The following is a 144,179-nucleotide window of genomic DNA, read 5'->3' on the forward strand; positions in this document are numbered from 1 at the left end:
AGAGGTAAAATTGATTAAAGTGTCCTGTAGGATTGCTAAGCTGTGGTGGTGCTCGTCATTTAACATGGAAAAGCACCGCATCGCACCGTATTAACATTCTGCCTGAGGGGAAGACCGGGAAGGGTTGCTAGGAAGGCAATTTTGATCCAGTGAGGTCAAGGTTACAGACTGCATGCAGTGACCGTAACACTCTCCACCCTCTGATAGCTAAGGGTGATAGGAGGTGAGCCATGAGACGGAACAGTGCTCCGGAAGAAAGATAACAGAGAAATCACTTTTAGAGCATAAGAGCAGGAATGTAGTTTTTTTTTTGAGGAAGCAAGTGTTTTATTATTGATATGAATAAACATTTTAGTCCTTTGAGGGCTTGTTGTTGATGGTCAATCTGCCCTACGACTTGGCTAGATTGAAGGAAACATCGTAATTTCGGTGAAGATTACTGCTTCGTTGAAGTTAGAGGACCTTCGTTGTCTTAACAATAATAATAACCACTTAGTTGGTTGGTTTGTTGGTTAGTTGGTTGGTTAGTGAACGACCGTGGTCATGATTAAAATAAACCAACGTTGCTTGTTATTTGGAAACAGGAAACGAACTGCAGTCTCCCATGTTATACTCAGACTTTTTGTGGACCCATCCATTTTACCTCTTCGTCGCTCTATAACATGTCACCTGTCTTCCTCCCCCTCACCCAGCAGACAAGAATCATAATTATAACAACTGCCAGAGGGCTTTGTCACTTGAATGTAAACATGTTGTGCTTTGGAATTTGCTGAAACGACTGATGCTCAACCTTTTTCACGGGAGGACATTCTCCTCTGATCGCCAATCTGTCCAGCTGGCAGAATATCTAAGAGGAGCTGAAATAAAAAGGGAACCTGCCTCTCTCTTAGCCTATGCATGCTGTTAGGGATCAGAGATCCGTTCCTCGCTAAAGGTGAAGTGAGATTTAGCAGCTTTATCCTGAAACATGTTTACCATACATCAGCGACAACAGGATGGCAGAGTGTGGAGAAAAGCGGTGGTACAGCCTCATATGGCTGGAAAGACTGTCCCACCATCTGTGAATCAAGCCAGTGGTCATAGACAGGAGGTTACCTCAGTGGAGAAGGATATAAGAGTGTGGGATCATTATCCTTCACAGGGGCAAGTAGGAATAGCGTGGGACTATGGGAGCAGAAGGGTTGCAAGTTTGGAGGTCAATGAGGGGAAAAACCAGGGTTTCTAGCAGAAATGATTTTAAGACAAGTGTCCTGTTTTCGGAGGAGCGGCTTGTCACTAAAATGAGAATAGTGCTGGTCCACCTTAAAGGTCAGTCCATCTTAAGCGAGCCTGAGTCGCAGTGGTCTGTAACTTCGGGGCTAACCCCTTCACTTTAATCAGCAGGTGGCAAACACCTGACCTGTTCTATATGAAAAGCGTCTTGAGATAACTTCTGTTTTGATTTGACGCTATATAAAAATTAATTGAAATTGAATTGAATTGAAAACAAGGCAAAGGAACTTGGCTTGGGTCTTCAGGAGTTGTAGCATTAATTCAAAGACAGTCTAAACTGTACACACACTGAACTGCTACGTTCACAGCTATAAAGTTATACTCACTGTCAGTCACACACTCACACTCTCTCTCTCTTGACCGCTAACATTAAGCATACAGCCTACGCACCTTCCTTAAAGGAGTTTTCTACATCTACAACACATTTTAGTTATCAAAATACATAATTCCCTGATGCTTAGGCCCGGTGGTGAGTCAATTTAGGGCCGCTAGGCTTGCAATACACTGGCGGAATCCGGGTGCACCGTCTTCAGAACAGCTGATCTTTGGCTGTGCCGTCATCTGATGTCACTGAAGAAAAATCAGTTAGATACACTATATCATCACGACTCTTTTTTGAGGGTCCGCCCTTCAAAGGACTGAATAAATTCATGGACTATTTGCAGATGTTCAGTGCTAATACTGTGGGACCCAATGGGCATATAGAGTTTAGCTTAAAAGCTTAAAAACTCCTATGTCTTGTTCTTGTGATTAGTTCTCTGTGTAGGCTATATATACCTGTGTGTTTCCCATTGTTCCTTATTAGTCCGTGATCATTGTATCCCGGTGTTTGCAGCTGTTGTTTTGCTCCTTGTCTCTGCTCCTCGCGTTTCGAGCCAGCCAGTTCTGTTTTGCCTTCGTCTGCCCTTAACCAGTCTGATAAATAAATAATTTTCTTCAGTTCCCGTTGCCTTCCTGTTGCTTCTGCATTTGGGTCGACCTGCCTGCACAACTATGACACTGGGGATATATAGCAAGCGAGACTGAGGGTTTGTCTTAATACAGTAAGATACAAGAGGACAAGTTGAGGCTGTAGGATCAACATGTCCACTTCTTGGGTGTCCATGGTGTCATTTTTGATTTCCCTGCACAGCAAATGTTTCTTTTCCTCTCCTCTGTATGTCATAACACGTTTCATGCTTGCCTGTTCCTATCCAAGTCTGCATCCTGATGAGCACAAAGGTGGAAGCAGCACTTCATATGAATTTTTGTGTTTTGAAGTCGTTTTTGTGATTTTGTTTCTCTACAGTGCTTTGCAGCGCCGCTGTGCTGGCTGCACAGCACTGCAGTAGTTCACTGACTATCTGATGCTGTAATCCCAGATAATCTCTCTTTTGCACATTAACAATGGGATCCAATTTCTACCCTTGAGGTGTGGATCTCAAGGGGTTTAGGCAACCTTTGCACTGCAGGGGTGGGAGGAAGAGAAACTGTAGATACACAGTACAAATATCTCTTTATACTGGATAGACGGGCATAAAAACATATGAGTGTTATCTGTTCATTCTAGCAACAAGTATTTTTAGAACAGATGGCTCTAAAGATAAGTCTGTCTCTTCTTATCGAGCACCAAGAAAGGTGAAAATAATCCTTATTTTGCACACAGAACAAAATGTAAAGCTGTATGAAAAACATTTTAAAACAGTTTTTCACAGGACAAGGTACAAGTCTAAGACCTATCATGACTACATCTGATGAAATTATTTTATCTGGGACATGATAAGTGTAACATCAGTGTTGTAGCTGGAAAAAAATAAGTGACCGTCACAGCAGTTTAAACCTTGAAGCATTTGAGTGATGTAGTTGGTTGGTACGCTACATTATGTCATTATGGATAAAATATTAATTTAATGTCACTTTTCACAAGTACGAGTGATATTTCACACAGCATTACAAATATGTTTGAAGATATTCTGTTCATTATTATTACTATTAGAGCTGCAACGATTAGTCGATTAATCAGTTTGTCAATCGAAAGAAAATTAATCAGCAACTATTTTTAAAATCGGTTAATCATCAAAGTAATTTTTCAAGCAAAAATGCCAAACATTTGATGGTTCCAGTTTCTCAACAGAGACAATTGGCTGCTTTTCCCATCACCTTTTGCTCTTAGATATTGTTTCTCACAGTTTTCTGATGTTTTATAGACCAAACAATTATCAAATAAAGGAGAAAATAATCATTAATATATTGTTAATTTACAGTTATATGGCTTTTATTGACCTCTATAAGAAAGAAGGATTGGGGTGATAGACAATGCCAGTGCTAATTCAAAATATAATACTTGCTTTAGGTTTATGAGTTGACTAATAACTTATATGTATCTGAGTTATCTGCCATCAACGACAGTTAAGACACCAATATGTAAAAATTACAGAAGAATTTTTCGAGGCTAAATTTACGAATTATGATAATTTACAAATGCAGAGTCCTCATTTATAGGTTATTTAATAGGTAATATGCCTCTCCTTGCATACTCACAACTTATATAAAGTGTCTACTCACCTGCCTGAAGGGCATCCAGCGAGCATTCAATGTGCTCCCAGACATCATAAGCGGTTCACTCCAGTTTCAGCTTCCTTTGGTCTTAATAGAGAGACTAACTAGTCCAGTCAGCCTCGTCTGATCTGACTCATGCTGTGATGCTCCTGAGGTAGTTTTTCGATTAGTGTAAGCGAGTGAGTGCTTAAAGGTTGCTAAAGGGAAATATTCAAAAAGTGGATAAGAGTCCAAGCAGCACTTATTTTTGAGTCTATATTGAAACGTTAATGAATTTCTGTCAAGACAAGTCAGATATGTTTATAATAGTTATGACAGCAGGATTGGTTTTGGTGCACTAGAAGTGCTTTTATAGCTTGTTGCTGCACATGCATTGGACTTGATCAGGGGGAGCACAGAATCCCACAGACAGCGACTGTGAAACTGGTGATGAGGAACACAGAAAAACGTGTTTCAAGCTTGACTTTATAATGTAATAAAGTCACTTATATGCCACCTCTTGTAGTTTATTTTACCATCATGATCATCTGCCCCTCCACCACCCCACACTTTTCTTGTTCTAGTTTCACCTCACTTTCTATCATACTTGGGGATGGCGTCTCCTGCCTCGTGCATTTTTGTTTTTCCCATTTCGCAGTGACATGTGTCTGTTGGGTTCTGCTCTATATAGCAGATTCCTGTGCTGCTACTTGGATTCATTGGGGAGTACAGACTGGAGCAGAGCCTATTCTGCCAATGTGTGCAACCATGTCTGCACTAAATGGTTCTATTATCATCTGACATACTTGTTTCACACAGATGTTGAGAAGACATAAATGTATGGAAAGTAATATATGATATCAAAGGGTAGATAGAAAGTCAATTTAGAGGTTTTAGAGAGCGCTATAGAGAACATGGGGTTGACAGAGGAACAGTTACAGCAGCAAAACAGCTCAGTTGTGGTGAGAAGGAGCGCCATACTGTTTGGAAATGATGAATTGGCCCCTGGTAGGGCTAATCCATATCACAGAGACCACAGACAGGGAAGTAATAGAAAAGATAAATAGGAAAGAGATTCTGAGCCTACATGAACTTTAAAAAGGTGGAAAGTAATAAAGCTGGATTGTGTGGAATGCTTTACTGCTCAGTCTGATGTTATCAAAAGGTGACTGAATCTCTAAACAGCACTCATGTTTAGCAGTTATGCTTGGATATATGTCATACTCTTATTCCTTTTGGTCAGCAAATCGCTACCTCTTCAAGTGTCAATGATCAAGTTTCCCTCAGCATAGTTTCTGTTCAAAGTAATTACTGAAAGATGAACAAGTTTTGGACTAATCAAGTGAAAATGTCTTTTACTGCAGAGATTCAGAATGGCGAATGGCAATTATGTTATAAGCATTGCTAACAAAATTACCATGTTAATGCCTTTTGACAGTGAAGTCACGCAGGACACACATACAGTACAGTATACACACAGCCCTATCACAGATAATATGGACTGAAGTAGACAACCCGGTCTCACAGGAAGGAGTATACAGCACAACATTATAAGGACATGCCGCATGTCATGAGGACACATTTTAGGCTTTTCGTTTTTTATTTGTACGGCACTTAAAAAAAACTACGGTATGAGGTTTAGGCAACAACACCACTCACTTAGCTTGAGGCAAAACGTCATTGTTGGGCTTTTAAGTAAGTACGTAAACTAAGTAAAATATGTATGTAAACGTAACATAAGTACAGAAAACAGGTCACAAATGTCACTAACGTAACTTACAAAACAAAACACCGGTCTCCTGGTTAAAAGTCGTGTGTTTGATGGACCCATCCACCTCTCCTCCCACCCAACATAATCAGTCTTTCTCACTTTTTATTCTACATTACTAGCTCTGATCATAGCATATTTACGCAGATGCATTTATATTGCAGTCAGTATAGACTACATGGCATACAAATGACACGCCAAACACAAGAAAGATGTTCTTATTACACACTAAATACCTTGTGCATTATCATTCATACGCCTTTTCATACGAACGAGCTGGAAGTAGAACAGGTCAAATTGAAGGAAGTGACAGACACATTTGGTAATACCAGCCTTGGCTGCTGATTGTAGGGTATAGTCAATAATTTTCACCACAGTCCGTTTCATACTGACAGAGTTAAGTCCCTTGGAGAAGATGATGGTGATGACAAGTAATTCTGCAGAGCCGGGGACTTTGTAAGTGGGACTGTACGGCTTACTGTTCAAACTGTCAACAGTGACGTTATGGACTTGTAAGACTGGCAGCAACCAAACTATCCATGCATGAGCAGAGATTGTGGAAAGGCAAGCTTACGAAGAGAGAAGGAAGGTTGTGGTTGGAGGTCTGGAGGCAGGAAGCTGCAATCAAGGATCGGCCCGGTGACTGGGAGACCTGGCCACATCCTGGGAAAGCTGGACTCTTTGAAAACTGGAGGAAAGCTAACAAGTGGACAGCCAGGAAAAGGGCTAATTGGTTGAGAGACAAAAAGAAAGCTTTCTGGCTCATTAAAAGAAGAGGAATCATCTGGACAAAGGGGAGGGTGAGCTACATAGGGGACAGAGACTTAAGATGAGCCAGAGGATGGATGAAGTGAAGGAGTTATCAAAGCAGACGGAGAAGCTTTGGAAGGGCTGGATGATTGAGAAGTAGCAGCATGAGACCTAAGAAACAAAGGGACCAGCACAGACAGGCTGTGAGGCAGAGAGAAAGAGAGAGATTGACTGAGGAGCGGAAGAGTTACATAATGAGAAAACAGGGAGACAAACCTACTGGGAAACGGGGGTCGACCGGCTTGTTGACTGCAGAAGCTGCAGCCTGGGTGATTGATTGTGTGAGAACTTCACAGGTCATCCTGTTCGTTTTTTCAAATTGTTCTGAGATACAGATTTTTTTACGCTCGGCTGAGGTGGAAAGTTGGTGTATCGATAAAAACAAAACCCATCTAAGTGCAATGGAAACAGACTTGGCGAATAAACCATGACATTCATGAAGCATGTGACTTAAACGTCACTTGTCACTGAAATGACAACAATACATTAAACAAAAAGCAGTGCAATGTTTCTGTCATGGTTTCCACTTTGAATTACATCATCTTGTTGCGCTCTCTTCTTCTGCAGTGGTTAATGTCACCTGACTAGAGAATTAGCGCCACCAACTGTTTATCTTGATTAAACAGACTCCTAATATTCAAATAGCAGTCATAGCGGTGGATGGTAGCAACCCGGTCTCACTCCCAGCTAGTCACATATCACCGATTAGGCAGTGCCCCTCGGCACCGGACACTGACACACAGAGGCACCCTTTATTGACAGTATGTAACAAACCTGGCTTTCAACTAACTCCAATGTAAACCCACCCGCGGCGTTATTCGAGAGTTGGAGCAAGTGGCTTTGTATTAATAGTATGAGAGGCCCCTCAAGGCGGGCAAGAGGGACAAACAAACACAAGACTTTCAACAAGGAGGCTGATGTTCGTGTACAGTGTGAAACTAAAAGTAACGTTGATTTATTTTTTCACGTTAGTCATGTGACTAGTCAGTATCATCAGTCCCGTGAGTCATTAATATCGTCAACCCCATGAGTTGCTAGTCAGTGAAGTTAACGTCAACCACGACCATTTCCTAACAATAACTAAATAGTTGTCTTGCCTAAACCGAACTTCTTGTGTAAACGAAAAAGTTATTTTGAAAGGACACTATGCATGTAACAAGCATATATTGACACGCCATCCACAGTTCATCCAAAAGTAACGCAAGAGGGGAACCCGTGCGTCGGTCTCCTATGTGACTATACTTGATGAGTCAGAAGTGAGAATGTGTTGATGGTAACGTCAATTCATTTGCAGTCTTTTTTCGATTTTCTGGATGGAAACTTGATTATTGTGTGCTGCCACTTTTTGTTTTTGCCACTCGTGACAACACACACTTATCCCCTGTTCTTCCATTTATCATGTATTACAATTTAGCTCTTACTTCTCTTTATTTTTTCTATTTATGTTTCATTGGTTTGGGATAGTGAAAAACCCTTACCTTTTTGCTTCTGTGGCAGACCAGCAGAGTGTTGATCCCAATATCATTTTTTTGTATCATTTTGTTCATGTAAAACAAAGTGGGAGATGTCCCACTTGAGTCCCCACTTCACGTTAACTTGAGGTCACACAAGCATGCAAAATTACAATTATCTCAACCGCAAACACATTTTCATTTTAAAATACGCTTACAGTCCATTATTTTCTCATTTGCAGCTTAAATCTATGAGTAAACCTGTTTACCTCATTACAACATGCCGTTCTATTAGCCAGAACATTTGAATTGCAAGCAGATTGTGTTAACGGTCGATGATGGAAATGGTCAAACATTCCCTAAATTATTTAAATTATATTTGGCGCTTAGCTCAGAGCTTTTTAAGATGCGCTCAGAGACACTGGAAGACGAAGAAGGGAGAGTTAGCAATAGCAAGTAATTTTGAATGAGTAAGCATTGATTGATGGAGTGAACATAAAGCACACGCGTAAAGGAAGACCTAGGTCGTATGAACGAGCGACAGGAGACATGAGATGCTGTCACAAGGGCGAGAGGACGGAGGATTAATAAGAAGAGCAAGCAAGCAGTGGAGGATATAATGTAGTTTTCTCTGCCTGAGGGGCAAACATTTGTGCAGAACGCGTGAAAAAAAATGAGACATAGTCAATACAACATGGGAGAGGGTCAAATGAAAAGAAATAAAGACACTTAGAAAAGATTAAAGGCGCCCATGCAGCTTCAAACCTGTGATTTATCCCCCACTACCAGGTCGCCTCCCGACTCACCGCCTGCCACAGAAACACAGTAAGCGCATGCACACATACAGTTTAATACGCTCTGTAGAAATAAAATAATGTTACAGTGTGTTGTTGTTCCTTTCTGTTTTTAGTTTGTTACACTAATATAGGACATCATTCATAAAAGCCAGACTAATGCTAATATTACGTGGCTAAAGCGAAAAATGTTTTTTTCCGGAATGAGGTCAATTTTTCTGATCTTTTCTCACCGTGAATAAAGGCATCAACTAATCAAGTTGTGTGGAACCGGTTGACGCCTATATTTATGAAACAAAAACACGGAGGCTCCATAGTCCGAACCAGGAGAGCAAACTTTAATACTCCTTTCAACCTTGACAAAGTCAGCGCAGACCAGATCCACTCCTTCTATTCTTACCTTTCACAATAAAAGCCTTAGACATATTATATTCGCAGCAGAGCATTTCGCATTTTCGTGTTGTTTATTTGTCACGCCTTTGTAATAAAGTCTGCCGTCTTGGTTCGGACTAAGGAGCCTCCATGTTGATGTTTCATAAATATAGGCAAAACTCAACCGTTCCACACAACATGATTAGTGGATGCCTTTTGTTCACGGTGCTGCGTAATATTTGAATTCTGTGTGAAAGTACTCACTGTTTGTAAAAGCCTTTAGATAAAAAGCAATATTTAAGGCTCACACCTCCCCAGTCTTCAGTCACTGTATGGTTCACCCCCTCGCCATATAATGCAGAAAAAAAGATCAGAATGTGATTTATATTATCTGAACTTTAGCCAACAGTAATTTGTACATGCAATTTGAATGAAGCAAAAGCTTATAGAGCAGCCGCACCACTTTTCAGTGTTTAAAGCTGTCAGAAGATGCAGGGAATGTGCTTGATGTGCATAAACTCAATATGGCCCTGGGGCTTGCATGGATGACGGAATTTATCTGTAAAGAGACAGCACGCACTTTATGGGATTGTCTACCAGAGCACATACAGTATAGCAGGGTATACAGTATAGCGGGGGTATTCAATTAAAACTGAAAGAGGTCCAGTTAGAGAAAATTACCTCAAGCAAAGGTCCGGAACATCATAATGTCTATAACTTGCGTTATGATTCAGTGCCATATATATTGACGTTGCGGCTTAGATCGCTTATTTTCTGTGCCCTCAGTTTGGTTTTGAGTGTAAAACTTAAATTAAAAGCCAAGCCCCAATTAGACGCCGCATCCCTTTTACTCGCCGGGTGTGGCTACACGTTTTGACAAATTAACACAGGTCTCAATTAGACGCCAATGTTACACATCAGTTGGATCAGTTAGATTCTCCACAATTTAATCCGGAAACCATGAGCACCAAAGTATAACTCTAGACGGCCACATTAATACAAGGCACGTGTCTCCCTTTGTGTTTTTTGACCACACTGAAAATGTTGTTTTTGAAAAGCTAACTGCCAACATATATGGATTGAAGTAGAATATTTTGTTAAATTAAAAACATATTGTGAATTTTGGAAATTATTACGTCGATTTTTTTTCAATCAATTTTGACTTTTAGACTGAGACAATTACAGTCAGAGACACTGAGCGCCCCATTGCTCGCTGTGTGTGTCTGTGAGAGAGAGAGAGAGAAGGTTGAAGGTGGACTATTGCACGCAATCTGTAAGTTATTAATAATAATAATTTGAATGTTATGAATGAAGCTTCTAAGCTTCAAACTATCCCGTACAGCGGTAAATGGTAAATGGACTTTTATATATAGCGCTTTTCTAGTCTTCCGACCACTCAACAACAACAACAAGAGAGACGAAAAAAAAGGTGGCGACTACCTTTGAAGCAGTCATAAAGTCTGAATATGTGACAAATCCTGTTTTCCGTAAGGGTCCACCAATCAAAAGAATAAAAGAATCCAAGTTATGAGTGTTGTCATGTGAAGTCTTCTACAAAATAAAAGTGCACCCACGTTTCTCAGTTTAGTTTTCATCGCTTTTTGGTATGCTAAATAGGCTCGTCGCTGACAGACAGGTGGGTTTTAACAGGATAAAGAGAGGTGTTGTGTTGGTATGTGGGATGCTGTAAAACGAGCGTCATTAACTGTCTCGGAACCAGATAAAATGAATGATTCATAATTGATATGTTATTCAATAGCTTAATTTTTATACAAGTAATATTCATACCGTACAATACAATTTGATAGTATTTCCCATCTTTGCTGAGCAAGAGTTTTGTGCGAAAGGAATTAAAGGCCTATCCCTAACATACGCCGGTTGAGTTCAGGGATTGAAGCAAATAAAAGCCCGGGCTATTAATTGCAGTTTTACGATATGTTTGGTCAAAAGACTTGAGTTTTGTCTCGTAGTGGCGCTGTCTCTGTTTACGATGTCTACTTTATCTTTTTAGAGCTTGCCATGTCAAATTACTTGTCTCTGACTTACTTATTTCTCCAACTATTGTCTCTTGTCTTGTCTCGTCTCACAAGCAATTGGTCTGTGGCTAAATCAGTTTAACATGGTTATTGTCTGCATTCTCCCTGTTTGCTTAACTAGATCTGCACTCCATCAGCAGCGCACTTATTTTAAATAAAAAAAATTATCATCATTATCATCATTATGACATGTTATTATTGCAAGCCCTATAGAATTGGCCAATACCCATTATCTCATAATGGCATTAATTGGTCTCTTTCTATATATGTGTGAAGGGCAATAATAGGAAGAACATTAAAAACACAATGAGAGCTATACAGAGTGAGACGGCCCACCCTCTCTGTAGTATTTGCGGTGCAGGCTCATGTATGTACTGCATGAATTAGCTGTTAGTGAGTGTATTTGTAGAGGCAGAGGCATTTCCCTTGCTTGTTTACCGCAGCCCAAGGTCACTGTTATCGCTTTGTTACGTTGTAATACTCAATTAGTCATTAATCAGTTCGTTTCAGTCGGCTGAGCAGATAAACTGCTTCCGTGGGATTTGACTCAAACTGACACTCATCACAGTCAAAGTATGTGGCACGTGGAGGGAACCAGGGCTTAATTTCAAATTGATGTGAAATGATGATTCATTTTATACATTCAAAATTCACTGAACTTAACTAGCTAACTTTCCAGTTTCTTCTTGTACAGCAGCCTTCCCGTGTGCTTGCTGTAGATTGACCCACGGCACCCACTACAGTATGTGTCGGAGATCAATGGCAACTCCTGCACAGACGAGAACTCAGCTGGCGCGAGTATGTACACATAAAATGTTGTGGACAGTGCGCACACACCCATAGAGGAGGTCGGCACACAGAGCCTGCTGGAGCCGTTTGTCTCGTTTACCATTGCTCTAACTAAACTGCATGTTAAAGCTGCATTAAAGCCCAGTCTCCTCTTGGTTTCACATCAGCTTGTTCTCCTGATAGAAGAAAATTTCAACTTGTGTTTAGCCTGCTGCCTACCTGTTATTTCCTGCCTCAGAGCTTTGCATGAGTCTGGCTGCCTGTTGCCAACTGTTCCTATTTCTGTGTCCTTTGTCACAAGTAAACTCCCTAAGCCTTCATGCAGTTGCTGCTGTCTGTCTGGATGGTAGTAAGGAATGTAGGAGTGAATCAAAACATACTGCAGCGACTCCTACTGCATGGAAGTGCTACAAAACTCCTACATAGTGAACCAGTTCATTGCATATCTTACACGCTCTATATCTATGTTAGACAGCGTACACAAGTAGCTCGAAAAAGTGGAGTGATGAAAGATAGATGCATTCATTCTTTGTGTTCCCACATATATCATTGTGACAACCATGTGAAGTCACATGGGTTATTCAATAACTTCCTCATGACAGCATCCTAGGAAGTGCATTTGCATGTGTCCCTGCTGGACCATTCAGCTACAAGAGAAACGAGGATCATTGTTTAGTAACGGTTCAACGTGTTCCGACATGTGACACTCCTCCTCTTTTTCTTCCCAATTCTCACACCTTTCTTTTCTTTTTCTCCTGGCTTTCATGCAATAAAACACACGGAGTCCTGACCCATATATCAAAAGGGTTGCTTTCACTAACTCAAGAATAAGAGAAAGAGAGTGAGGGAAAGAAAGAGAGACAAAGAAAGAGGCAGAGAATGTGGAATGTGATACATCCAGGAATGAGATGATGATGATGATGATGATGATGATGATGATGATGATGGTGGTTGTGTATATTTATAGATCTATAAATGCACACAGAGCCCTTTAAAGGTTGCCCTATAATCTTTGAGGTAGACTGTGCCCCTGCTGAGACAACCATAGGGCATAGGTATAATATACATTATAGGCTCAAATAGCTCATGAAACCATACAGACTGAAATAGCTAACACTGTCATTCAAAACCTTGCAATGTGTCAGCTGCCATATTGTTATTTTCATCAGCTATACGCTCAGTTTAAAATAAATGGGATTCTATGACCTAAATAAGTGGATAGAAAGTGTAGAGATGTGGTGGTTGAGGGCAAAACAGCATTTATGTTTAAAAAAAAAAGCATCTTTCAGGTTGTCTTTCTCAGTTAAATTTACAAAAAAAAAATCTAGATATACTGTACACTACAATAGACTCACTAGAACAAGTTTAACAATAATAAACATGAATCCTTATCAGTCCCGGTGGCATGGAGGGGCACTTGGGGTCCGGGCCCACCCACTGAGTCATCTGTGCCCACCCTGGACGAGCCCGAGGACGGACTAGTTAGATATCATGGATGTTACACGCACACACAGTGTTAACAATTTAGCAATTTTTCAGACCCTCTCCTTTGGCAGCAGCGTGTCTCACTCCCTCTCCTCTTCACCATGCGAATGCAGGAGTGAGTTACTATGGTTACGGGAATCGGTGTCTTCAGGTCATTTTGCCGGGGCTTCACCCTGACCGTTTTTGAGTGTAGCGCCGAAAATAATTTTAAATGTAAGCCAATGTGAAGCTTGAATGTGAGATACTCCTCGTGACATAAAAGCCTGTCAAAATAAATGCAGGTCTAAAAACTAACTCTGTGTGTGTGTGTGTGTGTGTGAGTGTGGGGGAGGGGGTGTCTGGTGGTCAACAACAAACACAAGGCTTTCATTCAGGAGGCCGCTGTCCGTGTCCCATGCAAATAGTTGTTTGTGTCCCGTGTCCACAACGTTAAGTTTCATGTTCACTTTACAAGCAGGTCAATTTTAAACCCAACCATGATGTTTTTTTGTTTGAATTCGCAACGTTAAGCACGTGTTTACTGCGACCGTAAAGTGACGCCGAGGGGTCTGACAAAGCGCCAGTATGTGACGAGTAGGGATGCGAACGTTCTGATTTACTTGCGTCACTGCTGGTCTGAAATTGCGTTCACATCTTGGCAGCATCCTAGAAAATAGCTGCAATCCATTTCCTAGGCTGCAGGCCAGGTGACCTGCTAAATACATATATTTACTGTCAATGACTTCACCTATGTTGTTTCCAGATCAGTGGAAATTCAACCTACCTGGGCTGCTTCCCAGGAAATGGAATACAGCTTTCAGGCGACGCGTATATGCTGGGAGGATGTGCTTATGATTGCATAATCAGCCTGATCAATACAGAACACTCATTTGCCGGTGGCGCCTATCATGTTTACATTGGGCCTGCTCACGGAAATCAAATGCCCGTCCATGATTTCATGCTTGCTGCCGGGTCTGATCCTAATCCTAGTTATGACTTTGATGAGGTTGAAAATATATATTTATACACATATGACCGACCACAGTGTTGTAGTTTTGAGCCCTAAGCATGGAAGAGACTTGGGACAGACAAGAACAACGAGAAATTACGTCCAGCGTAGCGAAGTTGAGTAATGCTGTTAGGAGAACTACCTGCACAAAACTTACCCGAGCAGCTAGCACCGTTCCTTTCCCATTTAGGAAAACTGTGGATTTGATATGCTGACAGGCTATAATTTGCGCAGCCTGCACAAACACAATAATTTGCCATGACAACGTGAAAAGACTGACTGCAGTGTATGACAACCACTCAAAATCACTACCGCCTATTGCATTGTGCCTTATGGGAAGACTCCCTTATTGCCCGATGTAGAAAAAAAAAAAAAGAGGTAATATGTGGTCGTACATTTTTTTTGGGGTGGTCCCTGCTGTTCTGCCTGGAACACTACTGCCTAAATTTAATTTAATTTAATTTTAAATAACATTTTTAATAGTAATGTTTAGACACTTGCTCTGGACAAAGTGGACATCTGCAGGGCAGATAATTCTCAAACCAGCGTTTAAATGCTACTTTACTTATTTATTCTGTTTTTATTTGACTGCTGTATTATCTGGCACTTGTACAAATAAAATAATCAGTAGCCCGATGACAGCAGATTGAATTGAAACAGCTTGTTTAGTTGTTGAACCATTTAGGGAATATCAGGTGTTTTGACTATCTTGCTTTTCTCCAAATTATTTTACCAACTCCCTGAGTATCATTTAACTCATGTCATCTATGCCTACATGACAAAATCATTTCATATCCAGGCAACATTGTTACCCTGCCTATGCTAATTAGCATATTGACATGTACTAGAAACATTAGATTAGTGCACGTTCTCTTGCAAAAATGTCAGAATGCACCAGTAGCAGATATCACAGATATGAATTCAGGTTTTGCTGAGCTACATTACACCTGGGCCTCACTGCCTGCATGAGCAGCACGTGTGCTTCGCAGAACTTCTCGCCTTTTATTTCGGCACCCATGTTAACAGATTTTGGAGCAACGGGTCTTTTCGGGATAACGGGCTGTCAGACAAATGGGCTTTTGGTCCAATGGGAAATTTTTTTAACTATCGGGGTTTCGGAATAATGGTCAGTCCCCAAATAAACAGCCAAGTGTGGCCCACAACTGGGGGACATGATGGTCGTATGTGGTCAATATATGGCTGACATGCTGACCAAATGCTGGCATTAACCCAGAATTTAACCAAAACTACATAAGCCTACACTTGCTTGTGGACCACTCACTCCAGATGTGCACACTGGCTAGATTTACTAAACCATTTGAGCCTTCTTTTACATGCACTTTACACACAGAGGTGTGTGTGTGTTATTTATCAAAAGGCACACTAGTCTGAAAGTGCCGTTTATCATCCGAGGCTCTGCTTATATGTGATCAGTGCCTTTACCCTTCATGCATATGCTTTTACCCTTCATGCATATGCATTCAAGGGAGGATCATGATGATGATGCATGATGATGACCTTGATTACGAGGAAGGTGGCTGGGAATTAACAAGTATGAAGGACAGATACATACTGTATAGTGTGCACTCTTTTTTACTGGTACCATAAATGTAATGGCTGGTCTATTAATTTAATAAAAATGTGTAAACTGTGATGCTGGTGAGTGAGTGGTCATCAGATACTGCATTTTAGTGGTGGATGCTACTTAGTATGTCTACTCCACTACATTTCAGGGGCAAATATTGTACTTTTTACTCCATTTGTCTGACAGCTGTAGTTACTAGTTTTACTTTTTAGATTACAATTTTTCACACCCTTCCTGTCCAGCCAAACCCTCCAAATTTGGTGATTTAGAATTTTAATTTTTCTGATAAACTGAAGGATTAAAGCATGATTAATGCTTGCCTCATCCATGAGGGTCGCGAGTGTCCGCACGGCCAAAATGACGGCACACCATCAGACACGGCCCTTCGCGGGGGTTCCTTGCAGCAGGTTTTCGCCTCATCGAGCATATCCAAATTTTTCTGACTATGAGGACGCGGATGAGCGGACAAAATGGAGAACTTTGAGGAGCTCTGAGAATGTCTGTTTACCGTAAGGAGAAATTCAAACGTCATGTTAACCCAAAAAGCCATCATATATAATAGTAACACACTGACAAGGACCATTGTTCTGCATACTGTAATGAGTACTTTCACTTTAGTAAATGTTGTTAATAACACTTTCATACTTTTACACAAGTCAGGTTTTGAATGCATGGCCTTTACTTGTAGTGGAGTATTTTCACAATGTAGAAAACAGAAGAAAATAGACACGTACTTTCCCTTGAAAACACATGATGAACTTGCTGCACTACAGTCAACTCATGATTTATACTTTAGCTTGAGGCGTGTTGATCTAATGACCTGGCTACAATAGTGTGTGTCCTTGTCAACTCAGAGTACTACAAAAGGCAACTCTTATTTGTCAATACACGCGTGTGCATATCTGCATCATTTGTGCATTTGGTGTGTGTGCTCACACATGCAGTGTGTAAAGTGGTCACTTCAAACTGACACATCACTGATGTCTTTTAAGTGGTCACACTGGACCTCAAGGCACAGCAGAGATGGCCAGAGGGGGATGAGAGGAGGGTGGTCTGTCTCAGCTGGATTCCTCTTCACTGTGTCAAAAGGCACACAACAATGCCAGAACCCCTGCTAAGTCACAGAAGTAACTCTTTTAGTAACTATTTTCTGTGGAAATCAAACCGTTTCTGTTTAAGGAATAAGTTGCGTGACTCCTCTTCAATGTCTTTAAGCAAATGTTTTCGGCCGCAATGCTTTAAGAGTTTGGTGGAATGAACACAGTGGAGAGGAGTCTGTTTCTCAGTTTATTTAGATGGACTTGCATTGCTTCTGCTCACACTGGTTCACTGTATGTGCACTTTGAGAATTAGAAATGACTAATTCAATATATTAAACAATAGAGATGTCCCGAGGGGTATTGAGGCCTCTCTGGTCATATTTTAATGGCACGGTATCGGCTAAGGTAAAGCAGATCAAAATCTGATCCTTTCTTTACTCAACTCCACCGTGTTTCATCCACCTCAGCAACCTGATGTTGCCACACTGCACTTCTTCACGACAGCTAGCATTAACATTCGTTTCATGAGTTACTTGTAGGACAATGACAGGACAACATTAAACTGGTCTGTTGTCAGTTTAAAGTGCTCTCTGCAAGCTGAGCTCTTTTGTTAGGGAAGACCCTCCACTCTCCACCTCTACATTGTGAGTGTTTCTGTAGTTTGAACAGCTCCAACACAGTGATGCGTCTTCTTTCTACGTCAGTTTCAGGAGTCGTATTCTCTCTTTTATTATGACTTGCCCCAAACTGCATGTGATTATCATAAAGTGGGCATATCTGTGAAGGGGAGACTCGTGGGTACCCATAGAATCCATTTTCATTCACATGTCTTGAGGTCAGAGGTCAAGGGACCCCTTTGAAAACCATGCCAGTTTTTCCTCACCAAAATTAAGAGTAAGTTTGCGACAAGCTAGTATGACATGGTACCAATGGATTCCTTAGGTTTTCTAGTTTCATATGATGCCAGTATCTTCACTCTAGCTTTCAAACTGAGCCCGCTACAACCTCCGAAAGATTGATTGTGTTAATGCGTTAAAGAAATTAGTGGCGTTAAAAGGAATTTGAGTTAACGTGTTCTTATCGCGTTAACTTTGACAGCCCTAATCAAAATCTTTTGCAGTTTTCTCATTGGTCTCTTAACATGACTTTTACATTTTTATGTCAGTTAAAGGTGCAAAATGCAAGATTGGGAACATTTCTATTGCCTCTGCACGACTCTCAACATGGCAACGGCTGAGCCAGCAGCTCACAGCTAATGGTGCTAACAGTGCTAACACTAAAAACAATGGCAAAAGTGCTGAAAGAGCTAACGGTGTTAACCTGAGGGGGAACCGGAGGGTGGGTGCTATACATCCGTAACAGCGTCGTTGGTCGGGACAATGTTATCAGCTGTAACTGCCGTATGAGAGAGCCATGAGAGAGCCATGCCAGAACATGCACTAAAAGTACACACAGCCGGCCCGGCAATGTCAACAAAGCAAGAAGAAGCTCTGATTACAACACAGAGAGAGAGAGAGTGACTTCATTCTCTACTCAGGTAGACATTACTCCTCTATATCTTTACATAGCAAATAGTTGTTTGCTGCTAGGCTATAATAATGTGCTGAAAATCGTATAGAGCACCTTTTCAATTAAGGAGAGGGACAAAAATGTAAAGAATTGTTCTTTGATCACACTTTTGTTTTGTCCTTGAGTTGTCGTGTGCGTATGAGGTGCTGGGTCACTTGTCTGTCCGTTCACCAGATGTGCTTCTGACAGTTACAATGTCATTCTGTGTTAAACACAAGGTGAGATATTCAGCTCAAGGGATATAGATGGAAGGTTCACAAGCCTGCTTACATAACACACCTCAATATAATATTTCACACAATTATGCCACGGACACGGCCTTCACACAAGCAGAAAGCAACAGACAGGTTTGTGCATTTCAGCCTCAGATTCTGAGATCACACAACTAATATTGCCAATCACCAACACCTCGACTAATGAGTAAGGAATCAACAGTATTCCACAGACCTTATGTTATATGAATGCATAGTATTCGTGTCGTGACCATAGACTATATTTAAGAAGTGGACGTAGTCGCCATGATTTCACCCATTGGTTTGTGAACAGCCTATAGTTTGGCACTTGGGCCGTTGCCATCTTGTTTTTTTGCGACCATGAGGGTGGAGCTAAGTACAACCGAACACTGAATAAGACATTTTTAGGAGACCAAAATGTTACAATTAACTTTCATGAACTGAAAACACACTGTGAAAGGGTTAAAGTGGTAAGGCAAAAACACGGACAACTCCCAGACCGAACGACTCCATGGTAGCGACCTGCCAATCACAAGGTAATCAAGTGAGAACAGAGAAACCATTCTAAACAGCTGTTTCTACATGCCTCCCCCCAGCTGATTTTGAGTAATTATCGTGAATGCTCTAGTTGATAAATGTAGCCTAAACAAATAATGTTCGTGGTGATTTTTTTTCTCGCACCTAGGCGTTGTCTGATGTGCTCTATATGCACTGTGGATTTCTGATGCATTCTGTGACGTTTTCTCTCCGCCTGACCAGCCAGAAATCCCACGTCAGAAACCCATGTGCACGCACGCTTTGACTCTCAATAAAACTGAAACTCAATAAAATCTATTCTAAAGCATTGAAAATTATAAAGAATGGATGAAATGGATTGCGAGTTTCTCAAAAATCCCCAACAAACATGTTCTCCTTTTGTACATTGAATTGGTCACAATTACAGTTTTTTTTCCAGTTTTAACATGTACAACATTTATAAATGTAACACAATCTGATAAAGTAGATTTTACTGGTAAGTAATATTACTAAAACCACCCATGTAATATCTAGTATCTGTATGAATATAGCTTTTCACAATATTGATATTAAAGCTATCAAATTATGTGAATGATGATTGGCTGCTGCTTTGCCCCCACCCCCGTTTTTTCTATCTCTCTCTGATTTATTCCACTTGAACAGCTCTTCACTGAATGAAGGCATATTTCTACATTCAAATATCTACATGAATGGATGCAAAATTACTACCATTTTCATCATACAGCATATATTAATTGTGTTTTTTCGAGGTCACACATTCATCCATTTCCTGTGTGTGCAACCAAGGAATGGAGACTGAAGTCTTTTGTTTCTGTATTCGCTATGAATAATGCTCCAAGTAGATCCTCCAGTGTGTTGTGAAATTGCATTCAAACGGACTAGGGAGCAAGGGTGTACACACACCAGTGTGCCTTTGCTGGTGGCAAAAAAAAAAACAAATGTGCTCGCTAGCGAAGATTAACCATGACACTTTGCTCTCATTTGCACTTCAAAGCCAAACCCGTGCCCCTGTCTCCACCTCACCCTGCAGAACTCTCCACTTCCAGATATCCATTTTGTATCATGTCATTTCCCCTTTGCCTCTTCACTATTATCTTGCTGTCTTTCACTCTTCGGTGGGTCTACTTCTCCTATACACTGCACATAGTGTATACTGTACATTCAAAATTGATATGAGGGGTCCACTTGGGATTGTGCAGCAAAGAGAAATACTATCAAGAGAGTGCATGACTTTATGTCCAGGGGCTGAGGTAAAGATGTGAGAATAAAAGGACTGTAGTTCAGGCAATTTGAAAAACAAGTGTACTATATACTAAAGACTGGTTGAGATATTAAAACCCTTTGAAAGATTCTGCATGCAGAGATCTACAGCGAGAGCATGCTGTGTGAAGAAAAAAAACAAACATAAAAGGCTGAGACTGGCAGAGGTGTGTGTGCATGTGTGTGTGTGTGTGTGTGTGTCAGTGAGAGAGAGGAGGGGGTGCGGTGCAGTGTGGAGAATGCATGTGTGTACAAGGAAGAGATTTAAGTAGAGAGAGAGCAGAGCAACAGAGAGAGGGAGCTGCAGGCTGATAAAGAGAGAGAGAGAGAGAGAGAGAGGAGAGAGACCAGCAGCACAAGGCAGCAGCATGTCTGTCTCTATCTGTCGCCTCTTGGATCTCCCTCAGCACAGCTGCCCTGGCTGCTGCTGACTACGAGTGGGTCCTCTCGCTCAGTGACTGTGTGTGTGAGGGAGTGCCTGAGTCCGTAGTGAGTTTCCCAGTGGCTATACGCACAAGTCTGTGTTCAACTGCTCTGGTTATGGTGTTGCCACACGCTGGTGATGAAGGTTTGACCAGTGTTGCTCTGGACTTGACTCAATGCCCATGAACCCCAGACATCTCTGGCATACCCTCTCATTAAGGTAAGCAGAAACAAGTGTTTTATATGCTGTGTTGTTTTGGGATTCGTATATGTTTGTTTCTCAGAAGATCATTTACTCTGATGAGTTTTTAGATGCTGTTAATTTAGAAAAGCAAACTTGAAACTGAGTAGCACAGTAGATCACAGTGCGTTTTTCCTAGGCTCTACTTTCACTGTTTATTGTGTCTGGTCTGACCTGCTTTGTGTGCACAAACATCCAACTGGACTTGCCTATATCAAGTGATGACCCCTATGCTATTTCTTCCTGGCTCTTGCGTCCATGTGATGATTGTACATAACATTATTATCTGTCAGCGGTAAAAGGCAGTTGATTGTTTTCATGCTTAACCAGATTGTGGTGATGAGTTTGTATCAGTCTGTAAGCTTCAGCCTCTATTAAGCACACGTGGGCTGACGGTTAACCTAATATGTTGTACAGTACAGTTTATTGAGTGAAAGTTACTTGGAGTTTGTCATGTGGATTGCATTAGCCATGACCATAGCAGTCCTCTCACGTCGATTTACACTGAATGAACTACATTTGACCGGCATATATTGTGCAGTAAGTGCTTCATATAGATGTGAAGTGTGAGTCATCCTAGAAAGTGGTTTTCAAACTATATAAACTGTTTAAAAGCTCAATTAACAGGCAACAAAGTGGTTCCCTGTCCCATATGTGACTTGCTTTTGCCTGTTGCTCCTTTGCTATAAGAGGATGAGGGAAGTTGCAATTAAAGTTTGTAATTGAGACTCTCATAAAGGTGAATAGTGATAATCAAATGTCTCTCAGCAGCTTTCCCGCATACGCATGTTGCCTTTGAAAGGTGAACTATCTGAAGCACTCTCTGCTGTTGCATCATCATACTGTATGTGATCCGCTTTTACGTGTTAGTTATATGAACTTACATCGCATATGTAACCACAAACACTTCACATAAGCATAGAGCTCCTTAATGGGCATTAACATGCTAATCAAAATGGTTTCATTTTCATCAATAACACAGTTTAGCTGCTTTTCTGAGCTTTTTAATGATTTCATTCATTTTAAGGGTAATTATTTAATTTTGGAAATGCACTCTAAGTGATTAGCTGACTGAACTGCTGCCTGAACTGAATAGATATTAATTTGATTTATCAAATTGATTCTGCTTAGTTTTCGTGCTGCACAGTTAAACTGTTGAATAACACAAAAGCATGGTTCTTAGTGCACACAACACTGATTCAAATGTGATTGCCTTCAAGGATTTTTGTTCTCTAATTTAATCAGAGCAGGAATAAAGCTTTATGGAAGGTACTTAGTGTTCAATCTGTTATAAAAAAACAAACATTTCAGACTGAGAAATCAAACCACTTGTGTGATTGCAATAGTTAGAGCATGAATGACGGGACTCCAGTTGCTTGACTGCGTTACTCAAGGCCATGAGATTATTTGAGGAGGATGTATGTCTCATTAGGCTGAGGACCAGACGTCCAAACATCCTATACTGCTGATATTCTACAGTGGGCCTGCTAGTCATGATAATAATCAAGCATCAAGCCACATCCGATATCCAACATGAGAGACCAAGCTTTGTCAAACTCTGCAGCCAGCATTGCTGTGGGAAATCTGTTTTCTGGCAAATATGTTATTGATTCACATGATGTTCAGTTCCTCAAAAGAACCCTGTTGCCTAGAGTAAGTTGTGTCTTTATCATTCCCTGGATACCGCCTTTATTAGTTTGTTTGTTTGCAGCAGAGAACTATAAGGAACATTGGGAAATAGATAGTGGATGACATGTGACAAAGGTCCTTTCAGAGCTAAACTGGTGACGTTATAGTTGTATGATGTCTTAATTTTGCAGCCCAGGACGCCCCATCACTGAGTTTAACACATCAGATATCTTTAGTGCATAAACTGTTTGTCAATTAATCAATTACTTGATGGACAGAAAGGTAATCACAAATCATTTGTGATTATGGATAATATGAAATTAAAATGCCAAACATTTGCTGGTTCAAGCTTCTCAAATGTGAGGATTGTCTGCTTTTCTCTGTTTTAAACCACTGTAAAATGAATATCTTTGGGTTTCGGATTGCTGGTCAACATCAAAACAATATAGATTAAAGCTGAAATGATTAGTTTACGAACAGGAAATTATTAAGCAAATAAGTCATGAAGTCATTTCATAAGCAGAAATGCCAAAAATTGGCTGATTATGTCTTCTCAAATGTGGATTTGCTGCTTTTGCTGTTTTATATCATTGTTTATTACACGGCTTTCTTGAATACTTGATTCTGATAGGTTGATTACAGCATTCTATGCTATACTGTTATTTCTTTATAGACGACCGCTGCTTTTTATAACAGACTGTTGCTATGGACGCCGTTATGATCTCTAAGTACCCGTTACAGCGAGCCGGTCACGCATCGCCCTGTACATCATCCCTTTCAAATTTAACAAAATAAGATGTTTTGAACGTTATCTTTAGCTCTAGGGAAACTGATGTTTCACTATTTTATGATATTTAATAGACCAAATTATGAATCAGGTAATTGTCAAATTAATTGACAATGAAAGTAATCATTAGTTGCAGCTCTAATGTAGACATCACCGAGGGTTCTGGTGAATTGTGATTGCTGTTTTTCTCTATTTTCTCACATTTTATCGACTAATTGATTAATCGATAATGATAATTAATGGTCGCCGCCATACGTACAGTATTATGCGAGGATGCTTCCGTGTGCGCTGTACTGTATGTTTGGTACAGTTGTATGACTGCATGCCTGTGTCCACTTGATGTTTCCATGTGGAGGGTGATATAACCCAGTTAGTCCCACTGTCTGACAGTATGGAGGTGTTATTGTAAGCAGCAGTTCCCACATCAGTGTGGGAGGGAGGGAAGGCGTTGTGCAGCGGTGTGCCTGTGCGGGTGATTCCACAATTAATCAGGTTTATGGAGCAGATGAAGGAGAACTCCCATATAGCTTTGATTTAGGAAGGTGATGTTTTATAAGACCACTGACTGCTGGCTGTGTGTGTGTTCTTGCTCTGTGGTGGTTACATCATGTGTGTCATGCTATTCCAGATAATAGCCCTGCCTTTGCTCCCGGTTTCTTGTCATGTGTACTTGAAAAATACTCAAAACACAATAATTTGAACTACATATGGAGTTGCGAAATATGCTCAAATTCCAGAAAAAATAGTTCATCATTAATCATGGTTAGGGAGTGCCTACATTGACGAGCACACACATGCACACGATGTACACACACTCCTTATTTTCATCTTTGTACTCAGACATCAATGGAAGAGGTCAGTGACATAGTGTGTAGGAGTGCATAATGAATGAACATTCGTTATAGTTTCAGTGTGGGCAGATAGTCACACATGCACGCGTTACCTTCACACACAACTTCTTTTATAACACCACGCAGAGAGGGTTATCCATCCGTCGACTTATGAAACAAACCATAACACCAGACTGTGACTGTGGATCTGGTTCAATTTCTCATTCATTCACTTAAATTGACACAATGTCCATCATTTGAGCTCCGTCTTTTCCCACTTTCTATGGGAAAACTGAAAATGATATGTAGGGGTAGTGAATTACTTTCGGTCTTTTGCACACTTTTGCCTACAGCCGCTACTGTGTATTACTAAAGACTGACACCATTGTCTGTGGTATCATATTACACCTCAAGTGTTAAAGTGAAAGCTCTCACATTGTTAGCATGCTGGGTCAAGCTTTTTGAGCCAGAACAATCATGCAGGACAATGTTAGAGACCCTAACAATGTGCGTGTGTATATGTGTTACATACATGTACTGTAACTTTAGCTGCTAAGTGCAGATTGTGTTGCACAAGTTAAAGAGCTGGTAGGAGTTTCAGATGTGTAAAACCTATAATTTGAAGAGAAAAAAATATTGTTCTCAAGTGATAGAGAATGTTAAATTAATGAGAAAACAACAAATGAGAGCTCATGTTTCAAGGACTGGGGTACAGAAAGTATCATAATATGCAAAAAGGAAAGTGATAGCTGGCTCAGAATTGTAGACATTTTTGGTTTCTTGGCTGTTTTCTTCAAGAAGATTATGATCTACCGATGAATTGATGTCTGAAGTAGAGCTGGATGTACTGTAGGGCTGTCCTCGACCAAAGAAATTCTTAGTCGACTAATCGATTAGTTGATTTAATTGACAGATCTGTAAAACTGAGTTTCTCCACAAAGAATCGCATAAAAGTACCACTTTATATCTTGTGTTGTGTCTTGTAGATTGAAACGTTGCACAACTAAACTTGCTGGGAGCTTTTTAATACAGTGTGCGGATCTTCTGTTTGACTCTTACCTTGATTTTTTTGATCCAGCACCTGTTGAATTGTTTTTTTGATGTGAAACCTTACACCCTCTTCATCTACTAGAGATGAGTTTATTCAAAATGATAAAAAGCACAGAAAAACGACTCATCGATTAAAGAAATCATAGTCGACTAAGACCAAAACGACAGATAGTCGACTTATAAACTAAGAGGGGGCAGCCCTAGCTGGATGTATCATATTGTTTGGCTTATAAATGCATGCAGATATGCACATGCACTGGCAAGTTTTGCTCTCCTTTTGTGGTTTTGTTCTGCTCATTAAGCGATATGACTCTGAATGTGGTTGCTTCTATTTGTCTTGATTTTAGATTTGTGATCTTGTAATGAGCCAAACAACTTCCCCAATGAAGGAGACAATAAGTGCTCTCACATTTAAACAGAGCAGTCTTTGACTTCCAGTTTATCAGAAAGGTTTATCTTTAAGAAATACATGTAAGGCTCCGGGGTAAGATGACATCAAACATCTTCTCCCTGTTATAAATCAACAGGAGTCACAGGACAGGCCTCATGGATGGTGATGAACTACACTGAACTTGAGGTGCACAGCGCATTCTTTACAGCTGAAGAATAGTGTGTGCATTTGCACCCTTGGTTGCCTCTTTGAACATTTAAAGTAACAATACTCAAGAGTTTTATACATTAAAAAAAAGCAGTTCAGAATCTGTTTGACAAAGGAGTCTTTATGTTGGAAAACCAATTTGTCCTTCAAGTGATGAAAAACGTACCATTTACAGTCCTTCTCATTCCCAATCATCAGGTATGCCTTGCACGTATCACTATCCATACTCTACCTCTTTGTATTTTCCTCTTGTGAAAGGATAGTTTGAGAACATGAGAACAAACGCACAAAGAAACGCAGAAGATTAATTTTCTTGCTCAACCAACCATCTGCTGTCTTTTGAGGAAGGGACAAGAGATTTTGTCCCACACAGTGCTTTGTACTGTAATTTAATATCTTCATTGTCATTCTGTGACTTCAGGGATGTTTGTGTTTGTGTTTGTGCTTTCTGTCCTCTCCTATCCATTTCTTATTTATGTGATGTTTGCCGTTCTGCCTATACAGTCATTACAAGGCATTTTTATAATAGATCTTGGTGATTTTGGTAGTTAGTCCTTTCTTGTAATGCAATGCCATGGATTCATGATGGAGTAAATGTTTGAAAATCATGTTTTTTTGTCCTTTCTATAGGTTTCTGTAGGTTCTGAATAATAAGTCAAAAAAGAGAAAAAAATAAATATATTTTTTGTAATATAATAGCAATCTGACATCACTTAAACATAATAGTTAAATAAATGCCTTCACCTTTCATCTCCATACAAGAAGATGTAAGCTGTGATGTATTTTATATCAACTCATTCTTTCTTCAATACTATGACTTTTCTTTAATGACATATACTATAATGATTTTTTTAAGGCATACTATACTATGACTTTTCTTTAATGACATATACTATAATGATTTTTTTAAGGCATACTATACTATGACTTTTCTTTAATGACATATACTATAATGATTTTTTTAAGGCATACTATACTATGACTTTTCTTTAATGATATATACTATAATGATTTTTTTAAGGCATACTATACTATGACTTTTCTTTAATGACATATACTATAATGATTTTTTTAAGGCATACTATACAATGACTTTTTTGATGACATACAAAACTATGACATTTTCATGGCCTACTATGAAGTTTTTTAATTACATTTTTATGGCATGCTATACTATGACCTTTCTGTGACCTTTTATGTTATACAATATTAACAATTTATTTTATGGTATATTATACTATTCATTTTTACATGACAATTTATGACATACTAAAGTTGGCTCAGGCTGTTAGATGAGTGCTTGGAGAGTCTGAGGTATTGAGTTTGATCCTTATTGACGGAGAGCTAACTCTCAAGGCCCGTGTCCAAAGGAAAGAGTTAAATGTGCTCAGAGAAACTGTGTTGAACTGTGTCATCCAATAGCTCAGGCTGTTAGAAGACTGCTTGGAGAGTCTGAGGTTGTGGTTTTGGTCCCTTATGAGAGCCAGTTAGTTTTCAAGGCAAGAGAAAAGAACTGTGTGATCTAATAACTCAGGCTGTTAGAAGACTGCTTGGAGAGTTTGGGGTTGTGGGTTCGATCCTTATCAAAGGCTAGTTAATCTCAGTGGCGTGGTGTGGGCCCAGTGGCCAGGATTGTGGGGTTGGATCCTGTCCTTAGCCGCTACATTTAGCATTCCGAACCCTCATAAGAATTTATTTTAAAAAGCGGAAATTCTTTTGTAAACATAACCACTGTTGTTACATAAGGAATACTATATTGTGTTTTTAAGGCATAGGCTACTATACTATGACTTTTTAATGACATACAAATCTAGGACATTTTGTATTACATTTCTATGGCATACTATACAATGACTTTTTATGACATTTTTGTGGCAAACTATACTATGACTTTTTTTCATGACAAATTTTATGAGGTACTATAGTATAGCTCAGGCTGGTATAAGACTGCAGAGGAAGACTGGAGAGTCTGTGGTTGTGAGTTTCATCCTTATTGGGGGCAAGTCAACTTTCCTGTGTCAAAAGGAAAGGCCCAATCCCAATATCCCCCCCTAAGGCCTTAAACCCTGAACCCTCAGGGACTTGACTGATGACACCTGGTAAAGGGTAAATGGAGTGTGAAAGGCTGCAAGGGCTTGAAATGGTATAAATACAAATGAGACAGCACTCTCTGGCAACATGTCACGTTACCGTTTTTATTTTTCGTATTTTACTGCCTATTTGAACGTCTTCAGGCTAATTGTCAAAAAAAACAATTTACTAGTTTTTGTCAAACTTCATTAAGGAAAATTAAAAGAACTGGTGTGGAACATAGTCTAATGCTAGCATTCCACTGATTTCATGTGTTTTTATATTCCATCTAAAATCCTTAATATTCTTCTCCTTTCCTATTATCTGTGTAAATTGAAAAATACCTGCCTAAACACCCATGTGCCATCCTCTTTATTAATCTTTTTTTTTTTATACCTGCGGGCTTCCCCTGGCAACCGTGGTAACCTTGTGTTTAACGTCACAACTCTATGAATTGTGGGTAATTCCCTCAGGCAAAGTCTGCAGAAATGCGGACTTTGAAAAGGGTTCAAAATGTCTGCGAGAGAGCCTTTAAGGACTTGACGACTTGACAGCCTTAAACCCTCAAGCACTTTGCGGGAATGGGCCTCAAAGTCTGTGAGTCTGTGAGTGCGAACTTTGGGATTGGGCCAAAGAGACAATAGCTCCAAGCTAGCTTGGAGAGTCAGAGGTTGTGGGTTTGATCCTTATCGAGGGTTAGTTCATTTTTAAGGCATGTGTGGTTTTTTATGACAAATTTATGGCATTAAATACTATGACATTTTTAAGACAATTCTTATGAAATACTACACTATATTACTATAATATACTTTATTTATGACTATTTATGATGTAGTATACTATGACTTTTTTATGACTTTTTTGAGATAATTTACTGTCTTTTTTCTGTTTTTTGTTTTTTTTACATACTATACTTTGAGTTTTTCGACATGCTATGCAATGACAATTTTCGAACTTTTTTCGACATACTATGAAATTACTTTTTTTGACATGCTATACTATTACTTTTTTCCTACATGCCATAGTATGACTTTTTTTTTGACATTGTATACTATGACTTTTTCTTCGACATGCTATATTATGACTTTTTTTCGACAAACTACTATGACTTTTTTCTTACTTTTCCTGACATACTATACTATGACTTTTTTGGACATAATATACTTTGATTTTTCATGACTTTTTTTGATGTACTACACTATAATTTTTGTATGATTCATTTTTTTATAACCATGACTTTTTAATCACTTTTAGACATACTATTCTATGATTTTTTTATATATTATATTATGGATTTTTTTTTATGGCATACTTTAATATGACTTTTTAATGACTTTTTTCATGACATGCTTTACTATGACATTTTCTAAGGAATTATATTATACTGTTATAGATTTACAACATTTAAATGGCATACAATACTATGATATTTTTCATGACATTTTTAAGACATTCTATGAGTTTTTATGACCTACTATATTTAGATTTTTTTTTCATGGCATACTATACTATAAGTATTAATGTTTTTTTCATGGCATCATTTGGTGTCTCTCTACAGCCAGTTTAAAATGAAAGTGTGATTCCAACAGCTAAGCAGTGGCTTTCTCTGTGACTCCGAAGGAAAGTTATTTGTTTGTTTGTGTGTGTGCGCGTGTGTTTGTCTATACTATGCTGTGTGTGTTTCAGTAGACTACATGAATTTGTATAATGGTCTGGTTGTATGTGGAGTAATAAGGGTAATATAGTGTTGTCATAACACCTAATGTTCTGCCTAATTTTTGTCGATACACCAAACTTCCAAAGAGGCTCAAACAGAGTGTTTCAGACAGAGGGTGAAAAGAGGTGCTGCAGCACTGCCGGTATGAGAAAAGTAAAGTGTTTTTCTAACATTAAAGCATGTAAACATGTTCTCGTAGCAACCCAAAATACAAGTATGCACCTGAAAATAAATAATTTTAGGTCCTCAGATTAAACATCAGATATTTGACTGTGAAATTAACAGCATGTTAGAAAACTGTGAACCCCTCTGAACCCATACTGTATATGCACTATTCAGAGCATTGTGTAATATGTTAGAGATGGGAAGCTGAACAATTGTTTAATGATGTTACACACAGATTGAGTGATTCGCCTCCAAGCTGAATAGAGCCTTTGACTCTGACAGGGACATCTGCCATTTACAGTACCCTGAAGACAAATACGCTTTGGCTTCGGTACGGTATGTGTGTGAGTATAAATACCCGTGTGTGATTATCTGCGAGCATGGTCATTCCCCCAGGGTAGATACATTCTGAATGACAAGCAACCAAATGTCAGCTATCCTTATCCTCATGTACTGCATACATTATGTATGAGGCTGTCACTCCCAGCTTAGACTGTAAGAACAACATGAACATACTCTTACACCAACAGAGACCACCACACTAATAAATGCATAAAAACACACGCAGACACACAAATTAAACGCTGCCTACACTCTCCACAGGTGTGACATTTCGGTCAAACAACCCCTTACGGCCCCGTTGGATACAAATATCAAACCACACAGCCAGCAATGAGTATAATTGAATTGGCAATTGACAAAATGCTGTTAGACTTGGCACTGATTATCACCGATTATCACATCTTTAACGGCTGCAGCATACAGAGTCTTGTCAGCAAGCAAGAACATTTTTCTGAACTTGTGCTGTTATTCTATGCTTTTTGTTCATACTTTTCTCTCTGTGCTATGAAGCACTTCAAGGTTTTGTGTGTGAAATAATATTTACCGTAAAACCGTATAGTTTGGTTAATTACCTGATTAAAGCTTATCTATCAATCAATCACCCTAAGAGCTATTTATTTTTAACTGTAATGCTAATTCAGAGGTTCGCAACTATTTTGCATCACATATTTAAATACATTGTGGAGGACCAGCCAAGCACGGAGGAGGGGAAGTTCATCGCAAACAAACAGTTCTGGCTCCAGGTCAAACATTTGGATTAGCAACTAATGATTTTTTTCGTTATAAGTTCATCTGCAAATTATTTTTATGTCTATGAAATGTGCAAAAATAGTGAAAAGATACCCATCACAACTTGCCAGAGCCCATGATGACATTTTCAAATCTTCAAATGTTTAGCTTTGTTCTACCAGAAATCCAAAACCCAAAGATATTCAGTTTACAATGAGAAATGACAAAGAAAAGCATCAAATTCTCTCATTTAAGAAGCCTGAACAAGAGAATATTTGGCTTATTATTCTTTCAATCGATTCACAAACTAATGATGTTAGCTCTAGTTTGGATGTCATAAAACATACTTTATGCCTTTTACATCCTCTTCCTTCTCCTCAAGCTTCCTTTATCCCTCTCAAAAGCTCAATGTTTTTCTTTTTTAGTCATTTAGTTGCAAAAGTAATAGCACAGCGCACGCAGCTCAGTTGGTGGAGACCAAATTAGAGCTAAAAGAAGAGTGAATATTGGACTTTTAATTGTCAGGTGATCAATAATAAGGTGATATTATGCTAAAGTGCTTACAGCTTGTTCCGTTGCTCACAAATGGCCAAAAACATGAATTAGTACAATCTTAAATGCATATTTATGAGTTGTTCACTGTAAATGTTTGCATTTGGTATATATATATATATATATATATATATATATATTTTTTTTTCACTTATTCCTGCTTTCCTCATTTGTTCTGTGCATTTGCCGCAATCCTGTGCCACTGTTATTATTACTGCTTCCCCATCCACATTTCACCAGATGCGTTGGCATCATCAAAGCACATTATCTCTAATGCAAATCAATTTGCAATCATGAAAGATGACACATTTGCTCCCAAGTTGCATCCATAGCAACAAAGTAGTATAGTTGCCATGCATTCTCCTTCATAATCATAATACAGAAGACCACCAATAGTAGATCAAATAACCACAATCAAGAATACCTTCGCACATTCATACACATTTAAATAAACACCACAAACCCCCCCATGTATTATGCACACAAGCACTCCGATTCATGACTCATTTAAGCATCTCTATGGATTTAGGTTTGAGTTAGCGGAAAAGGACACATCTCTTGCCGTCTCTTCTCCTCATCTCTTACATGACTTTCTTTGTCTGTTAAAAAGATTACATCACAGCCTCCCGCTCCGTGTTACTCTCCCTCTGGCCCTCTGCCTCTCATGTCTTCCTGACACAGATCCTAAGCTACAGTACTCTCAACACCTACGATTATGCCACTGTGTCAGGTCTGAGGATGACACAATCTAACGAGAGGACAAGTCATTTAAGAGGTGCAGTAAAAAAAAAGGTGCTTAACACTTTCAGCTCATCAAATGAATTTTGAATTGGGAAAAGAAAATGTAAGAGGACGAGAAGATGAGTATGAAGGATGGAGGGTAAGAAGAGGAGCATGCCTGGCAGGAAAATACAAAGGTAGAGGAAGAAGTTCAGGGGAAGAGGTGTTGTGGTTTTACAAAAGACTAAAAGGCTCATGCTAAATGAAGGAATAGTAGAGCCTGAATGGCATACTCAAAAGTTAAGACATGAGGGTGCTACCGGCTACTGGTCTACCTGATGTTGATCTCATCCATCATCAACCAAGTTTTATGGTGAATTCTCGACAGTTAAGTTCCAGGCTAGCAAAAATGATTTATAATGCTCAGGAAAATGTAATAAATATTACTTTAAGAGCTTACAGCAATCAATACATTTCAGAAGCTTATAGAAACCAGCACTAAAACCTGCACAGAGATGTGCAAATCCTGTGCAAAGCCCTGTGTCTAGAACGGGTTCACAGATCCTAATTTTAAAAGAGGAAAGGAATGGGAGTTTAAATGAGTTGCAAGGCTATGCTAAAATAAACCCAATATTATAAGGGGCAGAGTGCTTGTTTATGCAGTCTGTTAACATTTGACCCCAATTGTGAATATTTGTGAAGATGTCTGAAGCCGAGTGGTTCACTCAGTGCTACTGTGCTGCTTGGAAAGCTGTTTGTTTATGAAACCTCAAAATATCAGATAGCCTGGGCCTCTTTCATTTCCGTTCTTAAACATCACAATCGTGTAGAAAATATACTGAGGGAAAATAACTGGATACTGATTTCTTTAGCCATGCAAACAGCATTGCTCTATGGATGGCAATGTCAGTCTGTCATTCTAGCACTTTGGTTCAGACTGAAACATCTCAATAGCTATTAGATCAGTGGTCTACGACACGTCACTTACACACGACCAGTAGCTCGCGACCCGTTTCTGAGTCGCTTGCTAAAGGTTCAAAGAATATGTAAACAAATTTGATAAGACAAAGTCACTTGGTAAACCTAAATTTCTATCCAATCCAATTCGCAGACATCCCGCCCCCTTCTGACACAAACTGATTATTTGCCACAAACTGATTATTTGCCAATCAGCTGTCAATTAAACGAGTTACGCTGCTGCCAAGTTTGGTTACATCAGTGACGCCGTAACATTAGGAGATGTTAGCAGGCTAGCAAGCACACACCAGATTTGATAATGACCGCGGAAAATGGCCAGGCCAAGATAAGGCATAAAACATACTATTTTCATGAGGAATGGGAAACAGAGTTTTTTTTCAAGAATGTGAATGACAAGTGTGTGTGTCTCATCTGCGGTGTGAGCGTGTCAGTTGGTAGAAGATGTAACGTCGAGCGCCACTTCACCAAAGTCCACGGCAACTTCCACGGGACTTTCCGGCCGGTAGCAGTCTACAAACAGAGAAGGTAAAGGAGCTGATAACAATGCTTAAAAGACTCTGTTTACCAAACCAACAAAGAAGGCCAACGCAGCAACAGAGGCTTCAATTAAAGTGGCGCACATCCTTACGAAGCACAAAAAACCTTCACCGATGGCGGCATTGTAAAAGAGGTGATGACTGTGGTGGTTGAAACACTATTCAAGGACCATAAAAGTAAGACAAAAATGATGTCTGCTATCGCCGATATACAACTTGGTGCTAATACTGTGGCAAGGAGAATGTCTGCACTGTCTAGAACGGGACATAGACAGGTGCAGAAAATGGTTTTCCATCCAGTGTGATGAGTCGGTTGACTCCAGGGATACGGCCCAGCTGGCTGTCTTGTCTTTAACTAACTGTTAAAAAGACTGAAGGCATGTAATACATGCATGGGAACTACAGATGATGAAGGGAATGTGAAGGGAAGTGATGTGATACAGTGATATGTGGACAGTCAGAAAATAAGGAAAAGTAAAATAAATGTTTTCTATGACATTAATCTGACGTGAATTTAATAGTGTGAGCTTGACACATTCAAAATGTAAAGAAATGCATACAGAAAAAAAACATGCACATGCTGCTGATTTTAAGATGTTGATGATGTCAAAATGTGAGTGTTGGATATCAACATTTTCTAAATGTTCACACAAAAGAAGCTTATTCAGCTGATTTGGGTGGAGCTGAGCAATGTGAATAAATGTTGCTAATAATATAAAGTATGAGTAGCTCTCAGCCACTTTCATTTTGTCAAAGTAGCTCTCAGAGGAAAAAAAGGTTGGAGACCCCTGTACTGTATTTGAAGGATTGACATTTGTACAGATTTTGATGGTTCCCAGAGGATGAATCTTACTGACTTTGGTGATCCCCTGACTTTCCTCTAGCGCCACCATGAAGTTGACATTTGTGGTTTTCAGTGCATTTCTTTAACAGCTATTGGATCTCCATGAAATTTGGTAAAAACCTTCATTTCCCCCTCGATGAATTGTATTAACTTTGATGATCCCCTCACTTTTTATCTAGCGCCATCATAAATTTAATTTTGTCCAACACTTATCTTTTTAAGCTTTTGGCTAAATACCTTAAACCAATCACATTCCCATCAGCCCCATTTGTGCTTTATGTTTAGTAATAATTAGCTCAATGTTACCATGCCAACACGCTTAACTTAGATGTTGAACATTGTCGACATTATACCTCCTTAACATCAGAATGTTGGCATTGTCCTTGTGAGCATGTTTGCATTGCTGACATTGGCATTTAGCTCAAAGCACTGTGCCTACAAGCCACAAGCATGTCTGTAGACTAGACTAGATCTTGTTATGATAATGGAATAAACAATGTGGATACTACTGATAAAAAGACATCAAAAGGTGGAGGTGTAAGTTGACATTGTCTGTTGAATCTGTTGATTAGATGCAGATGATGAATGAAGCACTGAGGAGGTGTAGAGGGGCTTGAGAGTACAAAGACTAAAAGATGAAAGATGAAACAGTCATAATGTATATACAGTATGTGAGATACACTAGCACACTAGTTAATGTGAAAAGCTTGCAACTCCAGTTATGCTGCATCGACATACAAAATGATGGGTCCCTGGGCGACTTAAAAACCCTCTTCCCCCCTCCATTACATTCTTGGTGAACAGTCAGAGTTTTTGGCTTCCTCGGAGATTGGAGAGCTAATAATGCATAGTGACAATACCAATCCTTAAATGAACTAAAACTTGTGAGAATCTCAAAGTGAGAGCTTAGTTGGAGGTGTTGCTTTCATGATGGTAGACACTGACAGACAAATCTCTTCCTACAGTCTTCTGAAGTGGAAATGCTTTGAAACTCTCCCTCAATAGGAAATAACAACTTCGTTTAACACAACACCTGGCACATGAAATCTACTGAGCGCTGTTTTTGTCCAACACCGTGTTACTAGTGAAGTGAATCTGTTTGCTGTGATTCAGTGTCTGCAGGCTGGTATGTGGGCTGTATGAGACAGGTGTAGGCTGAATGAAAAGATTGTTTCCTAATGTGATTATTTCTCAGAGACACGGACCGACACTAAGTTGTATATGTCTAGCTGCACGTGTAGGAGGGAAGATGTGACACTTGCATTTGGCTTGAATGATCACTGACAATGACATTCAAACCCATAAGCTGCACACAACACAACAACCCTAGCCCGACCTGAAACCCAATACATTATATAACTGTTGGGCTGTGGTCAGGCAGCAGAACTGTATGACAGTACTGTGGGCAGGGCTGTACTTGACAAAAGAAATTCTTAGTCAAATAACACTCATACATTTTCGTCGACTAATTGATTAGTTGATTTAATCGACAGACCTTTAAAACTGAGTTTCTCCACAAGAATCACACAAAAGCACCAAATCGTGTGTTTACCAGAGATGTGCTCATAAGTGTCTTGGACAATATTCATTCAGCATGAAAAAATCATAAAAAAAATTACTAATCAACTAAAGAAATCTTTGTTGACTAAGACCAAAATGACAGATTAGTCAACTAATCAACTAAAAGGGGGCAGCCCTGAAAGCCCAGACACACCAACCCGACATCAGAGAACCAGCAGCATCGAAGGTCGCCTGTTTCTTCACCTCTCATTGCCTTTGTCTTGGCGCAAAGACTACAGCCGACGGCCAGTTAGCACGTACGTTCTGAGCCTGCGTGAGAGGAAATAAATCTCCACACCAGCAGGTGGCGGTAGTCTGTATTTGTCATAAAAAAAGGGAAATCTTAGGACCGAGGACGGATATACAAGCTGCTGTTATGATACGTACATGAAATAAAGCGACATGTGCCGACCATTTTTACACCACTCTCACTCACTAGCTTCATTCCAGATGGCCATGTTGTTGTGAAAATATCCGTGTATTGAAATGATCAGATGACATGAAGATGAAAAATGAAAAGAACCTTCTGTGTGCACCCTCTTGACTTTACTCGTTGGCTTGCTTACTTCACTTTCGTTTCTCTTCTCGTGCACCAATTTGTTTAAGCTGAACAGCCAATCAGACTGATTTCTCTCACCGAGAGGATCTGCTGCTGATTCAACATGCTGAATTGGCCGAAAAACCTCCGACACGGGCAGACTATAGCCTACGGTGCAAAACAAACCGAAAAAACTAGGCCGACGGACGCTCACCAACGGCCCTTAACTGTCTGACAGCCGAGCGTCGGCTTGGTGTGTCAGGGCCTTAACTGTAACTGTACCATGGTAGCAATGTGTTTTCTCTTCGCATGGAGACTTCACGGTAAATACTGATACAAGGTACATGTAAGAACGTATTTTACCTTGCAACGCAGTGTTCTCATTGAAATGAATGCTTTTTTTGCTGCAGTGCCATTCTGTGACTGGGCGTTAACATTGTGTTTGCTGCACCTGTTTCTCTAAATCCATCCAACAAATAATTGCATTATACTCTCTCTTCTAATCTCTTCCTTCCACCTTTGACAATTACTTAAATTCCTGTTGTCAGTTTCTTAAAAGAATTGATCCAGGATCCATCGGTCTATCAGTCCCATTCTCAGCCAATATCAGCACAGAAAAGCAATTTTTTTCCTTGAGGCTGATATCTTGTCTGTCGCCTGACTTGCAGAGTAATTGACACCTTGTTGAGAAAGAGCCTTTTCTCCTTGTCTGGACTGACCTACAGCTATAGACCACTACTGTATGCTAAGAAACAAACAACACAGAAACATCTACAAAAGATTTTGTTAGGGTTGTTTGACCTTCACTCAGTTTGGATGTAGATTAAATTAGTGGGCAAGCTTCATGAGTGAGTGAGCGTTTGCATCTTGCCAGCACTCTGTGGAATCTCTCCCGGAGGCTTTAGCACGCACATGTTTTTCTGCTCACAATCCATCAATGTGGTCCATCCAGCAGGCGTTGCAGATAAATGAGGTGTAGCCTCCTCATGTCAAAATGAAAAAAAACAATCAGGAACACGATGTAATCCTACTGTACGTCTTTCATCTCTCTCGCTGTACACATCTGATTAACCAATATTAGATTTAGATTCTTCAGAGTCAGCTTTCCCCAGAGGACATGGGGTTTGCTGAATAACATCATACACAATTGTTTCACTCTGCAACACAAGGATGATGTGGCTGTCTTATTTCATTTTACTCCAGACTCATCCACACTGGAATTGCACCGGCAAAACAAAGATCCTATACAACCCACTCGACAAACAGGGTAGATATTGGATGACCCTGGACACTATGCATACAACGTCAATGCTTGTGCTCAAAGTGGCAATAATCAAGTTAATATCCTCATCTACATCCAAGAAAATTGTTTTTCTCCCGCTTTCGGCGGCACTGACGGCTCATTTTATGTAAACTAATCAGCCGTTCCTCGTCCATGTCGCTGCGTTCTCAACGCAAGCGACAGAAAAAAATCGGAACAGGGCGTCCGACAAAAGTTCAGCTCAAAACGTTGCGTCGCGCTGTATCGCACCGTGTCGCTTGCGGCCAGTTAGGACACTCCCAATTGAAAACAATGTAATCAAGCTGATTTTGTCACTGACGCTCGCTCATGTCACATCCAGTTAGGACACAGTGTTAGCCTTGTTAAATTATGATTTTCTCAGATACTTTATTGTTATATCTCAAAATGTTGCCTTCTTCCACTAAACCTTCAATTAGAGACAAGTAGAAATATTGCTTCCTATAATGCTGCACAGGTAACAGGGTTCAGTACTCTTGCCGCATCTTCTTCTGAGTTAATGTTGATTCAGATAATTGAGGGCTTTTGTGGAAAGTTCAAAGTTCACGCTTCCACACTTTGTGACACAATACAGTTCGACAGACTCATTACTGCAGACCTGGAATTAGCTGTGTGATGAAAAGTCACAGGGTAGCTCGGAGTAATTTACAGTTCAGCACCAGCAAAGTTCTTGACCACATGCTCACAATTACAGCTGTGACATTCATTAAAACAGTCAGCAAACACAATTGTAATTCAGTTCTTTTTCTTTTGAAATGAATAAGAATTGGCTTGTTTTTTGACCCAGAAGATTGAGCACAAGAGCTCATTAGTTTACTTGAAACAAATGGTACGTCTGAAGTGAGGCATATACTATAAGAGGCATGCTCATGCAGTTCAATTACTCATTATTTTCTCCCTACATGACCAGCATCAAGGACAAAAATCTGAAGAGAGCTCTCTTAAAAACTGAAGAAAAACAAAACATGAATAACAGCTGAGCCCTGCAATGAGAATTCTGATTTTCTTTTATAACAAAAACAGTACACGGAATAAAAGCTTAGTACACCTGCAAAGCTCTTTACCAATACATGCAATACAATGCTATTTTTCATTCTTCACAGTGCACAGTGGCTGTGGTCAACTTCAATTAATCTAATTTACAATGGATTCCAATAGTACACATCCATAGAAACATCTGGCACCACACCAGCAGCATAGCCACTTCACTGTTGTCCATCTATTCAGTTATAGATTTGCTGAAATATGACGAAATACACTGCTTCTCATCGCTCCATCTCAATCCTCATATACAACCCTGTCAAACCCAAGAAAAGGCCTGTGTGTTGGCTTGCACATTACATTGCCAACTGTTATTGGAACTGGGCCATCATCAGATTAACATTTTAGTTTGACCAATTTTTTTCTGCTAATCTGCAAATGTCACGAGCATGACTGTAGACTCTTTATCTTGTTAATTAACATCTATGTTTTAATCTAAATTGGTATTTTCAATCCAAAAGCAGTACCACTGCCTCATCCAACCTGATTAAACCCAATGTGCTTTTAGGCATTTTTGTTTTCTTGTTGTGTGTTGTAACACCTATCTGCAAACCAAATATACATTAAGCATTATTGCTGTGCTTTGTTGGACTGAGTCCTTTGAATTCAATTGGATTGCATTGCAATGTCCATAGTTAACCGGGATTAATCACAAATGAATCACTAAACTGGGGCTTATGTTACAATATACATCCTCCATTCATTACTTTGTTTTTAATGAATGATAGTGTCAGTGTCAATGTTTTAAAGTAGCCTATACTTTTGAAGTTGTATATCTTTATTAATGGTGTATGTACAACAGTTTATTTATTATGGTCAGACATGGGTCTTACACAAGACTTTAAGACATCAGTTGGTTTTTCCCGTAGCATTGGTCAGCTCAGCAGTTCACAGTTAAAAGAGGAACAAAACTTCCTCTGTATAAAGTGTTTTCATTCTCTCTCTATGACATCCTCGTGCAGAGCGGCAGACCAAATACTTGATTTGTTGTGCTCACCATGAGTTAAGAAGATTGTTTGATCTCTATCATCTGACCAAATGACAAGACCTCTTGCCCCATCTGAGGCAAGTGCCCCTCACTGCAGTGTGCACCTCGGGCTGTCAAAAACAAAGAAGCATATGTTCGTTCTCTAAAGTTCACCAACACATTTTCTATACTGTTAAAAAATACAATTTTACTATCAAACAAAACTGTTGAGGTCCCTAAATGATCAAACAGTATGAAATACCCAACATATTACAATGAGGAAACGCAACAAGCCATACATTGAAGTAACACAGAAAATCAAAGGTCAAATTTATTAGATAAATGCACATCTAGACCTCGGCTCAAGTAGACAAATTTGTCCAAATAAGATTCCCTCATTGTAAGTAATTAGCTTAAATACAAAAGGATGCTATTGCTAACAGCCGGTCCGCTTAATTATATTAACATCAGTGCAGAGTTGGTTTTACAAAATATACCACTGCACTGGTCCGACATTAATATTACAAAGTTAACTATTCATAATGACAGTCTCACATGGTTCCATTTTATATACTATTTCTGTCCAAGGTATTCAATTAAGATTTTCAAAGATGTAACTACCTTTTCATCCAACATGTGCTTTTGTTTATGTTTGTTACGTTCAAAATAAACCTCAGGAGGCCAAAAAAACGCCCCGCATGAATTATATAAAGAAAAAAAAACAGGACTAAAAAAGGCTTGCGGCACTGCTCAAGTCAAGGCAAGTCTTCCCAATAATTTTGAAAGGGGGTAGTGTGTTTGGGCTGCAGCTGTGACTTTTTGGAGAAACACAACCTGAGGTCACGCTGCGGTGGCCAATCACGTAACCAGCAATCCAGAGCTGTACAACCCAGCCATGAGGGAAAAAAGAGGTTAATCGTCGCAGTCAGTGGTCCATTGAAAGTGACTCACCACCGCACAACCCTCCGGCGAATCGCCGCAACGCCTGATCTGGTGTGAATGCAGTCTAACAGGCAAATTGCGAAACTCTCCAAAGATGGTTAAGGTTAGACATCAACCTTGAATGGTCAAGGTTAGGATAGGGCGTTGGGCAGCGAGTCTGGCAAGAGTTTTCACAAGTTTTTGCACGTTTTCACAATTTGAGGGTTACCTTCTAGAAACGACACCAAATTGCACACAGCTAGCGAACTCAGTCAGCCACATTGAGGAAATTAAGCCCAAGGCTGGACATTTTTCTATGTCATATGCATAAACAGTATATTCATAACAGTATTTATTAATAACAGTATTTATATACAATAGATCATACTGTGTGATAAGGGAATGGTTTACCACAAATTTTGCCCTCAACACATGTTGAGTGAATATTGTTTATATGGTCTGTTGAGCGACACGCTGAAAAGTGCAAATGTACAAAGCTTCCTTTTTGCGTTTGACTCATTTACAAAGAGGTCTGTAGTTTCACATTAAATCAAACAGAAAAGTGAGGATCCATCTCTAATCCTCAGAATAATAGTGAGACGGTTGAAGCCTCTTTGTATTCAACCTATCATTGTAGTTTCTGTATTTTTCTTTACTTTGACATTGGAAAGCAGAAAGAGAGACAGAAAATTTGATCGGAGCAAAAGCTCTGGAAGAATTAGGTGACCTTGACCAATGGTGGCATATGTGTCTCCAGAGACAATGACCTTGAGAGCTAAGTGTGATTGAATGGGTGAGAGTGGCATCAGCAGGGAGTGAGTAATAGTCCTCTCAGCGTGCCTCCTGGGACTTGTATCCTTTGTCAGAGTGACTGACAGCTCGTCAGCACACCTTAACTGTAATCCATGTGTTGGAAATGCTCTGTATCTTGCTTCTTTATAAGTGGGTCTGAACAAATGCAATCTGAAAGCTTTCCTCATCTGAACTGTACTGCTTGGTGATACAAAGTGCTTTTTGTTTTAGCAGAAAAATGTGTGAGATTTTACATCAAGAAATGCTGCATTTAGTCTCAATATTAACGGGACTTGTACGCACTTCAGCATACAGTGGTGTGCTCCTCTCATAAAGATGTGTTCGAATGGATTTTCCTCTGGCAGTCTCATAAGTGGCTCCAGAGGCAGTGACCTCAATAGCCCAAAGGTCGCCTAGCGAGGTGGCCATGCGGGCTTTTTTATATAGTTTTTTATCGTCTACTGTTTGTGTACCATCGTTGCCCGCAAGAAAGGAATCAATAGGGATGGGGTTCGATAACATTTTATCAAATTGAAATCCAGTTTGGATTCTACTTAAATCTGAATCCTTTTGTTTATGGCTGTCGCAATAACGGCAATATTGTAATTGTAATTGACATGCCACCCGCATGGGATGGCTTGCAACCGTCACAACCGCTATGTTCACATTTTTTCTTTTTAAATTCTTTGCAATTGGTGCGCCGCATATTTTGCATATATCCAGAGCAAGTATTCTACCTTGTGCCGACATTTTTACTTCTGTAGATATTCCGTACCATAGCAACCAAACGCAACCAAAGCGTCATCTTTGTCATTTAAAAAACAACAATACACCTAATAATAGCCTAACCATAAAGCTTATTTATATCGCACTAAAATCAGGATAAATTAAGTAATTTGAGAAAAAAAAGGGGCAATGATACAGCATATCGCGCTGTTGAGCCAATCATTATCACCACATAGTCAAGTCAGCACAATGACACACTGACAGCTGTTGTTACCTGTTGGGCTTGAGTTTGCTATGTTATGATTTGAGCATATTTTTATGCTTAATGCAGTACCTGTGAGGGTTTCTGGACAAAATTTGTCATTGTTTTGTGTTGTTAATTGATTTCCAATAATAAATATATGCATACATTTGCATAAAGCAAGCATATTTGCCTACTCCCATGTTAATAAGAGTATTAAATACTTGACAAATACACCATTTAAGTTACATTTTGAATAGATAAAAAAATTTAAGAATTTGCCACTAATTACGATTAATTATAGACAATCATGCAATTAGTCGCGATTAAATATTTTAATCGACTGACAGCCCTACTTAAAATGTTAATTAAATGCATCTGACACATTCAACTGTAGCCGAATGAGTACTTCACAAGCGACTTATTCCAAATACTGAATGTCCTGGTTAGGAACTATTAAGTTTATCATTACTGGACAATGTTGTTATGAATCAAAGTTTAACTGGGAGATTCCAGCCCATTCTCTTTCCTTGCCGTCAAATTCCAAGGCTTTGTCACGGCCGTCGCCGTGTGATACAAACACACAAGGCACCCTTTAGCGAGTGACGTGTCTTTTTGCTCATAAACAATCTTTGGCTAAATACAGATGACAGCTGCACAGATTACATTAACCAGAGAACAGCCAGACTTTTCATTTCAGCCATTACGCCTTTATCATTGATTAGCTACAGCTGATCTAACCTAATCAGTGAATGCTTCAGAAAGTTGCCATTTATATGTTTTCTATTGTTTTTTGCTAATAAACAAGAGTGAGGAGAGATAAAATGTTTGAAAACACTTTTTTTTAGCTGTCAACTGTTTTCAAAATGTAACCGGCTATCAGAACCCATCCCTAAGAATCATCCACTTCTGATTCACTCAACAATAAATCCTGTCATGAAACTCTGCAGTGATGGTGACCACGGGAGAACCTGACATAATCTGTTTTGCGTGCTGGCAGCAGGTGATAGGCACACACACAGCCCAGAAAACCTGACTCACTGACATCACTCATGGTTAGAATCACACCTTGGCCCCCTCTGTCATCCCCATTTTTTTTGTTTTCCCCTTCACGCTCTAAGTTCCACTGCTCTGAATAAAACATCACCTGAGACTCGCTCTTCTCTCGACTCCAAATGCCACTGCTTGTTTTCCTTCCGTGCTACAGCTTCATGGCAGAAATCTAAAAACCCTAAATCCCAAAACACCTACTATAAAACAAAGCACTGAAGTATAGATGCATGCAACATGCAGGCACACATACATAGACCCAGAAAAAACTGAACATGATGAATAAATACGCATAACAGAGCTTTCATCCACTTAGAAAGTTTTCAAGTGTGTCATAATTCTTCACACATACTGAGGCTGAGTATCCTCTTCAGTTCCAGCCTGTTCGCACGAAAAGACGTCCGAATGCATGCAATAAGAACGCATTTCTTGCATTTGGCGTGTCATTTGCACGCCATGTAGTCTGTACTGACTGCAATCTAAACGCTGCACGTCAATATGCTACGCTCAGAGCTAGTGACGTAGAATAAAAGGCGACTGCTTATTGTGGGCGGAGGGTGAGGTGGATGGGTCCAACAATCCCACGACTTTTAAAGAATGAAACCGTTTTTTTGTTTTGTAAGTTACGTTTGTGATGTGTTTTACGTACTTATGTTACGTTGTTTACTTCTAAGCCTAACCATGACGTTTTTTCCTAAACCTAACTAAGTGGTTTTGTAGCCTAAACGTAACTGCGGACATTGCTGTAGTTTTGTTGCGTGGCATACAAATGACATGCAAAAAGCCTAGAATGTGTCCTCATGACACGCAGCATGCCCGTGTAATGTAATGCTATTTATATGCCTTCCTGTAAGACCGGGTTCTCAGTTCATATATTTGTTGTTCAAAATGAAATATCTCGACAATTATTTGATGGATTGCCGTGAAATATTGTACAAAAATTCAAGGGGTGAGGAATATAATCTTGGAATGAAGATAAGGTAAATGTAGTGCGTGCAGTGGGTGTAATTTGAAACAGAATGGCTGCGGGTAATAGAAAACAAAATGAACACTGCTGTACTGTATGCTGTGAGTTACACAATCAAATTATGTGAGGTGTTAGACCTGTAATTCATCATTGCTGCTTCACCTCTGGTTTATTATTGCATTTCAAGCTTTAAATTAGATTTTAAGCTGTCAGTGTCACAGAGCTGCGCATGTTTTTCAAATGGAGCATCTAAGGAAAGCTAACACCACAAGGAATCAGTAGTGGAACCTACGGCTGGGCGATATGGCTTATGAATAATATCTCAATGTTTTTAGACTATATCGCAATATATGATATATATGGTGGTATTTTCATATTTTCTCTAAAATAACATAACTGTTTGATTTAACACTTTGATGCGTATGATCATTCTAGCAAACTGTAGTAAACAGTAGTAATCAAACTGTAGTAATATGATCTCTCTGAGGTGGTGTACGGTCATAATGGAGTCAGATTATTAATTAATTATTCACACAATTGAAATTACATTTTTCTCCAAAATACAGTTCGCAGGCAGTTTTTTAATTTTTTTTTATTATCATTCATTTTATTTTTCATTTAATATTTATCCATTTTGTTTAATTTCTTTATTTATTATTGACAGTACTGACTTATTGAATTTATGTGAAATCACATTCACTGAATATCTTGGTTGCTTTTATTTTGAAGTCAGTTCTTACACGTCAAAGCGAGTCTCTTTCCGGCGGCTTAGAAAAATAACATGACAGGTAATATTTGTAGGCTACTCGATATTAGCGATATAGTTGTTTACTACATCCCATGTAGAACAAGCCGCAAGTATATTCGTTATATCACCCACCCCTAGTAGAACCAATAGAAAAAAAACATGAGATAAAAACTGATGCTAAATATCCGTCTTGGTTCATTAACATAAATTTGCTACATGCGAAATGGGTGCGGGGTTGGGGGGTTACTATTTAGAGATAAAAGAGTATTACTGTCCTAGTGTAAGTAATTGGGTGAGAGACTTACCATGAACATTATAGCACTACTGCCACTTAAGCAACATCCCTTTGCTTTTTTTAATATATTTTAATCATATTTAATAAGCCAAATTCCTACCACCACTGTTATCAGAAGTTCAAGGGTATCACTCTTTCAAATTAAGTGTTGTATTAATTCCAATACGAGACAGATGCACGTTTATATGAACTGGCATACAGCACTTAGAGAAATTGAGAGAGAGAAAGATTGTACGTTTTACACAAAGAGATGATCCACTCCCTTGTAACAATGTCAGCTGAGCGAGTGCTCATTGTTTTATTGTGTTTGTGAAGGTTGGCCAAGTCTTTAGAGAGACAAGGTGAATAGTCCTACAAAAGAGACATGAATGGCATGACATTTAAGTCTGTTGTTCCACCTTGAAATATCTCCGCTATTTCCTCTTTCCACTCATCAAGTCTACAGTTTCAGTGTGTGTGTGTGTGTTTGTGTGTTGAATAATAATCTAGAACATATTCAGTTTCAGGGCATAGAGCAGACCGACACACACACATCCTTGTTACTTCTTTGTGAGAAAAGGTCTAAGGTGGAGGTCAGGCCCACTGTCATTAAACAATACAGGACTGAAATAATGAAATGTAGCTGTAGCCCTCCAGCCTCCACCTACTGTAACGATACATAATAAAGAAAAAGAACAAGCAGCGACCTCCGGTGCTGAGAAATGAAGCCAACGCAGAGGTTAAAAACTGCAGTTTCTCAAATTGCCACTTGAAGCTTCAAAAGCGAATCAATCCCCATAGACCCCCGTGTTAAAATCCAAGACTTTACAGCAGAAATAAACATATTTACAGCCTGGTGCAAAAAAATTAGGCTTAAAGTTTGGCATAATAAGGGCGTGGCCACTTTGAGTGACAGGTGGGTGTTTTACCAGTTTGCCGTCTCCTCCGCTGCGTCACCGGGTCCCGCCTCAGCTCCAACAACGACCCACCTCTTTGCCCATTTTTGGATTAGCCGGGAGTTAGGGTGTGTAGTCGCTGCCGGCCAAAGCCACCCACTTTTAGCTTCACAACGGCTTGGGTGACGTCCTGGAGATTACGTCCATATTTTATAGTCTATGGAGAAGAAACATGACAATAGAAATAACACAGAAAATTAATTTTGTGACAGGCATTTTTCACTTTTTTCTTACAATTTATAAACCAAACAATGAATCGAGAAAATAATCAGAAGATCAATAGATAATTAAAGTAATTGTTAGTTGTAGCTCACGACTGCAGAAAGAAATGATGAATTATCACCACATCATGAGGAGTAACATACCTCACAGTCAGCATAATCCACATTATATGTGGATACTGCAGTCATAAACACAAACTAAAGATGCCACAACCAAAACACATCAGGCTCATATACTAGCCCTGTATATTGTACATGTATTTGTGTGTGTGTGTGTGGATTTGAAGGTAGGACAGAAAATTAGATTGATATTTTTACTCTTAATCTGTATCAAACTGATAAATATCCTTCTGCTGCTGCATTCATATTGGATGAAGATCAATCCATGTCTTCCTACTACCAACCAGCTTCACAGTTGCTTTTTGTGAAATATAGTGCGCCCTGCAGTTGTCTATGTAAAGGTCTCACCTGTGGTGAACCGGGATTTTTTATCGTCTCTCTCTTATGTGAGTGATTAAGATGCATTATTTGAAACAAGCTATTATTCTACTCTGACGAGGTTGCCTCTCTCTCCTGGTCCGATGAGGATCAGGATAATCATCTTCAGAAGAATAATGATTTACATTTGAGACGTTTAATATGCTTTTAATGTCTGTTACCTCAAGTGTCCCATCTGTGTTAATTCGCATGGCATAAAATGTTTGTGCAGTTTACCGTAGCTAATTTAAGTACCAACAGCATATGGAAGGCTCAAAGCAACCTGAAGGTACCTGAAAGAAAGAAAGAAAGAAAGAAAGAAAGAAAGAAAGAAAGTAGGACTAAGAGAGAGAGAGCGAAAGGAAGAAAGACAGAAGCAAGCCTAAGAGAGGAAGAAAGAAAAAAAGAAAGAAAGTAGGCCTAAGAGAGAGAGAGAAAGAAAGAAAAAGAAAAAAATGTATAGCATATAAAATATACAAATTGTAAGTAATCATTGTGTGAAAAATATACTAGCCGTATTTCCATTCACATATTTATATGCGCATTTAAAGTATTGCATTACAAAAGCTGTATGGAAACAGCAAAATTCGACAAAACTTATAATTGCAGGGGAAAAAAACGTATTCAATCTGGTGGTTGGGTATGTTTGGTATGTTTTTTTGGCCTGTGTCGAAAAAGAGTTAATGAACAATACTAGCTGACAAGAAAGAACAATTAAAACTTGTCCATCTGAAACATCCTGAAGAACTCTCTCCATTTCTCTCTCATAGATGGCTAGATGCATGGATGTTTAAAAGTTAGATGGCCAAGGCGACTTGTTCTGTTTCCGGTTTCCTTTTACTTCTTCTACTGGGTCTACTGGCGGATTACAGCCATGCGTAGCCTACAGCGGCACCTTCTGACCAAACCAGCCGTTATCTTCTTTAAGCTACGTGATTGGTCAGATTGTTTGAGTGTCAGAATTTACACGGCCCCTCGTTGAACCGAAACACCTTTATCATTGAGGAGCAGAAGTCTGAGGAGCAGGAGGAAGATCTCTGCTAAAGGTTCAGCCTTCATTCTCAACCAAAGACCTCCAGTTTTTCCTCAACAAGTGCCAACTAATAACGACATTATGTGGCCCCTCATCACCCTCCCCATAACAAGCTGTAGGCCTGCTGGTGAAAGACTCTTTTCTACTGTCAGTCGGATAAAAACTGGCATCAGGGCTTCATATCAGACTGAACTCTGTGTCCCTGCCCTCCTCTTAAAGAGACTATAATGAAGTCATTTCAGTGTTTATCACCAAAACCCGTCGTCTCCTGCTGTCATCGTCAAAAGTAATTGCTCATTTACAACATTTACTAGTGGCCTATTTCAATATTATTGTTAATTGGGTGTAGTTTTTGTTCGGTGTACAATTTTATTTTATTCTGATGTTGCTGTCAGCTGTGCGTGTGAATAAGTGGCCGCCGTGCCAGGCTATGTTAAAGTGTATTTCTTTTAACTTTAATGCAGGCTTGATCAACGATGCTGTTGTGTGTCAGCTGTGCGTGTGAATATGTGGCTGCAGTGCCAGGCTATGAGATGCAGTCAAAGTTTGTCTTGTGGATCAGAATCAGGTTGATTGGCCAGATATGATAAGGCCTGCACATAGAGGCTGCCAGGAATGTGACTCTGGTTATTATGCTCTCATTGTACATATGGAAATATAAATGCAGCTATACACAAGGTCAGACACTTATAATGTGTCAGGCTGTTTCTGTGAATTGTAAACAACAATACAGCAGTGCAATGGTGCAGAGTGCAAATATGCTGGAATAAAGATTGAGTGATTAATGTAACAGGTTGTTTTATATACACGACGTAGGTGGATGTGTACAGCATACATGTCAGATGCCTGTAACACAAGAAAAAACAAAAATAAGAACATGCTCTTATAGGATACAAAGCAATATGAGACACAGAACAATCAGCACCAGTCAATACAAGGATATTTACAATGTGTGTCTTTGACCCTTGACCCTTGATGATGATGATGTATAAGGCTTCTATGATTACACTGTGGTGCATTCAGGCAAGTATAGTTGTAATGGCCTCTTTTGGTTAACATGCATTTCGGAACATGTTAAGTAGATGTTTGGTCTTAGACGGGCTAAGCCCACCTGATTTTCTCTGTGATTTCTGCCTACACCTCTGGTTAAAACTACTGTGTAGCTGAGTTTTTTCGCTCCAGGCCAGTTTGCATTTCTTTTTTTTTTGCAACATTTCATAAGTTTGCTTAAAATTCACTTGACAGTTGAATGGAAACACGGCTAGTATGTAAATCTATTTATTCACACTTGCATAATATGAAAGTATCTAGGTTTTGCTGGGATTTTGCAGTAGGCTATCAGAGCAGCATATGAGCAAACATTATTCACTCTGATAAATCCACATTTAGCAGCAAAAACACCGTGATAAGAAGTAAAAAGCCCCCTGAAAAACCCAGAGCAAGCTGGGTCATGACAAGTGGAGAAGAGTCATGTTCACATATCTGATTAGTAATGAGACATGCTTTTGATTATTAACAAGTCGTTCTTTTCATGAATCTTAAATTCTGAATGGAAGATGGTCGATACATCGATTATACACGGCCTAATGAGCTGAGGACTTGTGACTCTTTTACAATATTGCATGTCTCCTGTCTGACAGTGTGTCTGTCCCTGTGTCTGTCCGCCCTACGAGGTCCTGCACCTGTCTCTTGACTTGGCTCACTGTCGTCCAACTGTTGAACATGCCAAGCTAATCTTCCCCTGGCAGGCTGGTGCTACGTCAGTGTTGTTTATATACTGTCAGTAGTGGGACCCAGTTCCAGAAAGCTTTGTTTTCTCTGATGTCTCAGCATGCCAGCTGAGAGAATAAGAGCCCTGGCTGGGCTGCCGTCAGCCACATGCCAGAAACAGGAGCACAGATGGGCTGTCTTTCCTTCTTTTCTCCTTGTCTCTATAGCTCACTCTTTTCCTCTCTATGTAGGGCTACTAAGAAGATCACCACTACCAACTCCAGTCATACTTTTCACATGAGCTGCAGACATGGTGCATTTGAATTCTCCACGCCCTATTTGGTGATTATCGCTGCTTCAACAGCTGCTCTTTCTTTGCCGGCTTTGTGGATGCACATATATGCGTTTGTATGTTGTGGTGATTTGCTTATGCAATTTGATTCTGACAAGTGAGGAATTAGTGTATATAAATCATTAATTGCGGCTGACACAAGGGCAGCGCAAGTGATGCAGCTGTAACTTCCACAAGAGATTTTGTGACCATGTTTATGCTGTCGGGATGGTAGATTTGGTCTGAGGTCAGATTCAATATCCGAAACAAAATGCATGTCTAGCCAAGCTGAACTCTCCTCTCCTTTTTTCACCTCAACTGCAGTTTCTCTACTCGAAACTTGATATTTGACAAGAGGATGAGCAGTGGGAGAATGTTGTGTGGTGCAAAAAGCTTTCAAGGACATTCGGTAAATGATGGCCCTCCTGGCAGCAATAGAGGGGGGCCATGAGATGAGAATGAGGCAAGAAGGATTTGAAGCTGAAGTCAGACAGATGGAGCAGTGAGCAATATTTACTTAACTTAAAGGACAAGTGTATAGCATTTAGGGGGATCTATTGGCAGAAATGGAATATAATATTAATAAGCATGTATTCTTTAGTGTATAATCACCTGAAAATAAGAATCATTGTGTTTTCGTTACCTTAGAATGAGCCGTTTATATCTACAATGGGAGCGGGTCCCTTCCCTATGGAGTCCGCAATGTTTCTACAGTAGCCCAGAACGGACAAACCAAAGTCTGTTAACTTTTCCTGCTTGGGCCGAAGTCGATAACGTTACTCACTCCCGTTGCCGCCGCTCTCTCTCGCTTCACCACTCACTTCCCACGTACACACACACACACTATGCACTGGCTCTGCCATAGATGGCTCTATATACGGCCATTCGTGTATTTGCGTACCATAGCTCTCCAACACGCTTGGCACTCGGGAGAGGCTTCAGTTGGTTGCAATCTCCTCACCTCACCGCTAGATAGCGCCAGATCCTACACACTGGACATTTAACTTTAAATTATACATTATGAACTTAGTATTGTAATTCTTCTATTTCTGTCTATGAAGAAGAAGAAGGTTGTTCTGTTGCTCTGACTGAGGTTTTCCTTATCCGAATCACGGTTCTAAGGTTAGAGGGTGTCGTATGTTGTTCAGATTGTAAAGCCCTCTGAGACATATTTGTGGCCATATCTTTGGGCTATATTATTGACTCGAGTTTACTTTTTAGTTAGTAGAGACACTCTCCATATTCACTATGCAGATGTTTATCTGATTTGTTGAGGTGCACCTTTGCTGATGCCGTCTAACTTTATTCTGGTAAAAAACATTTTAAAGATACCCTCCAGACATGTTTTAATTAATTTAAAATGATTCTGCTTGCAATAATGTTTGATATGGGTTTTCTACAAAAAAAAAAGTTGATTAGTTACAAATTCTTGAAATAACTTTTAGTCTGCCAAAGTCCAGAATATATGAATATACAAATATTGTGCATTTCAAAGGTTTAACTACTGGACACAAAATGTGTGCTACTTCACTGAAAAGTCCATTCTCAGTCTATGTGCACTGGAGGTTCAATGTTTCTAAAATCAAGAAGGCCTGGCGACCCCTTATGGAGGTCAGGACTCCCAGGTTGGAAACCAGTGAGCTAGAGACATTACTGGCGGTACAGTATGTGCAAAGTTACCAAGTAGTCACACTAATATCTGAACACCCAAGTGAAATATCAACAAGCAAAACACATTTTTGAGTGAAGGTGGACTTTTAACATTCACATTACCTGTACTGATACAGTATTGAGTGTATTAGGGCTTGTTTTGTGCCAACACGTATCTGTGAAGGCATCCATCTCTGCCAGGCATCCTGCAGTCTGCAGCAGACAGGTCTTGTGGAGAGTAGTAAAGGTCTGGGTTTGCCACGGGATCTCTTTGTTTCCCACATCGAACCCTCTGTCAGCCTCATGGGAGTCCTCAGGCAGGGCATGGAGGAGTCAGATGGACCTGCACCGAGCTCAGCACTTACCATTATTCACCTAGAAGTTCACAAAAAGAGACAGAATCACTTTCTCCATGTTTCATCCAATTGCTCTATTTCTTCTTTCTGTTAAGAGACTGATGAATGAGTATGCCCATAGATTGCATTAATTATTATTATTAATAATTCTTTTTTTAATGTTCTTGTTGGAAGATTTGACAGATTACAAATACAGGGTCTTCTGTCCCTATGTGTGATGTATACGCATAGCAATGCAGGGAGCAAAACACATCTTCCAGTAAAGGTTGAAGACAGGAGTTTGTACTAGAAGCAATTGTAAAACTGAGAAAATAGTATGGAGAAAAAACGCAACAAATTCAGTGAAAGTGATTAAAAAAAAATTTGATACTATAAACAAGAGTTGGAAAAGTATTGTAAAATCAGCTGGCAGAGTAACAAGAAAACCAGATTTACAAAATGAAAACTGATATGTCTTATCAGTTACATTGTCCCTCATATCAGGAAACTAACCTGTCTCCTAGAAATGATGTTTGTATACTCCTAATTTGCAACAGCGAATTTATTTCGAAAGAAACGCAATGTCCCTTGAATCACACTTTTGAATCAACATAATGAGGAAATGTTTTCAAGTTGAACATGTACCAGGTCTCAAAATGTTCGTACAGCACATATCTGCAAAACTTTCACGGACAGCGTATTTCATTTTTCTTTTTCGACAATATTGGCTCTTGTAATATACCCATTTGTAGCAACTAAAGCACGATTAACATTTTTATGGTTATGTTTAGGCGCTCAAAGCACTTGGTTAAGATTTGGTAAAGATTGTGGTTATGTTTGAATATTGAAAAAGTCCAAAGTAACACAACACAGGATGTATTTACGCTTTCTACATTTAACCAAAACCATGACTTCCCCTAACCCGCCAAAGTATTTCTGTTGCCTAAAACTAACCACACACTGGACTGAATAGGTCACCGATACCCCGTCTCCGGTAGCAACGTCCTGTGCTTTGTACACCATCGACCAGCTCCCTACGCCTTACATGTAGTTGAAAAAAGTAGCACTTAATTCACACAGAAAAACTTTGTCACTGAACATAATTTAGGCAGCATTTATGTTTGCCTCAAAACATATAGAAAACAAATCAGTTATAAATGTAATTTCTAGAAGACAGTGTTACAGGAGTCCCCATAGGAGGAACAACATAGTTTTTAATCAGCAGCCTATTAAGCTGTGTTTTCTGATTTTTGTCTTAGTTTTTCTAAAGGGAAATAAAGCATGATGTTGATTGTAATGCTTATCTTCAGTACATCATCCGATAAACCAAAGACGCTGATTATGGTTTGGGACTACAGCTTTGCAGAGCTAAGGGCAACATGCACAAAAGCTGAGTGAAGATTTAAGACAAGATTTGAGGATTAGCAACAAACATGACAACTTCTGCACTTTAATTAGGGGACTAGGATCGAAAACATACAGGAAAAAAACGAAACCTTGCTTTGAATAGACAGCACTTACTCTGGACTCCGGCAGCTTAAATGATGTACGGTACAATGAGCCCAGTGCACTACCCACAGCTCAGTGTATAAAATGAGGTTTTTACAGAATCATGTAGCACGATTTGACATTTCTGGAACTGTCAACATATTTTTGAGACATAAATTCCCAAGCAAATTCCTCTTGTTGACTGAGACTTAATCTGTGACAGATTTGTTTGTTTCTCATCTGTTTCCTCTGTACGTGCTTCTCTCTGCGTGTAATGAGATTCAAGTTTGAGGTTGTTTGCTGTTTATCAAACACCTGCTTGTTGTTTTTGACAAATCCTGCTGCGTTGGCTGGTTGGCAAATTGGCCATCAAAGTGAAACGTTTTCCCTTCATGCTGTCACCATGTTTTAGATTACCATATGTAAATGTTAACACGAGAAATTATTCATATGTATATATTAGGGCTGTCAAAGTCAACATGATAACCGGACCCCAGGAAGACTAGCTGGTGCCATTGGTATCAGCTAATGGGGATCCTTTTTAAATAAATAAATAAAAAAAAATAATAATGCGTTAACGCAAATTTGTTTTAACGCCACACTTTTCTTTAAAGCATTAACACATAACGATTTTTCTGAGGTTGTAACAGTTTTAAAGCTAGAGTGAACATACTGGCATCATATAAAACTACATAACCTAAGGAATCCATTGGTACCAAGCATGTTATACTAGCTTATCGCAAAAGAGATGAGATAATGCTCCTAACCTGCACTAAATTTTGGGGAGGAAAACTGTCATGTCCATTTTCAAAAGGGGCCCTTGACCTCTGACCTCAAGATATGTGAATGTAATTGGGTTCTATGGGTACCCACGAGTCTCCCCTTAACAGACATGCCCGCTTTATGATAATTTCATGCGGTTTGGGGCAAGTCACAGTCAAGTCAGCACACTTTTTATGCTAAATGCAGTACCTGTGAGGGTTTCTGGACAATATTTGTTGTTGTTTTGTGTTGTTAATTGATTTCCAATAATAAATATATGCATACATTTGCATATACTTAAAAAATCTACCTTTAAGGTACATTTTGAACAGAAAAAAAATGTGCGATACATTTGCGATTAATCACGATTAATCATGAACAATCATGCGATTAATCGCAATTAAAAGTTTTAATCAATTGACAGACCTAGTATATACACATGGTGCTTCTAAAGCTCCCATTAAGAGATAAGCTGGAAAAGAATGGAGAGAGTGTGAAAGAGCAAATGGGAAGGATAAGGCAATGTAGAAAGTGACATATGGAGGAGGAGGAACGTTTGTTTGACTCTTTAGCACACATGAATGATGTAGCTTGAACCCTGAAAACTTTTCAAAGCAAAAAAAAATCAAAACCTTTTGCTGATTCCTTTGAGTAATGAAGCCCAGGCTGCAAACAGTTTGTTTTGAAACACACCTATCATCGGTCTGTTTGTCACAAAGACAAATCCCCCTCTGAGATATGAAAATATCTGAGGCTTGTGTTTGCAGTGGGCAGCGGCTCGACTTGAGGTGAACAGATGGGAGAGTGAGGGATGAGTGATTGGAGTCGCTCTTCAAGTTAAAGACAAAACAAGAGAGAATGTCAATGTTTGAGCATCATGCTGTTTGAAAGGCATTTGTACGTCAGCATATTAGGACCATTGGTTTAAAACAATTACGGAGCCGGGGGAGGGGGGTAATATTCATAGAACAAAAATCAGAATTTCCGAGATAAAAATCATACATTTTGTGAGATTATAAATTAGTAAATTTACGAGAAAAAAAAAATAAATAAAAATAGTGGAGTACAAAACCGTAGTAATGGAAAATAGTGGGGTATTTTTGTTTCGGAACCACATTGCTTCACTTTGCAAGGTTGGATAAACCTCATCACACGTATGACCGTTAAACACTGCGGTGACTTGAGCCGCAGAGTGCAAAATGTATTATTATTATTATTATTATGTATACATGTGTATATATATATATATATATACACATGTATACATATATACATGTATATATATATATACATATATGTACGTCTCTACTTTCTTGTAACTTCTAGAACATTCATTCATAAAATAACACATTAGGAACATGAAAGAAAACCTGTATATCTTTGAGGACCTTCGCCTCACTCAGTTTTCCGAGTTTTTTTCTCATAAATGTATGACTTTAATCTCCCAATACTACCACCCTCCCCCAGCTCCATAATTTATTTTATTTTTTTTATCAACGCCGTTGTACGTTTGTCAGATGAACAGATGAATGAATAAATGATGAAGGGACAGGGCATGTGGGGAGAGACGACTGCAACACATGTAATCTGCATGGACTTAAATGTAAATGTTTTGATTAAAAGCGGGGCCTTTGGCTAAATTGATGGATGACTGGAAGATGGAGAGGAGTGTTTGGAGGAGAGATAAATGAAGGGAAGCTATATAAGAGGAAAGGAAAACACAACCTTCTATCTAGCTGGGAGGAAGTTGAAGTCACATACAGTCAGATACGCTGTCATGCACAACTGATCTGCGTGCTGCAAAATGTACGTTTGATGGCATGCAATGTACAAAATGTACCTTTGGGCAATAAGTGTCACTTTATATGCCTTTATATGATTTTTTTATTTAGAAAAATGATGATACGTTATGTTGTAGCACATTGATTTAAGACTTGAAATGAAATGCACATCAAGGAAAAAAGCATTTCATGGCCCTGAAGTCGCACGCACATCTTACAGCATGTTATATAACCACTATCATCTTCATATCCCTTCATGTGGACTGAGAGGGAACCGCAGTGACACCCTGCTCTTCAATAATTTAAGGCCCATTTTGTTCCTTCATTTTCTACCTGTTCAACCTCCGAGGCATGGCATGATTTCACTACATTGGTATTCATGAGATTGACATGAGCGTATTGCCCCGTCTCTTCAGGTGAATTATAGAAGGCCTGTCAGCGATTGTTAATGGGAACAGGTGATTGTCAGGTTATCTTCCAGGTTTCATCTGAGCTTTTAAGTGATTTCAGAGACACGTTGTTAGGTTTCTACATGGAAAAGGTTGCTAGACCCTGTCATATGTAGTATAGAAAATCTATTATATTCATAATACACTGACCCTGTAAAATGTTGCTTTGTTCAGAATTATTGAACGTTCACTTCAAAACTATAAGGAGTTTTTTTCTTTACCATAGTAAGTAATTCTACATGTTTGATACTGTATGGAAGATGTATGAAATGAAATGCCATTGGTGCAATTAAACAAACCAAAACATTTCAAAATAAAGAAAAACAGCAGATAGACTGGCACTACTCATATGGTATGGTATGGTATGGTATGGTATGGTATTTCAATCTAAATCATTAAATAGATACAGAGACTTTGAATCATTTTGGTTTAACAGTCAGTGTTACCGAAAGAAGAGAAAAGAAATGCTTTATTCAATACAACATCTGAAAAAGGAATAATCAAAGAGCCTTTTCATTTGACTGAATATGACAGAATTTCTCTTACTTGAGTTTGAAGATTAGATTTTAGTTACTTATATATTAGGGATGTCCCCATTAAGTGTCTTTGGCCCAGAGTACTTTAACATTGGGGTATCTGCACATTCAGAGGTCCAATCCGATACTTATATTTACCTAAACATTGATCAAATTAATTAAGATTACTAAATTTGATACACCTTATTTTTCACAAGCAACTTGATCCAAATACTGAAGGTCCGAATGTGACTGAAATTGATGATTTCCACCATCTGCCCCGTCTCAAGGTCCAATAGTGCGCTAAGGTTACTACAGCACAAACAAACACAGGGATGAAGTTTTGCTGCTGAGGGCAATTTTCCCTTTTTGTGCGTCTGATTGCAATTATCTATGTGGCAAAGTATACATGTGTCCTTTGTGCCAAGAACACAGTAGGCAGAATAATGGCAGAGAGAAAAAAGAAAAATGTTAAAAAAATGTTAGACCGCAAGCTGCAGGTCCTGACCAATGAGGTGCGGAGGCATTCCTCAGAACTTCCAGGAAGGAATTTAAACGTGACAGCGAAAAAACACTTAGGATTTAATATGCCTTGATCTCTGTAAAGTCTGGGGGTGAAACCACTTATAAATGCAGTTCAGTTACCACCAACTCTCTGAAGATGCTAATAATTTCCCCATGGATATAAAATAGGAGTAGAACGGACATTGAACTGTTTTCCGAGGTCATTTGACTGGTACACAACAAAATGGCGATTGTTGTTAGTTGCTATGCTGACAACAGAACACACATCAGTGGGGCCGCACATTGTTTTGAGATTTAGTCACACTGTGTTGCACTGTAGAGCACGTCTGCTGTCAAGGAGAGCAGCGTAGCAACACTAGCAGGCTGAGGTGGACAAAACACATTTGAGTTTTGTGTTTGATATGCCCGGATCCGCCCCGATACGATTTGGGAGATCTCTATTATATGTAAATCCAAATACTCATGCAGCCAAGGCTGTACATGTGGGTGGAAATGTGATTATCAGCGCTGTATAAGAGCACATTAACACATGGCTCCAAATTGTTGAGGATTTTGAATGACCTTTAAACAGATCCCCAGTCCCTAAGATACTCACTCATACATAGACAAATGCTTAACTGCCGTACCCCAAACAACTGTCTTTGTTTGGTTTTACCATCTGTGTGGGAATGCTAACAGTTGGCCTCCTACGGGAGATAACAGATAGGTTTAGATGTACATAACTCTCTGCAACAGGCAAATCTGTGTACTCTGCTTTCACAGCAAAACAAATGATTCCAGGCAGATGAAAACAGAGAAAAGAAAAGTTTTTAGGAGAAACAAGATTAAAATGGGGGAAGGGCTAGATGAATGAATACCCTTAGGGAGAACATGAGGATGAAATATGAGGACATGAGACGGTGGAAGGGAAGAAGGAAGATGAGATGGATCTAAAAGCATTTTCACTTCTTCCTCGCTCACCAAGTGGCAGGAGGATCGGAGTTGAGGAATGAAGGGAGCGAGCCATAATAGAGGCCATTTGGAGTAGTTCATATTCCAATCCATCATCAAAAATGGACACGTGTTATTGACGAAGTGGCCCTGTCAGAACTGATGTAGACCAATGCCTGAAATTTGAATCACGGCCAAAACAGCATATACAAATACTGACATTAAATGGCAAGTTAGAAACTAGCACTTTAGGAGTTTCTGACTCCCTGGCTGTATTTTAAAATTCTTTCAAATAGTGCAGTGCCCGTTCGTGACGTGCCCGTTCAGAACAGGCCAACTGCTTTTGCTCCCAGTATTGCCACTTGCAGCTTTGTCGTGGGGCGTGCCAGTTCAGAGCAAATGGAGTTTGGAAAGCGTGCCTGTTAGGAGTGGGCCGATTGCTTGGCTCCCCGGAGGTGTTGTTTGCAGCATTGACTTCCTGTGAAGGGTATGTATCCTACTGTGAAGGATGGTGCCTTCGAATGAAACTCGTGAGCTTGTATTTACAACATAGGAAGTCGTGAACACATATGCTTGGCGTTCAAGTGGTTAAAGCAGCAGTGGGTAGAAATGGAGCAAATATAATATAACAATAATAATAATATGTTCTCGGTCTTTCTGGGGGAAATGAGATAATCACTCATGTCCTGTTTGCATAATCATGCTTATTTATTATAATTGGCTCACACCGTATGATCTCAGCTCTTGAAGATGCATCCTTTTGTGGTTGCTTCTGTTCACTTTTTTTGCTCATTTGTCTTTCTAGCACTGTGGGAAAAAAAAATAAGTTTCCTATTTTCTGCTCTTCCCCGTCACAATGTATAGCATGCTTATAAAACATAGAACAGGTGATTTGGAGGTTAATGTGTGTTCACCCCTCCAGAGGGCTGGATCTTATTTCATGCACAGTTAAGGTCACTGTAGTGATATTTTGACTCATTATTCATGAGTCTAACTAGACTCATAATGGCTCACTAAGCACCCAGCTGTGAGTAAATAGAGGAACTTCACACATTGGAGTGTATGTGTGTGTGCGCTTGTGTTTATACTCTACATTTCTCAGCTAGCTGACTAGAATTTTGCTGTCATGTTTTTTGCAGTTGAGGCTTGTGAGCCAGGATTTTGTCTTTTCCATCTTTTCCATCATTAGCGAGGATGAACATGTCTTTGTTGTCTGGGTCTCTTTCTGCCATTTTTCGTCATGGGTCAAAAAAATAAGTGACTGTTGATATGAAAAAAGTGTTGTTTTTTTATTTCTAAACCAACCTGAAGACAACATCTTCATGTAACCTACACTGGTTTCAGATGACATATTTAAATGTGACCTATAAATCATACTCTACATTTATGATTTATGACTGTGTGAAGATATGAGCAAATGCTTATTCCACAGATGGGTGCATTAACATGGATTTAAGGGGTTTTCTCTCCGCTTCATTCCAAGTTATAATAGAAACGATTATTTATTGTTCCTTCTGACTGCACTCAGTCATTTGTTATTCATCTGGTAACATTATACTGTGTACTTACTGCATACTGGAGAAAGTGCTTCTGAAGAATAACAGTTACTTGTGAAAGGGAAAATAATGATCAATTATGGGTTTAGTTTGAGGAGGATTTATGTTAATAATAATAATAATAATACTTCTGACAGAGAAGCACAAACATAGGCTACAACCCGGAAACAAGAAATAGTCAAAACAAACTGCACACAAAATTCCTCTGTATCTAAACTCAGATCAGCTTTGTAGTTGGTTGTGGAGGAAGGTGTTTGTTATAATGGTTGGTTGATCAAGTAAGATACACACAGTAGTTTATATACATACAGTATCTTCACATTCTTAGTGCTGTAGCAAAATGTTCATACTAAACAACTTTCAACATATTTTATTTTCTACCTACAATATCTGCTCCTGTAAACTAAAGCGTGATTCACTCCTGTTACTGTAACTACTAACACAGCGTTCATTTACCAGAGCTTTATGATAGGAAATGTGATGATTTATAATGAATTTCATATGATGCGTGCATGCGTACAATTGAATACGTTAAGCCACTTTAGAAACAACTCACTGCATATAAGTTTGCTTAATTTTAGGACAATATTGGTGTTGTTCATGCAACAGTAAGCTCATAATGTAAATGTGATTTGTTTAAAGGTGCTCTATACGATAGGGCTGTCGCAGTGAAGGAATTTCCCCTGCGGTCATAATGATTGGCTTAAGGAACTCTTTTGGCATCATTGCGCAAAAGTTCAATAATAACATTTCTGCATAATTGTAATTCAAGTGTTCTGAGAAAAAAGACTTCGGCACCTCCTCTTGGCTCTGTTTTCAGGCTTTAAAAAATCTAGCACGACAGGAGACTTTGACTAATCCCACGTCATTTCAGAGAAAGCGTTCCTCTTGGCTGTGCCCTGGCTGGTGGTTGGTGCTTAGTATTTCCTCAACTGATCTTAACATGACTGCTGGGTCACAAACTTTCTAATTTTACAGCTAAACAGTACATTACAAGATGTTTCTGAAAACATTTGAGGCGAGAAATAGGCATCACAGTAACAGAATATTGATTCATATTTGATCAGCGCTGCCTAGTTTGACTGCTTGATCGGAGTTTGCGAGTGATTGACAGCTGCTCAGAGACGGCAAGGATCCAGCTCGGCTCTGATTGGTTGTTTTTGATCTGGCTCAAGGGAAAGCTGAAACACGTATGAGAGGATGGACCCACCGGTCTATGTGTATTAATTTCTCCTCCGTTGTTGTTCAGCACTTGTAGCCTACATGTAGTATGTAACGGTTGGTCTTTGTGGAGTTTTACCCAAAGTTGAACATTTTTCAACTCTCAGCGACCAGAAAATAAACACCATACATGCAACACATAGCGCAGAATAGACGCTCAGCACCTCGTCACGCTTCTGCTGTTTGTAGCATAGTGTAAAAATGTGGCGCTCGCCTTCCAACTCAAAAAAGAAAAAACGTGAACATAGCTGTTTTGTGGCGGTTGCCTGCCATCCCTTGCGGTTAGCTTGTCAATATCGCAGTATTGCAATATTGCGGTTATTGCGACTACTATACGATATCTAGAGCATTAATATAGCAGCAAACGACTATTTTTGCAATGTAAAGATCTGGAGGAGTAAAGTCTACCTGAGCAGAGAATGAAGTCACTCTCCCTCTGTGTGTGTTGTAATCAGAGCTTCTCGTGCTTTGTTGACATTGTCGGGCCGGCCCCGCATGCTTTAAGTACATGTTTGTGCTTGTGAGCATGCCCCAAAGACTAGCTCACGGCCGCCGCTCAGCACTGTTCTCATATGGCAGTTACAGCTGATAATGCCTATGCCCAACCGATGGCGCCGTTGCGGAAGTGTAGCGAAACCAAATTACAATGTGGGTGTTTGCCAGTTTTATTCCATTGCTGCTCTCTGACACTTAAAATGTGCTCTGCAAACACTGAGGAGAAGGATGATGGGAAAATAAGGAGGTAGCTGCTTTTGTTGTGATAGAAAAAGGTCAGTCTGACAGTGAAGTTGGTGTGTAGTTGGAATCTTTTATGGAAACACATCTACTGTAGTACTGGGGACTAAAGGATCAGCGTGTCTCAAATATGTAAAGGAGAAAATACATTCTCCGAGGTATCTTGTCCTCTCAATCACTTTGCATTCACAAGGGTGTACAATGATAAGTGTGTGCAGCGGGGATGTTTTCAGTTTCACTGAATTTTGACATTGTCCCTTTGTCCCATTCGTCTTATGAGTAATCTCCGTCATTCTGCTTCCAATCCCGTCTTTCTGACAGTTTCAGTTATAGGATTTCCCCCATCCTTCACTTGTCCTTACTGATTCGTTCCGGCTTACCATTCTTTTACAACAGTCTCTGTCTCCTTCGCTCTCCTCAACAATTTTGCCCTCTCTTTCTGTTTGTACTGTACGTGTGTGTCTTTATACAGTATGTCTCTGTGTGTGTGTGTAGACTAAGTTCCAGCTGTATGACAGCAAGGCTGAAGTTGTCACAGACGTCCTCTACAATGATTAGCCCCAATTCCACCATTCAGCTACAGGCTGACAGTCAATTTATGACTTTCCATCACTCTGAATCGTTCCTCCCACCCCCTCTCAGACTGATGGGGGTGAGCAAGGGTTCCTCCCTCGTCTGCCTCTCTCTTGACTTCATCCTCTCAGACAGACTGTTAATCCAGTCTTGCCCCTTGTACCACTGACACTGCGGAGAGGAAAGTATACAGTAGAAGGGAAAGTGGGCAAAACGTAAATAACTAGACTAGCAGGCAGACACCGTATCATCTGAAGGTGCAGTATAAATCTGTCTGCAATCCCTAGTCTCTCCCCAATGTATATTTTTCAGGAATTAAAGGGGAACTCCACTGAATTTATACATCAAAGTATGTTGCAGGTGTTGGAGAGTACTACTGAATGTGAAACAAGTTTTTGTGCCTTTTTGTCGTTTTGTAGCGGCTCAAGACTACATTATCCACTACTAGAACAACACACCCGAATCTCTAAACGAACTGTTGGTGGGTGAGTTGCATTCTGGGTAATGTAGGCAACCGGTTTTGACAAGGAAGAATAAACAAAGACAAAATGTCTTGTTTTGATGTACTGATTTTGATCCTTTTAACTGAAAGACATCATGAATCTGACAATGTTAAAGGAGCTCACTGCTAAATCGGTGCAGTGCTCTTAAGAACAGTCTTGTTTTCACAATTTACCACCATGCAATTTTAAGTCAATGCAATTGATTTAAAATGGTTTCATAAGCCCAGTAGGTAATGTGTTTGGGGAATCAAACAGAATGTAAAATACGCTGGATTAAGCTCATATTTCAAGTTAAAAACTGCATCACGAAGGGAAAACAGATGTAATATGAAGAAAGACGTCTCCGTATGGACAACCTGTTCTCATTCCCAGGGCATCAAATACTAAGGCTTTGTCACGGCGGTCTGCGTTTGATACCGCCACCCTTTAGCACCAGTATGAAATGCACCGGTTGTTTCATTAACTACACTGTAAACCCATCCATGGCAACAGTAAACACTCCGAGAAAGTGCGCCAGGAGTGTGGTGACGTAGTTTAAAGAGCGAAAAAAACACACATAGGGCGGGCAGGAGGGGAGGTGGATGGGTACAACAAACGCAAGGCTTTCATCCAGGAGATCACTGTTCGTGTCCCGTGCGTCAAATTCCACTTTCACGTTACAATCAGATGTTCATTCGTGTCCTGTGCTCACAACGTTCAGTTTCATTTTCACTTTACAAACGTAGTAGTTTTAAGCCCAACCATGTCGTTTTTTCCTGGTTTTGTTGCCTAAGCCTAAAGTGACGCCAAAGGGCATGACTAAGCGGCAGTATGTAACGAGTTGGGATGAGATGAACGTGTTGGTATGGAATACAACCCCCATCAGTAAACAGTAAAAGACAGAGATGCTATTGTAGATCCAGGAACTTACAGCAACATCTGCATGCAGATATATTTCCACATATTTGTATCCAAAGACACATTACATTGGCATTGGCTGATCAGTGTTGTAGGTGAGTGGTTTTAGCATTTGTAAAAGTTTAGAAAAGATTTGCTGGTAGTCGAACCGTGATGTGAAGTCTGAATAAAAATGTTTAGTCATTTAGGCATATAAAACCTCTGAGGTTAAATGAGCTTGGATTCATACTACACTCCATTTGCTCCGAACTGCATACAAAGTGAAGTTTAAAAGTGCACTAAAAACTAATTTCCTCCATCATTTATCAAAAAAACTATTACATTCTCAATCGCTGTATCTTTGGGAATTAGAATTTTACTTTCAGGAACAGACATGAAAAAAAGTGAAAGTAATATTTTATTTTCATTTTAAAATAGATGAAATATCCCTGTGGAGCTACTGAGATACTGAAAGGGCAACAAACTTGTGTGAAGTTAAGTGAGAGGAGAAAAAGAAACAGAATACTCAAGCATCCCATGGTTTATCACGGGAAATGTGAGATTGCACGCCAACAAGTTGGATGAACTTGGAGCCTACACTAAACTTTGGGAGTATTGGAAGGGCTGCATATTTCTGCTTTATGATGAAATTGCTTTTCAGGAATATACCAGAAGTTTACATGGAAAAAAATCAGCTTTTCTGTATTCATACGAGCAGTAAGAAGGCAAACACAGGAGGTATTTACACTAATGTGAAGACTAATGGTTTTGTAAGAGAGGGGCTGGCTCTAAGTGCAAGGCTGTATTTTCCTGGCTTGACATTTATGGGGAACTTGTAATTCAATTTAATTGTTGTAAGAGTGATTATTGTGTCACATAAGCCACCAGGAGGACTTGCTGATGACTGTTTTTTCAGTTAATGGAGATGCTTTAAAAAAAAAAAAAAAAGTGACATAATGATAATGTGACATTTTGGTGGCTGTTTATATGATGTCAGCCATGGTCCGACCACTGGTGGAAAGTTACTAAATACATTAACTCAAGTACTGTACTTAAGTACAATCAATTGAAGTACTTGTATTTTACTAAAGTATTTCCATTTTCTGCTTATAATAATAATAATTAGGGCTGTCAAAGTTAACGTGATAATTGTTTTAATGCCACTAATTTCTTTAATGCACTAACGGAATTTATCTTTCGGAGGTTGTAGCGGGCTCAGTTTTAAAGCTGGAGTGACGATACTGGCATCATATTAAACTAAAAAAACCTAAGGAACCCATTGGTACCAACCATGTCATACTAGCTTGTCGCAAATAACGCTCCAAGCTTACGCAAAATTTTGGTGAGGAAAAACTCATGGCCATTTTCAAAGGGGTCCCTTGACCTCTGACCTCAAGATATGTGAATGAAAATGGGTTCTACGGGTACCCACGAGTCTCCCCTTTACAGACATGCCCACTTTATGATAGTCACATGCAGTTTGGGGCAAATCATAGTCAAGTCAGTACACTGACACACTGACAGCTGTTGTTGCCTGTTGCGCTGCAGTTTGCCATGCTATGATTTGAGACCATTTTCTATGCTTAATGCAGTACCTGTGAGGGTTTCTGGACAATATTTGTCATTGTTTTGTGTTGTTAATTGATTTCCAATGATAAATATATACATACATTTGCATAAAGCGAGCATATTTGCTGAGTAGTTTGAGTATTAAATATTTGACAAATCTCTGTCGCCCCAGGTCCAGTGCTTGGTCCTGAGTGGTGGAGACAGGAGGTTTGCATCAGAGGAGCGGAGGGAGTGGGAAGGAGTGTGATGTCGGAGCAGGTCGGTGAGGTAGGAGCGGGCCTGGTTTTGGAAGGCTTTGTGAGTGAGGAGAAGGACTTTGAACTGGATCTGTTGTGGGACAGGGAGCCAGTGGGAATGGGTGAGCAGAGGGACAACAGAGTTCTGGATGTACTGGAGTTTATTTAGGACTTTGGATGATGTGCTGTAAAGGATACTGTTGCAATAGTCGATTCTGAATGTAATGAGGGCATTGATCAAAGTTTTGGCAGCAGAGAAGGAGAGTGGTGGGCGGAGATGAGCTGTGTTTTTTAGGTGGACACAGGCAGTCTCGGTGATGTGATTGATGTGGTGTTCGCAGGAGAGGTTGCAGATGTGAGGGGAGGGAGACAGAGTAGAGTTATCGATTTGTGACCCAGCAGCCATGTTGACATCTTTTGAGGAAATACCAAGAACCGCCCACCAGCCGGAGCGAACTTTCTCATTTCACAGCTAAACGGTACCCTACAAGATGTTTCTGAAAACATTTGAGGCGAGAAATACGCATTACAGTAACAGAATATTTATTCATATTTGATCAGCGCTGCCTAGTTTGACCGTTTCATTCGAAGATCGCGAGTGATTGACAGCTGCCTCCGTTGAATGAACAGCCAATAGGAACGCTCTCTCTCTCTCTGAAATGAGCTGGGATTGACCAAAGTCTCCCGTCACGGGATAGATTTTTTTAAAGCCTGAAAACAGAGCCATGAGGAGGTACAGAAGTCTAATTATCTCTCATAACACTTGAATTACAATTATTGAAAGGTTATTATGGATTTTTTGCCCAAAAACATTCTGCCTACTGCAGGTTTAAGCAAATGGTGTGACAACCTCTTCCATTACTGGGTCCCACCAGTGAACAACATCATTAACTCCCAAGCACCCCTCAGAATAATTGCAGAGGACTTCACTAATGTGCCATTCTCTTTATCTAAATTAACTTTACTTAGTATAGGAGATGCAGATTAGGGAGAAATACTTGATATGCCTTATACACACATATTGCCTGTATTCATTACTTATGTATAACTTTTCAATTCTCTTGGTACATGTGTTTTGACTAACCCTGCACATTGTGAGCCTTTAATTTGATTTAGTGGTACTCGGGTGTATTCTCATTATTCTTATTATTCTTGCATAATATATCTTCATTCTTCATAATATTGTCACTTTCATCACTACTTGTACTTAAACACAGTACATTAATTCATTTCTTATGTATACATTTTCAATTATTTCATGTAGTTATAAAATCTCCTTGTACACTTGTGTATTGACTAACCCTGAACACTGAGTATTTAATTTAATTTAGTGGTACTCTGGTGTATTCTTGTTATTCTTGCATAAGATGTCTGCATTCTTCATAAAATTTACGTCACTATTTGTTCTTGTACAGTGTATAGAACATGTGTATCCTTCATGCATTTGTGTACACATCTGTTGATGTGACGTCTCAAGCTCCCCTCAGGGTTTCATAAAGTGTCGTCATGTCCCACCCGTTCTCTCCTCTGTCTCCAGACCTCAACCCCACTGAACATCTGTGGGAACAGAAAAGAGAAAAGGCTAAATTTATCGTAACATCACAAGATAAGACACTCTCGCTTACACAAGTGCTTGTTTTCGTACTGTACACACATGCAAATACAAGCAAGTAGTTTCATTTGCACACAAATCGGTGCAGGATTGAATCTGTTTACGAGGTGCGCTCCATGCACAGAGGCCAAAAAAATTCTCATAGAAAGTCCACGTAGAAAAACATTAAAATAATTCCCTCACCTCTGGTTCTCTTTGAAGATAATCTCCTGAGTTTATGGTAATAGAGATTTATCCATAAGCAGCTCCACTCTTAACCCCAGGTGATTTAACGTGTCTCTTCCCTTTGTTGGCTCGCTTTAATGCGTAAGTAAAGGTGAAGTCATTGAATAAATAGAAAGGCTATGAATACATTTTCCTGTTATCTCCACCCATAATATCCTTTAAAAAAGATTGCCTCAGCGACTTGCTTCGGCCACAATGAATACCGTGTTGGCAGCAGGCCCTGCTGTGTATGCAAATGACTGGTTTTGAAGTGAAGGGATGGTATTGAATTTGTACATGGAGGCAGCCTTTGCTCTTTGATGAGACTGTGTGTAGCTTCCAAGTTATAAAGATAGAAGAGGTGGAGACATTGTAAATATCCTTCATGGTTTGTCACCACTTACAGAAAAATTGGTGAAAGAACTAACAAGTGACAGAGGGAGGGCTGTGATATGATGCGGGTTATTGTGCATTTTCTCAAGTTTTAACTGGTAGTAAGAGATATACATCACTGTTGGAGTAAACCGCAGAACCATGAATAGAGATGCAATAGCACACACAGCCAATGTGTGCTCTTTCATCTTTATTTTTGTGCCCCCCATCCAGACCGCATGCACGTCTCACACAACAGATCAGCTCATTTTAATCTGTGCAGCTGACGATTATGGCCCAAACGATAATCACGATTATTTTTATCAATACTCTGATATTTTTTATCAATACTGAGATCACAATTATTTACAAAGATTAATTGTTGAAATATTTTTATTGCAATTTCATATTTGGTCCCAAACAGAGTGCTGCTTTTACTTCCATGTTGTTCTACATTTCAACTGTCAAAAACTCTAAATGTTATCCTTTTATTTTGTTATTGTCATCTAAAGTGGATATTTGCATATAAACACACAATTGAAATAATTAAGAAATAAATGATTGTATTTGTATTTAAATATTTGCTTTGATTAAAATAAATCCTGGCATTAGTTGTTCTAATTATATATTATAAGCTGCTTAGCGCTAGTGTTAGGAAGTTAATCAGACCATTATTTCTCTCTCTATTATCTATTTTATATTGCTGTGAAAACATCTCCTTCAAACATCTGGATTTATTCAAGTTTCTTGCCAAGTTTACTTTTGGACGCATCATAATAGTATTATAATTTACCATAGCTCAATACTCATATTTACGGAGTAGAGCTCCGTAAATATGAGTAACTCAATGGCACCTCCTTCAACGTTACCTCTTTAGCTCCGTGCTGTCGGCAGAAGAGCAGGTCACTGTGATTACTCTAAGAAGCATGCATGGGAATGAATTACAATATAATTAGTGTCTGAATAAGTTGGTTGTTCCTCCACGGCTTATTTTGGACTTGCAGCTGTGACAAATTTCAGCTGTATGTCTTCTTCACTCACACGGAGCACCACCAATGTGTTGTGTGTGTGTGTGTGTGTGTGTGTGTGTTTGTAAGTGTGTTTGGATATGAGACTGCTGAAAACCATCCGGCTTCAATTGGCTGCTGAATGACGTTGGATCTCTCCCTCTTAGTTTAGGAAGTGTTTGATTTATGCAGCAGAGTTTTCTATGAGCAGAGCACGCATTTTAAACGTCATTATTGCAGTCAATCATGCTCATTTAATTGTGGGAAAACAAAATCGTGATCACGATTAATATTTGATTAATTGTGCAGCCCCAATACACGCATAAATGCGAGGTCGATCCCCAATAAAAAGCACACGCACACACTACACACAGCTATTCAGCCACGATCATATGCATCCGTGTTGATGGGAAAAAAGATCAGTGATACTACTGGATTTACCTAGCGGAAACAATATTATGTTGATGATCAACTGCATTCCCTACAGGCCAGTTAAGAGGAGTGAGAAGACAGCAGTCAATGATGGTATAAAATAGTCAATAAAATAGGTTTTTCAGAAATTGTGAATCTCCACAACCACGAGACGTCCTTGAGCATACGATCATAAATGTGCACAAAAATATTGGGCTGATGGGTCCTCAGCCTGATGGACAGGGTGCAGTAGTATGCTAGATTAGCTGAGGACAGACACACACACATACGACCAAACACATGATCCGCTCCACTCTTATGCTTGGCGGAAGATGATGAAGCTGTTCATTATTGAAACTTGGTTTTGGGGCATTGTAACAGTATCATGTGGTCTGAGTCTGCGTCACGTTGTGATCTGTCCTGTCTGAGGTATCGGTGTAAATAGAGAAAGTTCTTTTGCTTGTTTTTTTAAATGTCCTGAAGTCGAAAACATAAGATTAATGATTTTTCTCTCCCTGTCTTTTCCATCTGTTTGTGTTGATGTTTGGTGAAGATGGGAAATGCCTCCGAAACATTTCTGCTCGTGTCCAGAATATCGAAAGACAATGACTTCCTCATGGGAACTATCTACACCATTTTTGGTAAGTGATGTGGTTTTTTTCCACCAGATTTAAAGACTTTATATGTGTGAATGTGTGTTCAAATCCAACAGCCCTACTATATCCCACCACTCTGTCTCCTAGGTGTGCTGTCGGTGCTGGGAAATGGGATCCTGCTGTTCGTGGCCTATAGAAAGAAGTCCTCCCTGAAGCCGGCAGAGTTCTTTGTGGTTAACCTGGCCATCAGCGATCTGGGCATGACCATAAGCCTGTTCCCGCTGGCTATCCCCTCAGCTTTCACTCACATGTGAGTGGCCATTCAATTTCCACTACTCTTTCTCCTTTCATCTATCATGTCACTATGACATCTTCACAGTCAGAGTTTTCCTGAAGGACGAGTAAAGAAGGTAAAGAGACTAACAAGGAGTGAAAGGTAGGAAATGGTTAAAGAACCAGAGCTGTAGCTACCATCGAGGACACCGATGTCATGTCCTCATTGCTTCTGGACAATTTGGGGGTTTTAACTTGAGGAGGAGTTTATATTACCATATACATTACACATGCAAATGGAAGGGTTTTTATAAGGCTGATAACATTAAGACTCAATATTCATCACTATGAGCGACCCCTTTACATGGTCACATTTCCATATAGTAATTTGATATATTGTTATTATAAAAAATATCGATTATAGCCGCTTTAAGCTTTACAAGCCGTGATTTGTGGACTTTTTTCCCCTGTGTTTTGCCTCTCAGGCTTCATAAAGCCAGCCCCACCTTGTAGGGCCGGAACGATACACCTATCTCACGATTCGATACTATCGCGATACTTGGGTGCAGAATCCATATGTATTATGATTTTCAAGTATTGCGATTCTACAAGTATTGCAATTCAATATTATGATTTATTGCAAACTTTTTTTAACACTAGACCATGGGAAAAAGTTGAATCATACACTTCTAGGGACTTTCAATTTGAAAAATAACTAAATTAATACATTCAAATGTTTGATTTGAATGTATTAATTTAAAAAACGGATATGACGTCACGTTACTCAGACTACAGCAATAAAAGCGGTAACTTCGTTCTACCTCTGCATAGACTCAAATTAAGCAAATATATTGATTCCGGCATTTAAAAATCGATCTCAAAATCGTAAAACATTTTTTTTTAGATATATAGATTTTTTTTCCCACCCCTATCACCTTGTAGTTAAAGGTTTTTGAAACCATCTGCAGCCGTCCTCTCAGGGCTGAAAAAGTGCTCCCACCTCCTCTGTTACAGTAATAATGTTACATTTAATATTCTCCTAACGAGACACTATTGATTGAACATCAATGAAAGAAGACAGCAAAGGACAGTGCTCTTTGTAATAAATATGCAAATACAACATTCTCTATTCAGATCTCTATCGGAAATCGGAATGAATAAAGAGGATGAAAAGAAATGAAATCTGAAAATTAAAAAAATAATAATAAATTCTGGTGGATAGTCCAAAATGTCTTTTGAAAGGTGGAGTTGACCTCAGTCCTGTAGAGGAGCATGATGTCTCCATCACATATTAAAAAACAATGCAATGCAAAAAAAGCATTAAAAATGGTTGTAAAAAGTTGAAATACATGACACTGTCTCTCGTATGTCTCCTGCGTCATCCCGATCTACTGGGTGTAACTCACCAGAAGCATTTAGCAGAGAAATCAGTTAGTAACAAATGTTCTCTTCTGTTTCTCTCTCCATCCAGGTGGCTGTTTAATAAGACGACCTGTACCGTCTATGCCTTCTGTGGCGTTTTGTTTGGCCTCAGCAGTCTGACCAACCTCACGGTGCTCTCCTCCGTCTGCTGGCTCAAGGTCTGCTGCCCAAACTATGGTAAGACAACCACTCTTTATGCTTTAATTCATTATTCTATGTAAAAATCATTACAGTCAAATAATGTACTATTTTAAAGCGGATGAATGTACTAAAAGTCATTAATTAATTGATTAACTAGAATAATGGTTAAACCCATATTGATCAAATTAAAGAGATTTGATTCTGCCTCTCCCCTGAAGCCACAAAACCTTGAATCGGAAAAATGTATATACTGAGGCCAGCAACTCTTGTTACAAATTAAAAGTGACCATGCTGCAATAATGTTAATGTTTCAAGGGCCAGGCCTTAACCTTTTTAAACAGCAGCAAGGATATGTAAATAAGGAGATGTTTACAAGGCAGTTTAATGAACTCCCTTCCCATTTGAATGAATTCCCCTGCAGGCTCGTATATTTGAAAAACTCACAAACCATCCAATTATTGGAATTGCATGATTCCCTGGCTGCATCCATACTGTCAGTGTTTACTAATGAATTTCAATTTGTGTTGCTCATCATCAAGAGCATAATAAAAAATGTTTTAATGATAGTAACGCATAGCCTCTGTAAAGGTTATAAGGGCCTTATTTAAATAATCCTTAGCACATGGCGCAAGTGCATTTAGGGCGTGTCCAACTCCACTTTTGCTAGTTTCGCATAATCTGGGCACAAAGTAAGGGGCAAAGGGGTTGTATTTACTCTAATCAAAGCTGGGGGAGGCAGTTTATTTTTTGCATCATTGGGAAAAAAATTCCATAATAACTTTTCAGCATATTGTAAATCAAGTGGTTCCCCAGGGTAGGCAGTTTTCTGGAAGAGTAAAAAAAAGTGTCAATTTTGGAAATACAGCACTCATCCGGCAGCTCTCCTCTCTACCCTCTCGGTCCTAAGCCCCTCCCACCAGACGAGCACGGTCATATGCACGTACTCCGTACAGTAATCAGTACAAGTACTAGTCATTCATTTCAAACATCATCCCGATCATGATTGTGATCCCGATGCCATTATATAACAATTCTATGAGAATTACCCTGCTGTTTTCTTTGCAAACTTGTAGGCCTGTAAAGCCCTTTGAGATGACATAGCCACCATATAAGTGAAGTGTTTCAGAGATGGAGAGAAAGTGTTGCTAAAAGTCTGTCCTTCTGCTAACCGTAGCCTTCATGGCAGCTCTGCAGCAGTGAGCTCCGTTCTCTTTATAAATCCACGGTGAGCTCATGCAGAAGGCGTAGGCTATGGACCGGAGTTCTGTGAATCTGCACTTGATTGCTCTTCCTCAACGACCGCATGTGTGTCTCAGTATACTGAAATTGAGTTATGAGATCTGAATGTGGAAGTATAGAGAGTTGAATTTTCAGTGAGGATCAAATACAGTTTCAGAGCAACTGAATTAAATTTCATTACATTCAGTTTCAAGTTTATTGGAATTCAGGTCCAAACTAATTATTCGAGTTAAACAATACAAATGATTTGGTTCAAATTCAGTTTTTTAATGAAACTATTAAAGTTGAGCAATTCAAATTCTAGTGACATATATTTCTGCTCATATATAACACACTATAATTTAGTTGTACACAGCTCTAAGGATATTTTAGGTGTTTTAATTAATCTGTAATGTACATGTATTTGTATTGTATTTACTATATTGTTTATTATCCGTTAATACATCAGCCTATGCTCACAGGAGGAGTTAGAGTTGTTGACAAATACATACATATGCTTACAATGCTTGCATTATAGTGTGTTGTAAACCACTTATTCAATGTTTTTATACTGAGGCTATGAAAGTGGTGTAAGCAACCGAGTTGTGAAGAGGGAGTTGGATGGAGTTGAGAGGGGACAGGTGAGAGGAGGAAGGTTATAGGTGAGCGCTGTGAGGAGGTGAGAGGAGGGACAAGGGACCTTGAATGAGGGAGGTGAGAGCTGTGAGGGGTAGGTGAGTGGAGATAGCTGTAAGGAGGGTGGATTGAGCTGTAAGGAGGGAGCTGTGGGGAGGAAGTTTAGAGGAAAGAGGAGGGGAGGTGAGAGGAGTGAGAGGAGTGAGGATGGAGCAGGGATGAGGGAGCTGTGAGGACGGATGGTGAAGCTGAGGAGGGAGCTGTAAGGAGTTAGGAGTGAGGTGAGAGGATGGAGCTGGGAGGGGGCAGGTAAGAGGAGGGAAGAGTGAGGTGAGAGGAGGGAGGTGAGAGGAATGAGGAGGGAGGTGGGAAGAGTGAGGTGACAGGAGTGAGGAGGGAGGTGAGAGGGGGGAGGTAAGAAGAGGGAGCTGGGCAGAGAGGAGGGTGGGTGGAGCTGTGAGGAGTAAATAGCAATGGAAATAACAAATATACATGCACCACTTAAAGAATGTACTGTCGAAAAGTGCAAATAAACTTGGTTCAAAGTCAGAAAGACGAATCTGTCAATGAAGGAATCTAATGTTTAAATATAAATAAAAACAGAGTAATATAAACACAGGATCAGTGGAAGAAAAAGATGGGAAAAAACATGGTCAACGCTGAATGAAATTAGAAAAGTGCACTCAGTAGAGTGCTGATCTCCGCCAGATGTGTCTGCAATGACCACTGCTGTATGATTAATTGAATGAATACAAACCACAATTGGCCCCATTTAAACTGCAACTGCTTGCATATGAGACGTGTTTTTCACTAGCACGTCTCAACAGATACAATCTCATTTTAACCTATGCAAGCGATGTACTGTTGACTGTTAAACACTTCCTCTGAACAGAAACTGTCAGTCCTGCTATGTGTTTAGTTCCATTAGCTGTTAGCTCTGTTAGCCAAACACACTGTAGGACTCAGTCAATGATGGTATAACACAGTCAATATAATAGGTTAATCATTGCAACCATGAGAGGCCCTTGAGCATACAGTCATAAATGAGCACAAACTATATTAGGCTGATGGTCCAACAGTATGAGAGATTAGCCATGGACAGACGGACACAGAGATGCACACACACGTACACATGACCGAATACATAATCTCCTGGTGGAGATAATAATAATGGGTAGGAAATCGAATACATCTATCTCATTCATACAATCTGAGGGGGCATTCATAACAAAACCTCATGACATTGCAAACTATTCTAACAACTTTTTTAAAAGTAAAGTTTATAAATTAAGAAATGTGACAATGTAGTGATGGTACACTATCAAATACATTGATATGGAATGGGATTATGAAAGACAAGAAACGGTTATGAAATTACTCCTGTCATAAGCAGACTCTACTTCCCCTGGCATAGACAACCTAGATAGCAAAATGCTTAAACTTGCTCTGTTACTACTCCAATATGCCATATTTTCAATCAATGCCCAGTGGGGTTCATCCAACTGCATGGAAGGAAGCCAAAATCATTCCACTTCAGAGAGACAAAGACAATATTTTAAATGGTCTCAAAACAGTCGCCGTATAAGTATTTTATCATTAAATAAAGTAATTAAAAAATAATTGTTGATGGATTCCTTTTCCAATAACAATCTACTTTGCTTATTGGCAAGCTACAGTGTTATGGTTTCACTTCCAAAGCAATCTCATGGTTCAATCATTATGTCCCAGGGAGAAAACGAGATAGCACAAGAGTGTGTTCTTTAATGGCAGCTATTCAAACTGGGTTCCATGAGGCAGCTGTCGAGGGCCTTTGTTGTACTCCATCATCACCATTAGTGTTTGTTAAATGGTAAATGGACTTGCATTTATATAGCGCCTTTCTAGTATTCCGGCCACTCAAAGCGCTTTACACTACATGTCACCCATTCACACACACACAGATTCATACACTGATAGCAGAGGCTAACTTTGTCCATCAGGATCTAATCTAAATACTCATTTACACACCGATGGCATAGCCTTCGGGAGCAATTTGAGGTTAAGTGTCTTGCTCAAGGACACTTCGACATGTGGACTAGAGGAGTCGGGGATCGAACCACCGCTCACAGTTGCAGAAAAACTATGCAATTCTCAAAATGCAGCCAACATACTTTATAGAACTAATGTAAACAAAAACCTGTTTGACACAAAAGGCCCAATATATTTAAAATCAAACGTTATTTTTTGATTGTTTCACGGCTGTTACCTTCTAAAACACAAATAAACACACGACTGTCCTCTCTGCCTGGTGTGTGTGCCTCGGTCAAAGTGACACACCGACAGCACACAGCAGAGGAACTTACAGCGATGTAACAAACCCTTTGTCATCCGTCAAATACGCCCTTAAAGCATCTAAAGGGGGACTTGTGCCCCGTTGATGTATAATGCTTTTACCTTGGTGTCAGAAGCTGAGGGGCGTGACAAAGCAGCGATATCTGACCGCCTGAAGCGGCTGCACACCCTGCGCTCTGTTATTGGCTGGAGGTTACACCCCAACGATGCAGCCTAAAGGCTGTTGGCTGAAGTCCAGCAGCGTCCCGAGTAAAGCAAAACAATAAGAAAAGAGAAAATACAGGCAGAGCGCTGCAGGCTCTCTGCAGAAACAGACACCACCACACTTTTACCTGGGCATAAATGATGATTGAGAGGGATTACTTTTGTATCAGTCTATACATTGTTTTTTTTAGGAAATTGTTGCATATTATACCTGTAATAAGACAGCTTTTTTTTCAATTTACCTCACACAGTTATTTCTTACTGTAGCCCATATTATTCATTTCCCTCCCGTAGGCTATTGTTTTCATTTTCATATAGGCTAATTCTTTAGAATAACGAATCACTCAGAGCTTTCATTGAAAGAATAGACGGTCGCCTAGGACCCCAATATATTGGTATTTTCAAAAAGAACTAATTAAAAAAGACACAGAAAACAATGATAAGGAACAATTTGATTCACAAAGTCATGAGAAATTGGAATGATAGAATAAAGCAACTATGAGATATGACAAAAAGTAAACCTCTGGGGTCTGCGGGGACACCAGTTGGTAGGATTAAGGTGAAGTGAGTCTGCACTCCTATATGCAACAAGGTTACTCAGTAGTGTTGTTGCCTTGCAGCAGGAAGGATGTTTGAAGCCAAGTCTGTGTGGCTTTACAAGTTTACAAGATTTACAAGTTAGAAAGCTTTGATAAAGTTCCCATAGAGAGCACAGAAGAAAATAAATAAATAATGAAATCCTCTTTTGTCACAGTTAACAACAAAGCTTAGTTATTGTAGGTGGAATATTAATCAGTTGTATTTGCTAATTAGCAGTAATAATGAGGCCTGGCAGCCAGCGCTGTGATATTGACAAAGGCTCAGAGCAACACAAGACACCAAACACAACTCCAAAGAGGCCAAAGCGAATGTGTCCAAAATGCAAATGTAGTAGTTCAAAAAAAACTGTACAATTATCCAGAGGAGCAGTCTCAGAAATCATAACAACACATATCAAGAACAGACAAACAGCACCAGCAAAGAGGAACAGAGGTCACAAGTTGAAACTAACCAACAGGGATATGATAGACATAGGAAGTCATTATGTTATCTAGTATAGATATCTAGTTATGTTATCTGCAAACATTCATGCCTACCCTGTAGAGATGTTAATGTTTTGGTAGACTTCATGGTGATTAGTACTGTGCAAATGAATTCAGATGTTATTGAAGGCCATTATTGACAGTTAAGATTGCTTTTACATTATGTAATGCTCTCTTGCATGCTGAGATTAGCTCTCTCGCTCTTTCTGCAAGTCTCACTCCCACAAATTTCCCAAACTGATGGCACTCTTGCCTCTTGAAACCATAGTAACAAAGTTTGTTGCTATGACATATTCATCCTAAGATCAGAGTGCTTTCTGCAGGTGAAATGCTGCTACTGCGTGACTCTAAAATACAGCTTTAATAGAAAGACTTATATGAGAGAAGTTACATTCTGTAACATTTACATGTGACTTACTGGCAATTGTGATTTACAATATATTGATTAAGCAGGCAGAGGATTAGTGTTTAGCTCAATGATGCATACTGTACTTATGGACACATTTTAACTGTAGTGGGAGTCTGAGACACTTCAGTTTTCAGGTAGTTTCACTTAACATTAACTCCCCATGCTTGTGCTTGTGAACTCCTTTCACTACACATTGGGATGACTGCAAACTGTTCAAGCGGCACATTGCTATTGAGCAAAATTAATCTTTTTGCCACTGAAGCCATTGAGGATTTATTCACGATTCGCTGTGTTTAAATGTCTTTAAGCACCATAGACAGTTGACAATTTAAATACACTATTAGAAAATAAATTATTAAACCTCGGACTTCATGTATTAGCTATATACAGTTTTTGCATGAGGTTAATTCAATTTCAGTTGTGTTTTTTTCAATACTCATCAGTCACTCCTAATTTGCACATTAAACCATCATTACATTTTTTGTCTTTCTGTGAAAGATCATTTGTCACAGCACCACTTAGCCATCATTCATAAATTATAATCATTTTAGAAACATATGAAGTATGCAATACATTCAAATTGGTATCAGTTGCCAGAAACTGTATATAATTGAATTTCACTCCGAAACACTATCATCATTAACTCTCTTAAACGTCCATATTCTGTGAATGGATGCACAGTAGTGCAGATTCTTCACTCCTGTAGTGCAGATTTCAGGGATGATCCCATTTATATGTTTCACACACTCACGCTCGCCCATACACACCTCAGGGGGTACACAGTACAGTGCCAATCTGACACATACTGTATCAATGGGATTTATAATGCCTGACATGCGAGGTAAAAATATGAACAAAGTATAATTTCAATAGTAGAAAAAGAGAACAGAAGATGGCACATTTTGAAGAAATGAGCACAAATAGTAACAGTATGGAAGCATTTGGCAGACTAAATTAAAATGGAAATGTAATCTCACAATAGCATTTCATTTCCCACTTACATACAGTATGTATTAATTGGGTCAAAATTAAAATTCTGAATCAGCCTTATTAGCCAGGTATGTGTACACATACCAGGAATTTTGCCCTCATTGTACACAGAAATAAAAATAGAGCTAAAAACAAGGACAACGAAGTTCACAATGTACGAGAGCGCAACACCGAAGCTGCCATCCACATGCAATTTGCATTTTCATGGCATTCATGGGCATTCCATGACAATATTAAAATGAAAATGGAAAAGTAATTTGACATTTCATTTTCGAAGACTAACCCTGCTTTCTGGGTGACAATATTCAAATGTTAATTCAAATGTAAAAATGTAAAAGCATTGTATACAATCGCAATTACATTTCAATGCTGTCAGGCTGTTCCCTAACTAAATGAAATGTCTTTTCAAATTCTAGCAACCCGTCAGTCATTCTCAGAAGGCGGGACTACGTACACTGGTTCTATCCACCAACCGGAATTAGCATTGTTTATCTGCCGGGGGGGAAATTGCATTATTGAATTTTTATTCAAATGAATGCACATATAAGTGGGAAATGAAAATGCTATTGTGAGATTACATTTCCATTTTCATTTAGTCCGCAAAATGCTTCCATAGGCAATCGATTAAAATAGTTAATCGCATGATTGTCCGTAGTTAATCGTGATTAATCGCACATTTTAAAAATGTACCTTAAAGGGAGAATTGTCAAGTATTTATCAACATGGGAGTGGGCAAATTGATTTATGCAAATGTATGTATATATTTATTATTATAAATCAATTAACAACACAAAACAATGACAAATATTGTCCAGAAACCCTCACGAGTACTGCATTTAGTTACTGCAATCATAACATGGCAAACTCAAGCCCAACAGGCAACAACAGCTGTCAGTGTGTCAGTGTGCTGACTTGACTATGACTTGCCCCAAAACTGCATGTGATTTTCATAAAGTGGGCATGTCTGTAAAGGGGAGACTCGTTGGTACCCATAGAACCCATTTTCATTCACATATCTTGAGGTCAGAGGTCAAGGGACCCCTTTGAAAGCTAGTATGACATGGTTGATACCAATGGATTCCTTAGGTTTTCTAGGTTTACATGATGCCAGTATCGTCACTCTAGCTTTAAAACTGAGCCCGCTACAACCTAAATATCGCAAGTTGCTTTTAATAAATTAGTGGCGTTAAAACAAATTTGTGTTAATACGTCATTATGGTGTCGACAGCCTTATCTCATAGTAACTCCAGCAAGTAGCAGAAGGCATAATAAATGCAATATTGGCAGCGTGGATGAGATATCAAACGCAACTGGAGTTTGATAAGATCTGATGCTTATGTGAAAATGTCTCAATTGAACTAATTCAGGCTTACATTCCACTTCACAGGGCTTAGTTAGAGCACCAGCCAGCAGCCTCCGCATTGAATTAGAGGTTTATTCCAGACTCCAGTAGGTTCAACGATTGCTACTAATAAGCACAATATAATTGAAGCCAAGGTGGTGCTTTTAAAGAGCTCCTCTTGTCTGTTTCCCAGAGGAACACAGTCTATAATGCAGAGCGTAAAACCCAAGAGACAACAAGCTTCACAAATAAAAGTGTTTGAAATGCAAATGAGTATAAGTAATTATGCCTTTATGAGACTTCCATGCAAGGAACCTTGTAAAAATGTACTTAGCTTACGGACCCACCGTTAAAACACGCTGTCCTCTTGTTTCTAAACTAGCTTATAAACTCTAGCGAAAAACTAGGAAGAATTAACATTTGGTGTTTAACAGCAGAAGTTGAATAATATTTGTTAAATGTAAAACCTTGAACACATATGCAAAACTAGCCCAAAGTAAACAGTAAAAAGACTAAAAGCATAAATTCTCACTGCCTGCAGTGGGCATATATGTTAAAACTACAGCAGCTCCTGTATTACTTTCTGTAGAAAGAGGAGATCAAAATGTCCACACCTTAAGGCCAAATTGCTGCTTACACTAATGTCTCTCTGTAAGTGGAGCTCATTGTCTAGTGAATACAGAGTCTGGCAATGGCCAAACAATTTCCCCTTGAGAAGAATCTGCCATCTGCCAAACGTGAACGAGTGGGTTCATGAGGAAGTTAACCAGTTCCACGAAGTGCTTTGCATAAAAGAAAAGAAACAAATGCTCTAGGAACTGTGTTTAACACCAAAAATATCAGAGGATTGGGTTACTGGGAGACGGAGAGTAAAAGCCTTTTAAAACATTTACGGGCTGCTGACACAAGGTTCAGTTTCCGCGTGTGGAGTTATTATGGGGAGGTTATCACATTAAATTCAACATGGGCAACTGTATCAGTTGTCAAACGACAATAAACTCTGGTTTAATTGGATTGAATATGTGTGAATTGTGTGACTCACCGAAATCAGAATTAGAAACGCTTTGAAATATGAAATAACCTCTGCGCTGCTGTGAAAAGAGGAGAAATGGTAAAAAAAACTGACTATGTAAGAAGATATCCTACTGGGATTGTTATTTAGAGCTACACACATTTCTTCATAGAACTGATGAGACAGCAAACTATTTCTACAAAGATTTCTACTCTGACTTGATAAACTGCATTGCCTTTTTAAACAGTTCTCCCAGGATTTGCCCATCTGGTTGAGTCTGAATAGTAGAGCTACAAAGTGAAAAGAGAAAAACAAGATCTGTAGAGGCTAGAAAACTGACCAGACTGACTTCCTTGATGATAAGCAGCCTTAAGTTTAAGTGCAGAGTCAGAGAAAGGTGTGTCTGTACCACAGACTGAATATAAGACGTAGACGTAGTCACCCTGACATCGTGCCGTTTTGAAGCCACGAATTCAGCATTTTGGGGTCGTGGCTATGAGGTAAGACGCAAATTGTGAAACTCGCGAGATGGTTAAGGTTAGGCATTGACCTCAAATGTTTAAGCTAAGGATAGGTCGTCAGGCAGCAAGTCTCGCAAGACCTTTTTGCAAGTTTTCGCAATTTGTGGGTTATCTTCTAGACGCGACCACATTTTGGCCATCGCCATCTTGGTTTTTGGCCATCGCCATTTCGGCTTTTTGCACCAGAAGTGACACGAAAGTATGGCGCTAAGTACAACCAAACTCTGAATAAGAAATTTTTTTGGTGACCAAAAAAAAGTTATAATTAACTTTCATGAACTGAAAACACACTGTGAAAGGGTTAAAGTTGTAAAACGAAAACACAGACAACACCCAGACTGGACAACGCCGTGGTAGCAACCTGTCAATCACAAAGTAGCCACGCCCTAAAGCATACTCTGCTTTATGGTCCATTTGACTCTAAATGGGACCATAATTTACATCATGCTGTATTGAAGAAGACTTTAAATTAGCGATTGAGATCATAAACTCATGTGTACAATGTTTACTGAGGTAATAAATCAAGTGAGAAGTAGGCTCATTTTCTCATAGACTTCTATACAAACGGACTTCGTTTTCCAACCAGAGGAGTCGCCCCCTACTGGCTATTACAAAGAATGCAAGTTTAAGGCACTCCTGCATTGGCTTCAATTTTCAGACCCGGAGGTTGCCCACTGGTCTGTACATGTAAAGATGCTTCTCTATGGACATTTACACATACGGATACTAAGCGGGTGCATTTTAAAAAAACATTCCTATAAAGAATTAGGAAAAACTATCCTAAACCCTTTTTATAAAGGATGTCATCGGTGGCCTCATTGTTAACGCTCACTTAACTGAAACCTTAAGTTATATTCTTGCTGAAATACCTTTGAGTAAAGCACTAAGGAACGTGCTCCGAAGTGCAACTGATGAAATAAATACTTTGAAAAAAAGGAGCATTGGGGACATGGCTGAGGGTGATGGAGAGTGCTTCTTCCTTCCGGTCTTTTATTCGTTTTATTGCCACGGCTGGAGTGCCTCACATGGGTATTGCTGTTCTTAATGAACCCCTGATGACAGACAAATTAACCTCCACTTGGTGATCAAACAGCAGCACATGGATCTGCTGCTTCCTATGAGATTTAATCTACAGCCACCGTAGACTGCTGATGAACTTTTCGATCACTGGATCGAAGACAATCAAACAAAAGGCGGAGGGTGGATGATCAGACAGCCTCGTTTACAAAATAAGAGGGTCTAATCACAAAAGGGAGGTGAAGTATGAATAGCAGAGAATGAAGGGGGGCGCTTTACAGTTAAAGGACTGACTTACAGTTAACTGGCAACAGAATCAATGTGGGCTGTCTGTCCTGATGTTAAGTGGTGTTGGCTGTGACAATTGACCCATTTTACCATTTCAGGCACCATCGAGCTTAAATAGATCTCAATCATAGTCAAAGCCAACGTCTCTCACAGTATATGAAGTGGTACATATAGCAAGCATGGTGGACTAAAGGGAAAAAGCTGGTATCAGCATTTCCACTTAATACTAATTCATGGACTAACTGGTTTCTCCTTGCACAATATAAACCAAAGTTATCATGATATAAGCTATTCAATACAGCCAGGAACACATGCACTGTGAAAAAGAAAAGCTACAGTCCACAAGATGAATTTGAAAATCTCCAAATACATCTTCAAGGATGCACCAATTCTGTACACTGGATCGATATCTGGGCTAATATTGACCATATTACTGTAAATATTACAACTTTACAGTGATATTGACCATATTACTGTAAACATTACAACTTGACAGTGATATTGACCATATTACTGTAAAGTTGTAATGTTTAACATTTCAGTCAATCAATCAAAAATAATTACGCTGGATTACATACATGCATCATTTCCTGTCAGTCTTGAATCCAGTGCAGGAATGGTGTACTCTGCCACTAACAATGAAAACTAATAAATAGAGAGGTAATTACTGGCTGTAAATACATCTAGGATTGCAAAACTCCGGGTATATTCAAGGTGGGAACTTTCCATGGAAATGAACAGGTATTATGGGGAATTTATTTAAATTAATGGGAGATAACGGGGGTTATTTGCTCAGGCTGTAATTACCATATCATATTCAGATAGAAACAAACATTTTACCGTATCATAAGCAGACATAATCCATTCATTTATCAAATACATACAGGTTGAAATGTGCCATGTGGTCAGTTAGCTAGCTATTAAGTTAACTAACGTTAATGTGGAACGGTAGTTTGAAAATGATAATATATTTCGCAGTTGTCGGTTGCGGTTTGTAAACACACGGAATTCAAAGTCAGCGAGCGAGGGAGAGAGAGAGCGAGAGCAGCGATGGTCGAGCAAGCTATAGACTGAATGAAGAGAGGGAGCGGCGTTAAGTAAACATTGTTTCCGAAGCCCAGAAACGTCCAGAATACAGCAGAATAAGAATAAAAGAGAAAAATACAGGCAGAGGGCAGGGTCTCTGCAGATACAGACACCACTACACACCTCTTTGTAAATGTTATTTAAAAAACATTGTTTTTCCAGGTCCATATCATTCAATCACAGTTGGCCTCATGTTAAATGGTAATGGACTTGCATTTATATCACACCTTTCTAGTCTTCCGACCACTCAAAGGGCTTTACACTTCATGTCAGCATTCACCCATTCACACAGACATTCATACACTGATGGCAGAGGCTGTCATGCAAGGTGCCAACCTGCCCATCAGGATCTAATCGAATTACTCATTCACACACCGATGGCACAGCCTTCGGGAGCAATTTGGGGTTCAGCGTCCTGCTCAAGGACACTCGACATGCAAACTAGGGGAGCCGGGGATCGGCTAATCTTCAAATTAGTGGACATCCTGCTCTGCCTCCTGAATCACAGCTTTTCTTTATGTTATGCCAAAAAAATGATGATGAATAATGAGTTCCTTGCAGTGTGGTATATAGATTTTAAATTTGTGAAAAAGGGAGAGCTGGTATCGGCTCAGTAGGCGATATCATCGCATCAATCCTGAGTTGAGTTACAGGAATCGGTATCAGGAGAAAAAAAGGTTTGGTCCATCCCTATTTAAAATGTAAGAGCACATGTTTGAAGGCTTTTGTTAGAAATTGAGTTCAGCTATCCGTGAAAAAAGAGCTCAAGTCGAATCCTTCATGTGCCATTCAGATACAGTAGCTGGAGAGTTTCATCAGTGAAGGGATGCTTCACATCAGATAACAGCCATCTATAATGGCTAACCCAGCCCCCTTCCCTAGCGCCACACAGTTCAGCGAGTGCCACAGGGCTTAATCACAGCCCCTCACCCTCAGCTTCAAGGGTAAGAGGGGCTGACATCCAACTGAAGAGGCTGTGTGGTTTCATAGATAAGGCTCCCTGTGTTCTCCTCCTCACTGATTCCACTCTGAAGAAGCCCTCGTCCAAATCAATTACAGTAGACAATTTGGTGTTTCCCATAGATCCCTTTATTCACACTCTGGCACATGAGTATGTTTACAAGCGAGTGCTCCACCACTAATCATGATTCTATGAGCAGACGTGGCATGAATACAGTGTGCTCATATTTAATACGTTAATTTAAGTTCTGATACGAATACAAACTAGACTGTACAATTACACAAGGTACTGAAACAATGGCCTCTTGTGCAATAAATGGCTATTGACTATAGGTTTTATGTGCCACATCATAAGTGGAGTGGTGGGTGGAGTCGGTCAGAATAAGAGAAAAGGGATACTATAAATATTAGAAAGTAGCAACAACCTTGCCTCCTGCATTCTTGTGAATTTGTATGTTTATAAGAACTGCATAGTCTATTCACATAGACTTACATTACCATGTAATTATGTCTGATTACACCATTTCTATAAAGGTGTCAGATGCATGATTACTTACAGCAAAAACCACACATTCTAATCCACACATATCTTCCGTTCAGATCTCTGTATGCAGGAAATAAACAGCCAATACTGACAAATAGTAGTCACTGTGTTTCCTAATATGAGGTCTTGTGTGCACAGGGAAATGGTTGAGTGGGGGTTGGTTCTTTGGCCTCTAAGCAAACATGCTGTGCGCCTACAGAATAATATTTATGTTTGCTAACTTCACATGTGTATTCCCGTGAGCCATGTGATCGCATATCTGAACATGCCTGAGGTCATGTGAAACATATTCATTGGCTGTATTATCAAACATACCTATCCATCCTAGGGAAATGTGCTATCAAGTTGTTCATCATTTATTGTACAATATCATCCCACTTCCTCCTCCTCCTCCTCCTGTCCTCCTCTTTTCACCTCCTCACTCATTGCCTGTTATCAGCATCAGGTAACCAGATGCTTCAGTAGCATATTGTTGCTATGCTGTTGTTTCTGTATGTCCTCATCTGTCAGTAATCACTCCCCCAACTCTCCCTCCTCTGCCTCTGTCTCTACCCTGCTATGTTCCTCCTCAGGTAACAAGTTCTCCTACTGCCACGCCTGCCTGCTGGTCGCTGGGGTCTGGTGCTACGCTGGAGTTTTTGCTGTCGGTCCCCTGTCGGGCTGGGGAGAGTACGGGGCCGAACCTTACGGTACAGCGTGCTGCATCAGCTGGGACGCTCCGAGCCAAAGCTTTGCAGCTATGAGCTACATCGTCTGCCTCTTCTTCTTCTGCTACATTGTGCCCTGCACTGTCATCTTTCTGTCCTACACGTTCATCCTGATGACCGTCCGGGGCTCCCGCCAGGCGGTGCAGCAGCACATGTCCCCGCAGAACAAGATCACAAATGCACATGCACTTATTATTAAGGTAAATGCATAGGTTCACCTTCAGACAGATAGACCTAAGAAAATACTAGGGCTCGGATGATTCACCTATTTCCCGATTCGATCACTATACTTGGGTGCCGATTTGATATGTACTGCGATTTTTAAGTATTTCAATTCTACAAGTATTGCGATTTGATATTATGATTTATAGCGTTAACTTCTTTCTACCTCCGCATAGACTCAAATTAAGCAAATACATCGATTCTGACATTTCATAATCAATTTCAAAATCGTAAAAAAAAAAATGCGATATATAGGTGAATCGATTTTTTTTCCCACCCCTACAAAATATGTGTTTACATGACAAATGTATTTTGTATGTTGTGTCTCTTTTCAGCTCTCCGTGGCAGTTTGCATCGGTTTCCTGACAGCATGGAGTCCATACGCTATTGTGTCCATGTGGGCAGCATTTGGTAACCCAACAACTGTACCACCCATGGCTTTTGCTCTGGCAGCTATCTTTGCCAAGTCCTCCACCCTTTATAACCCTATCGTCTATCTGGTCTTCAAGCCCAACTTCCGCAAGTCCCTGTGTCGGGATGTGGCCCAGTGCAGGACGACAATCTGCGGATGTCGGGATGGGAAGGGACCTTGCAGGCAATCCCACCACACAGAAGAATGCAACTCCACAAGGTTGTCAAATGGGCTACCGGAGAACCACGGGACCTGCAGACACTGTCCTCGCCCTGAAACAGCCACCGGTACCAGGGAAAACTTTACAGAATACAGCCCCCAGCAGACTGCCAGGATACTTAAAGGATCAAAACATAGTGAGGTGGCGGTCAGTCAGCTCTCCAATGAGATGCAGAGTGACTTCCTTTAGAGAAACAAACACAGCCACACAGTGAGAAGGTGAAAAAAGACAAATAATGGAGAAAAAGATGGCAAAAATAAAGGTTGAAAGACACTGAAACAAAAAGCTAAAGATGGATTGAAGGAAGAAATGTTATAACTTTTAAGGTCAAAGTTTTTAGAACTTGTACTCATGCCTCAAATATGTGATACTGCCAAAAACATAAAAAAGACCACGACGATAGATGCCACTACAGAAGGATAAGCGAGCCGAACAGCCAACATGCAACCACAGATGTGTTCATCAATATTTCATCAGGTCAAATTAACACACGCCATAACTATCTGATCACTTTGACTGATCAACGTTAAGCAAACAAGACTGAGAATCCATGGACTCACCATGCAAATCAATTCAAGCTGGATCAAATGGGAGGATATTTGAACTTTCTTCTCCCTAAATAACCTTTTATGTATTTATTATGAGTACTGTATTTGATGGTGTGTTTGATTTGATAGATATTTATCAATGCATGCCTCAAATTGAAGGACCACAGGGTTGCCGGTGTTATCTAACAGGAAAATAGTTCTGTTTTCTCATTACTGATGAAACATTAAGGTCTCAAAATCCCTCTTTAGCATGTGAAAAAATGAACATGGACATACTATAAATTACCCAAGGTGTTGTATTGATTCCTTTACAAAGAGGTGTTGCCAATGTCAATTTATCTAATCAGCTGTGTCCTGAAGGAATGACTGAATTATAAAAGCAGAAGGATTGGGGATAGGGCTTAGGATGACTAAATCTATAACACTCAATAAGTTCTATTCTCTCTCAATGTACTCTATGTGGAGACCTCTAGACAAAAACATATATGATAGCGAAGCAAAACCTGTTTGAGGATCCATCATACAATGGTCCAAAATGTACAGTTTCTGAGGACCATCATCTGAAATAAGCTACAAATTTTAAATTGTGCAAAACATGTTGCATTTGAACATATGCTGGATAATATTTAAATGTTGCTTTGTCAACACGTTCTCATCCCAACTCGTCACATACTGACGCTTTGTCAGAACCCTCGGCGTCACTTTTCGGTTGCAGTAAACACGTGCTTAATGTTGTGAATTAAGCAAAAACATTTGCATAGGTTTCAGAAAAACAACAGGATTGGGCTTAAAATGACTACATATGTACAGCGAAAATGTGACTTGAGTTGTGAACATGGGACACGAACGAACAGCTGACTGTAACGTGATGCCCGGGACACAAATAGCGGTCTCCTGGATGAAAGCCCTGTGTTGTTGGACCCATCCACCTCCACTCCCGCCCGCCCTATGTGTCTTTTCACTCTCTAAACTGCCACACTTTCTCTGAGCGTTTACTGTTGCCGGGGATGAGTTTACATTGTAGTTAATGGAACGCACGGTGCATGGTGCTAAAGGGTGCCTTGTGCAGCAGTGCTGAACACCAACGGCCGTGACAAAGCATCTGTGTTTGATGCACTGGGAATGAGAACGGGCTGGTTTTGTACGAATGAAGTGCGTTGCTTTTCTGACATGAAATACAGACAAAAATACACTATGAACACCCTTATCAGGGTAGATATCTGATGTCAATGAAAGGTCACGTTAATTTTTATCCAAAAGAAATATTATATTTATTTAGAACAACAAGGTTGTAGTTACGTGGCGGTCTTTGGCCATGCTTTAAAATGAAGTGTCTTATAGACAGATAGTGGACAAGGGTGATGACAAGAAGTCAAGTCAAGTCAATTTTATTTGTATAGCCCAAAATCAAAAATCACAAATTTGCCTCAGAGGGCTTTATAATTTGTACTTAAGAAGAGAGCGATGTGTTCAAAAATTGGCATCTTTTAATTCCAGGAGGCTGATCATCAGGTATCTATCTCATCATAAAAATGAGCACCAGCAGAGCAGTGGAAAGTTAAATGTGTTTAAGTTTTATAGTTAATTCTGTTTATTTACAATTTGGGACTTATTTTCGTAGTTCTGGTTAGGATATATACTGGTTATGATAACAATGTGCTCACCAAAAGTAATTCTTTGTGAATCTGGAAACACTGTGACAGATTACAACAACAAAGTCAGACAGGGCAAGAAACAAGTTAGTTAGATCATCAGATTTAGCCAGATTCTCTAAACGACTTTATTGTAAAACTGAAAGTGCACCTATAATGCTAATTCTTTAATTGCAGAGGAAAACTGTGTGTGCGCACCGATACGGTACATCAAAATTGCCTAAAAGTCTGTCCGTAAACTGTGATAGATGTTTAGAGAGAACAGTTGTGGAGAATTCATTTTCCATTCATTTTCTCTTCCTGGGGCTTTGTTTAAAATTGTCATGAGGTCAAACTTGCATACTTCATCGAACTACTCTTTAGCAATGTTGTCGCGTTCCCAGATTTAATCAGTAGGTCAATATGTTATTAGTACAGACAGGAATAATGTCCAAACCTATGAAAATAAGACCCAAAACTGGAATAAACTAATGCTCCTTTATAGTGGTCTGATGACCTTTAGTAAAAACCGGTTTGTGTGTATGAAAGCGATGAAATCATGTGATTTATTTATACAGTGTGTGTATGTGGGTGTATTTTTATAATGTGCCTCTGTGAGCGTGTGCTTTCATGGGCAGAAGTATGAAGCTAACAGCGTATCAGCAAATTCGTTTTTGGGTGTGTGATAACACAACCACAACAAAAACAACACTGAAATGGTTATATTGAACATGTTCCATGAGCCATTATAACAAACAAAAAGAGGATAAATTTACTTTATGTCTATGCATGGATATAGGCCATTTGCCTTTAGTGCTCTTCTTGCCTCTTGGAAAAGAGAGGGCCTGTTGTTCAATGAAAGGATTTGTAACATGAGAGGCATAAGGCTTTGCTTCAGCACCTGCCGACATTATTCCAAAAAAGAAAATGCCCAGCGAGCATAGTTAAGCTTAACCGCAGTTTGTCCAACGAGCAGTTTTGTACTTTTCCCCTGGCAGCATAGGTCATCAAATGGAAGTACAAAAAGACCTGCCACGGACAAGATTAATTAGATCTGCTAGAGCGCATGTTGTGGTTGACTTGCATGACTTTTATGCCGTGTCATGATTCATTTCTTTAATATGGTGAATTGCAGTTCTGTGCAGTTTTCACAGAAAACCTGACTATAAAAGCAGTTCCCATTTTGTTCACTCACTATCGCTTTGTCATGAAATAATTTGCTTTTAAGTACTGCAAAACAACCATCTCAGCACATGTGATGTATTCTGCTGCTGGCTGCACTCCTTAAATTACTGCTCTGACATTGGTACATAGTGACTGCGTCTTGAAGAAATTGATACTAAACCAACATCGGCACCTGAACTAATAGACCACTTGGGCTTTTCACACAACCGTTAGCCCTGGGGTAAGATCCTTGTTAGTTCAGCTTTCAGCTTAAAGCACTGTTAGCTGTGGGTTTATGCTGCGTTCAGATCGATATTAACAATGCATGAAAAAATACAGCCCCCATCATTCATTTCAATGAGGCCCCTGCACTGACGCAGAGGGCAAAAAAACGTGGCAAAAAAGTTGAACTGGCTCAATTTTTGCCATAATGTGTTCAGCAACACATTGCATTGGAGTACAAGTATACATTCCCGGTAACCTGAATGGGTCATTTCTACTGTTTACTTCGTTGGGACAGAGTAACTTTCCTAAGTTGTAAAATCCTGTCTCATACTATAATAAATTGCTGTGCAATGTCTTGGCATCTGATGAGCCTTCAAACTCATGGATCTATTACTTAAACCAGCCTTTCTTAATCATATTTCACAACCCTATCATCAGGCAAGAACGTCAATATTGAACGGTTCTGCAAAACCCGAGACACTGTCCTTTTTGTTTAATGGCAATGTTTTTTTACATCCAATGCCAACTTTTAAAATTCTTGCTTTCTGCAATATCGGGTAACGATGGTATGGCTAAGCTAAGATAGTGGTTATGGCAAATAAACTATGTTTAAAGGGATAGTTTTGAAGTGGGGTTGTATGATGTACTTATCCATAGTCAATAAAGGTTCACCTAAAAATGTTTAAGTGTAAGCTATATTTAGAATATTTTCGCTGGTTTACCTTGCCGTCAGACTGCCTTTCCAACGTGGAACTGAAGCCGTTGTATCCACTTGTGCTCTCGCCAGAGCCACCAGACTGACAGAAACATTTAATGTTACCTCGCAGAACACAGGGGTTTCTGGTCTACTGCTATCTCAATTGTTTGGTTAGTGTGTTTGTTTGTGTGACTTCGGTGAATCAAAACTAACCAAAGTCACACAAAACACAAACAAACTAGCCAATCGAGGCAGCGGTAGACCAGAAACTCCTGTGTTCTGCGATGTAAAATTACTGTTTTTTTCCAATGGAGTCTGGTTGCTTTGGCGAGTGCATAGACAACGGCTTCAGTTCCCCATTGGAAACATAGACTGTCTCAAGGCAAGGTAAAACTTCAAAAATATTCTAAATATAGCGTACACTTAAACTGATATTGATTTTTAGGTGTGCCTTTCTTTTAGGTTGCTAAAATACGTTGGCTGCCGGCCCCGTCCACAGCTGTACATTGCTTTGGTTCCGTGCGGTAACTCATGTCTGTCTCCAAGCTGGGGGCATCCTGACGGTCATCTACTGTAGGTAATACACTAACTACGGCTAAGTACCTCATACAACCCCACTTCAAAAACCCAAACTATCCCTTTAAGGTATAGTTAAAGTCAAGCAACATAAACACTTAGTTAAGATTGAGGTATAGGAAAATAACACTATGCACACTACCTCCTGCATTGGCACTGGATATATATCACGAGGTGCAGATTTGTCCAATATGATACTGGCTTGGTATTTCTTCATCTTACCACTACCTGAAGCAACACGCCACCACCTCTGCATCCCATTGCATTTTTTTTTTTACTATAGCTAACGCCTGGTGACGGTTGTTTCACACTCTGAATGTGAGATATCCCCTCCAAAACCTTAACGCAGGCTTTACTAAACAACAATCAGGACCATAGTTATTCACGACTTTTCAAGGTTATCAAAAAAAAAAAAAAAAAAAAATTGCAATTATTAAATCAACATTAACCCAGAGCTGTGATGTTCAAGTATGAATCCTTAACCTGAGGCTAACTGTGAAGTGAGGTTAAGGAAGCCCCAGGCCTTTTGTAGCCTCAGTTCAACCCTGGGCTATCACATGTAGGTGTGAACGTCTTACTTCTGTAAAAAGAAGTGCCATTTGCAAAGAAAAACAGGCCTTTTTACTGACCTATATAGTCAGAAGTTATAGAGACAATACAGGTTTCATCTACGTAACTAACAACTATTGTATACAACTGAATGGATGTACAGGGTCAGGCTCATTACTGGTTCTTGCTCCATAACCTACCAGGAAAAAACTACTCGATTGTACTTACTACTCTGATCTGTGAAAGATGTTGCTGGTTTCATGTTGGCTATATACTGTACGATTTAGGAGAAGAAGGGTTTACGGTACAAGCTGAAGGATCAGTGAAATGCAAGTGTCATGCTGGAACCAAAGGTTACAGTCACCTTTACACTCACTGTCAAAACCAAAATGTTGTTTTGGTCACTGGTGTTTTTATACCAATATGCAGGTTACCATTAAGAGAACATACATATCAAAGACTTGGCTTCCAGTCCTGTGCTGGACGGACTTTGTTCGGCCCACGCTCTTGGGCAAAGATGGACATACAAACCAGGAAACATTACTGTGAAAATCTGATTCTGATGTCTCTTTTTTCTATTCTGTTCTACTCAAGGAACAAACACTGCAAGTACCTGTATATTCTGACTCTCTAGCCATTCATACCTGGGTCATCTCTACTGGCTTTACTCATTCAAACAATGTGTATATATCTATATATATATCAGATGTCAGGGATTTCATGTAGACATTGGTTTGCATGTATGTAGATAATATGTGTATGTACAGATGCCAAATTTAATTCATATATTATCATGAATATAAGCCTCAAAGTGTAAATAGGGGACGGAGAAACCCCTTCAGTGTCTTGAAATGGGGGTCCATCCATCCATCAGCTATAAGCGCTTATCCTTTAGAGGGGACTGGATGGTGAGTTTTATTTCTGTTATTTCAGCTTCTGACTGGTGGCTTTTAAAGTGTTTCAATAAATGTTTCCTATTATAAGGGTTTAGTCCAAAACCAAGCCTGCGGCTTCCCTCACTGCAGCTGGAATCCATTTGGCTTCAGCTCCTTTAATAGGTAGGTGAAAAGGATAGGCTCAGCTGAATTTATACCCTAATAACTAGATCACTGATATTACACAACGATAATGGCCATGACAGTTGATCATTATCAGATAAACTCCATTTCCCACCATTGCGTTGCTGGGGACACAATAATATAAATGGAGAAATATAATCTATTATGATGTTATTGTATATGCAGCTTCTATGAAGGTGACTGTTTCTACCTCCCAATTAATCATAGAATGTATTTGTGGCTCTTGTTGTCTGAATTTGAATTGGAGATGTGCAGCATTTAATATTAAGGAATCCATGTATCAGAAGTGTTTGATGTGATTACTGCCGCTTGGATGAGCAGATTACTCCAAGCGAGTTTAATTAAAGTGCTGATATGAAGGAATTGTGCATGAAGCAGCTTGAGCTGGATGCAATTATCATTTGCCCTTGCATCAAGAAATCCTCGTTGTCACTAGTAAGGCATCAACACTTTTGTTAAACGTGCTTATCTGAACTCTCTTTCGGAATCTTACCTGTCAAGAAGCAGCCTGGAATCATGACAAAAGACTTTGTTAATCCCATTTGAGACCTGAGACTGCGTCAGCAGAAACATTTCATATGCAGTATTTATAATGGTTTGTAATGCACTTACTGAATTCTCCAAGCCTACACTGCAGATGAATCCTATATGTACTCTCTATATGTCTGTGCTAACCCGCTGTAAATAAAGTTAAATGCGATCAGGAGGATGCAACTAGAATCGTAATCGTCTGACTGCAGCCGGAAAGCAAAGTCTTTGTATGAATCCCTATTTTCTTTTTGTCTTCTGAAACGCAAACACTCTGTTCTCAGGAGATTTGCAATTTTGGACTGCACTGCATTATGCTGGCACATATAAATGCAAATACATACATGTCAGATGTTTTGCAGCCCACCAATTTCTATGACACAAACGAGGCTGAATGTGATGTGTTGTACATATATGTATGTTTATATATTGAAAAAAAAGTCAATCTATCTATATAGATTTTGAAATATTATTATTACATTATAATTATTGAAATTATTGTTGTCTGTGAAGTTTCAGATGCATTGTAAAAAAAATGTTTACATCTTTTGGTATTTTTTGTTTAAAAAATATTGAGGATTGTATGAAAAGTGTTAAATATCCGAGGGAATATCATTTGTTCTGGGGTAAAATGGAATGATAAATAAATATAATTCAGGATTCCATGAAAGAGAATATCACTACTTTTGTGTTTCCTTTCTTTAATTGTTTTAGTAGTTGCTGTAGAGCACGACGAAACCGTATGTACTCGTTCAGCTACAATCTTGAAGAGCCACGAGTGACGCGGTTAACAGAAGGTTTGACAGTTCTTGGAGTCCCAACATGTTATCTCTGTCACGCCACCGTATCTCTGACGAGTAGTTACATTCGAGGAGGCACCCATCAGCTACAGCATAGCCTAAGATGTAGCGTTAATGCCTACGCACGTAGCCGCCATATCTATATCATAACCGCTTAAAGGTCGGTTCGGTAACGCTGAGAAACTAGCAAGATTACACTAGATTTTAAAAATGATTCAACCGAAAAACCTAGCCCAGTGTTTTCAACAGTAGCTCGCAGCACTAGCTACAAAAGTCACTAAATCTAGAGAGACAGTCGCCAAGTCGACAACACGGACAGCACGTCCCTTCACTCCCCCACAATTATCATTACCAGAATAAACATATCATAATGAACGTAAACAACAAACATGGCTGTTGTTAATGCTCACAGCTGTCAAGTTAGTAGCGTGTGGAAGACACCGGTGACTCACAATGAGTGCACAGGCAGAGTGTGTGCAGGTAGACAGGCAGGTAGCCACTTATATAGTGCTTTTCTAGTCTTCCGACCACTCAAAGCGCTCTACACTACATGTCAGCATTCACCCATTCACACACACATTCGTACACTGATGGCAGAGGCTGCCATGCAAGGTGCCAACCTGCCCATCAGGATCTGATCTAAATACTCATTCACAAGCAATTTGGGGTTAAGTATCCCGACCCCCCCACCCCCTCCCCCGCGCGCGATTTGACCTGTGATTGGCCAAAGTCTCCCGTAACAGGCTAGATTTTGAAAAGCCTGAAAACAGAGCCATGAGGAGATGCAGAAGTCTAGTTTTCTCTCAGAACACTTGAATTACAATATGCTGAAAGGTTATTATGGATTTTTTGCCTAATGACATCGCAATTCAAATGAAAAAATCAGCAAAGGGGAAAAATATCCAGCATAGTTAAAAGGTCACACAACAAAAGATTTGCATATCCATAGTCAGCTGAACTGGACCGAGCTGAAACCACTACAGTTGATCAGTGAAGCCAATACAGAGATGCCCCAAATGTGCTTGTTCTGTGTAAAAATGCAAAAAAAAAAAAAAAGTTCAAGCCAAAGCATCATGTATTAAGAGACACTTGTAAGAAAGACAATCTGCCCTTTACTCCACAAATCATTTTAATGGCCACTTTTCTCCAAGAAAACTAAGCCCTTGTTCTTTGCTGTAATCATTCCTCCTCTTCATAGAGGCCATTAAGAGATCCTCCTAATGTGCTTTCCGTGTAACCGATACCGGTACAAAATCCACAGTCCTCATTATGTGCAAAAATCTTTAACTAAAGCTAATAAGAGGCTTCAGCATCCTGAGCTATCCAAATCAAGTGGATATCTTCCAAATTTACAGTCTTTTTAGAATAAAATTCCCTCTTTGTGTTTCCCAGACAGTGTTTTCGTATTCAGCTGCAGTGGAGGGATAGTAAAACAGAGAGGGATTTTTGGACTAAACTGACTTAACTAAGCAAGATACCCACTTTATTTGTCTAATTTAGACTTCTGAAGCCAAATTAGATTCAGATAAACTTAGGAATGTGTTTTTTCCTGAGGCCTGTGGATTTTGTCCTCCATCACTTACATTGAAACCTTATTAGGAAGGGAAGTTTTATTGGCCAGTATGGACAGGAGATGATTACAGCCAGCAAAATATATGGGCACCTAACTATTGTTTTAAGACAGACTTGAAAAATGGTGAATCTATCCTTGAAGGAGATGTTAAGGCTTAAATAGAAGTATGTACTAAGGTGGGGGTCAGCCTAAATCACAGTTAGCTATTGTGGTTGCCACGTGCTTGTCCCAACTCAGCAACCCCCACACATTTTCCTCTGTGCCTATCCACTATGTACACACATTATGTACTAGATGTGTACGCACACACACACACACTTTGTGTCTTGCTGGGATCTCTAAGCAGGCTGGCATGGATTTAAAGCTCTAATTGGTTTCGTCACAGTGTTCTGCATCTCCAAAACAAGACTATTGATTAAGATTCATGAGTGTTTCCTGTTGAGGGAGAAAGCCAACAAGCCGAGCTTCACTCCACACAGCTTCTTACCACTATGTGTTTGTGTGTGTGTGTGTGTGTGTGTGTGTGTGTGTGCATATTGAGTAGAAACAGGTGACAAATTGCCAAATATAAATGAAAAAGTAACATGATTCCCTTCATTTTTTCATTATGTGACTGGGTGGTTGAATCAATAATCTCTTATGAGATTACATAATAGGCTTTAGTGCAATATGACTTTAAATTATATACTACGTTTTAATCTTAATCCTTAATCGCCAATCCAGCAACATACCTGACCTTGAACCAACTGAGGTTCATTCATTGAACATGTTAAGAAAAATCAGTTGCGCCTTACGCTTCTGTTCGACACCTTTTCCACTCGCTTTGCACACCGGGCCTATCACATTAACCCCGCAGGGATTCAGGTGTAGTCGAGAGCAATCGAACTGTATGCAAACAGATGGACATGATCTGGCTGCCTCACCTTGACAAGATGTCCCTGCTGAACACCATCTGCTAAAATAAACGCTCTGCCAGATCTGCAGAGCAGGATTTCAGGATGGGGAGGGCTGTGGCGATGTGAGCTGCACTGCAGCAGCTGAGCATAAATTTATGTCAATCATGAATTAGTCTGATTGACATTCAAGCTTTATTGGTGTTTCTACTGATTGACTGACTGAAAAATGGTAACATTTTAAGATGTTAAACAAGGGGGCTCATTTATCAACTGTGTAATGGCAGTTTTTGTAGGAAAAAAAAACTAAAAAAAAACTATGTACACTCACAATTCCAAGCATATAATGTGATTTACTAGTTTGCGACCGATAAGAAATTACTGTAATTCTACAATTTATTGACCGTATCTGTTTCAGCATCAAGAAACTGCTATGAATGTGTTGTTTTGATTTTTACTTCGTGTATACCAGAATTGGGAATATGTTGCTTAGATTAACATCTGCTGCTTGTCACCATCTTCCGCCTCCAATTTAGCGAATATTTGACCAGGTTTTACATAACGTACAGCGTGGTGGGCTGCCAGAGCTGGAAAAAAAAGGCGGCACTAATTAGATCAGTTTTCCCACACAGGGGTGCCGGGGTCAACTGGTCATGTTACTGATGTAATAGTCACGGTGACTGGTCAGAATGTGTTGCTATTTGTACAACACAAAGTCAGACTCATTAGTTACACTATTACACATATATATGTTACATAGTTGGGTGAAAAGATGTGTTTTAAGTAGGGCTGTCAATCGATTACAATATTTAATTGCAATTAATCGCATGATTGTCCATAGTTAATCACGATTAATCGCAAATTAATCACACATTTTTATTTGTTCAAAATGTACCTTGAAGGGAGATTTGTCAAGTATTTAATACTCTTATCAACATGGGAGTGGACAAATATGCTGTTTTATGCAGATAAATGTATATATTTATTATTGGAAATCAATTAACACAAAACAATGACAAACATTGTCAAGAAACCCTCACAGGACAAAAAAAAAATGAAAATGGAACAAATGAGAAAAATGTGCGGCGCGCCTGAGGTTAATATTCTGGGTAAAATCACAGGTCCTTTAAATTAAACAACAAAATACACGGTTTGTAATTGGCCCCCAGAATGACATACACAAACGTTTTCTAATCTGACACCTCTATCGGCAGGACGACATCATATGTCAGTTCCTTCCAAAACTTTTACAAATAACTGTTATGTACATAAAAACTGATCTGATGCTGCTATGGTTAAGGTTTGGTTAGGTTTAAGCACAAAAGCAACTTAGTTAGTTGGGTGTGTAGAGGGACAGGGATGCTTGGGAGTTGAGGAGCAGGACAGCCTTGGGGACAAATGTTGCCTTTTCTCCTCTGTGTCCTGCAGCCTGGACAGCGAAGCCGGCGTCCTGAGGGGAGCCACTCAAATGCAGGGAACAGGACGTGTGAGGGGTCCTGCAAGATCCTGCCGGCTGACCTTAGCATCTGCTGCTCGCATATGGTGGAGAGAGCTCTAAGAGGAAGTCCAATAATTTTGGAGCAGACTTTGACTGTGCTCTGCAGGCGGTTTCTATTCTGAAGGCTAATGGAGTAGAACCAGCAGGTGATGGAGAAAGTCATGATGCTCTCCATGAAGGAGTAGTAGAAGGTTGTGAGGATTTCCTTGCTGACCCCAAAAGAGTTGAGCTTCCTCAGGAGATATTGTCGCTGCTGGCATTTCCTGAGGATCTCCTCTGTGTTGGAGGAAAATTTCAGCAGGTTGTCAAAGATTGTGCCCAGGTACTTATACTCCACAACAGTCTCTACAGGCTTCCCGTGGATGGTAGTGGTGACTGCCGCAGCCAGATCTCTCTGCTTGTTGGAGAACGTCACTACCATCTCCTTGGTCTTGGTCACATTCAGTTCCAGGCAGGAGTTGTCACACCACTCCACAAACTCATTAAGAGCTGAGCTGTGGTGCTTGTGAGGGGCCTGAAAGCAGTGATAGGAGGACTTTGTCGTCTGCGAACTTGACCATGTGACAGTTTGGCTGGTCGGACCTGCAGTCATCAGTGTAGAGGATGTAGAGCAGAGGTGAGAGGACACAGCCCTGCGGGGAGCCAGTTGAAGTGTGTGAGATGTCGGAGAAGGTGTTGTTAACCAGCATTCTCTGTGACCTGTTGGTGAGAAAGTCTATTATCCACAGGATTAGTCGGTCATCTAAATGAAAGCGGGTGGTGAGTTTCTCAGCAAGAATGTGTGGCTGCAGAGTGTTGGATGCCGAGGAGAAGTCTGCGAACAAGAGTCTGGCTGTAGTGTTGGGGGATTCCAGATGTTTGTGGATGGTGTCTATGATGAATGCTTTTGCATCGTCCACCCATTTGCCTGTGCAATATGCAAACTGGTGTGGGTCCATCTGTGAGTCTGTTGCCTCGATGATGTGATTTTTTATGACCCTCTCCATAGCCTTCATCCCAAGAGAGGTGAGAGCCACAGGCCCGAGGTCATTCAGGACGTTGGTAGTGCCCTTCTTTGGTATGGGAATAACTGTGGAGTTTTTCCACATGACTGAACTCGCTGTGTTAACACAGCTCTGCATATGTACATTAGATAAATACCAATTTCCTTGGGTACACAGGCAGTTAAATCCTGATAAAAATGTATTCAAGTGATCTGTTACAAAGATGTTTTGCATTTCTGTTACTAAAATAATCATCTTGGTAGCAGGGATGTTCATGTTTAACTGTTATAATACACATTGACATCAAATTCTCTAAATAATTCATTGCTTGTAATTTTTTCAGTTTCGTGGATTATCCTTTGTTTTCTTACTTGATCTAATATCTGATCTTACTTAATAATATCCTCTGTATTCTGTTTTTTCATGGACCTACTTCCACTTCTCATAATGGGGAAATGTGTCTGTCGGGACCTAAGCCCGGCCTCTCGTAGCCCACAGCTAGACTCTCTGAAAACAAACAGTTCATTTAGAATGACTCTCCTCGTCTACGCTCCCACAGGCTGCGTGCAATATTGAACCAAATTTCACTACCTCGTAAGTATAAATAGTTTTATCTTTGAACATTAAGATCCTATCTCCCAGACATGAATCTGCCACCATCCAACACAGGATATTAGTCTAATTTAATTCCCTGTCTGGCAGAGTAGTGAATTAGATTAGGCAGAATTCAAATGTAAAAACACAACAGGGTGCAAACTGCAGGGGAGCTTGGCTCCTCTTAATAAGACATGAGCTCCCCTGAACACATGATTTGTGGTGGGGTGGGGGTGGGGGGAGGGGGCAGGGGGCTGAGGTCTCTAAGATATTGTGAAATGCATTTCTACTTTTCTGTATCTATATCAGCATCGATCAAAAATAAGCTATTATTGATGTATGATTCATGCTTGAGGGTGATTCATCACTAATTCACTTTAATAAAGGTGCCGGCATGCGTGCTAGCGTGGGCACAATATCATAAAACTTCACTCACTTTAACTCAAAGACAAAAATAAACTCTCACACTCTGCACGCCAAATCGGCATTATTCATTTCTCGGTTTTGCAAATATGATTATATATTTTTTTTTTCATCATTTAGTCCTCTGAATATCATCCAAGACAGGCAGATCTCCTCTTCTCACCCCTGTCATAATGTGACCCAGAATAATTCGCTCGTAATATAAAATCCCAAGGCGCACTGCCACCGATATCAAACCAAACAACAAGCTTATTGCACCATGAATATTTTATTTACATCACATTTAGACCGACGTCTTACTGAACTCTCCATGCTCTCTATTCCTTCATTTTTATATGGTGGCATATTTCGAGAACGCAGTGTACAGGGCAAAATCTGTTTACGTTTTTGTTGCCAGAGTTTGGGATTTAAAAACCTTCACACAGGCAACTCCGAATGTTTCCATGAAGCCTTGAGAAACCGTCTAGATATTAACTGTCATTCAAAATGCACTGAGCTCATCATTATGTGTGCTTAATCTGCCTCAGAGGTGTTTTATTATGGATCTTTATAGCACATGTGACTCATCATGCTTTGAAGTGAAATAATGTTTTCCCACTAGATGATGAGTGCACCAGACTTTTCAAATCCATCCGCACCTTCACTTGCTTTAACAATGATAAGACAAAGTAATGATGACTTATGATAAGCATACATCAACCAGCTATCACAGTCCAAACATTTTACCATGGAATGCTTTGTAGAATAGCCAGCAGTGATGTAAAGCGTGTGTGGTTTTATAGTAAATGGGTTAAAATATGCAAAACCACCAGCATGAATGTGATAGTGTGTTACAGATAAGTGAACCAGTCTACTGCAGAGCTACAGCTGCGATAACAAATCAGTGCTTAAGGCAGTGAAACTAAATTATACAGTGAACTGTGTCAGCGGCTAAATTATTGTCTGGGAGCTGCAGTCCCCTGTTTCAACTCTTGGAAGAAGATCATTACTGATTTTAAGATAAAGATGATTAATTATAAGCACTACACGGGGGCTTCCATGTCAAGTTTAAGAGCATGTTGAACCAAAGCAAGTTAATAACTAAAGAGGAAAGGTTACAGAGTTGCTCGTAGATGAAATTGGAGAACACACATGTATTTTTAACAATTTGGTTGAGGCAGTATACGTTCAAAATCAAAGCCGACTCTGGTGTTTCTTGTTTAATTAATGTTATATCAATGCTGGTGCAGCTACTGGCTCATTCAAATGGGAAGAAAAGTCAATTTGCAGAGGTGTGGATTTAATTCCTTGGACCCCAGCACACATCTAAGTACGTTTCTGGATGCAATGAGGATTCATGACTTCACATTAGGGGAACCATATTTTTGATATGTGCTGGTGGTAAAGTCGTGCTTTCTTTTATGTTAAGCTGTAAGAAACTTCCTTACCTTGCACTTTTAATGTAATCCTGATGTGATATCCATATGGGCAATGTGTCATCACTCCACGTAATTGAATGATTGGGCATATTATCCTCACATATACTGTATTATCAATAACCCACTTAACTATAAACCATTTATCATTGAAATGCTGTCCATGTAGAATAAAAGAAGAAGACAGCAGCGTGCTGGTATTTTATTGTGTAGATTATTGTCACCCAGCACCTGCAATGAATTAATGGATGTGCCTCCTGATGGCTGCTTGCTATATTTCCATAAACACAATCTTGATGCCTGTGACATGGCACCAGGAATAATTTCACAACAATCAACATGAGTTATTCATAAAATTCAAAATCATGACATGTTTGTAATGGAATAGTATGATAATAGCGCATCAGCGTCAGATGTGATTATCCAAATGTTGATATAAAGAAGGCATTTTTAGTCGTGCAAGTGGCTCTAGGGAAGGCATGGTGTGTCGTTACATCACTCTTTTCTGTGACTCTTACACTTAAATCCGTCTGGATGACACTTGGTATAGATTTATGCTCCTCCAAAATAAATCCTTTTGACTTTTATGACCCCAATGTTTCACCTGGAGCCATCAGCAGATAAAAAAATCCCAATTGTCCGACAGTTCATGACAAGTGGCCTCAAAAACTAGTGACCGAATTCATGTAAACCTCAGCTGTACTTAATATATGTAATCTACGTAAACATGAACCAGAAAGTATAAAGAGCAAAAATTACTACGTAGGGAGGTCTGGGTGGGTCAAAAAACACCAGACTTTCGCCCAGGACTCCGCTGTTTATACCCCATGTTAAACCAGAAGTCAAAATTCACTTGTTTATGACATAACTTCCGCACCTAAGTAGTTATTTTAACCCAAACCACAATCTATTCCAAAACCTAACTAAGTAGTTTTGTTGCCTAAACCTAACCGAGTTGTTTTCTGTGAAGACTCAAATTTATTTTGAAAAGGCTGTATGCATGTAACGAGTGGATATTGACACGTGTTGCTGGATATTCACATGACAACGCATGAAAAATGAGGAATAACTTTACGTAAGACATCATACAGTACGAACCGTTGTATGAGGATATGTTGCAGTGTGAGATGTCCTAAAACGAAAGACAATATAGTTCCCATCAAGTTGTAAAATCCTGTCCGTGAGTATTGCAAACTGTTGTGCAATGTCTTACGTCCGATAAGCCTTTAAACACTTTAATATGTTACTCCAACTGGACATCCTGGATCAGATTTCATGTCTCACTGGTACCTTCAACAACACGCCCCAACCAACACCCCTGTGCTGATGTAACGCACGGATGTTTAGTCTGCTAAGGCCAGAAAAGTGTAGCCTACTGTAGTTTTTTGTCTCACTGCTTGGATGCAAGGATAGCAATGTTTTTCTTATCCAACATAATTCACCTGAGTGTAGCCCAACGGACTATTATGAGGCTGCACTTGTAAGCCAAGGTAGCGCAGTCCTGCTTTTGTTAATATCACATGTACAAAGGGACAGTAAAAGAAATTGGATACAGAAGGTAGTTCTTTGCTTGGTTTTCTTGAGGCAGAAGTAAGAGAAAAAGCGTGCGACTTTGTCATTGTATAATCACGTTACATTTTGCTGACCTTGCACAACCAGCTGACATTCCTCACGGTGGATTTAATAATCTGAGAAGTACAAATTTAACTGGATTAAACATTTAAGCCTCAGGAACATCTTAAAATACAGACTCTAACAGACACTAATACATGTACTGTGTGCGTGTGCGTGTGCGTGTGCGTGTGTGTGTGTAGGGTTCTAAGAGTCTAGGATTTATGGCAGCGCTATAATGAACATATGGTTCATGTAAGTGTCAGTAGAGATTGAGATTGAGATTCTGAGGTCTGTTGATAAATCCATGTGCCCTCCTGGACACATGCACCATTTTCTTTCCCTATATCCACATATTTTCATATGTTCATGCACTATACATAGTTTTCCATAGCGGACCATGCAGCACTTCCTACAGTCAAACCCTGCTCAACCTCTTGCTTGGATCAACATCCTTTTCACTTAACCTGTATCCTTCAGAAAGTCTAATCAAATCATTGATTGACATTCCCCTCAGTCCTCTGCTAATACTGTCAGTTGCCACTGCTGCTCTCCACTTTCCAGCACTCACATGTCATTTCTACTCCTTTTGAACTACACTTCCAACACTTGGTTCAAAGACACTCAACTGTTTCTGTCAGTATTCACCCAAACTTGTGTGTGTAACATCTGGCAGCATCTAGCAGGGAGGTTGCAGATTGCAACTTATCCCGTGTGCCAAGCGTGTAGGAGAACTACGTTGGCCAAGGTGAAAACGCGAATGTCCCAATCTAGAGCTGTTGTAGAGTAGCGTAGGTCATTTGGAGAATAGCAGAGCCAGTGTGTGGAGTGTGTGTGTGTGTGTACGTGGGAAGTGAGTGGTGAAGCAAGAGAGAGAGCGGCGGCGAATGTGTGTGATGTTGTGTGCAAACAGGTGAGCTAGTGGAGCAGAAGACAGAGTTAGTTTAGCTCTGAAAATATCACGTGAATGTACAGAAAAAAAGCAGAGGTTTCCCGTGTCTTGTTTTCCGGTGGCAGAGTGGAGTGACGGGGGTTAACTCCGGAGCGAGTAACGTTTTTCTATTGTTTTGGCTTTTGATTTACACGGTGGTACATCTACATACCTGTTGTCTCTCTCAGTCAGTGTATTCCCATTCTCATTTTCATGTATTCGTACTGAAAAGCATGTATTTTATTCAAATTTCCCCTGTTGTGTCCCTCTAGTATTACTCAGTCTAATTTGGCAGCAGTCACAGTGATTCCCAAAATGTCCTCTTTCATTCCCTGAAGGATGTGTCTGGATTTGCTACATGCTGTACATGTAAGAAGGAGAGACTAATAGAGGCAATAAAAACATTCACCCCTGTCACAGAGAGAGAGCATGTTTTTCTAGTCAAAGAAAAATAAACAGGGCCTTGAATACAAAATAATCTTCCGTCTCTTGTACAATGGATTTCTCTCAGAGTAACTGGTGAAAATCCAAATAGTGAGGCCTTGGTGTTTGTCTCCTTGGAACTGATACAAAGATAGATGCATAAAGTTTTCAAACTCAGTTGAAATTGCAACAAAAATCTGTTGACAGGATGTGACTTAAGCTACAGGAATAAGAAGACTACACAAAACAAAGTTCGGCCCAGGATCAACTCAGATCCCGTCTGTGAGGTGTGTGTTATTGGAGCAGACACTGGAACATATTATTATTTTTATTCAGTGATTTATTGTCCACTGGTCACTGGAGACGGACGTGTCGTGTGCAGCAATCTTTGTCACTCCGATAACTTCACACTTCCAGTTTAATTCCGCTGGATTTGTACACATGACTGAAGCGCGGAATATAAATTTTTTTTCTTGTGCATTTTGAATACAATATATAATACAATAATTATTCATAGTAAAGAAATGTACCATTATGTGTCAGGAAGAAGGCAACGTTGTTTATAGACACTATTCAGAAAAATGGAGGATGTTGTTGTACGGGAATAAAACATGTCCATTAAGTACGTTTTATTCATTTTTAAAATATAGCCTATGACTATTCCCTATCCTATGGTATTTATTACAAATAGGGCTGTCAATCGATTCAAATATTTAATCGCGATCAATCGCATGATTGTCCATATTGTGATTACTCAGCCTGTGATAACTGTTTGAGTAACACATAATACATTTATAATGCATTTAAAGTCTTATTAGATGCCAAGACACAGCACAACGGTTTATAACACTCACACAGGATTCATACAACTCTGGAAAAGTTAGGATTAAGATTTGCTCATACTATGGACTAAAAGTCAGGATATTGCAGCCTCTACTGCATGGATTTTTTTTTTATTATAATTAATTATTGAAAAATCTGTCTCTCACAAGCAACCCTTTCCCCATAAAAGTATGTTTATACACTCATTTGCAGCAGCAAATACAGTATGTTTTGAAGGAATCGTAATACAAATACGTAATATTACAGATTACGTTTTTAATCAACATAATGAGAAAACGTTAGATGTCGATACTGAATTCATCAGTAAAATGTTCACTGAGAACTATTTTATTTATTTCCTACAATATCCGCTCATAGTGGCTACAGCATTATTCAACTTTTACATTTAGACATTAAGCATTTGGTAAAAGTTGTCTAACTGTACAGACCCTTTCATAAGATTGTAACATTTATAGACAGACTAAACTAATGCATGAGGGAAAGTTGTGCTATTTTTCACCCTCTGTAAATGTAGTTTCAGTTGATTTCCATATGGGCTCATTTATTCGATCAATTAAATTAATCTTGAGATCTACATGAAAAGATGAACGTATAAGGCGAGCAGAAACTTATCATTAAACACTGAGATAACTCAGCTACCTCTCCCACGCATTTCCATATTATTGATGAAAATAAATAGATAGCAGCAGATGAGACGTGCTTGATAAAAAATGAAAGCAGCGGGAAATTAGTCTTTTCTGCCATTTCTAATTTACTGTAGGTAATCTTAGTGCGGCCACACATCCGAGGAAAAAATGAATAATAAAACAAATCAGGTGATGTGAGTGTGATACATTTTATTACAGGTAGATATTAAAAGAAAGTCAGAAGAAGCATGAACTCATCATCAAATCATAATCAGCATAAACACCATCTAAGAAAAAGAGTAGTGCAGGATCGTCTTCACAATGAAAAATAACAACATGGTGAGTATTGAAAAAAAGTTGTTTAGATTAAAGAGATATGGTGAAGTAAGTTAACCGAAATAAATAATACAATTATTAATAACACAATTTTAAATGAATCAGCATTCCCACAATAACAAGCATCACTACATTATTTCCCTTAACCATATTTGGTTTTTAAATGGGAAGGATTAAGCTGAAAAGACACATTAAATAATGTGAAATTTCATCCTTTTAACCGTTTCCCCATATTGTCAGTCCACTGGTTGTAAAAAGCCGCAAAAAAGGTTCATGGCAATCAATCAGGGGCTCCGGCAAAGATTGACCTTGTTCCCTTACAGATTGGTAATGTGATAGATGCTCTTACTGTAGCTTGGCATTATATTCACTTCTGATTCAAGAGCTGTGACCTCATTGACATTACATGTAGAGGAGAAAGTGAAACACTTAAATGGACTGATGCTCTTATAAACTACTATATATGAGGCCCCATTCAGTCAGAGTGAAAGAATATCTGTCTCATCTGCTATTTTGCAGGCTTAAAGTGCTTCTAAAAACTGTTGCGACCCTCTTCATGGCCGGGTTAAAAACTTTGCTTTGAGTGAGGATTGCCACATCCAACCTGAGCTGTTTATTGTGGTCAGGGCTTCCACTAGTACATGCTTTAATAAGATAAACAAGCTTATGTAAGATAAGGCATTATGTGCATGATGATCCTCTGGGTTTGACTAGACATGAGAATCATTTGAACTCACAGCTGGTTCATGTCGTCGAGGTGACAGATTACATCAGTACCGACTGAGAAGAGGCAATAGAGTAGTCCAGGTATGACGTATTTTTGTACGCCGAACAGGAAGTTAGCATCGCCCTGGTTCGCTCTGTGGCAAACAAACGTTTATGATACTTACAAGTTTTGTTCAGCAAGATAATGTTCACAAATAAACACCGCTTTAGGATTTTTGAAGTGTGAATGAAATCGCCAGAAGTAAAAAGCTAACGTTAGGCTATAAACAAACTACACCACGGTCGCATGAACGCGAGTATACACAACAATGCTGCATGATGATGTCTTGTAGTCTCATTTAGCCACTTGCTAGCAACCACCTTTTTTAAGACACATAACGGCTTCAAAATTCATAAGTGGGGTATTTATTGATGTATTTTATGCCGTAGCACAAAACGTTAAATTCTCTTCAGCTTGTATTAACCACAGACCTTATTTCAGGCATCTAACTAAAAACCCATTAAAAAAAAACATCGACTTCCAGACGAGTACACCAAAGTATTCATCGAAAACAGAAACCTTAGATTCTCTTCACTGAAATGACACAAAATGAGAACTATATTCTGGACAACATTGTGACGACGGTATTGTACTATTCAGTGAAATTACAAAAAAAAATTAGCTATGTTTTAGTCATTATGCACCATCATCTATAAGACATCTATTCATCATATAGAAAGATAATTCAAATGAAACAGCATAGTAATCCAGAGGAAAGCAGCCCCATTGGCTATTCCACTCTTTATGTTCTCAGATATCCTCATCGCCATTCATCACCACATCCTTCATTCTTCCTTCATTCCTATGTCCTGAGGTAAAGTACAATCCATCAAACACTTCTCCCAACACCACATAAGGTACAGTGGTATGGTGCAAAGACACAGTTGTTCGTGATAGAAAGCAGAGAGACAGATGTTTTTCCAGAACAGCTGGATGCCATCTGCCTGCTTACTTACGGTGTGGAGAAACCATCCTCTCATTATTACGCGATAGTGAACTGATAAGACTTCCAGCTGCCATACGGCCTGCAGTTTATCTTCCTGTAGGGCTATAGTTTATAGCCCAGGCTGCTATACCTTCACCCTCGAGGTAGAGAAATTCCTGCTCCTAATCCTTCTACTCACTCGTCAAGATACAGCTTATATTTATGTTCCCTTACTTTTCCCTGGACATGTCCATCCTCACGTTCATCTTAGCTCCTCAACCACACTGGAGACGTGAACCATGTGAAGGAGAAGGAAGGGAATGGATAAGAGAGACCTGTTGAGCAAGAGACAACTTATGGGAATCGGTGTAGTGGGTAAATGATTATAATGGCATAATTAACATTTTATCATAATTGTTGATGGCTAATGATTTGTTCATCTTTTGTGTAATAAGAAAGTGTGCATCTTGATGTCATAATGCTTCTAACACTTTTTTTCACACAGGACACAGAGCAGCTGTATTTTCATCTGTTTCAAATGTATTTTAAAGGGAGATTTCAATACTCTTATCAACATGGGAGTGGGAAAATATGCTTGCTTTATGCAAATGTATGTATAGATTTATTACTGGAAATCAATTAACAACACAAATCAATGACAAATATTGTCCAGAAACCCTCACAGGTACTGCATTTAGCATAAACAAATATGCTCAAATCATAACATGGCAAACTGCAGCCCAACAGGCAACAACAGCTGTCAGTGTGTCAGTGCGCTGACTTGACTATGACTTGCCCCAAACTGCATGTGATTATCATGAAGTGGGCATGTCTGTAAAGGGGAGACTCGTGTGTACAAGGAAAAGGTAAAAGGAAATGAAGTTGACAATGAAGGAGACTGCAAGCTATAAACATAGATGTAAACATTGCAAGATTGTTTTTTGAGGAAAGAAATGCATTCAACATGTTTGTAAGACCTCAAGGATACACACAAACAGATACACTGACAGTATTTACCCTGGAAAAAAACGCTCATTGTTCCAAAATACAAACTCTACGTGCAACAAACAGATACACATGGCTAATTATTATGCAGAATGATGGCGATATTTTTAGATATCAGTTGGAAGAAAGGAATTCATTGGTCAAACATATTTCCGCAGGCCGAAATCCGCTGAAATCGAGGTCCGTCTGAATATTTTTTTCCACTGCAAGATGTTCCGCAGGGGTGTGCAAGCATTCATAAGAACCCACAAAATCAGTTTTTAATAAATTTATAACATTTCGGACAAAAATCCACGCATGGTGAGAAACGGCTGCTAAATAATGTGGGCTAATTGTTCGAAATGAGTCCTGGTCCTCTTTAAACCAGATTCACCTGCAGGGTACTCGCCAAGCGTGATGGGCAGTCACACAAGACTGCCTCCATACTGACGGATCAATAATGATGCTGAGCCGAGACTCTGGAACTCATCACCAGTGAAGGAATGCAGGTCTGTCGTTTCCACTAAGCTCCTCAGCACCATGGCTGCTTATTGACAGTCACAAGGCATCACTGCCACTGAGATCAATGAGAGCTGCTCTGCTTAACTTCATCATTTCACTCAATCCTGTGCAGAGAAAACAAGAACAGCTGGGACAGAAAAAAAGATTACAATAAAATAATTTCGTCATAAATAAATAAATGAAAATATTGAGACTTACGGCAGCTGTTGGGCCTTTTTTCTGAGAACCTGAATGGTCAGTCTGTTAAAATGAGTTATTGATCAGGACATACATTTTACAGTCTCCCTGCAGCTATATATCCAGCAGAGCCAGAGTCGTACTGCTACACTTCAGTGATTGTGCCTTTGTATCTGGATTGTTTATTATTGCTCTTTCTGTCTGTGCTGAAACCATAACAGCCTTTTCTGATTTATAGATGATGTTATTCTCCTGTAAGTATTTCAAAAGCAACAGTATGCAGTGTATGTATCTGGGCATATGCCTCTGAATGCAGTTTCATGTTCACACAGGACTGCAAACTCGGCACAGAGCAAGTTGTTGAATAAAATGCAAAGCATGTAAAACAGTCACAACTAACAAGGGAGCGGTAATGTAAAGAGTTGAAACAAAACCGAGCAGGATGTGAGACCATCTGTCATCTTGCATTTTGGAAAAGTTAATCAAGACAGATGGAAACTACCACAAACAAATTTAAAACTGCATGGCCGTTTGCCCAATCCCATCTGCACTGATGAAACGGTTCTATCAAAGCGTAGATGAGACGTGAAAGATTCATCTGCCGTATCACAGGAAGTTTGTTCTGTTTTGTTATTTAAAAAGTTTTGTATTACTGTTGCATCACAAAAGCATGAACTGTGAAGGAATAACTTACAAGTGGTGGACAAATTAAAAGGAAAAAAATTAGGGCTGTCAATCAATTAAAATATTTAATCACGATTAACCGCATGATTGTTCATAGTTAATCACACAAAATGAATCACACGTTTCTTAACCTTTCAAAATGTACCTTTAAAGGGAGATTTGTCAACTTTTTAATACTCTTATCAACATAGGAGTGGGCAGAGATGCTTGCTTTATGCAAATGTATGTGTATATGTATTATTGGAAATCAATTAACATCACAAAACACTGACAAATATTATCCAGAAACCCTCACAGGTACTGCATTTAGCATAAAAAATGCTCAAATCATAACATGGCAAACTGCAGCCCAACAGTCAACAACAGCTGTCAGTGTGTCAGTGTGCTGACTTGACTATGACTTGCCCCAAACTGCATGCTATTATCATAAACAGGGCATGTCTGTAAAGGGGAGACTTGTGGGTACCCATAGAACCCATTTTCATTCACATATCTTGAGGTCAGAGGTCAAGGGACCCCTTTGAAAATGGCCATGACAGTTTTTCTTCGCCAAAATTTAGCGCAAGTTTGGAGCATTATTTAATCTTCTTCTAGTTTCATATGATGCCAGTATCTTCACTTAAGCTTTAAAACTGAGCCCGCTACAACAAGTAGGCGCGTTCGAGATGAGCCAGGCCTGCGCAGAATCGATCACCGGCGATCGCCGCGCAATGCATGCCGGTTAGATTTGTGTCCAACTTGATGCCGACTTGCTCTGACGTCATGCAAACGTGGGTAACGATAACCTCACGAGGTCGAGGCGGCCGCAGTTTTTAGAGCTAGGTGCCGCAGTTGCTTTCCACAGACTGCAAAACCCAGGGCATTATGGGAAACACCTGACTCGCGCCTGATCAAAGAGCTGATTGGCTCTTAGTTTTGACAGCAAACACGTCACGTGTTGGAGAAAGTCCGAACTTTCTGTGTAATTGTAATATTTATACTAGATTGTAGGATATTAGTGTCATGTTGTGCAATGAAGGTTTAATCTGTTAACAAACATACTGGATCTTGTGTGGTTGATAATGATAATTATTATAATTTTGAAGGTTATTTATATACTGTATAGCACTTGATCAAAACAAGTGCTCATTACAAAGTGCTTTACAAAGCGTACAGATAGCTCATAGAGATAGCTATACCCCACCCGCCACCAAAAAACATACTTTCTAATTAGAAACAGGAATAAAAGAAGAAACATTTTTTTACATTAAAATAAAAGAGGGGAGAAATTCCAGATTATGGGGTTGTTCTTCACACATAGTCAAACCGAAGTCACAACTTCACCACACATACAAAAATAGGAACCAGCAGCTGTTCCTCGCAAATAATAGTTTATCCTTTCTTACTTCATAAAATACAATATATCCTGAATCCAGCGTGCAAATTAAGCATTATCAAACATTTGCAATCAAATTCTACATTATTAAAGTCACTACTAAGCAAGTAATCTGCACTTGGATCATCGTATCCTCTTTAATGGCAGTTGTTGAGTGAAATCGAGACTTTGAGTCTCCGGAAAATGTCAACTGCAGGGATTTCAAATAATGTATTAACTGTTTTAGTCATATTTAACTATATTTTTTGCCCTAAAACTATATGAGATACAACATTTATAGTGAACACTATGACTCAGCTACAAGTCCAAGTGGAGTCAGAGCCACAAGGTCTCTCTCTCCTCCTTCCTCCCTTGACCACGCTATACTTCCTGCCTAGCCTCAATCCCTCAGTCACTCTCTCCGCCGCGGCCTCCTCCGCTGTCACCCCTGGTCTCGCTCTCTGTCGACACATCTGTCCGTCGCTCACTGCGTCTCTGTGAATCACTCAGCCCTTTTAGCTCTTCTGCTGACTGCTCCCATTGGTCTTCGTCTCCTCGCGGTTTCCCTCTTTCTCTCAGTCCCAGTTCATTTTCCATTATAATCCTCAAATTCCATTTCCTCTCTGCTGCATCACTGCACTTTATCCGTCGCATCATTTCTCATCATTTCTCAGCGACTGTCTCCTTAACGCTCCTACACCGTAAAGAAACCCCCAAACAACCTTTTTCCCTCTAAACATACACACACAGCCATGGCATACATACTGTAAACCCACACTTGCTCCCGTGTTCACACATACTGATCCCTCAAGGCTTTCCACTCTGGTGTGTCCTCGGAGGGGAGTATAGCATCTATGATCTCCCTTAGCACTTACATAACATGCATCTTATATAACCAATTACAAAACATTCTCTCTTTTTTTATCCATTATCATAATCAGCATAATGTTCATGATCAGAACTGCTTTTCTTGCCTGTGCCACTGTGTGGAACAAAGAGACAGCCCGATTGAATGGGTGTGTGATTCTATATGGTCTTCCTCATGGCAGCCCACATGGCACAGCATGCTATGTGATTTCTTCATCAGTACATGGGTGCAAATTCCCTTAACTAATCTCAAAACAATGATGAAGGGAACAAGATTTATAGAAATATAAATCTTTCTGTCATCCACCATAATAACATACTGTATACATGGATAGAGGTTTAAGTATGCCAGTACTGCATGTCTTTCTCTTCTCTACAAATCAGCTCCAACTCCTGAAACCAAACCATCCACTGCATTTCAATGCAAAAAAACATGTTGCCTTGTCCTTTCCTTAGAGGTTGGCAGTGAGCTGTGTGCGGTGCTGAAGTAAATGAATGAACAACGATGAGCTGAGCACACAGCCTTTCAAACAGAGAGGGGGATCAATATGTCAGTAAGAATGATGAAGAAAAAGAAGGCGCTTATGACTGTAAGTTTGCATGGTTATTCTTTCTTAACAGTATAAATTATATTTTTTCTGGGTCATCATTTTTTGCTTTTAACATGTTTTTACAAAAAAAGTCAGTTTAAAGCATCAATTTTAACCCGGGTTTTATGTCCCCCGTATGGTTATGTTTCCTGCTGCAAGAGGGCACGTATGAGTGCAGTTTACAGTAAGGCAAACATGGGGAAAAATGCAAATGAGCTGCTGATTATGTACCAGAGTCGAAAGTAAGTAAAAAAAAGAAATGGTTTAACTACGGAGTTGTTGCTATGTAAATGGTATATTTAAAAAAGGCTTGATAAATAATGTATTCTTTTTTAATTAGTTGCTGAAAGTAATAAGCCATAACTTTTTGTGTTGAGTGAGAGATGTAATACAAATTCTATATGGAGAGATGTACAGAGTCATCTGCCTGCTCTAACATGTAAAGTCCTGTTGACAGTGAGAGAGACATAAAAGGGTGATGGAGTCTGTGTTGCAATAGCATAACAATACATGTTAATCCTCCTGGAGTCCCTTTAACAACAAAATACCAATATCTAAGCCACTGAGGGGCGAACGGAAGAACTTGTTTGGATTTGTGTTTTAAATACAAACCGATGTCCAGTGTGCTGTATAACTTTGGATCAGTTGACATATATAGTTTGACATCTTAACCATAGAACCATGCAGATATCGGCATACTATTCAATCTCTGTTTCCATTCAGAAGATTGAATCCAAGCCAACACGTTATACACGGTTACCCGGCACGGCACTACCCCGTCAAAAACTGTTCTGCCTTCCTGTCCTACACACACCTCAAGGAGGGTGGAAAGAGGAGCTGTCACGTGTCATCAACGCGTCATATCTTTGGGGTACAACACATGCGCAGTAAAATGTGATATGCACTAGCCGAAATTGAGCCAATAGCAACGCACGACCGCAGCTTCAGTTTCAATGCGCATGCGTCATAAAAAACATGTCCCAGCCTCTTTCGATAGGCCTCGACACACCTGATCCTCATCACCTGAGAGCTTACCTATATGCACTTTCAGATCAATGCTCCACCCTGTGGTCAATGCCAGAACTGCATGCATACATTCACTGTTATCAACACAAAAAGAAATTAAAAAAAACATTAAGGCACCGACTCTAAGCTATAAGTCTGACTTCTCATTTTTGTCAATTTAACAAAATTGGAGCTGCCACAAACCCAAACATACATTAAAAATGACACAGGTGCCTATAGATATTGACAATATTTGTGAAAACTCTTTAAATATAACCAAGTAACACTTTCTGAAGAGGGTTGACAGGAAAAAGAGTTTTCAGTTCAGTCTTTTTTAACAGCGCATTGTTTCAAGCTTTGTTTCCTTAACTAACACTCAACAAACGCAGCTTGTAATGCCCCCGTAACAACTCATTATGATCTGCTACGATATTTATCTTTCAATAAATAGCCTTTGATTTGGCTGTCATTGTTTTTTTTTGTTGCTGGATACACATGTTGGTAGATAAACTATACCCACACAGGCATACATGCTGACAACTTCACTCCATACATTTTTATTCTCGCAGAGGGAGCAGAGGGGGCAGCTAAATTAGAAATTAGGCCAACCAGGCTTGACATCCCAGGAGGATTATTTTCTCATTTTGCCAGAATTCAAGGGTTAGTGTGCATTTGAAAATTAGTCAAAGTGTGAGTCTGACAGTGTATTAGAGTAAGTCAAAGTATGAATCCAAGTGGCAAATAGCAGTGTGACACTGACATGCTGTAACTTCATCTGTTCGTCCTTCAACCTGCACAAAAGTTAAACCTGAAAACCACGTGGGAGGAGAGGCAGAGTGGGTGTTTTATCAGCAGCAATAACGCAGTGCACTTTAATTCTGGTGTCAAGGATTTTGGGGTCTGAGATGCAGTTCATTTTTTGACCTTCTGTCAACAAGTGATGCACACAACATTTTTTTTTTCTTATATCACAGCAAGAAAATGTCCATATTGCTGCAGCCCTAACAAAAAGAGACACGCTAAAAACACACTTTCAAGCTTCACTGGTCCTGACTGTGGATCAATAGTTCTCCTACGTGTGTTGACTGCAATCAGGAAGTTAATTACTCAGAGAAACGAAACCATATATGTCCAGAGAAGGTCACAATGTGCCCTTGTCGAGGTACAAAATGCGTCAGAGAGGGCAGAGCATAATAAGCAAGCCAACAAATAAAAAAAGTGTTAACTTATCTTCGACATGAAAACTAATAGTATAAGGATATCCACAAAGAAAAAAGACTTTGTTGTTTATAAGTCTGGTACTTTCCCTCATGACTGCAATACAAAATCTGTTGTTTACCGGGTATTCCTGCAGTAGCAAATGCACTCCAACACAACTTAACCACTCCGCCAAATATCAGTAAATGTAACGTCAACTGCTTTCAGACAACACCGACAGTAACGCAAGTCTCTACTGACAATTTTAAAATAATAAAAAGATATAGAAAGAATAGAAAAATGCGATAGCTGCTCGCGATGAAATTAACACAGGCTACTCATACTGTGGTGTTTGTAAAATGTGAGCAACTCATTGTTTCCCCAAAGAAAAAGAAAAATATTTTGTTAATAGCACAAATACCTCTAACAAGCAGCTGTTGCTGAAGTACAGTGAGCTCTTTAAGATCATGATTTAAGCAGTTAGAGGGTCTTATAGGGGCTTGCATGTCTGCCACAGCTGAGAATATCTGTGAAGATTCCAGTTTTCAAAAGCTTAAACATTGGGGCTTAAAAAAATATAACATTTTTCCTTTTATGGCCCAGAAACGTTTGTAGTTCCAATAAGTAAAGCTGAAGTGGGTAGAAATTTGTATTATCTATTATTATTATTATTATTATTTCTCGCCTCAAATGTTTTCAGAAACATCTTGTAGTGTACTGTTTAGCTGTAAAATGAGAAAGTTTGTGACCCGGCAGCCATGTTGAAATCAGTTGAGGAAATACCAAGCACCGCCCACCAGCCGGAGCACAGCCAATAGGAACGCTCTCTCTCTCTGAAATGACCTGTGATTGGCCAAAGTCTACCGTCACGGGCTCGATTTTTTAAAGCCTGAAAACAGAGCCATGAGGAGGTGCAGAAGTCTAGTTATCTCTCAGAACACTTCAATTACAATATGCTGAAAGGTTATTATGGATTTTTTGCACAATGATGCCAAAAATATTCTGCAGGTTTAATGGCACTAAAAGTGGAGAAAAATATTTATATTAGTTGAATTAAGCCAATGTACAATATTTGAATAATGCAAATCACTATGCAAATGTAGGTGCTAAATGCGAGTTTGGGATTATTTCTATTGCATCCGGACAGCTCTCAACAAGGTGACGGCTGAGCCAGCGGCTCGCAGCTAACGGTGCTAACAGTGGAAACAAGGCAACACTGCTGACAGAACCAACAGTGTTGATCTGGGGGGGAACCGGAGGGTGGGTACTATGCTTCCGCAACGGTTATCAGCTGTAACCGACATATGAGAGCAGTGCAGATCAGCGGCCATGAGCTAGCCAGTGGGGCACGCTCACATGCACGAAAATGCACGGAAAGCCCGGTTATGTCAACAAAGCACTGAGAAACTTCAATGACTTAATTCTCTGCTCAGGTAGACATTATTCCTCTATATCTTTACACATAGTTGTTTGCTGACATATTAATGCTCTGGAACATCATATAGAGCACCTTTAAACTAGTATTTATTATTCATTTAACGTATAGTGTAGATGGAGTGAAACCATTCCCACAACTGACAGCGAGAATATCATTCGACTATTGGGGAGCAAAGAGAGAGAGAGAAAGAGAGGGTGGAATCAATGTTGTTTATGATGTCTCAGCTGCCCATGGTAAACCAGAGACAGGTGAGAAAATGCAGCCATTTACAGAGTTTTGAATTCAGTCCAAGTTGCCACAGGCAGCCAATGAGCAAGTCCCATGGAGAAAGAGGAAAAATTGAATAAATTGAGCACAAGGTGTACCGCCACATTATATCATAAAGCATGCAGTCTCAGCCTGGGACCACAGCCAACAGACAGAGCATTGTCTAAATTGTAAACAGGAAGAGTTTCTGATACAGAAAGAGTTTATCTGAGAAATATTGCAGTTTTTCCTCGATAAATGTTTTGAATCATCCTTAACATTTGCAAAACAGTATGTTGATTTCTGGAAACAATTCGTACAAACAGCACCCACAGAGGTGTAGGCAGAAATAACACAGAGAAAGAGCCCGTCCAAGACCAAACATCTATTTAACACGCTCTGAAATGCATATGTTAACCAAAATAGGCCATTACTACTAATATACTCACCTGAATTCACCACAATTTAATCATACAAGCCTTATACATCATCATCAGAGGTAATGTTACAGGCACCTGACCTGCATACATGCATACTGTAAACATCCATCAGTGTATATACAGCAACATGTTACATTACTCATTCAGTATTTATTCCAGCATATTTGCACTCTGCACCATTGCACTGCTGAATTATTGTTTACAATTTACAGAAACAGCCTGACACATTGCATGTTGTTGACATTGTATTTAGCCTACAATGAGAGCATAATAACCAGAGTCACATTCCTGGAAAGCCTCTATATGTGCAGGTCTTCTCATATCTGTCCAATCAAGCTGATTCTGATCCAACAAAACAAACATTAACAGCATCACATAGCCTGGCATGGCGGCCACATAATTCACACACACAGCTGACAGATGCAACAGCATCATTTATCAAGCTTATGGATCATAGAGCACCTGCATTAAAGTTAAAAAAAATGCATTTTAACAGAGCCTTGCATGGCGGCCACATCTTCACACACACAGCTGGCAGCAACATCAGAATAAAATTGTTCACAACTACACCCAATTAACAATAATATTGAAATAGGCCACTAGTAAATGTAGTAAATGAACAATTACTCCCTGTGGATTTTTAAAAATGGAAATGAATTACTGTTTTTTGATTAAATTTTCATTTTTATTTATCATTGTTGTAGGTCTGTGGTACGAGAATTAGGGACACATTGAGGAAAAAAAATAATCTGAGATTTCAAGAATAAAGTCATAATATTATAAAGTAGTAATTATATGTGTTATTTTCTTTTTTCTCGGAAAGTAATGACTTTATTCTTGTAACATTATAACTTGTTTTCTCGTAAAGTTATGACTTTATTCAAATATATATATATATACTATAAAAACATGCATCATTCTGCTACATTTTACATTTTCGCACACATTGATGATGCCACTATCATCTCCTCTCTCTGTAATCTTCCAGACCTGTAACCCCCGCCCATTTCTAACACCTGAGCAAATTGGTATGCATTGCTCCCAGGTGTGACCAAGGTCGTATCTGAATTGTCCTGACCAGGTATTAACCCGGGTTGACTGGCTTGGTTTGAATTGAAAAAAGAAGGATTGAACATGGGTCGATAACCGTGGTTTGACCCTGGTCTTGGTGTGAAAGAGGTGTTAGAGAACTGGTTGATCATTGATTGATCATCAAATTCCCCTTCATAGTGAAAGTCAAGATTCACCTGAGAGCAATTCATCAATTCAGGACAAATTTACAAAAAAAAGACTAATAGAAATGTATATAAAATATGCTTGACACATTATGACAACAGGCTTTGGCATGTAATGACTTGCAATGAACTAATTCAGTTTATTTTAATTCAATTTATTTTTGTATAGCGTCAAATCACAACAGAAGTTATCTCAAGACGCTTTATATATAGAGCAGGTCTATGACCGTACACCATAGTTTAGAGACCCAACATGATCCACCAAGCGCGCTGTGGCCAGGAAAAACTCCCCGATTACTGGGAAGAAACCTGGAGCAGAACCGGGCGCAGGGTGGGCAGCCACAATAATAGCCTAGCAGCTGTAATAGCTAATACAAGTAGGACTAATAACACAAAACCAATAGTGGTGGATGGAAAGAGTGATAATACAACTATCGGAATTGATGTCATTGGGTCGTCCTCAGACGGGCTTTCAAGCGGAGTTTCCAGCTTTCTCAGTCCACCATACATCTGGCTAGCTCGCCAGCACTGTCCAGCATCTCTCCTCAGTACGTCCATGTGTGTTGGTGTGGGACGTCCCTGTGATCGATGCCCGTGCGTTGGTTCCCGCAGCATCAGCATGCTTGCTGGGAGTTCTTGATGTCTTTGGCAGTGACTGAGAAGTGTTATTCTCCAGGCTGCCACTTTGTCACTAAGTGTTGGTAACTAATGCCTATAGATGTTTTGAACCAGTATAATTTTGATCAACATGACATAAGTAGTTGATACAGCAGACAATTGTACGTAATCATTTGCATGAATGTGTCAAAGCATTTACAATTTGTTAAAAAAAAGAACGAGAAATTGCTTTTACGATGTGCACAAATAACTAGAGATGATGTAGAGGTTGAACGAGTAGTTTGGAGAATTTCTATTCTGATCTGAGAAATGTAACAAAGTGACTGAGAAAAACTTTTTAAGTGAAACCTTGGAGGATTGATTTGAGGATGTGATGTGGTTTATAAGTACATTGCACATTTGATATCAAATCACAGAAAAGAACAAAGTATGTACTTTATACATAAAAGATACTGAAAACATTAAAATATGTAGTGTGCAGAAAATCAAGGACACAACTTAAATTCCCGCTATTCAATGCAGAGACACTTTTCTTTTTTATAGACCGGACCGGACAGGACCATACAGATAGACAGATAACCATGCGGCAGGAAGAAGCTGATGGCAAGGACACAGGGATGTTTTGAGCAGCTTCAGAACTAGACACTATGGTGAAGGCAAACACACCAGAGGCAGTTATAATCCTTCATGGCCGTTGCTTTCTGTGATGTCCCTGGAATTTTCTAAAAATCCTCCATAACTCAGTTAAAAAATACACACAAATACACAGGTATGTGCCTCAGTTTTCGATCTGTAAACTCTGTTCCACTGATGTCCTAAACCTATTGATACTGTATAAGACTGGGTGAAAATGTACATGGTATGCAAGGTCTTCCTGATTGTCCCCATCCTCAATAAAATCATTATAAAATGGTTTAGGGGACAGTGGGGTGAGTGGAGCCAGTTTTTACTTGAGGCTTCTTTAAAGTGAGAAACTAAAACATGTACATACATATATTTCAGGACGTGGAGCATCCTTGGAGTAATCACTTTGGAAGTAAAATAAACAGTTTTCAAAATAGGACTTTCCATGGCTTGGCTCAACTTGCACCCAATGAGGGGTAAGTTGAGCCAGTGCGGAAAGCCTGGTCTATCAATCATCCATCACTGAAGTGAGGTTATCAAAGAACTCCCACACATTGAGCCTAAAGGCCGTGGCTCTTCTTAGTGATGTTACTTCAGGAGTGCGCCATGACAGATGGTGACGCACCCTAAAACGTGAACCAATCACGTCCTAGAAAAGGTTAGAAGTTGAATAGCCTATATGATCATCTTTTTATTTATCCTTTATTGAACCATTGCAGTTTACATTGAGATTTGCATAATAAGTTGAAGCTACTGTATAATCTAATTATAAATCATTATAAATGGCTCAACTTCCCCCAGGCCTTTTGGCTCAAATTACCCCACCACAGCCATTGTAACAAACTTGTATCAACCAGTAGTTTAGACCTAACGTCATGCTAACAGTATAGCCTCATATAGTAACTTCCTAAATTACTAACACGTGTGAGATTTTTTCAAACTTGTAATTGTTCAGACAAGAATCATGACTCCTTGAACATAAAAAAACCATTATCAATGGCAAAAAGATATTTTTTTAACCTAAATGTGCTCACCACTTGTCATATGGGCCTCTCTCCATCACAGGGTCAATAAAAGACTAATTTTGTCTATGGTTGCCTAGAAACAAGGGGTGGCTCAACTTCCACTTATGCTCAAATCACCCCACTCTCCCCTATTTAGATGTGTGTTAAACATTGCTAAATGTGTGTTTCTGGTTATATTGTGTACCGTCCCGACAAATCTTGAAACTGAATTGGAGGAAATGCCTGCCTCTTAAATGTTTTTCCTTTTCTATTGTTCCTCCACTGTGAACCAGATATGGAGTTTAGATAGTTTTGTTGGTGTTGCAGAAATTGTGTTCTGGCAGCCGCGGTTCTTTCTCATAAGCTTGTGGTGACATCAATGACGGTAGTTACGTAACATCCAATTGCAGTTTCAATGATTCAATTCCGTGTTTTGGTTTGTGCTGCAGGCCACTGAGACGGCTTATCAGAATAAAAGACAGCTATCACATCTTTCTCACACACACACACACACACACACACTTTAGAGTTGAATGAATGAATGTCTCTTGCCTTTCAAAGCCACACACAAACATGTGAGGAAGAACAGCAACTTATGTGTCACTGTCAAAGTAGGACGCTGCTTCAATATTAAGCTGTTTGTTGTGTTTATATTCTATACGAATGTGTCTATGCTTTGACTATGAGTGTGTAAAGGTTGTTTAAAGTGAAACGTATCAGTAAAAAGTGCTGTCATGTTCTTTGCTTTGTGCATTTGTCTTAACACACGGCCATTGAGTATGTCACGACTGTTGGAAAATTGTTTCGGCACTACGGAAGGAGTAAAGTGCTGGACATTTTTTGCAGTAATAATGGCCCAAGGCTGTTTTATAATTGTAGGTATATGAAAGAAAAGTCTGGAGTGTAAGATGCGGATAAGAAGGATGTCAAGGCTAAGTGACTGACACAAAATTTTCTCAGAACTTCAGAGAAGAACAGTGTTCTTGGAAGAAAAAGCCGAGTGGGGACAGAAAATACAGAGAAGATTCATATGCACACTATACCTTCAGTTATCAGAAGTCATTAACAAAAGGCAAGGTTTGGTTTGCATGCTTCAAAGTAACTTGATTTATTTAATAACAGAGTTAACATGGATTCAATAAAGGGATTGACGTCAAGAATCACCTTTCTCAGAACTTGTCCTCACTTCTCTGTGTCTGGCGACCTTTACGACATGCACAGTTTGAAAAACAAAGTTAAAGTCATAACATTCACTGCAACTAAAAGTGAGGCAAAAAATAGCTAGAGTGCTTGATGATTTTGCACCTGATCAGATACTAAAATACTTTCAACAAAGCAAAAAACAAATCTGTTGTCCACATCTGCTTTATACGGTAACGCTTCTCCTTCAGTTCATTAAATCCCTGCAGCCATCTGAAGGCAGCAGAACACATGTTGATACATCGCCAGCCTCTGATTTAAGAAGTGCCGCGTCACTGCGCAGTGCCATTACGCACGACCGTTCACTGTGTTAATCTTCATTAAAGGTCCCATACATCCACCCAGGAAGCACCGGGCTTTGAAGTGCAGGATGGTGCAAAGGCTGTTGTGTCACATTTTTACGTTAAGATGTGACCCTTTATGAAGTGAGATACAGAAGAATTAAAACTGAAATAGTGATGCCGTCATACAAACAGCTTCATCAACATCAGGGGCGGCTGTGGTTCAGAGGGTAGAACAGGTTGTCCACCAATCAAAAGGTTGGTCGTTCAATAGAAAAGCGCTATATAAATGAAAGTCAATTTACCATTACCATGTTTTATTATTTATATAAATCAAATTAAATTTAAATTAAAAAAAAAAACACTGTGCCGTTGGCTGCAGATTTGTGGTGATGTGTTCCCATTTGTTGGGCTATTGTTGTCATGCTTCTCTGTGATTGGCAAGGCGGTTTCACAGCGATGACATCACTGATGTGATTGGCTAATCAGCCTCTGATATATATTCACCTTCACACAGCCGTTTTGCACTTTGCGCTGCTGCCCCTACATGAACCAAAATAGCAGGTAGGCACACAAAGTCCCGGTGTCCAAAACATACTGCTTAACACTTTCCATATTTCCTTATGTCAGGAAAGTACTGTTTGTAATATTTGTACAACATGCCATTTGATTTCAAAGCATGGCTCAGCCTCCTCTGTCAAGTTGAACACTGGATACCAAGTGTCTTTTTGACCCCATTACCCTTAAAACTACAAATGAAGTGAGGGATCTCAGTTTTATTCTTGATACTGACCTCAATTTTCCACAGCCATTTCTGAAAAACACTTGCAGAATATAAAAACCTGCAGAATATATTGTTATGATGGCCCAATCCACCTGTTCTCATATGACTGCTTCCAACAGGCCCTACACACTAGATTTGACTTCTCTTGCTTGTCGAACCACTGAATGGCCTTGTCTTGATAGCCACTCAGAGCAAGCAACCTGAACTTTTCTTTTCTCTGTTGCCTCTCAATAATGCACCTTAGCAACTGAATAGACTGAGTGTGTAGAGAGTGTGTGTACTTGTTGTGACCAAGCAACTGTGATTGTGTCTCCTTAACCCCTTTAACTGTGACGCACATGTTTTGTCAAGGCAATGTGTCGAGGCAATGAGATACTGTAAAGGCAAATGTGAAACAATGAGCTGCTTCCAGCAGGAGTGTCAAGGTTGTGAGTCGGTGGCATGAAGACAATTTCAAATACCAGAAATACCAATAAACTGTAGCAGGAGTTAAAGTGTTAATAACGTCTAAAGTAATTACACTTTACTTGCAACTAGGGCTGTCAATCGATGATTGCCCATAGTTAATCACAATTAATCACACATTTTTTATCTGTTCAAAATGTACAATTGGTCAATTTATTAATACTCTCATCAACATGGGAGTGGATATAATATGCTTGCTTTATGCAAATGTATGTATATATTTATTATTGGAAATCAATTAAAGACACAAAACAATGACAAATATTGTCCAGAAACCCTCACAGGTACTGCATTTAGCATAAAAAATATGCCCAAATCATAACATGGCAAACTGCAGCCCAACAGGCAACAACAGCTGTCAGTGTGTCAGTGTGCTGACTTGACTATGACTTGCCCCAAACTGCATGTGATTATCATAAAGTGGGCATGTCTGTAAAGGGGAGACTCGTGGGTACCCATAGAACCAATTTTCATTCACATATCTTGAGGTCAGAGGTCAAAGGACTCCTTTGAAAATGTCGATGCCACTTTTTCCTCACCAAAATGTAGCGTAACTTTGGGGTGCTATTTAGCCTCCTTCACGACAGGCTAGTATGACATAGTTGGTACCAATTAGTTCGGTTTTCCAGTTTCGTATGATACCAGGATCCTCTCTCTAGCTTTAAAACTGAGCCCGCTACAACCCAAAAATCGTAAGTTGCGTTAATGCATTAAAGAAATTAGTGGCGTTGCGTTGACGTTTTATTATCATGTTAATTTTGACAGCCCTACTTGCAACATTCATCAACATCAGCGTTATCACGATCAGACCTATCACAAACCACAGTACATACTTACCGACTACACGCACTAAACTTGTCCCCAGTTGTCGAAGTTAACGAGTGCTGCTCTTTGTTCCAAAAATCATTTGAAAACAGACATAAAAAAAACTCACTTACCCATCATGAATTGAGGCTTTGTAATAGCAAGGACATCAGCAGGATGAAGTTTCAAAGTGAAATGGAGGGGAAGGTGATGAAACCTTTAATTATAAATCACAAATCACACATTAGCTGCAGGCAATTACATAGCGGAATATTTATGAGACGGGGAAAAAAAAGACTTCTATTATAATATTTGCCTTGAGAAGAGGAGAGCTACAGGAAGCACAGATAATAGGCGGTTAAGTGCTGGCCTCTGCATTTATACAGTATGTGTGTGTGAGTGTGTGTGTACAGTCATGCATTTGTTGACTCTCAGTTATTGAACACACTAACAGAGGGCATGAGATAAAAAGCTTCTTTTTATTTCATTTAAGAGTGTCATTGATTACCGACAGTGAAATGTTGAGTATGCATTTAATGAATTTATGTGTGTAATTAACTTCAAAGATAACAAATCATGTGCAGAGCAAGAGAAGGGGAGAGGTAGAGAGAGAGAGAGAGAGAGAGAGAGAGAGAGAAGCCCTTCAAGTGACCGACACATGACTCTCTTCTGACATGTAATTAACCGGTGACAAAAGCCTTACACAACACTACGCACAGGTCTTTGGCTTCCCTCTATAACAGTTGGTTGTCTAAGATTTGTGCCTCGACACAAATGCATGTATGCACAGGTGTGAATGTGTCAGTGTGTGAATTATACAGTGTGTAGGCGCAGGGTGCCACGGTATGTGGGTGGAACACAAGTAAGTACATAACATATAATGTAATGTGTACCTGTTATTGCCCTGATTAGGGTGACATGCTTTCAGACTCTAAATGTAGTCCATTAAAAACTGTGCTCACCTCCCTCTGCTAATGATCTGCTGCTGCTGCTGGAACCACAAGATGCACATCGCTCCATTTCCTGCAGCAGTTATGGTAGAAAATCACTATGGAAATGGCTGAATAAATGGAGAAAATGGTTATAAATTGGAGGCAGATGAGGGGAAACCTTGACCTAACGCAGTGGAGAATACAGCACATGTGAAATACATGTCGTTCTGTGCAAAAATACTTTGTATCTGTGTGAACAGTTTAGATAAATGCCTGTGCTGTAACTGTTTCTCTGGCAAGTCTCTCTTCAATGAGCTGAGACCATTAACGGAGATGGTGTTAATGCTACTGGCTGCTGGTGGATTTATTCAAAGGCTAAGCAGTGTGCCATCAGTCATTATCTTTCTCTCCTGCTGAACAGTACTGTGCGTTACTCAGTGTGTCTCGGGCTCCCTCAAGGCTGATAAAGCCTGTTAGTCAGCACAGTTGTGACATGTCCCAGAGGAGAGGATGGTGCAAGGACTGGCACTCACTCAGCATTTCGGTCACTGCAGACGTCCCCACTGATGTCCATCTTTGCCATTTCCCCCTTTTGTGATTAATCTCAGTTACAGCTATTCCATATCTAACATTAGTTCATTGGAGGCAGGCGCGGGTCCAGACACTGATCCAATTATTTTACCCAATATGGAAGCTTATTTAGACTAGTGACGGGCGCCGGGCTCCGGATCTCATTTGTTAAAGCACCATGAGCCAAAACAAGCATCTGTAAGTTTATCCTGAGCAGGTGTCCATTCCAGAAATGATCCTCTAGTAGCTGATGAAACATACCATGTGGATCTGAGCTAACAGCTAAATGAGGTTTGTCGGGTCGGGTTCTTAAGATTAAAAGCAATCCCACCTGTGCTTCTATTTGTGCAAATGAGGAATCCTAATAAATTTGGGAACATGACAAGTCACCAATAAAGGAGAGGCAGCAACAAAAGATAATCAAAACTCTCACTTTGTATCATCTTAGGAAAGTGACCAGTATTAAGTGCTTGTCGGTGGTAATTTAATTAACTTAATTAATGAACAAACTGCTGTTTAAGCAGTTTGTTCATTACAGAGATAGTCATTTAATAACTTGGCACACGACCAGCCTTTCTCTTCTCGCCTTATTGCAGTAAAATGTTTTGAGACATCTTGTCTTCTCCTCATAGAATTGCGAATACTACAGTAAAATGACTGACTTAGCTAATCTTAACTTGTATTCTGTTATACAGAACTACAGTGTTGCTTTTGCACAGTCTTGCCTTGTTGAGCCTACAGAGGATTTGCTTTGACCCTACAGGCTATTTTAGTACTTTATGTCATGCAACAGCCAGTGTCAAAAACAGAGAGGCATGACACGCAGAGGAACGGGGCCGCTTCTAGTTTGTCTTTTTTACTCTGTGGTTGCCTTTATCTAGATGTGCGTGTTAGTCTCAGATGAAGGAATTGATGGTGAAAAGAACATTCATACAAACATTATTTTACAGCAAACCCATACAGCTGCTAATAAAAATAATTCATACTGATATAATACTAATGCAGACCCAACTAAGGGCTTGAATACAGTTAAGTCCTACTATGAAACATATATTTAAGAAGTTAAAAAGGATTGGTGTATTTCATACAGCCTCAGTCTCTCCATGTGTGGGAGTTTATCGCCATCTACTGGTCATATAGGAAAAAGCCAAATCATGTAGAACTGGGCAGCCTGGAAACTCAAAATATGCTGGTACAATAGTCCTGAATGTGAGTTAGAAGGGAAATACAAACTTAGACAGAAAGAAAATAACAAACTGACAGCCTGGAAGTTGGGAAAAAAAAAAAAAACAACATCCCCATAGTGGTTCAAAACTGTGTACAAATTTCATTCAACAGTTCAATAATGCTACATACCAAGAAAACTTTTTTTTCAGAATTTTATTCTTTAAATTATTTTATAAAATCTCATTTACGTTTCAATATATATATATATATATTTTCACCGATTAACAATTTTGGCTATTTTCCCTTTCCACCCCCGTGTATGCCCACATATTGATCGTAAGGTCCATACCCCTTCATATAGACATTGTGCAATGATCCTCAGTGCCAAGGTGGAGGGGGGGAGAGAGGGGAGACAGTGGGTGAGGGTACATGTAGGGTTGAGGGGAGAAGAGGTATGGGTTTGGGGCCTTGTACAGAGCATGCCAAGAAAGGGTTCGGGGAGATAGGGAAGGGTAAAGGGGCTGCCTAACTACACCACCACTTTTAACATCAGTAAGATAACCACACAAAGAGGTAAAGGGAGTATTGACTTCCACAATGACTTGAGTGTGTCCGGTGTGGGTTAAACCAATCATGTTCAAAATGGCTCAATGTATTCCATGACACAAAATAAAAATAGCTCTTTTGTTTGTTTTCCAACATCAGTAATTCACATCCACTGATGAATGTAAATCCACATTAGATATTTCACCTATGACAAGTCAGTTGTTCACTAAAAGATTTAAAACAGTGCCCACAAACTTAGCAGCAGCCCTGAAGACTGTTTAGCCCTTTGTAGTGACCTACACAAGTTATCAGTCCACCGATCCGAGTCAAATCCACGTCCCATGGTGTGCGAGTAGGTATCTGTGTTGATGATTCTCTTTCTAGGCTTCTTAAAAAAGGCCAACATCTACACACAACTTTAGCAAAACCACAGATTTATGTTATATTAACTGTACATCCGGGCAAGCAACAGGATTTCGTTTTCTACTCCAATAAGATATTTGTTCTTCATTTGGCAATATGACCACTCTTTGCAACATGGCTCAATACTTCTGAAAGTCGTCTTCTTTGTTGCTGGTATGATTTGCGATGAACGAGACTCGCGCAACTGAAATATATCTATGATAAATACTCAAACTATATAGAAAGGCTTCATTAGATGAAAACAACACAATTGCACACCTCCCCTAAGGTCACTCAAGATTTCTGTGATACTTAAGTTAGCTCACGTCTCTCAAAGAACCCCTTAAGCTACATCCAAACGGTATCAAAAGATCCCTTCTTTATGTTGTTTGACATGATAAAGACACAAAAACTCAAGTTTTAAAGGGAAGGAATGAACAGTATGAGATCAGACATCACCCCCTGTAACCAAACATGTCTACTCTGTTCAGGTAATATCTGTAAGCAAAGCAAAATTCCTTCCATGCAAAACATGGTTATTACAGACACCCACCCATGTAAGCATATATATATATATATTGGTCTACAAAGTGTGAATCGCTGCATAATTCAGTTACTATGGTTCAATATGCTCCGTCTTAGAACACCCTGTGTGGTAGTGTGTATTTTTGAATTCCTTCCTTAGCTGTCACAGATCAAGCTATGTATTTAGTTCATGTAGCCTCGCAAAAGCCATGTTAATGTTTAACCTACAGGCTGGTAAAACAACACGATGTCAATGACAACACTGAAAACTTAAAACACTCGATAAGACAGCTGAATGAGTTTAAGGCATTTAGAGGTTATTCCTGACAGAACATTAAGGCTACGGTCGCCTAAACGCTCTGTCAAAATAACCCAGACTCTCTTTTAATGAAATGTGATTTAAAATTAGCCCTTGGTGACAATCAACTGCAATATACAACATTACTTATCCTCTCACATGGAAGCCTTAATCACTAAAAGGTACCTTCTAAATTTATGACACACGGTTTACATGTTAGCAAAGTTTATTTACCCAGTGGCAGTGGTTTGCTTGAGGGGAACTCTTGCTAACCTCGTGCAACAAATCACCCCAAATCGAGGGCCTTATAGAAGGGCTTTCAGGTTCTTAAAATATGAAAAATCACACTACACATTGGTAATCACTGTGCTGTACAGACAGGCAGACACAACAACGTGAATCCCTGTAATAATATAGTGTAATAGCCCTGTGATAAATACCAACTTTGCAAAGCTAAAATGTTAACTCGGTGTCAGAAAGGCATCGATTGAACTCTTTAGTTTGGGGCTGCAACTAACGATGATTTTCATTATCGATTAATCTGTTTGATTACTTTCTCGATTAATCTATTAGTTGTTTGGTCTATAAAATGTTTACCGTCATAGAGGAGCAAAGAAACCAGAAAATATTCACATTTAAGAAGCTGGAATCAGAGAATTTCAATTTCTTTAAAGATTACTCAAACCGATAAATCAATTACCAAAATAGTTAGCGATTAATTCAATAGTTGACAACTAATCGATTAATCATTGCAGCTATACTATTGTCATTTTTGAGTCCATAGTCTGTGTTGGTGTTGTACTGAACTGCAACATATTATAAGTGATTTCTGTCTTTTGTCAATGGGACAAAACAGAGACAACTTGTAGTGCAATGCAACCCAGTACACTACCACAAAATACAGGTTCAGTATGACCATAAAACTAAAATCAGCACTTTTCTCTCAATCTCAACCAACCATAAACAGTTTGAGCTTCACAATGTTAGTATTTGTAGCAGAGCTTTTGTATTGAATTGCATTATAAAATACAGATTTTCACGGTTTTGTGTGCACTTGCCTACAGAAATTGTAAACCTTGTGATATGTTGTTCAGGATTATCTCACAAGATAAATAACCTCTGCTAACCTTTAAAAGTGACTAAATCAGCTGATTGTAAGAGGAGATGTTTTTTCTATTCGGCTAAAACACCAGTTGGGCTAGTTTGAAACCACATTATCGAACTGGGTGTATAAGCTGAAGCCATTTGAGGTAGACAGAAACCGTGTCAGAGTATACACTTCCATACTGTCTAAAAACCAATCGATAGGCTCACACACTGTCAAAGAACCGTAATCACTTGATTTGTAGCCCAGCGCGAGACCTCCTGTGACTCTCCACCTGAGACTGACAGGGAATGACTGATCTGGTAAGGATGCACGACAACATCATGGACCATAAGGAGTGTAATGAAAGGGAATGGGGGGGGTTTGGAACTGACACAACTCAACAGGCTATTTACCAGAAAGAAGTCAACGCCACACATCTTCAATGTCTCAAGTCAACGGCAGCATTTAAACCTCAGTCATATAACCAGAAACAATTGAGGGTTAATTTACAAGGCATAATCTTTTAAATAGAATATATGGCATCTGGCCATTGGCTCAATATGTCCCTTTGAGATATCTCCCACCCCACGCCCACAGACATAAGTTTACACCCCAAAAAATCCCAATGCCAGACCTCATGCCCATTTAACAGTCTCACATTGTTCTAGAGAATAGAGATTAAAAATATATACTATTGACTTATTGACTTCCAGTGTATGTTTTCTCTGTTTTTCCCTATTATTTTTCAAGTTTAAAAAGATCTCCGGTGTCACAATGCAAGCTCAGAGGTCTTTTCTACACACACACACGCACGCACACTCTCACACACACCCTCACACACACTCTCACACACATATATACTGTATATATATATTATATATATAGAGGAATTTTTAGCTGAGAAGTTAGGCAAAGAATATATGTTCATTTGGACAGAATTCATTCAAAATGAGAAGGAATTAAACTCCCTTTTCTCCAGTTTCCCTTTTGAGGAGGACAAAATTTGAGGAATTGGGGAAGCGCTACAACATCACATGACTACTCAAGAGCAGGTAGCAAGGTAAAAGGAAGAAGAAATAGATAAAAGGCCTGAACTTGTACAAGGCAGAGAGATGGGCAGACGATATGGCTCTCTGTGGCATGTGCATTCCAGGGCCCTACTGACAGTTAGAGAAAATGTACAAAGTTCAAGAGAGCAAAAAGACCATCAGATAAAGGGGAAGATAGTGAATGAATTGTTTTAAACGGGAACAGAGCTGAAGCAATAGTGCAAGACTATGCAGCAGGTTGAGGGAGGGGACTACAAGGGAGAAACAAATATTCTGTCTGCCTGATTCATCGGTACACCAGGTGAGATATGGTGCCGGATTTGAAGTTGAGCTGATGGTTGGGCACAAAGCTGTGCTGGGGATTCTTCCGCGTGCAGATGTCCTTTGCATACAAGCCCATGCACGAGTCACATGACACCTTAGAGCAGTTCACACAGGTGTGTGACGCCCCTGGCTTGTTGCAAAACCCGCATCGCGATCCCCCGATGCTTAGTCGCTCGCTGCTGCCTCCCTTTGGCGTTGTCAAGGCAACAGACTTGCTTGCAAACAGCTTAGTGGACATGAGGGGTTTCTCCACCATCTGGGGGTGAGGGTGCGGGTGAGAGTGTGAGTGGGTCAGCGTGAGGGGGTGCGGATGGAGATGGGAGTGGGAGTGAGTGTTAGAATAGACAGAGAGCTTTTCCTTGACAGGAATGTATCCATCGAGGGGTCGTGGGGATTTGGGGTGGTAGTCCTGGAGGCCGCAGCAAGGGGAGGGGTCCACGTCGTGACAGGTAGAACAGAGGATCATGTCACATCTCTGGCAGGAGGCCATAGAGGAGCAGCCCAGCCCACAGCCCTGACACTTGACACTACCATGAGCTTTGAGCAGCCACGCATCCCTTACATCCCGAGGCTCTCTGGATGGAGGTCGAGAGGGGGTCTGCCGCCCTCCCGTCCCAACACCCCTCTCTGTGTACAAGTCAATCTCATCCAAAGACGATAGGTGGTAGGAGGTGTAAGCATCGGCTGGGGGAGGGGACTGAATTGGGAAGAAATCCGCAACAGGGCTATAGGAAGGCGGTGCGGCCACAGAGAAGAGAGATGCTGAGGTGCTGGGCCTGATGATCTCATCCTTCATATCCTCCTCTGCATCCACAAACAGAGGCTCCTTCCTCAGACTCAATGAGGCCTTCAAGACAGGCTTGCTAACTGCTGCGTGCCAGTGACCAGCCCCATCTGTAACATCCACAGACTTAGACGGTCGGCTACCTCGCCTCAGGTGGTGGGCATGAGGCCTCTCTATATCCAGCGGCCGCACAGACAGTCGAGCCATATCTGCCCCAAGGCTGTCGCGTCTGCGGAGCGCCTCGGCGCAGCCAGCTGCATCATCTCTGCAACCTCTGCGGAGTTCCAGGGCCTCCAGCTCTGAGGCTGAACCACGAGCCAGAGCCACTACCTCTCCCAGAAGACGACACTCCGCCTGGGCCAGGAAGAGCTCAAACGCCAACTGCCGGAGATGATTTGTGCCTCCGGGGTGCTCCTGCAAATGGAACTGCGAATCATGGTCACAGGCATAGCCGATGGTGCGCATTAGAGTTCGGAGTTCAGCATCAGAAATGGCAGACTGAAGATGGTACACATATGGGCCAGTGAAGGTCTAAATGAGAAACGGGTTAATTAGCATTAGTGTCAGTCAATTAAAACAGCTTGACACGATAAAACAAAAATATGCATGCTATTCCTCTGATATTATACAATTCAAAGTATAGGTTGATTTACAGATGTAAAACTTTTAACAGCATTATAATATATGACCTCACGTATACATGTTGTCTAAACATGTGTAAAAAAGTGTTAAAAAACAAGACAAGCAATTTAGGAGGGATTGCAGGTTCCAATCTAGTGTTTCAAATTTTAGAATACATATAAACACTGCATGGTGTCATTATGATTAGACAATAAATATTCTAACAAACTAAATTAGACAAGAATTATATCTGTAAGTTAACTATATCGTGCAGGGCTCAACAATAAGGCTTGCCCGCGGCAAGTAAAATGCCACGTCGGGATAGTAAATCTAGTAACTCACTTGCCCGCTCGGGCACTCGCAAGAAAATGGCATCGGGTTAAAGACAAAGTGTATGAGCTGAAGTGCAAGCGAACATTTCAAATATCCTGGAAACAGGAGTTTAGTTGGGTGGCGTTAGAGAAGAAACTCCAGCTGTGTATGCCACAGTTTGGTGCGAGACTGAAAGCAAGGCGGATAAAACGTGACAATTACCTTTAGTCTTTGTTGATACTTGATAACCGCTAATAAATAAAACAATTATTTGTATTAATTAGTTTGCCCCTATACAATTAATTGTATATTGTATTATTATATTGTATACATTAATGCTGAACCCTGCTGTAGGATGTATATTTTGTTGCTAATAAGTCAGTTGCTACTGTTGGGTAGCCTTATGTTACTGTATCCTTTGTAGTAGTTAATAGGTACAGGATCAACTACGTAGACAAAGAACTGACATTATATTTAAAAAAAAAAAAAAAGCCTCTGTATTGCTCAAAAGATCACTGCAGTCTTTGTGACCAGTGGCACAGATACTTCAACAGAGGCGCTAAAAGATAAGACTATAGAAGCCACAAAAGATATAAATGTATACTGTCTGTACAAACTAGCATGGAAAACACCAGGTGGACCTTTGAAGTGATAATTCACAGTGGGATAACCTGTATGTCTGTTTCTGCCTGAGTATATGCCACTTGTTTTATTCAAATCTAAAAGTTGCACTCAAAACTTCTACAAATCAGATAAACAAAAAGAATATTGCATTTCCGTTGCAAGAAGCTGGATTTCAGGTGTTCACTTGAATAGTGTGGCTAATGCTGTTATAACCAACATTTTAATAAGTAAGTATTTGTTTTTAGGTTTAAACAGCTTTAAGTAAGAATAATATGACAACCCTAAGAGTAAACTCAACTCACCTTTATACATCTGAACTCCTTCTTCCAGGGGAAGAGCAAGAGGTTGGTGCAGATGGTTTCCAGTGTGTGGAAGGCTCTCTCCAGGCTCTTGATATTGCCCCCTCTCTGGCAGCGGAGAGAATTCTCCACCACTTCATAGAAACGCACCATCCGGAAACGTTGTCCCGGATCTGGCTGGTAGGCCCCTAACAGAGCTGTAGCTGTGGAGAGTAGTGCTTCACTGTCCTTGTGTCTCCCTCTGTCCCCCTCTGGTGCATTTCCAATCCCTGTGTATTCCCCTCCATTTTCCAGACGCCTCTCCAGGGCCGTCACATACCTTCGAAACAGGTCCTCTTTTAACTTGGCATCCATTATCGACAGCAGACTATCAGTCGGCCGTTATACTTTTCTGAGAGAGCCTCACCCCTTTTAGCATACTCTGCACCACGATGCCACATTCAAGCACCATTTTTGGTCACCATAATTCACTGTAAACGCTGGCACACACTCAACGTTAATAACATTTTGGAGAGGTGGAAGAGGAATGAGATTTTGCATCCAATCAGCAGCACATCCTTTTAGACAAGAGATGCAGTTGTTTCGTGCTTTCAGTTGGCGTAGCTAGGCTGCAGCCTGTAGGGGTGCCTTCTCACGGGCATCTCTGGTGTTGGCTTTAAAGCCTGACTTGTTTCCAGACAAACAGGCCTATGTCGACTTGGGCAAGATGAGGTCAGGATGAAGCTTTTGCTTCACGTTCTGTTAATGCAGATCTATTCCATCCCCTGGTTTCAGCATGTGCAGAGTTCAAGGTCACTCATCATGAAGACTCATTTATTGATTGTGTGATTTCTTCTGAGCCGTCTCCCAAGCTGTAATGACACAGGAGAGCTTTATGAAAATGGTAATCTCACATTTTGACACACACAAATAAAGAAGGAAACTTGGGCCACAACATGACTCAGTCAGTGTTAATTCGGTCCAAAAGAAAATGCAATTTATGACGAACAACAACAACAAAAGTATTCTCTAATGGTTCAAACAAGAGAGAGAGGGTGTGTAGGCATCACTATTTGGAGAGAAACAGTGTTTGTGCTCTGATGGGTGGTGGTATAGCTAATAGGTTGGAGCTTATAGCTTATTATCATAGATGTACAAGACAAAGACTAAAGGAATTACAGTGTACATCAGGATGGGGACTCACTGTTTACAGACATATTTCCTTTTGTCTTGCATGCCTGTTTGCGCCAGTGAATATGTGATCCAGCAGTACAACATGTAAACCATGCACTGCATAAAAGGATTTTTAAGAAAGTAAAAAAAACCTTGTTTCTAGGAAATGTTTCTTATTTTCTGCCTAAAAATAAAAATAATCTTGACAAGCAAGTTTTGCGTTAGAAAGTAATCTCATTTTAAGATAATATATATAACTTTTTCTTAATAATAAAATCTTAATTAAGGTGTAAATTCTTAAATTAAGTAAAACAATTTTAAACCACAACACTCATTTTAAGTAAACATTTCTTACATAACAGTTTATTTGCTTGTAATAAAAACCATATTTTTCTAGTTTTAAGACACATTACAGTCTTAAAGTGTCTACATTTATAGTCTAGTTTTAAGTATTCTAGCCAAGCAAAATTTGCTTACCCCATTGACAGATTTTTTTGCTCAAAACAAGAACATTTGTCGAAATTTAAGAATATTTGGCTTATTTCTAGTAGGGCTGTTTTTGCAGTGTGGTAGCCTGCACTTAGCTTTAGTTAGCTCACATTAAGAACACAATATTAGACATTAGATGTACCAATATGGATATATGTAAGCCTATGAAGCTTGAACCACAGTGTTTCTGCTCCTCGTTCCCATTCATGCAAGCTGGCCAGCTATTCCAGCAGTGATCAACCTCAGCCAGCATCCGTTTAGCGAGCTAGCAGAGCAGCAACATGCCTCAGCTCCAACATCACCATGCTACCATGCATTACTACTGCGCATCAGCTGCAACACAAGCGCTCCGTCACGACCAGTGTTTGTAATAGAAAGTAGACGCCCTGAGGACTGCGTGGACGTTTATTCTCCATGAATCTCAAACCCTGAAGCTGTCACTTGGCATGGGCCCCCCAACAACTGAGTCTCAGCTCCTGAGCAGTGAGCAGTGAACGCCCATTTCATCGCAGCTGCTCTAGCTAACAGTGGCTTTAGCTTAGCAGGGCGGTCCATCCATCGCTAGATACTAGACATCTTTGAGTCAATTATCTAAACACACACCGTCTTTGTAGCGTGACTCCTTGTGCAGCTAAGTCTAATTCTGCTCTTCAGCTAAGAGACCACGCCGTTTTCTTAACAGCAGCAGCAACACATCTTACCTTTAACAAGTTGCTAGTCGTGGCTAGCTAGCTACGCCTCCTCAGCTGTTGGAAATTCCCATCATCTCAACGCGCATGCGCAAAGCTCTGACAGCTCGTCAGCAGCGGTGTGGCCCACGTGCTGTTTGAGCCGGAGGAGGAGGCGGAGATGCAGAGCAGAGAACCACCACCACATCATCATCATCATCATCATCTTCATCATCAACACCGGTGTTCAAGTACACAATAAATAAAACAATAAGATGAATATTTAAAATACAGATTTAAGTAAATCTGCAGACCCCACCCCTCTCAAGCGCACAATCACATGATATTGATCTTGCCCAGTTATGTTGGCTTTTTTTTAAAGTTTTCTTTCTTTCTTTCTTTCTTTCTTTTTTTTCTTTATTTTTATTTTTGTTTTTGTTTTTTTCTTAATTTTTTTTTTCTCTCCATTTTGTTTTATCCATATTTCATTTGATTTTATTTTGTTATGAGGAAAAGAAAGAAAGAAAAAAGAAAAAAAGAAAAGAAACGATATATGTATATTTAAAAAAATAAAAAAAACCTCCTCAACTGGCCGGGCATGGGCTATGCTGCCTCAACACCAACTGGGCTCCTCCTCCATCTCCTCTCTCCTTCCTCCAATGATTGCCTATGGATAGAAAAGGGCATAAGCCCTGATCATGAATTTACGATCTACGATACAGATTTAAATGTAAAATGGGTGATTTCTTTAAGACTTGGACATCCCTCTTTAAATATGCTGGTAAAAGACATACAAATATTTTACTAAAAGGGTCTGATGTATTGCAATATTGAAAATTGGCAAAGTGACATTTTTTGGTCATAAAGTGAAATTTTTTTTTTTTTACTTTTATTTATTTAGTTATTTTTCTTATTTTTCTTTAAAGGCACTGTTTGTAAGAATCAGAAATTGGTTGTAACAGCGACACCTGTGGCCGTTGAGTCAACGAAAGTCAGCGTCCTGTTGCTCGCGCTCGCCCGTGTGCACGCGCTACATGAATGTGAGTGAGCATCCGTCAAAACAGTGAGGCGCCACACATCAGTTAAAACCCCAATATCACTCTGTATTTCATCTGCTTGGCAGTAATGTTAGCTGACCAGACGGAGGTCTCTCCATGAATCAATGCTGATCCTAGTGTTGGCTTTTCCTCCTTCAGCATCCCGACCGCGGCCGGAGGGAACAGGGAAGACACCGGCACCCGGTCAGAGACAATAACGTAACTTGTTGCGGAGCCCCGTCACTTCACAAGACACGGGAATACTCTGTTGGTCTGGAGGAGCTACAGCATTTATTTCTGCACAAATGTCCACTGTACATTCACTAGATATTCTTAGAGCTAAACTAACTCTTCTGCAGTGTGTAGTGTGCGCGCATACACGTGAGAGTGGAGCGAGAGAGCGAGAACGCGCGCGGTGTGTGACTGAAGGCAAGCAGGCAGAGGAGCAGAGACTCCGGCCCTGGAGACCAAAGCTACGGTCTCCCCCACGTCCTCCGACCACGGTCAACACTGCTTTGCAAGACGGGCTTCACTAGATATAACTTTTGGTGCTTCCGTGTAGTTTGTGTTTGAGTCTGAGTCTGAACAGTAAACAGTAAAAAGCTAACATTATAGGCTATAAACCAACCACACCACGGTCGCATGAGCGCGAATATACACAACGAGGCTGTAAAGGCGGACGAGTTGACGTTAGTAGTCTCATTTAGCCACTTGTTAGCAACCGCCTTTTTTAAGACACGTAAAGGCTTAAAAATTCATGAGTGGGGTATTTATTGATGTATTTCATGTTGCAAAGCAAAACTTTAAAATCTCTTAAGCTTGTGTTAACCACAGACCTTATTTCAGGCATGTAACTAAAAACTCATTCAATAAACCCATTGATTTACAGTCGAGGAAACTGGATGTGCTAAAATGCTAATTAATTTCCGGGTTTTAGGCCTCATTCCTGTAGCACAAAAAAGAAAACAATAATATGAGCTCACACGTGCAGTTTGTCATTCATTCAGCGATACATATGTGCGCATAGAAAGTATTTGTCTTCAGCTACAGAATCCAACAATGTCCAACAAATAACCAGTTTTATGAAACTATTTTCGTAATATATGTAGAGGTTTCATTTTATCCACCTTTGTGATTTAAAAATTATGTTTACCTTCCTTTCAATGCATTTACGCTCCAGCATACTATTATACTATACTAGATTTCACAGACCAGAGAAAAACAACCAATCAGAGCCGAGCTAGAGTCTGCTGTCTCTGAGCAGCTGTCCATCACTCACAAACCCCGATCAAGCGGTCAAATTAGGTAGCGCTGATCAAATATGAATCAATATTCTGTTACTGTAATGCCTATTTCTCGCCTCAAATGTTTTCAGAAACATCTTGTTGTGTACTAATCAGCTGTAAAATGAGAAAGTTTGTGACCTGGCAGCCATATTGAGGAAATACCAAGCACCGCCCACAAGCCGGAGCACAGCCAATAGGAATGCTGAATAGGAACGCTCTCTCTCTCTGATATGTCCTGTGATTGGCCAAAGTCTCCCATCACGGGCTAGATTTTTTAAAGCCTGAAAACAGAGCCAAGAGGAGGTGCAGAAGCCTAGTTTTCTCTCAGAACACTTGAATTGCAATATGCTGAAAGGTTATTATGGGATTTTTGCCCAATGATGTCAAAAACATTCTGCCTACTGAAGCTTCAAAGGGACTGTTTGTAACTTCTTACATGTATAAATCACCCGGGTCGGTGTCCCATGCGCGGTCGCATATGCGCACTCGCGTGTGGCTACGCTGTTCAGAATTGACTCCAACACAAACTACACAGAAGCACCAAAACCGCAAAGTTATATCTAGTTAAGCCCGTCTTGCAAAACAGTGTTGGCCGCGGCCGGAGTCTCTGCAGTACTCTGCTCCTCTGCCTGCTTGCCTTCACTCAGCTTGCTCCACCTCACGTGCATGCGCACACACCAGTGGCGGCCGGCCAATAGAGGGCCACGGGGCCTGGCCCCACCCACCTTGAGCCACCAAAAAAAAAAAAAAAAAATTATAAAATTATTAATTCTAAAAATTCTAAAAATTGTCAATATGTGTGTTTTTGACCTATGGAATATACCCGTAATATTTGTAAAATAGGATAACTACGCCAAATATCTGCTTTCCTCCTTGAACTCTCTGCTAGTGCACCTCTCAGCTGCTCTGCTGCACGTGCACTTTCTGGGGCCAAATGGATTTGGCCCAAGGAAGGCGGGTCTAATAAGCAGTACAGCCAATCACTGATTAAAGATATATGATTACAAGCATGAATGACATACAATTCATCCAATCAGCGCCGTAAAAAAGACTTCCGGGAGGGCCAAACTGATTTGGCCCATGGTGTGCGCGCACACGTTCACGTGTGTCTCTCTCTGTTCTCGTCAGGGCTCATGTCAGTTCTCGCGTGATCTTGTCTTCTCGTCTCTCGCTTCTCTCCACTTCTCTTCTCTCACAGCCCATTTTAACGGCATGACAATGGAACAGCCAAGCACTAGTAGCGCTTTTTGATACCTTTTTTTGCATTGAATCGTACTAGGATGTTTGTTGAAATTGATTGGCCCTACCCAAAAAAAAATCCACCAGCCGCCACTGGCGCACACTACACACTGCAGAAGAATTAGTAGCTCTGAGATTATCTAGTGAATGTACAGTGGAAATTTGTGCAGAAATAAATGCTTTTGTTGACTTAACGGCCACAGGTGTTGCTGTTAAAGCTGCAGTGCGTAGAAATCCGGAAAACGCAAAATCCTGCATCCCCTCGAGTTGCTCTCTCCTCTCTCTCCTCTCTCCGCTCTCCCCTCTCTGTCCGAAGCCCCTGCCCCCACACGAGAACGGGCATATGCACGCGCTTCATACGTGCTCGCTACATCTGAGGAGGCTACCGCAGCGAGCTACACATTACCTTCTAACGACATCAACAGTTTGGACTGTCTTTTTGAAAGTCTGTCTTTCTTTTTTTGGGTTGTTTTGAGATGTAGGCAGTTGCTGCCAATGCTGGAATAGCAAGCTTTTCAGTAGGTTGTTCCGCCATTGACCGAGTCTTTCACTATCTACAGAGACCAGACGTGAACGCGCATCTCCTTTTGTGGAACAGCCAATAGGAACGCTCTCTCTGAAATGCCCTGTGATTGGTCAAAGTCTGCCGTCACGGGCAAGATTTTCTAAAGCCTGTAAACAGAGCCATGAGGAGGTGCAGAGGTGTAGTTTTCTCTCAGATCACTTGAATTACAATATGCTGAAAGGTTATTATGGAATTTTTGCCAAATTATGCCAAAATATTGTTGCCTACTGCCACTTTAACAAGCATTTCTGAAAGTTACAAATAGTCCCTTTAATGTTCTTTTGCACTTTGTCGCAATGATCTTGAATGTTTATGTAAAGCACAAATTTGAATTGCCCTGTTGCTGAAATGTGCTATACAAATAAAGCTGCCTTGCCTTGCCTATTATTATCATTATTATTATTATTATTATTATCATCATGTGTTGTACGTGCAGCGTTAGCCCCGCCCCCCCCCGCGCTTAAAAAAAGCACCAGGACCTGATGACGTCGTCACAGGAACCGTCGGAGGGGGACTGTCTCTCAGCGAAGAAAAGAAATGGCGATGCTCGGAGGGTTTAGTGCAGCACAGCACAAGAAAAACGTCTCCGATGGGAGCAGCGACGTGTCGGAGTTCGTCTGTCCAGTGTGTCTCGAAATCTTCGACAGTCCCGTAACAACACAATGCGGCCATACGTGAGTATTTCTCCTCTTTATGTCTCCTCGTCCTCCCTTCAACCCACCTCTCCACCAGCAGATGCAATGGTTGGAGGTAACAACAATGAGAGCAACGGCTTGTTTTGAAACGTGTCGCGCCACCAGAGTCGCAACACATCGACTATATGTGTGTCTGTGTTTGTTGTGACCCTGTAATTGTATTTTGCTCACTTGTATATTTGGTTAAAAAACCATTGCCCCAGCTTGCTAAATCAGTTTCAGTTTTGTTTACATCAAAGAGGCGGCCTCACCTGGGAGTTGTAGTTCAGACAGCTATTGCTTGGACGCATCAGACCACTTTAAAGGACTACAAGTCCCTGCGCCCTCTTGAGGTGGGGACTTTCCATCAGATTTTACAGGAAGCTCTTGTTAGCAAATGACAGCATCTTGTTTCTGTGTTTTTTAAAGGAAGACTATGGAGCAGGATGACTTGTAAACAGCTTCAATTCAATTCAGTCTTTATTTCAGACACACAGGAGGATCCATAGCAATAAAAGAAACAAAAAACATACAAGATAAGACCACAGCAGTTCATCTTCAATTCATATGTAGGCTAGTGTTTTCTGAGCCTGGATGAGTATCGATTGCAGCTCCTGCTCGGGCTGGTTAAATCCTCTATGATGCTGTTCTCTGACTCATCCAAGCGACAAATGAAATTATACATCAAATGTCTTAAAAGTGCCTCACATGTAGGAATACCAGAGGACACAAACCGTTGACTGGCACTATGCCATCTGGGAACCCGAATGAACAACCTCATTGCATCATTGTAAGCCACTATGAGCCTTTGTATACTACTTTTCTTGTAGCTCAACCAAAGATGAGCTGTGTACAAAGGCGTGCAGAAAGCTCTAAATAATTAACATTTTACATTTACAGAACACATACTGAACTTACGAAGCGGCATATTCGCCTGAGCATATAGTTTACAGCACTGTCGACAGATATCTCTGTCATCATTCCAATCATCAGTGAGAAAAAGGCCAAGGTGTTTTATTTCCTTGCATGTCGTGAGAGGAATATCGCACAAATGAAACACAGGAAGAACTAATTTCTTCTGGTCACTAGAGGCCAAATTAAAAATGATCACAGTTTTACAGTGTCTTTGTTTGCCTTACCTTGTGTTCATCATTACATTTCTTCACCCCCATCTCTTGTCAGGTTCTGCCAGAGTTGTTTGCAGGAGTGTTTGCGTCCACAGAAGCCTGTTTGTGCTGTATGTCGGGCCGGGCTGGGCCACTGGACTAAAGCTGCTGAGCTTGAGGCCGTTATCCAGTCATCGGTGGCTGCTTGTAAGGGATGTGGAGCACAGGTATGTTTTATTATGACAAAAGCTAACATCTGAGAGGAGAGGAAAACATGCACATTCTCAAAATTGTTTGTGGTGCTGGGAGTAGATCCCAGCACCACAAACACCCCCTCCAATATGTTCTCTTCATCAGGACATTAATGTCCTGATGAAGGTCCTTGTTGACTGAAACGTTGACTAATAAAGCAGAGAAAAGTGTGTGCGGGAGCAGGTAATTTTTTTGAAAAAGCTAACATCCGAACCACCTTTGCTGGTTTGTTGTGAATTGGATTTGAAAACATTGCAAGGGTTCAGACAGATAACTATAGTATCATATCATAACTAAACATGCACAAATGTGATACCGAGTCTAAAGTTCAGCATTCATATTGAGACAGTAGCAGAGTTGAAATTGCAAACATTTGAGAACTAATTATGTCATTTTGGTTGTGCACTCTCAGTTACTGGTGTGTTTTCTCACTATCCAGGTCGGCCTTTCTCAAATGAGAAGCCACACGGCTGCCTGCTCAAAATACCAGGAGTACATTGAG

The 144,179-nt window shown here is 39.8% G+C and overlaps 3 protein-coding genes across 4 annotated transcripts in view; 2 read left to right on the forward strand and 1 right to left on the reverse strand.

The window, feature by feature from the left end:
* Positions 1-20,808: 20,808 nt before the first annotated feature.
* On the forward strand, positions 20,809-89,011 carry opn7b (opsin 7, group member b). Its single transcript, XM_037771567.1, has 6 exons — positions 20,809-21,149; positions 70,434-70,521; positions 70,624-70,786; positions 72,221-72,348; positions 86,525-86,859; positions 87,217-89,011. The coding sequence occupies exons 2-6, from the start codon at positions 70,434-70,436 to the stop codon at positions 87,700-87,702; spliced, it is 1,200 nt and encodes a 399-aa protein (XP_037627495.1). The 5' UTR covers positions 20,809-21,149; the 3' UTR covers positions 87,703-89,011.
* A 42,623-nt stretch (positions 89,012-131,634) lies between these two features.
* Positions 131,635-137,985, reverse strand: spata2 (spermatogenesis associated 2). Of its 2 annotated transcripts, none has more exons than XM_037773668.1 (3): positions 137,552-137,985; positions 135,213-136,060; positions 131,635-133,884 (listed from the first exon to the last, which is right to left on the reverse strand). In XM_037773668.1, exons 2-3 carry the CDS (start codon positions 135,561-135,563, stop codon positions 132,532-132,534), a joined length of 1,704 nt encoding a protein of 567 aa, XP_037629596.1. In that variant the 5' UTR covers positions 135,564-136,060; positions 137,552-137,985; the 3' UTR covers positions 131,635-132,531. The 2 variants fall into 2 exon arrangements, with proteins under 2 accessions (XP_037629596.1, XP_037629597.1); XM_037773669.1 differs by lacking the exon at positions 137,552-137,985 and adding an exon at positions 137,454-137,542.
* Positions 137,986-142,116: 4,131 nt separating this feature from the next.
* The window catches only part of rnf114 (ring finger protein 114), a 6,974-nt gene continuing 4,911 nt past the window's right edge, over positions 142,117-144,179 (forward strand). Inside the window, exons 1-3 of the mRNA XM_037773306.1 lie at positions 142,117-142,319; positions 143,502-143,652; positions 144,117-144,179. The exon at positions 144,117-144,179 is cut by the window's right edge and continues 44 nt beyond it. Coding sequence (XP_037629234.1) covers positions 142,183-142,319; positions 143,502-143,652; positions 144,117-144,179 — 351 coding nt within the window. The 5' untranslated portion in view covers positions 142,117-142,182. The remainder of the gene's footprint in view (positions 142,320-143,501; positions 143,653-144,116) is intronic.

This window comes from Sebastes umbrosus, chromosome 6, assembly GCF_015220745.1.
Source record: "Sebastes umbrosus isolate fSebUmb1 chromosome 6, fSebUmb1.pri, whole genome shotgun sequence".
Classification (NCBI taxonomy): domain Eukaryota; kingdom Metazoa; phylum Chordata; class Actinopteri; order Perciformes; family Sebastidae; genus Sebastes; species Sebastes umbrosus.

What these genes read in the sequence shown, in the direction of transcription:
- opn7b (XM_037771567.1), top strand. Translation starts at nt 70,434, where the DNA reads ATGGGAAATGCCTCCGAAACATTTCTGCTCGTGTCCAGAATATCGAAA. An exon ending in CCCTCAGCTTTCACTCACAT is followed by an intron (nt 70,787 to 72,220) that starts GTGAGTGGCCAT and finishes CTCTCCATCCAG; the next exon opens with GTGGCTGTTTAATAAGACGA. An exon ending in GGTCTGCTGCCCAAACTATG is followed by an intron (nt 72,349 to 86,524) that starts GTAAGACAACCA and finishes GTTCCTCCTCAG; the next exon opens with GTAACAAGTTCTCCTACTGC.
- spata2 (XM_037773668.1), bottom strand. Translation starts at nt 135,563, where the DNA reads ATGGATGCCAAGTTAAAAGAGGACCTGTTTCGAAGGTATGTGACGGCC. An exon ending in AGGAGTTCAGATGTATAAAG is followed by an intron (nt 133,885 to 135,212) that starts GTGAGTTGAGTT and finishes TTTCTCATTTAG; the next exon opens with ACCTTCACTGGCCCATATGT.